The 142661-nt window shown below is 47.8% G+C and overlaps 3 protein-coding genes across 3 annotated transcripts; 2 read left to right on the top strand and 1 right to left on the bottom strand.

The window, feature by feature from the left end:
* Positions 1-19210: 19210 nt before the first annotated feature.
* On the bottom strand, positions 19211-26849 carry LOC117049193 (WAP four-disulfide core domain protein 18-like). The gene is made up of 4 exons (XM_033153911.1): positions 26750-26849; positions 20644-20781; positions 20222-20359; positions 19211-19426 (listed from the first exon to the last, which is right to left on the bottom strand). Exons 1-3 carry the CDS (start codon positions 26832-26834, stop codon positions 20223-20225), a joined length of 360 nt encoding a protein of 119 aa, XP_033009802.1. The 5' UTR covers positions 26835-26849; the 3' UTR covers positions 19211-19426; position 20222.
* Positions 26850-57446: 30597 nt separating this feature from the next.
* On the top strand, positions 57447-58620 carry LOC117049272 (BPTI/Kunitz domain-containing protein-like). Its single transcript, XM_033154011.1, has 3 exons — positions 57447-57580; positions 57723-57905; positions 58454-58620. Exons 1-3 carry the CDS (start codon positions 57466-57468, stop codon positions 58618-58620), a joined length of 465 nt encoding a protein of 154 aa, XP_033009902.1. The 5' UTR covers positions 57447-57465.
* Positions 58621-68103: 9483 nt separating this feature from the next.
* LOC117049271 (WAP four-disulfide core domain protein 3-like) lies at positions 68104-118140 on the top strand. Its single transcript, XM_033154010.1, has 7 exons — positions 68104-68188; positions 69815-69955; positions 70846-71004; positions 71301-71438; positions 71557-71739; positions 117551-117727; positions 118115-118140. The coding sequence occupies exons 1-7, from the start codon at positions 68104-68106 to the stop codon at positions 118138-118140; spliced, it is 909 nt and encodes a 302-aa protein (XP_033009901.1).
* Positions 118141-142661: the final 24521 nt, after the last annotated feature.

Here is a 142661-nt window from a genome sequence, read left to right as displayed (position 1 = left end):
TTCAAGGAAGCAGAGCTGAAAAGAAAATGCTGGGGGGGGGAGGGTGCAGAGACTTCAGAAGGCTCAGTTTGGCTCACTGGAGCAAGCTGCTGCCTTGGAGTTCTCAGTGTTTCTACAAGACCTGACCTGAGGCTGCCCCCAGCACTGCCTTGGAGAATCATTTGGGAATGGGCAGAGATCCAGTGGCCTGTCATCCCAGTCTTTAGTTCCCTCCCCCTAGGAGTCCTAGAAAGCTGAGCAGTCCAGATGGGGTGGCAGAAGAATTTGGTGGGAGCAGACATCATGCGACTAGTCAGCAGATCCCAGGCCTGCCTGTCATAGAATCATAGAGTTGGAAGAGACCCCAACGGCCATCCAGTCCCACCCCCTCCCAAGCAGGAAACACCATCAAAGCATTCCTGACAGATGGCTGTCTGGCCTCTGCTTAAAGACCTCCAAAGAAGGAGACTCCACCTCACTCCTTGGTAGCAAATTCCACTGTCCAACAGCTCTTATTGTCAGGAAGTTCTTCCTAATGTTTAGGTGGAATCTTCTTTCTTGTAGTTTGAATCCATATCTCCATGTCGGGTTCTCTGGAGCATCAGAAAACAACCTTTCACCCTCCTCTATATGATATCCTTTGATATATTTGAACATGGCTATCATATCACCCCTCAACCTTCTCTTCTCCAGGCTAAACATACCCAGCTCCCTAAGCCGTTCCTCATAAGGCATCGTTTCCAGGCCTTGGACCATTTTGGTTGCCTTCCTCTGGACACATTCCAGCTTGTCAGTATCCTTCTTGAACTGTGGTGCCCAGAACTGGACACAGTATTCAAGGTGAGATCTGACCAGAGCGGAATATAGTGGTACTATTACTTCCCTTGATCTGGATGCTATACTCCTATTGATGCAGCCCAGAATTGCATTGACTTTTTTAGCTGCTGCATCACACTGTTGACTCATGTCAAGTTTATGGTCTACCAAGACTCCTAGATCCTTTTCACATGTACTGCTCTCAAGCCAGGTGACACCCATCCTGTATTTGTGCCTTTTTTTTTGCCCAAGTATTAAAATTCATCTTGTTTGCTTTGGCCGAGTTCTCCAATCTGTTAAGGTCATTTTGAAGTGTAATCCTGTCCTCTGGGGTATTAGCCACCCCTCCCAATTTGCTGTCATTGCAAACTTGATCAGGATGCCCTCAAGCCCATTATCTAAGTCATTGATAAAGATGTTGAATAAGACTGGGCCCAAGACAGAACCCTGTGGCACCCCTCTAGTCACTTCTTTCCAGGATGAAGAGGAAGCCCAGTCCTATTTCTCAAGCCCAGTCCTATTTCTCAAGGCCGCACATACGTGTATCACATCAGGTGTTGGGCAGGTGGGTATGGCTTGCCCCAAATGGCATTGAGTACCGAATGTGGAAGACTGGTGAGGCAAGATTGGCAGGTGGGCTGAAGGTTCCTCAATCCTGCCCCATTGGGACAACAAAGTTGGGGACCAAACTGGAGATGGAAGCAGGGAACACACACAAACACACACACACACACACACACACACACACACACACACACACACTAGCATGCAAATGAGCCAATGCCTTTATTGTGCAAAAGAAAAAGAGGATGCCTGTTGGAGCAAACTTTGCTCAACCACCGGAAACCTGACCAGCTGGTGGAAGGTCAAGGTCTCAGATTGTGTTGCCATGATTGCCACATTTGGAGAGGTCAGCAGGTCTTCTCTCTCTTTCTAGCTCCCAGGCTAAGCTGTTGTTCATTGTTTCTGGGCATCTTGTCCAGCCAAGTTCTTCTGCAGCAGAGAAGCTGAAGGGAAGAAGACCAAGAGGGTCACAATGGACAGCTGCAGCTTCCACGCACAAGCTCAGTCCTAAAGTCCTTTGGGCCATTGCAAGACCTCTTCACTGCTGGGTTGCCACCCCTCCTGTATAATAAGGGATCCTACCCTATTTCAATGTAAAATGCTAAATCGTGTACTGATTCAATAGGACGAAGTTTGTCCTGTATTTCTGCTTCTCTTTATCGCTCTCTCTCTGCCAAGTTAGGGATCCTCTCCAAATATATGTGTTTTAAAGGGTGTGGGAAATATCATGCATTTAAATTTTGTTTGGCAAAGTATAGATAGATTTACAAATTCAAGTGTGTGTGCATGTTCTTGTGACCAATTCAGAAGAGCCATCCAGTTGGGCTGCAATAGATTGTAACTGATTGCTTGAAGTCATTTCTGCACAAAATGGCAGGCAGAGGAGGCAGAGGAGCAAGGCAGCTGCTGCAGTCTGTTGCCAGGCCTGCCTGGGCTGCCCACCCCTCACCTCTCACCATCCTGCACTTTGCAGGACAAACTGCTGCGTGGCAACCTTCCACTATTTTCTATGTTAGGTAGATATTGGGAGTCATCTGCAAAACCTCTAAATACATACATTAAACAGAAGCATTAGTTCATTCACACCAGGAATTGGGGAAAGAAGGAAAGGCTACCAGATATTTTGAGACATGAGACTCCAATATCTCCCACACCCCACAGACAGTCAGTCTCTCTCCCACTGCACCCACGGCATTGTGGTGGCCTCCTCCTCCTTGTGGGCTCCTTGCTCTCTGGGGTCAACTGACTCCTGCCTCCAGCCATAAGCCAGGGAAGCACTTCTGAGTTTAGAGGTTCTGCAATTCTTCACAAGTCACCATGGCTTTGGTTCATGAAGAAGAGGAGCTTCCTATCCCACCCCACCTTCCACAGAATAAATGGTCTCACCTCTGACAGGATCAAAACATTCACGTCGACAACTCCCGCAGCACTTCTGATCTCTTGGGCATGACCAGTCATCCTCACAGCTCACAAAGCAGGGTCTGACCCTACCTGGCCAAACCTCAGGACATTGCCCAGGCTTCTCATCTGCAACAGAGCAGAATTCCAAGATTGAGAGATGTCTTTGGCCTGAGAGGCTCTCTCTCTTCATGTGGGATGGAGCGCCTTTGCACCCAGTAGCCAGAGGATCCCAGCATTCCTAAGGTGGGCTCTATTCTGCTCAGAGGTCTGAGGTGTCACACAAAACTTGTATTACCACAACATGGTGGCATGTTCACATGCTGCGGCTTTGAGCTCCCGAGAAGGGTGTGTGCTGTTTGGAATAATATATGTATGGGTGTGTTTGCACATGTCAGAGTGGCACCCTCTAAGCCAGGGGTAGGCAAACTAAGGCCCGGGGGCCGGACCCAGACCAATCGCCTTCTCAATCCAGCCCACGGATGGTCCGGGAATCTGCGTGTTTTTACATGAGTAGAATGTGTCCTTTTATTTTAAATGCATCTCTGGGTTATTTGTGGGTCAGAAGAATTCGTTCATTCCCCCTCCCCCCCCCCAAAAATAGTCTCCCCCCCCCAAGGTCCAAGGGATGGTGGACCGGCCCATGGCTGGAAAAGGTTGCTGACCCCTGCTCTAAGCGATATGACGTCATCTCTAGGCAGCAGCAAATCCATCCAGATGGTGCCCTTGTTGTGTCAGGGGATTTCAGTCAGGCCTGTCTGAAGACAGCTTTTCCTAGATGTGAACAGTATGTGTTAATTTCCCCACTAGGGGGGAGAATATTTTGCATCGTGTGTATTCCCATCTGGGCAATTTCCCTCCCCCACTTAGGCTCATCTGACCATTCTTCACTTTTTAAATGTCCAAAGTATATCCCCCTTAGGAGAAGAATTCAGCCAGTTGTAACAACAGTTGGAATCTGGCCAGAGGACGCTTTCAGCCAGCTCCAGGATTGTTTTGAAAGTACTGATTGGAGCATGTTTGAACATCAGGATCTGCACAGCTACACAGACGCTGTACTTTCTTACATCAATCACCACAGGAGTTAGTGGGGAATTTTCTGGTATCAATTTTCCTTTATATTTTGCCCATATCTCAATAATATTTCTTCATAAGGGATTTTCAATATTCTGCCACTATGGAGTTTTCTTGGCAGGGATACGGGAGTGGCTTGCCAGTTCCTTCTCCAGGTGGATCACATTTAGTCTAAACTCTCCGCTATGACCTGTCCATCTTGGGTGGCCCTGCATGGCATAGCTCAAAGCTTCCCTGAGTTATTGAAGCCCCTTCGCCACGACAAGGCAGTGATCCGTGAAGGAGAAAAGACTGGCATGAGTTTGGCCAAACTGCGGGAGGCAGTGGAGGATAGGCGTGCCTGGCGTGCTCTGGTCCATGGGGTCATGAAGAGTTGGACACGACTGAATGACTGAACAACAACAAGCCACTATTGTCTATTTGGTGTGATAAAAAATATATTCACTAACTTCTCCCTCCTTCCTTATGTACCACTCTAACCATTCTAGCTCTCCTTGTTCTGTTTTCCCATTTATGATATTTTGGATATATGATATATTTGCTATATAATATAACTTTATGTTGGGGAGAAGTAGTCCGCCTGTTTTCTGGGGTTTATACCATTATCATTTATACATTCAAAGTTTCTTATCCCCATTACAAAATTTATTGATCATACTTTGCCAACCCTTTATCTCTGTCTCCGATATCTTTTTTTTTTTAAATTAAATTAAAATAAGCCTTTATTAAATTTGTGGTGTTTGTTTTTTTAAAAAAAGGATTTCATCCATAAAACAAAACAAAACATTAAATCATACATCACACAAATAATAACAGACATAAATTTACAATAGTCTCTTTCAAATTATACAACAAATTTAAAATATGACTTCATATTGCTTCTACAATGGTTTTCTTAGTATAATACTCATTTCATTACTCTAACTAATAATTTAATTACTCTCATTCTTGCAAACAACCAAAAAACAACAACAAAACAACATTTTATGTAGCAAAGTTAAAACCGGGGATATCACCAGGTATGGATGGCCTCTCAAATCGACACTATAAAGTATTTAGAGAAGAAATGGTAGAGATATATCAAAAATTAGTGAATAAAATCTTAGAAGGAGCTTTCCCGAAATCCTGGCAGGATGCATTCATCACATTAATTCCAAAAGGAGAAGGAGAGAACATACAAGTGGGAAATTTTAGACCAATCTCCCTTCTAAATGTAGATTATAAGATCTTTGCTGAAATATTAGCCAATAGACTAAAAAGAGTATTAAACAGAATAATTGGACAAGATCAACAAGGATTTCTCCTGAAGAGGAAAATGTCTAATAATATGAGGATATTTTTAAATCTGGTTGAATATTTAGATTGCTTTCCAAGCAAAAAGGTGGCATTTATATTCCTCGATGCCAAGAAAGCATTTGATAATCTGACATGGAAGTTTATGGGGAAAAAACATTAGAGAAAATTGGCATAGAGGAAAAAATTCTAAAAGGAGTAAATGCTATATACAACAAACAAACAGCAAACTTAATTATAAATGGGGAAGTAACAGAAAAATTTGAAATAACAAAAGGCACTCATCAGGGATGCCCATTGTCACCCCTATTATTCTTGCTATCCATCAAATGTTTACTTAAAGATGTAAAAGAAGATGAAAATATAAAAGGAAGAAAAATAGGAAGAAACAATTATAAAATTAAAGCCTTCGCTGATGATATTATAATCATGTTAGAAGATCCAATAGATTCAATAAATTATTTGAAACATAGATTACAGATTTACGGGGAAATAGCGGGATTTAAAATCAATGTGAAAAAAACCAAAATAATTACAAAAAAATGTAAGGAAAAAAGAATTAGAAGAATTACAAACATTGGCAAATTGGGAGATAGTAAACAAAGTGAAATGTTTAGGTATAGAAGTAATGGCTAATAATATAAATTTATTTGAAAATAACTATTCAAAAACCTGGAAATTTAAAAAGAGCTGGAGAGATGGGAAAACCTAAATTTATCCTTTTCGAGAAAAATAGCAGCAATTAAGATGTCAATATTACCGAAGTTTCTGTTCTTGTTCCAAATGTTGCCAATTGTGGGGGGGGGGGAAGAAGTATTTGCTTTATGGAGAAAAAGTTTAAGTAAATTTATTTGGGGAGGGAAAAAAGAAAGAATCCTATATAAAATCTTAACAGATACGAAAGAAAGGGGGGGATGGGGAGTCCTGGACCTCAGATTGTACTATGTAGCAGTATGTCTGTGCTGGATAAAGGACTGGTGTTTATTGGAAAGCAAAGAACTGTTGGAACTAGAAGGATTCTGGAATATTACAGGGTGGCATTCATATTTGTTACAGAAAAAAAAGGGAAGTAATAAAGAATTTACCGACCACATAATTAAAAAATCCTTATACAAAATTTGGATAGAATTTAAAGATTTGATTGAACCAAAGGTACCATGGTGGGCGTCACCATTAGAGATGATGGCAACGAATAATAAAATTAAGGAAGAAAAATGGATGACTTATCATAATTTGATAGTGAAAGAAAATGACCAATGGGTTTTGAAACAGTATCAACAAATTAAACACCAATGTGCAAGCTGGCTACATTACTATCAGATACAGAATACATTTTAAAAACACAAGGAAATAGGATTTGTAGAAAAAATCAAAATTACAAGAACTTTTATTAGAAAATTCGAATAAATCATTATCAAAAATATACAAATTTTTACTTGAATGGGAATTAAAGGATGAAGAAGTGAAATGTGTAATGACGAAATGGGCACAAGATCTAGGGATACCCATATATAGGGATCAATGGGATAAATTATGGAAAATTAACATGAAATTTACAGCATGCTCTGGAATTAAAGAGAACATGATGAAACTGGTATATAGATGGCACTTTACCCCAGAGAAGTTGGCAAAAATATACGGAACAAATTCGGATAAGTGCAGGAAATGCCAAAATGAAATAGGTATGTATTTCCACTGTTGGTGGAAATGCCCAAAGATTTATGAATTTTGGAATATTATATATGAAAATTTGAAAAAAAATTGAAAATCACATTTGGAAAAAAACCTGAAATATTTTTATTAAGTATGACCCCTGAGAATATTCCTGTATGCGTGTGCTGCATAGCTAAAACCTGGAAAGGAGAAAAAATACCAAGAGTCCAAGAATGGCAAATTAAGCTAATAGAATATATGAATTTAGCAAGGATGACAGCGGCAATAAGAGATATACAAAAACAGAAAACAAAAGCAGAATGGAAATATGTGGAAGAATATTTAAGAAAAGAAGGTTTGAAAACGGAACTAATGATTTGCTTAGATTAAGTTACGCACGTGGGGAATTTAAATTATATAAAATGTTGTTTTTTGTCTCCGATATCTTAATTGGTAACATTCTAAATAAAAAAAATTCTAGACAAAAATTTCATTTTAATAATCCCTATTCTTCCTCTAGCTTTTCCTTAATCTCCTTCTTTAATTTGATAAAATTCTCTTGTTCTAAATCAGGCATAGGCAAACTCTGGCCCTCCAGATGTTTGGGACTACAATTCCCATCATCCCTAGCTAACAGGACCATTTCTTAGTTTTACATCTATTTTTCTTTCCTTCAAAAAAATTCGTGTTTCCTCTTCCTCATAGTTAAATATCACCATCTCTGATTTGGACCAATTCTTAGTCCAGTCACCCATTCTGTTGCTTCCTTGACAAAGAACATGTCTGGCAGTTTTACCAGTGAGCAGGAAGTGATTTTTCTGCAGTCCCTGGGGCTCCATTAACCCTGTCCAGGCTCCCACTTCACCACACGTACCACCTGCCTTCCTTCACCCAATCTCTTACCTGCTGGACTCTGAGCAGAGGTGGGTGTCAGCGCAGTCCAGAGGGCGAGGAGCCCCACAAGAAGCACCAAGCCACCAGACCTCATGGTGGGGCAGGCTAAGTGGAGAGTCCACCGCCCAGCCTGGCTTCTCTCTCTTTATAGCTCCCAGAAGCATCAGGGGGATTGCAGAACCACAACATGCCCAGGAACGTGGTGAGCAGGACAGAGGGGAACTTCTTTCCTCCCACACCAGGTTTGGTAACAAACCGTCCCAACGGCTGAAGAGCTGTGGGCAGCCTTTCCACAGCAGTGCCTGAGTGAGGAGGGTGGTTTGAAACCACACCTGCCACCTCCCGAGGAAGAAGGGGATTTGGGGCTGATATTCTGCAAGCCAAGATGCCCTTCCATGCTAGTTGACCTTCAAGGTCCCTTCCTCCTCTACCATTCTGTGATTCTGTGGTGGAGCTCTAGTGGGAGAGGTTCTCCTGCCCTCCCAAAGCCCCCTGCAGGGCTCAGCCTGGGTCACTCAAAGCTGCCTGGAGCAGGGCAAAATTCAGGGGCAACCCAGAGATGCTTCTCCACCCCAAAGGAGTGGGCAGCAGGAGCTGAGTGGTGCCAGCCTAGGATCAGCTAACTGCTACAGTCATCACCACTATAATATTGTAAAAGCCCAGAGCAGGGTAAATAAGCATAAATAGCACAAAAACGCATCACAAAAACATGTGGAAAGAGAACATTACAACTTCACTGCTAAAAAATGACCAGTAATATCTATATTTGACCAATGACTAATCTGAAATGGTTTGGCAGATCATAAAGTTCTTTTGTAAACAATGAAAACAATGGCAGTAAGAGCTGTTGGACAGTGGAATTTGCTGCCAAGGAGTGTGGTGGAGTCTCCTTCTTTGGAGGTCTTTAAGCGGAAGAGCTATAGAAGGGGAGATGGAGAGATGTTGGATATGAGGAATCCTCAGGCAGAAGAACGGCAGGCAGGCCTGGGATCTGCTGACTGATGGCATAATGTCTGCTTCCACCAAATCCTTCCGCCACCCCGTCTGGCCTCCTCAGCTTTCCAGGACTCCCAGGGGGAGGCAACATAAGGCTGGGATGACAGGCCACTGGATCTCTCCCCCTTCCCAAATGATTCTCCAAAGCAGTGCTGGGGTGTGTGTGTGTTTGCCTCAGGTCTTCTTCTTCTTTGGCGACCACCCATGACCCAGTAAGATTGTCTTCCATAAACACAGTTTTAACATTGAGTCCGTAAATGGTGTTGTAGAAACACTGAGAGCTCCAAGGCAGCAGCTTGCTTCAGTGAGCCAAACTAAGCCTCCTGAAGTCTCTGCCCCCCAGCTGCTTCTCCCAAGCTCTGCCCCCTATAACGGACCAAGCCTCTCACCTGAAGGTGGAGCCTCCATGACATCCCACCTGCTCTCCCCCTGTGCTGTAGGACCAGTGAGGGACTGTGGGAAGCATTTGGTTCCTATGGGGAAGGGGAAGACACCCATCCTGGCTCTGGCTTTACCATGGGAAGTTGCTCCCTAGGATCCTGTCTGTCAGGATCTGGTTAAGTGATCCCCCAGTCTGCAGTGGAAAGCTCAGAGCCCTGTGCCTCTGACTCAGATTATGGATCCTATCTGGGCTCTGGTGACTCCTCTGCAGGGAGTTCTCTGGTGGGCCAACACTCAGCAGGATCTCTTTCCCGGTCCATCAGCTGATTGGGGAAGGGGAGCAATTCTGCTTAGCACTGGGCTTGGTGTGCAGAGCTCTCTTTTGCACATTAACCGAGTGCTAAGCAGGATCCCTCTCCCTTTGCAGCAGCTGATGGAAGGGAGTGCAATTCTTCATGATGCAGCTCTCCACTTTGCCAGTGTGTCAATGGCTCTGGAAAAGAAGCTGGTTGCTGGGTGATTTGGGAGCCATCCAAAGTGGGCTTTGCGCAAGCCCAGTCCTATTTCTCAAGGCCGCCCATACGTGTATCACATCAGGTGTTGGGCAGGTGCGTATGGCTTGCCCCAAATGGCATTGAGGACCAAATGTGGAAGGTTGGTGGGGCAAGATTGGAAGGTGGGCTGAAGGTTCCTCAACCCTGCCCCATTGGGACAACAAAGTTGGGGACCAAACTGGAGAAGGAAGCAGGGAAAACATACACACACACACACACACACACACACACACACACACACTGTCTAGCATGCAAATGGGGCAATGCCTTTATTGTGCAAAAGAGAAAAGAAAATGCTGGATGGAGCAAACTTTGCCCAACAACCAGAAACCTGACAAGTTGGTGGAAAGCCAAGGTCTCAAATCGTGGTGCCTTGATGGCCATATTTGGAGAGATCAGCAGGTCTTCAGATGATATGGGCTAAGCTCCACTCATTTTTTTCTGGGCATCCGGTCCAGCCAAGGTCTTCTGCTGCAGAGTAGCTGAAGGGAAGAAGACCAAAAGGGTCACAATGGACAGCTGCAGTTTCCACACAGATGCTTGATACTAAAGTCCTTTGGGCCATTGCAAGAGACCTTCACTGCTAGGGTTGCCACCCATCTATATATATAAAACCCAAGTGTCTCTGCGTCCAGTCCCTGTGTCTCTGGGTTTGCGCTACTGCGCATGTGCCCCACGGACACAGGGATTGGAGCAGAGAGATCGGGCCGGGAGCAGCGGCGGCAGTTGAAGCGGGGTGGTTGAATTAGAACGTCGGCGCTCCAGAGGCCAAGGGGAGGCCAAGGAGGGAGGCCACGCTGCCGCTGCCGCCGCCTCAACAATGACAATAGCTGAAGGGAATAAGACCAAAAGGGTCACAATGGACAGCTGCAGTTTCCACACACAAGCTCAGTCCTAAAGTCCTTTGGGCCATTGCAAGAGACCTTCACTGCTAGGGTTGCCTCCCATCCTGTATAATAAAGGATCGTACCTTATTTCAATGTAAAATGTTACATTATGTATTGATTCAATAGGACAAAGTTTTTCCTGTGTTTCGGCTTTTCTGTCTCTCTCTCTCTCTGCCAAGTTATGGGATTCTCTCCAGAAGTGCTACGGTGGATGCCCCCAAGTTTGCCGTAATCCTGCCTGAAAACTTTATTCGCATAGCCAACAGCCATTGCAACAAAAGATACTCAATGTACAATTAAAAACAATAAATCTAGGAAAGTTTGCTGTTGTCAGCTCATTTTAATCAGATAAGAGAAAGAACAACGTATTCGCAGATGGACGGCCTGGGATAGTGAGTAAGAGTGGAGTAACAAATTCGAACCTCAGATCTTTATAGAGGGAGCGTGACAGGAGGACATGATCCACTGCTTCCAAGTTGCCGTTTCCGCAAGGGTAGAGTATTTTTTCGATTGGGATCTTTTGAAATCTGCCCTCGAGTACTGCTTTCTATGCTTTGCTACCCACAACTTAAATGCATGACCTTTCACGTACCCCTTCAAACACATATATCTGGAGAGGATCCCTAGCCTGACTCAGAGCTCAGAATATTTGGTGGCCTTTCCTTTTTCCTGAATTTCTTCTGTTTAATGTATATATTTGGAGGTGTTGTAGATGGCCCTCAATAGCTATCTGCCAGGCCTGGTGCATCTGCCACCGGAATCCACAAACACCTAGTGGTTGACTCTGCTACTGGCAACCTTGGAGAAGACGAGTGCATGATTCTACCTGCCCACTCATCATGCGCAGTGGAGAGCACTTGAAATGGCCCAAAGGACTTTAGGACTGAGCTTGTGTGTGGAAGCTGCAGCTGTCCATTGTGACCTTCTTGGTCTTCTTCCCTTCAGCTTCTCTTCTGTAGAAGACCTTGGCTGGACCGGCTGCCCAGAAACAGTGAGTGGAGCTTAGCCTGTATCATTCATTTGAAGTCCTGATTGCCAAATATGGCAATCAAGGCACCACGATCTGACCCCTTGGCTTTCCACCAACTTGTCAGGTTCTGGTGGTTGAGCAAAGTTTGCTCCATCAGGCATCCTCTTTTCTCTTTTGCACAATAAAGACATTGACTCATATGCATGCTACACACTGTGTGTGTGTTCCCTGCTTCCTTCTCCAGGATTGTCCCCAACTTTGTTGTCCCAATGGGGCAGGGTTGAGGAACCTTCAACCCACCTGCCAATCTTTCTCCAAAAGCCTTCCACATTTGGCCCTTAAAGTCATCTGGGGGAAGCCATACCCACCTGTCCAACACCTGATGTGATACAGGTATGGGCGGCCTTGAGAAATAGGGTGGGGGTTGCGCAAAGCCCACTTTGGATGGCTCCCAAATCACCCAGCAACCAGCACAGGGGGTTGCAATGGGTGGGAGGCCATGGAGGCTTTTTTACTGGGTATTTTAAACCACAAAATCCCAAGAGAAGACAGAACAGTCTTTATGTATGCCACAACAGCAGCAAGAATTTTATTAGCTAAAAACTGGAAGACAGAAGAAATACCAAAGATAGAAGAATGACAAATGAAATTGATGGACTATATGGAGCTTGCTGAACTAACCGGGACCAGAGGGACGATGCGGTGGAGAAAGATTGGATTAAATTTAAAATATATTTAAAGAATTGTGGTAAGATAACGGTAGTATTTAAAACAAGCAGGATGAAACAGATAGGCAGTAGATATGGGAGTTAGATAAGATGTAGTTACAGAGGAAGTAATGTTAAGGCTATTAAAAAAGAGAAGTTGATTTGTGTATTAATATGAGAATGTAAAAAGTTAAAGAAATTACTAAAGATGATTCACAAGGGAAGCAGATGGAGAGGGCGTGAGGAAGTCAATCTACAATGTTATAAAGGAGAGTTAGTTAGATATAAATAAGTGTTTTTATTAATTTCATTTGTTTTGTATTTTGTTGTAATGTTTTTTGTTGTATGTGTTGTTTGTTTGTGTTCTGTTAAAAATCAATAAATTTTTGGAAAAAAACAAAAACAGAAAGTACTAACAGGACACTCTGGAATCCCTGAGCTCCACCAAGATGGAACAGAAAGCAGAAAGGGAAGGATTGGCTGGGGAAGACTGGAAGTGAGACATTTCCAAGTCAGCACCCCTTTAGTCGGCAGAAGAGGAACCGGCTGAGTCTAGCCGTGATCAAGATGCAAACCATTGCAGAGGTGAAAAGTTGCATTTGGGGAAGTGCAGCTAAAACCCGGAGGCTCAAAGCCAGCATTGAGTCTGGATAGCCTCATGCTTGGGGCATTCGGAAAGATCATCAGCATCTCCTTCAAGGTCCCAGCCTTTGGCTTCATGCTGTGTTCTTACCAGCTATGGCTCGTCCCTTAGAGACCTCTTTCCCATGCAGGCTACCTTTTCGTCTGGTGCTGGGCTGCAGCTGTGGCTCCTGCCCTGAACGCTGCCGTGTCTAAAGAGCTTCTAATAATGCTCATGGAATCGCAGAATTGTAGAGTTGGAAGGGACCCTGAGGGTCATCTAGTCCAACCCCCTGCAGTGCAGGAATAATGCATGCCCAGGGGTGAAACAGCACAAAATGCAGGCTGAGAATGTGGGGTCTGGTGTGGAACCCCATGTAAATGCACTTAGACAAGTCACTTCTCAGCCTTCCATGGCACAACACTCTTGCAGTCCCCTCGCCTGATCATCTGGAAGGAGGTAGAGCATGAAAAGAAGGAGGGCCCAGTAGGACCCCCACCCATGTGGAAAATGGGCCCATCCAGATAGCAGGGGAAGATTTAGGGCTGTGTGAGTGGTACGCACGTACTGGGTACTGAGCTGAGGGGGCGCTGTCTCGAAGCCTGGTAAGAGGGGTGCAGGACTTTTGGGAGGAGCCATGAGGCTCTGACGGGCTTCGAAAGTCTTCTTGCTTCCTTCCCAAAACCTAGTTCGTGTCTCCGCTCCTCCACATGCAGCTGCTGGGTGACCTTGGGCTAGTCACACTTCTCTGAAGTCTCTCAGCCCCACTCAGCTCACAAATCCAAACTCCTCCTCCTCCTCCTCCTCCTCCTCCTCTTCTTCTTCTTCTTCTTCTTCTTCTTCTTCTTCTTCTTCTTCTTCTTCTTCTTCTTCTTTTAGTTAGCTCTTTCTCCCCTTGGGAAAGTGGGTGGGAAGGCTCTAGAACCCTCCCAGAGCACTCTTGTCTCCTTCCCAAAGTGAGAGGGCTGGAGGAGCCTCTCACAGGGAGCCATAGTACCCAAGTCACCCGCTGCAGGTAGTCTTGCCCATGGAGGAAAGCAATGCATTTCTGAGGCAGAAATACCTCCAGAAAGGTCGCAAAAAGTGCCTTAGCTGTTTCATAATAGTTTGATGCAAAATCACGTTAGAGAGAGAAGGATGTCCTCTCTGCCCTCATCGGTTCTACGTGTTTCCTTTAACCTCCTGCTTCAGAAATTCCCTGCTAAGCCTGTTTTCTGAGATATAAGAGCGGCACTGTGCTGGCTACAGCTAAACTTCTGCTGCCTTGCAGTTATACTCATTCATGAGAAAGGCTTTGGAAGTAAACCCCAAGGAAAAACCCATACCCGCTGCCTTGCGGGGCCTCTTTGGGAGAAGAAAAGGCTGGGGAGTGAACCCTACACAAATCCAGAGTGGAGTCCCTAAGACAGTTGGGTGGCGTCTTGTATTCCTCCTTCTATCAACTTCTGCAGCCAAACTGGTGCCCAGTCCCTTGCTCTGCTTTCCTTTGGGTTACATCGGTGAGGCTGAGAGGAGGGTCTTGTTGTCTGGGAAGTCCAGGACCTCCATACACACTGCCCAGGCTTGTGCCCCAGGGAGGTCACTTTGGTGCTGCAAACCCAGCAAAAACGACACAGGAGGCAGCAGTTACAAGTTAGCAGTCTGCAGCCATGCCAGGTGCTGTGATTCTCTGGTAGTTTGGCTTCTGAGGCACACTCCGCTGTCTCTCAAGACAGACCGATGCCAGCCATGCTTGTCCTAAGCTTGTCCATTATGTGATCTAGTGGCCTTCTCCTCCTGGAGGGGCTCCTTGCTTTCTGGGCTCAGCTGCCACCTGCCTCCACCCCCTCCCCTGCAGGCAAGCACTTTCTCCTCCTTCGCCCAGTGCCACAGAGCCCTTTTCATTTCATGGAAAGATTGTCTACCCATCTATGCATGCCTCTCCATTCAGAGAACCATTTATTCCCACTTTTGGCTCCCTGCAACCCAATCAATTCATGATCCACGAGAGGACCTGTCCTCTTACTCCTTGATTGCTCAGCTGACTCAGGAGTCTTTGGTGAAGGACTTTGTGGAAAGTTTTATGAAAGTCCAAGTACATTTGTAAAAGTGGGTCGCCTTTATCTGTGTGCTTGTTGACATTCTCAAGGAACCCCAGTGAGACAGGACAGAATGGCACTTGAACCCAAAGGTTGGTCACGAATGATTCCTCACCACCCTGGTAAAAGTGACAAGTGGGGTGCCTCGTGGTTTCTTTCATGGGCCTATTGCTGTCCAATATCTTTATAAACAACTTGGATGAAGGAATTGAGGGGTGCTCCTCAAATTTGCAGATGATTGTAAATATGCAGGTGACTGTGTGAAGCTGCGCATCAGCCACATTCCATTTGGGACTTGACCAAATCTGGTACACAGCCCCCCTGCAGGTTGGCAAGTTCTGTCTCACAAACCCATTAGAGTTCTTTGAGAGGGTCAAGAAGCATAGAGGTGATCCAGTTGACCTAGCATACTTGGACTTTCAAAAAGCTTTCCACAAAGCCCCTCACCAAAGACTCTTGAGAAAACTGAGCAGTCAAGGAGGACAGGTCCTCTTCTGTATCAGGAATTGGTTAAGTGGAGGAAGCAAAGAGTAGGAAATTGTTCACAAATGATCCGAAGATGAGATGAACGGTGAGTTGGCCAAGTTGCATATGTCCTTTTGGAACTCCTCAAAATCACAGCTTGTTTTAATGATCCTGAACAGTTTAGTGTCTTCAGCAAACTTGGCCACCTCACTACTCAACCCTAACTCTAGATTGCGTTTGAACCAGCTAAAAAGCACAGACAGGTCCCCGTAATGATCCTTGGGGGACTCCACTTTCTTCACTGTGCCAGAAGGCAAATGGATGGAGCTCCCTCCCTCCCCTGCCTGATAGTGAGAAAGACAAAAGCCAGAGTGGTGAGAGAGACCCAAGAGCAGGCTGGCAGAAGCTGGGAGAAAGCAATGCTTGGATTCTGCTAAGGACATTGGCCTGTTCCAGTGTTGTGTAGTGGTTAAGAGCGGTAGACTCGTAATCTGGTGAACCGGGTTCGCTCCTCCGCTCCTCCACATGTAGCTGCTGGGTGACTTGGGCTAGTTATACTTCCTTGAAGTCTTTCAGCCCCACTCACCTCACAGAGTGTTTGTTGTGGGGGAGGAAGGGAAAGGAGAATGTGAGCTGCTTTGAGACTCCTTCGGGTAGTGACAAAGCAGGATATCAAATCCAAACTACTCCTCCTCCTCCTCCTCCTCCTCCTCCTCCTCCTCCTCCTCCTCTTCTTCTTCTTCTTCTTCTTCTTCTTCTTCTTCTTCTTCTTCTTCCAGCAGGCTCTTCTCAGGTTCTTCAGGATGTTCATTTTATGTTAAAAACATGAGAAGAGACCTGCTGGTTCAGGCCATTGGCCTGATAACCTGGGTGTCATTCCCTGGGTCCCAGGTGAATGTCATGACCTGAGACCCACGGGGGTCAACACAGCAGGCAGACATTTCTGACCATACGTTGCCTTCATACATTGCTTACACAACACTAATATTTCTGCTTTGAGTCAGTTTGTGAGGACAATAGCTTACAGTCCGCTATCAGCAGCTAGAAGGACACTGAAGAGAGCTTGGGCCCATTAGGAATGCAGAGAAGCTGCCAAGTTCCTTCAGGCTAGTTGGAAGATGAACTATGCCCTGGTAGAAAGGCACAGTACAGTATCCCTAGGCTGTGGGGCTGCTTACACAGAACATGTTTTGGATCCTTGAGAGGTATAACTCAGGAGTACCATACCTGAGTTTTATAATTCAGAGGTGCCAAGGCTCTCCATCGATCACATCATGTACACAGGTGACTTCAGCCTGCTAAGTGCTGAGTCTGCAGAAACACCTTCCCACAGCCCAACTGCAAGGTGCATCCAGGATGGCTTAGGCCACAGGATAAGGCCAGGTATGCTTTGCAGGCCCAAACGTGAGCTAAAGGGCCCGGGGAGGGGGCAGGTGTTGATTCCGGGAAAAGCCGATCAATTGCCAAATGATTGCTGAATGTAAAAGTGAAAATATCCTATTCTCTTGACTTTCTACAAAAGACCTTGACAGCCTAAGTAAATAACTGATAGCTCGCAGCGTCATTATCATTAGTTGGAGCAGGTTTGGACAACAGCCCAGATCCTAAAGGGAGCAGAGTTGAGATGGATAAAAGCAAGAAGAAAACTGTGTTCCGGCAGGCGACTTGGACATATTGATTCTTTTTAATATGATAGGAGATTTGCACCAGTGACTGGAGACTTTGAGAAGTTAATATCTGAATTTGGAAATAGAATAACAACAGGTGAAGAAGGCAAAAAACAAAAAATCACAATGTGTGAGATTACTGCTCCGGACATCCAGAACATGGGAAGCCCCCCCCCCCCGAAATCTTTTTAATTCGGAATGTGATTTGGAATGTAATGTATTGTGATTTCATTGGATTGGATTGTTATTAATTGGGGTGTTTTTATTAATTGTTTTTATTAATTGTATTGTTATTAATTGGGGTGTTAATAAAAAAAATTATGAGAGAGAGAGGGAGAGGGAGGGGAAGAGAGAGATTGACACACAGAGAGAAAGGTCAGTGGATAATTGTCCTGAAGCCAGGTGGAAGAACCTGACCCAAGCATGCCTTGATGACGTGATTTCCTAGCCAATGGTGATCATAGAATCCTAGAGTTGGAAGAGACCCCAAGGGCCATCCAGTCCAACCCGCTGCCAAGCAGGAAATACCATCAAAGCATTCCTGACAGATGGCTGTCAAGCCTCCGCATAAAGACCTCCAAAGAAGGAGATCATGTGATTGTGTCGTTTGTGCTGCTTGTTTTCCCTAGGAAGAGGAAGGTCATTGATGGGAAGAGAGAAAAGCCACCTGCCAGGCATCACCACTTCCCAGCTGACAAGACCCATTTTGGAAACAGCTCCCCAGGCAGAACAAGACAGGCAGGCCTGGGATCTGCTGACTGGTGGCATGATGTCTGCTCCCACCAAATCCTTCCACCACCCTGTCTGGCCTGCTCAGCATTCCAGGACTCCCAGGGGGAGGCAACAGAAGGCTGGAATGACGGGCCACTGGATCTCTCCCCATTCCCAAATGATTCTCCAAGGCAGTGCTGGGGGCTGCCTCAGGTCAGGTCTTGAAGAAACACAGAGAGCTCCAAGGCAGCAGCTTGCTCCAGTGAGCCAAACTGAGCCTTCTGAAGTCTCTGCAACCCCCCCCCCCCCCGGCAACTTCTTCTAAGCTCTGCTGCCTTGAAAGGGCCAATGCTCTCGCCTGAAGGAGGACCCTCCATTGTCTCCTACCCATTGCAACCCCTTGTACTGCAGGACCAGTGAGGAACAGTGGGAAGCACTTGGTTCCTAAGGTGCAGGGCAAGACACCCATCATGGCTCTGGCTCAGAATATGAATCCTCACTGGTGACTCCTCTGCAGGGAGTTCTCTGGGGTGGGGTGAGGTGAAACTCAGCAGGATCACTTCCCCTTGCCATCAGCTGATTGGGGAAGGGGAACAATTCTGCTTAGTACTGGGCTTGGTGTGCAAAGCTCTCTTGTGCACCTGAACTCATTGCTAAGCAGAATCACTCTCCCTTTGCATCAGCTGATGGGAAGGGAGTGCAATTCTGCTTGATGCTGCTGTCCACTTTACTGTGTGTCAATGACTCTGACAACAAGCAGGTTGCTGGGTGATTTGGGAGCTGTCCAAAGTGGGCTTTGCACAAGCCTAGTCCTTTTTCTCAAGGCCGCCCATACCTGTGTCACATCAGGTATTGGACTGGTGGGTATGGCTTACCCCATGTATGTGCCTCATTGTGCCTCCCTGTGCCTCATTGAACTCTGTAGCAGGAGCCTCTGGAGACCCTGACTAAGATTATGGATCCTTGCTGGGCTCTGGTGACTGCTCTGCAGGGAGTTCTCTGGGGAGGGGGGATGGAGAATAATTCTGCTTAGCACTGGGCTTGGTGTGCAGAGCTCTCTTGTGCACCTGAGCCCAGTGCTAAGCAGGATCCCTCTCCCTTTGCAGCAGCTGATGGAAGGGAGTGCAATTCTGCTTGGTGCAGCTCTCCACTTTGCCAGTGTGTCAACGGCTCTGGAAAATAAGCTGGTTGCTGGGTGATTTGGGAGCTGTCCAAAGTGGGCTTTGCTCAAGCCCAGTCCTATTTCTCAAGGCCGCCCATACGTGTATCACATCAGGTGTTGGGCAGGTGGGTATGGCTTGCCCCAAATGGCACTGAGGACGAAATGTGGAAGGCTGGAGGGGCAATATTGGAAGCTGGGCTGAAGGTTCCTTAACCCTGCCCCATTGGGACAACAACGTTGGGGACCAAACTGGAGATGGAAGCAGGGAACACAAACACACACACACACACACACACACACACACACACACACACACTGTCTAGCATGCAAATGCCTTTATTGTGCAAAAGAAAAAGAGGATGCCTGGATGCCTGATGGAGCAAACTTTGCTCAACCACCGGAAACCAGACAAGTTGGTGGAAAGCCAAGGTCTCAGATCATGGTGCCTTGATGCCCGTATTTGGAGAGGTCAGCAGGTCTTCAGATGATACAGGCTAAGCTCCACTCATTGTTTCTGGGCATCTGGTCCAGCCAAGGTCTTCTGCTGCAGAGTAGCTGAAGGGAAGAAGACCAAAAGGGTCACAATGGACAGTTGCAGTTTCCACACATAAGCTCAGTCCTAAAGTCCTGTGGGCCATGGCAAGACCCCTTCACTGCTAGGGTTGCCACCCATCCTGTATAATAAAGGATCCTACCCTATTTCAATGTAAAATGCTAAATTATGTACTGATTCAATAGGACGAAGTTTGTCCTGTATTTCTGCTTCTCTCTCTCTCTCTCTCTCTCTCTCTCTCTCTCTCTCTCTCTCTCTCTCTGCCAAGTTAGGGATCCTCTCCAAATGTATGTGATTGAAAGGCTGTGTGGAAGATCATGCATTTAAATTGTGTGTAGCAAAGTATAGACAGATTTACAAATTCAAGTGTGTGTGCATGTTCTTGTGACCAATTCAGAAGAGCCATCCAGTTGGGCTGCATTAGATTGTAACTGATTGCTTGAAGTCATTTCTGCACAAAATGTCAGGCAGAGGAGGCTGAGGAGCAAGGCAGCTGCTGCAGTCTGTTGCCAGGCCTGCCTGGGCTGCCCACCCCTCACCTCTCACAATACTGCACTTTGCAGGACAAACTGCTGCGTGGCAACATTCCACTATTTTCTATGTTAGGTAGATATTGGGAGTCATCTGCAAAACCTGTAAATACACACATTAAACAGAAGCATTAGTTCATTCACACCAGGAATTGGGGAAAGAAGGAAAGGCTACCAGATATTTTGAGACATGAGACTCCCATATCTTCCACAGTCAGCCTCTATCCAACTGCACCCCACCCGCCACCAAATAAAAAATCATCTCACCTTAGACAGGAATACGGCATTTTCGTGGGCATCCACCACAGCACTTCTGAACACCGGGGCAGGACCAGTCATTGGAACACTTTGCAATGCAGGGTCCAACCGTACCTGGACGAATCGGGGGGCATCTCCCAGGCTTCTCTGCAATAGAGCAAAGCTTTTGGTGACTCTTGGGCTCCCTTCCAGCCTGCCAGTTCTAGTCAGCTGGTGGTCTGGGCAGCAGACCAAGCTTGTCCATCATGCCTCCTCCTCCTTGTGGTGCTCCTTGCTCTCTGGATCAACTGAATCCTGCCTCCAGCCATAAGCCAGGGAAGCACTTCTGAGTTTAGAGGTTTTGCAATTCTTCATAAGTCACCATGGCTTTGGTCCATGAAGAAGAGGAGCTTCCTATCCCACCCCACCCTCCACAGAATAAATGGTCTCACCTCTGACAACAACAGTACATGCTCGTGGGCAATTCCCGCAGCACTTCTGAGCTCCAGGGCATGACCAGTCATTTTCACACCACACCACGCAGGGTCCGACCATACCTGGATGACCCCCAGGACATTGCCCAGGCTTCTCTGCAACAGAGCAGAATTCCAAGGTTGAGAGATATATTTGGCCAGAGAGGCTGTCTCTTCACATCCAGTAGCCAGAGGATCCCAGCATTCCTAAGGTGGGCTCTGTTCTGCTCAGAGGTCTGAGGTGTCACACAAAACTTGTATTACCACAAGATGGTGTTCACACGCTGCGGCTTTGAGCTCCCGAGAAGGGTGTGTACTTGGAATAATATGTGTATGGGTGTGTTTGCACATGTCAGAGTGGCACCCTCTAAGCCAGGGGTAGGCAAACTAAGGCCCGGGGGCTGGATCCGGCCCAATCGCCTTCTCAATCCAGCCCGCGGACGGTCCGGGAATCTGCGTGTTTTTACATGAGTAGAATGTGTCCTTTTATTTTAAATGCATCTCTGGGGTATTTGTGGGGCAGAGGAATTCGTTCCTCCCCGCCCCGCACCTCAATTTGTCCTCCCCCCCAAGGTCCAAGGGATGGTGGACCGGCCCATGGCTGGAAACGGTTGCTGACCCCTGCTCTAAGCTATATGCCGTCATCTCTAGGCAGCAGCAAATCCATCCAGAGGGTGCCCTTGTTGTGTCAGGGGATTTCAGTCAGGCCTGTCTGAAGACAGTTTTTCCTAAATTCTAACAGTATGTGTGAATTTCCCCACTAGGGGGGAGAATATTTTGCATCGTGTGTATTCCCATCTGAAGCAGGCATACAGGGCAATTTCCCTCCCCCACTTAGGCTCATCGGACCATTCTTCACTTTCTAAATGTCCAAAGTATATCCCCCTTAGGAGAAGAATTCAGCCAGTTGTAACAACAGTTGGAACCTGGCCAGAGGACGCTTTCAGCCAGCTCCAGGATTGTTTTGAAAGTACTGATTGGAGCGTGTTTGAACATCAAGATCTGCACATATACACAGACGCTGTACTTTCTTACATCTGTTGTAGGAATTTCCCCCGAATAAGTCACCTAAGCACAGCCCCATATACGCATGTTCCCCAGTTATTCCTTCAGAATGGCCTCTCCCCCTACACAAGGGGAGACAGGCTTGGAAATCGAACTTCCTTTCTATGAAACAAGCCCCGTATTTCCACTGATTAGCATTAGCGAACAGCGCCCCTGGTGGCGAATACACTGGTACTGCAGGTCTGCTATCTACACTGGTACTGCAGGTCTGCTATCTACCTGTGTATCTGAAGAAGTGTGCATGCACACGAAAGCTCATACCAGGAACAAACTCAGTTGGTCTCTAAGGTGCTACTAGAAAGAATTTTCGATTTTGATCTACCAAGGTGTTAATACAAAGCTTCCGAGTTCTATTGAGTGTGACTAATCCTTTCAGCAGTCACGAAATTAGAAGACGCCTGCTTCTTGGGAGAAAAGCAATGACAAACCTAGACAGCATCTTAAAAAGCAAAGACATCACCTTGCCGACAAAGGTCCGTATAGTTAAAGCTCTGGTTTTCCCAGTAGTAATGTACGGAAGTGAGAGCTGGACCATAAGGAAGGCTGATCGCCGTAGAATTGATGCTTTTGAATTATGGTGCTGGAGGAGACTCTTGAGAGTCCCATGGACTGCAAGAAGATCAAACCTATCCATTTTCAAAGAAATCAGCCCTGAGTGCTCACTGGAAGGACAGATCCTGAAGTTGAGGCTCCAGTACTTTGGCCACCTCATGAGAAGAGAAGACTCCCTAGAAAAGACCCTGATGTTGGGAAAGATGGAGGGCACAAGGAGAAGGGGATGACAGAGGATGAGATGGTTGGACAGTATTCTCGAAGCTACTAACATGAGTTTGGCCAAACTGCGAGAGGCAGTGAAGGATAGGCGTGCCTGGCGTGCTCTGGTCCATGGGGTCACGAAGAGTCGGACACGACTGAACGACTGAACAACAACAACAAATCCTTTCAAGAAATGTAACAATTCTGTTTATACAGTGTTTCTATGTGTTCCTATGTAACTTTCTTTACTTTCCACTTGTATATGGGGTCTTCATTGAAGTCTGACAGTGGTTTTGGCGTAAAGTCAGCCAGCCATAATCCTTGAAGCGTAGCAGCACGTCCGCATTGGACTCAGGCAAACGGACTTCCTGCCTCAATGGTGCCAGACGGTGAACATTTGCCTTATAAAGAACTACCACCATAGCATGCACAGCGGGAGAATGGCGGACCCATAACATCTGTGCCATCCATCACAAGTTAATTTGGCGGCTGCGATGGGAGTAAGCAGCCTCCCTTACCTCCCTGGGATGACGGGGAGGGCTGCCTCGCCCGCAGATGCCCCTCAACCCACTTTGATGCTTTGGGACCAAGTGGGGGGGGGGCTGGGCGCAAAGGGCTCATGGAGGATTGGAGCTCCTGGAAGCTGGCCCCGTTTGTGCACGACTCCCAGAACTGGAAATATAAATTTGGCTAAAGGTTTTGGGCATGCCTCGTACAAAGGAGTGGGAAGAATGTTGCTAACAGATCAGCCCTGAGCTGTTAAGAATGAAAATCGGAAGAAGATATGGACTTTGTACTGGTATGTGAAAGAGGGAGAGGAAGGGGGGGGAGCTCTGGACCCTATGTTTGTTTTGCCTCAATATTTTACTTAACACGGGCGAAACCTCTCCCAGAAAATCCACTCTCACAGGGAAATAGCAAGCAGACTTTAAAGACTGAGCGTGAATTAGGTAGAATTGGACGTCATATAAACAAACTGTATGGACTTGAAACAAGATTTGGAATGATTTAATAGTAATGGAGGACTTCCGGCTGGTAATGGCGCAGCAAAGATTGATTGCTGAGGAGAGCCCGAGAAGCCAGCCTTGGTGGACGATTGATATTGGAATTTATGGAGGTGTCTGGCTCTCCTGGAAAGGAGTGGATGGAATGTGCATGGGGGAGAGAGCTGTGCAAAGAAGTTCGGCTTGTAACAGAAGGAGAAGATGGCGGCGGCCGGAATGTGGCATTTGGAATGAGAGTGACCTTATCCATACAGAGACATTATTCATTATAATCGTGTCTGCTTGCTGGCATATATCAGAGGCTGTGAAAGTATTAGGACTGTGAATGCAACTGAAAGAGAGGCGAAGATCGCTCCGGAGTCAGAGACATGGGGAGTCCAAAAAAATCGTAAAAATTTGGCATAATTGGAATTGTTTTAATTGGGAATTGTATAATTAATTTGGATTTTAATTTGATTGGTAATTGGAGATATGTATTGGAAAATCAATAAATATGATTTAAAATAAAATAAAAAAGAACTACCACTCGGGAGTGGATTTGATTCAAAGGGACAGCTCCTTCCAGGGGCAGTTGAACCTTTTGTTCTCAAGAATGTGTGTCTGGGAGGGGTAAGGCAAAGAGCAAGACAGGTGTCAAAGTGCTCAGGTTTCTGCTCCAACCCTTCCTTTTCTGTGATGTATTTCTGATGTAACTCTGACATGACTCTAGCGTAACTTTAGGGGTGTATCCTGGTGGTAATAAAAGTTGGGGGTCGCTTCTTCCTCGGGGCTTCCATCTTTTCCTACCTGTGGGGAGTGGGAGCCCTGTCGCGACAGCATTTCTTTTAATAAAGACCAAGCCTACTGGCTGCTCTTTGCTCTGAACTTTGGTTGTGGTCTCTGATTTGTCCAAGTGAGCCCTCGGATTTCTCTGTTAACACATCAAAGTGTGCACCAATAATGTAACAACAGAGAGGTGCATTAGAGCCTATGGGAACTGCAAACCCAGGATGACGTCTGAAGTAAGAACTTTCGTGTGCATTCACACTTCTTCAGATACCTGCACACGAAAGCTCATACCAAGAACAAACTTAGTTGGTCTCTAAGGTGCTACTGGAAGGAATTTTTTATTTTTTATTTTGCTGAAGTAAGGTGCAACGAACCTCCCTTTCACACTCCCCTCCCCTGTTACTAAGTTTATTTATTTTTATTTTTTAATTGCTCAGGTGTTCCGGGTCAGACTAATTAGCCACCCCACCTGTCCCTCGGAGGTCTGTCAATGAAGTTAACTCCCTGGTAGTTACAAAACGGGAGTATCTTGGTGACCGGAGTGTCTTTGTCCAGCTGCCGCGGCCATTTATAATCCTTGCTCAGGGCTTCAGGGGTTAAACACCTTATTGCCTCCAGCCCCAGGGTCTCTCTCTCTCTAGATCCCTCACTGTAGCAGTCTGCTAAACCGTTTTAGCAACTCAGTGGCATACACAATGTTTCAGCCCGCCAGCCCCTCCTGAGTGAAACCCCTAAGACACAAACTAACACCCCGCAGGACAGTTTGGACTCTTCCCTGGGTTCACCTCTTCATGAGCAGTTTATAACCCGCTGGACCCAAGAATTGACGATGTCTGACTTATAGCAACACAAACTAGTCTTTATTTTTTAAGAGCATAACGGTTTCAGAGAATCAAAAGTTTAAACGTAGTTTCATAACAGCATAACAGGTTTTCTATTCAGTATAACATACTCAACCTTCGCCCTAGCCTAACCTACCCACCACTATCCTGGTCTCTAACCCTCTGTCCCTCAGTCACCACTCACTCCCTCTTTCTCCCCCTTGACCAACTGCCGCTCCCTCCTTTTAAAGGGCAAGACGTCCCGCCTCCTGCGAGCGAGCTGCCACTCAAACAGACGGAATCTTAACTCTTCACACACTGGGGGTTTCTGACCATACCCTCCCTAAGGGCAGATCTGTTACATAAGGTCACTCCTGAAAGCTCGGGATACTGCCTTCAAGGCAGGGAACATAAGTATATACAGAGGGGCAAGAACAAAGCTCAGGAAAGGCATTAAGGCAGCAAAACAGCAATATAAGTTTAAGGTGGAGAATTGCCTAGCCGATAACAACACAAAACAAGTGTGGCAGGGACTGCAGCATCTAACCAACAACAAGGGCAATATGAGGAACATGGTTAAGGCCGATGATTAGTTGGCAGAGGAGTTGAACATCTTCTTTGCCCGCTATGAGGTAAAAAGATCAAATATAGTAGTTCCTGCCTGCCAGCCTACAAACTCTCAGACCCTTATTCTATATTATTTTATATTATTTGTTCTTCGCTTCTCATATTCTCCACCCAATCCTTTATTTTCTTCTCTTTCACTTCCTTTTCAATTTCCTTTATTCAGTTTACTGAGAGGTCTTCCATCATCACCACTGAAGTTAGTGGGGAATTTGCTGGTATCAATTTTCCTTTATATTTCACCCATATCTCAATACTTCTCAATCACAAACGTCTCCCTCATTTCTTATGTACCACTCTCTAACCATTCTAGCTCTCCTTGTTCTCTTATACCATTTATGATATTTTTGATATATGGTATATTTGCTATATAATATAACTTTATGTTGGGGAGAAGTAGTCCACCCGTTTTCTGGGGTTTATACCATCATCCTTTATAAATTCAAAGTTTCTTATCCCCATTACAAAATTTATTGATCATACTTTGCCAACCCTTTATCTCTGTCTCCGATATCTTAATTGGTAACATTCTAAATAAAAAAATATTCTAGACAAAAATTTCATTTTAATAATCTCTATTCTTCCAAACCATGAAAGCTATATTTTCTAATCTTCCTCTAGCTTTTCCTTAATTTCCTTCTTTAATTTGTTAAAATTCTCTTGTTCTAAATCAGGCATAGGCAAACTTTGGCCCTCCAGATGTTTGGGACTACAATTCCAACCATCCCTAGCTAACAGGACCAGTGGTCAAGGATGATGGGAATTGTAGTCCCAAACCTCTGGAGGGCCAGAGTTTGCCTATGCCTGTCATCTAAATTTTCTAAATTTCTTGTTATATTTATTCCCAAGTACTTGATTACAGTTTTTTTAGTTTTACATCTATTTTTATTTCCTTCAAAAAAATTCGAGTTTCATCTTCCACATAGTTAAATATCATCATCTCTGATTTGGACCCATTCTGTTGCTTCCTTGACAAAGAACATTAACCCTGTCCAGGCTCCCACTTCACCACACGTACCACCTGCCTGCCTTCACCCAATCTCTTACCTGCTGGCCTCCGACCAGAGGTGGGTGTCAGCTCAGTCCAGAGGGCGAGGAGCCCCACAAGAAGCACCAAGCCACCAGACCTCATGGTGGGGCAGGCTAAGTGGAGAGTCTACCCCCCAGCCTGGCTTCTCTCTCTTTATAGCTCCCAGAAGCATCAGGGGGATTGCAGAACCACAACACGCCCAGGAAAGTGGTGAGCAGGACAGAGGGGAACTTCTTTCCTCCCACACCAGGTTTGGTAACAAACCGTCCCAACGGCTGAAGAGCTGTGGGCAGCCTTTCCACAGCAGTGCCTGAGTGAGGAGGGTGGTTTGAAACCACACCTGCCACCTCCCAAGGAAGAAGGGGACTTGGGGCTGATATTCTGCAGGCCAAGATGCCCTTCCATGCTGTTTCCCTTTGCACTGGCAGCAGAGAGGGAAGCAAGGGGATTCCTGCATTGCAGTGGTTGGACTAGATCAGTGTTTTTCAACCACTGTTCCGCGGCACACTAGTGTGCCACGAGATGTTGCCTGGTGTGCCGTGGGAAAATTTGAAAAATTCAAGAGAATTACTTTATATATAGTCTATATAGGCACAGAGTTAAATTTTTTAACATTTTCTAATGGTGGTGTGCCTTGTGATTTTTTTCATGAAACAAGTGTGCCTTTGCCCAAAAAAGGTTGAAAAACACTGGACTAGATGACCCTCGAGGTCCCTTCCTCCTCTACAATTCTGTGATTCTGTGGTGGAGCTCTAGTGGGAGAGGTTCTCCTGCCCTCCCAAAGCCCCCTGAAGGGCTCAGCCTGGGTCACTCAAAGCTGCCTGGAGCAGGACAAAATTCAGGGACAACCCAGAGATGCTTCTCCACCCCAAAGGAGAGGGCGGCAGGAGCTGAGTGGTGCCAGCCTTGGATCAACAAACTGCGACAGTCATCACCGCTATAATATTTTAAAAGCCCCAAGCAGGGTAAATAAACATAAATAGCACAAAAACGCATGGTGGGGCAAGATTGGCAGGTGGGTTGAAGGTTCATCAACCCTGCCCCATTGGGACAACAAAGTTGGGGACCAAACTGGAGAAGGAAGCAGGGAAAACACACACACACACACACACACACACACACACACTGTCTAGCATGCAAATGAGGCAATGCCTTTATCGTGCAAAAGAGAAAAGAAGATGCTGGATGGAGCAAACTTTTTCCAACACCCAGAAACCTGACAGGTTGGTGGAAAGCTGAGGTCTCAGATCAAGTGGGCACTGTGGTCTTTTTGGGAATCTCCAAAAACAAGACATTCCAGTGACACAACCACCCTCTTCTCCTTTGCTATTATCGTGAGATGGAGAAGTGAAGGCATGTGTCGATGGGTAGACAATGTCGGAGATCTTGCTAGAAGCCAATGTTGATGCCAGCACCTTGGAAGAAGAACTGCCTTGGGAGGAAGAGAAGAAAGTTCTTACCTGGCTTCTGGCTGGAGGCAGGAGTCAGTTGACCGCAGAGAGCGAGGAGCCCCACCAGGAGGAGAAGGCCACCACAACGCATGATGGACAAGCTTTGTCTGCTGCCCAGACCACCAGCTGACTTCTTGATCTCAGGAAACTGGTTATATAGGGAACACCTGAAGCAGGAGGTGAAGGAAGGAAGCACAGAGGTGGGGACTTTAAGTGGGGCAAAGTGGACATTCTTTCCTTTCCAGCAAAGAAACTAATGCCATTTTCTGACCTGCAAGCATTACTGGACTCTAGGAAGGGCAGCAGGGCAGATGTGGAAGTTGTCTCTTGTCATCTCCCTGGTAAAAAACAACAACAACCCATAATTGAGATTCTTTGGCCTTAGGACATTTCTGTTCTCCTTAAAGGTCTTAAAAGGTCTGGGAGAATAATAATAATAATAATTTTATTTATACCCCGCTCTTCCCAGCCAGAAAACCGGGCTCAGGGCGGCTAACATCAATTAAAATCACAGCAAGAAAACATAAAAACGATCAATTTAAAATAACAGATTAAAATACAAATTTAAAAATTCGATTAAAACTGCAGGTCTCAATCTCAAAAATATCCCACCAATAAAAGATGAAGCATAAATATTAAACAGAAACCAACCCAAAGGCCAGGTGGAACAGCTCCGTCTTGCAGGCCCTGCGGAAAGATGCCAAATCCCGCAGGGCCCTGGTCTCTTGTGATAGACTGTTCCACCAAGTCGGGGCCAATATTGAGAAGGCCCTGGCCCTAGTTGAGGCCAACCTAACGTCTTTGTTGCTCGGGACCTCCAAAAGGTTATTATTTGAGGACCTTAAGGTCCTACATGGGAGAACAGAAATGCCCCAAGACCAAAGGGTCTCAGTGATGGGTTGTTGTTGTTTTACCAATGAGATGAGAAGGGAAAATTTTCACTTCCGTCCTGCTGCCCTTCCTAGGATCCGGAAATCCCTGCAGCAACGTCACAAGAGGTGCTATGGCTTACGCCATGACCATTTGTTGTTAAACCTGGTGAGAAAGAAAAGAATGTCCACTCTGTCCCACCTGCTGCTCTTACCTCTGTCCCTCCTTCCTTCACCTCCGGCTCAAGGAATTCCCCATAGAACCTGTTTTCTGAGATACAAGTGAGCCTATTTTTAAAACGTGCTTAAGTAACAGTTACAGATAGGTAGCCGTGTCGGTCTGCCATAGTCAAAACAAAATAAAAAAATTCCTTCCAGTAGCACCTTAGAGACCACCTTAGAGATGGTATCTGAAGAAGTGTGCATGCACACGAAAGCTCATACCAAGAAATAACTTAGTTGGTCTCTAAGGTGCTACTGGAAGGATTTTATTTATTTATTATTTTGTTTTGAGTTCAAGAAAACTAGCACAGGAAAGCATAATACACAGCACAGAGCGGAAAATGAAAAAAGCAAAGCTAGTACTGGTAATTAAATGCAAAGACAGATCTAACCGCCACCTGTACCACAAAGGTCTTAAAAGGCCTGGGAGAACAGAAATGTCCTACGGCCAAATAATCTCAATTATGGGGGATTTTTACTAGGGAGATGACATGGGGCAATTCTCACTTCTACCCTGCTGCACTTCCTAGAATCCAGTAATGCCTGCGGATCACAAAATGGCTTTGGCTTCTTTACAATGGTTTGTTGCAAAAGCTTGTTGGAAAGAAATGAATGTCCACTCTGTCCCACTTAAAGTCTCCACCCACCTCTGTGCTTCCTTCCTTCACCTCCTGCTTCAGGAATTCCCTATATAACCTGTTTCCTGAGATCAAGAAGTCAGCTGGTGGTGTGGTGCTGCGTCCTGAATGCAACATGGAGAACTGGACCCTGAGATTAATAAGTGAAATATACTCAGAGTCGGGTGTGAATTTCATGCTCTTTATTCAGCTCATAGTAGCGATTAATGAATCTTTCCGCCCACAACGTCTGCTATATATACATTATTTACACAATGGGCCCCATGTGATTGGCTAACTCTGGGCTACTCCTGTAGGCCAATCAGGTTGCAGATTCACTTCCACCTGGAGCTGGATTGGGTGGCTCCTGTGGACCAATCAGACTGCTGCATTCTGGATCCTATTGTTCTAAGATTCAGCTCAGTACATACCACCAGTAATTAGCCAGACAGAGACTTGCCAGCAGACTCTGGGGGGGAGAAGTGCCATCCCACACTCAGCACCCAGGTCGTTTTATTAACAAAGGATTTCCACACAGCAGTTTGTAAGAACCAATCACATTCTCCTAACACGCCATTCATAGGAACCAATCAGATTCAAACCAATCAGATTGAAAGACATTTCAAAAACCCTACGTGGGACAAAGTCAGACCCCCACATGGGAACAAACAACTTGCAGGAAACCTCTTACCGTATTTTTTGCTCCATAAGACGCACTTTTTTCCTCCTAAAAAGTAAGGGGAAATACCTGTGCGTCTTATGGAGCGAATGGTGATCCCTGGAGCTGAATTGCCCAGGGGCCAAAAGCAGATTGTGCTTTTTATTTTACAAAGAGAAAAGGGAGTGTTGAAAGGCCCCCGCTCAGCAGCTGATCAGAAATAGATTGGGAGAGAGATAAGAGTCCCGGCTCCCTTTCAGCCCCGCCCTCCTTTGTTAAATGTGCTGCAGAGGGAGGTTGTTTGTTTCCCCAGGACATGTGACTGGCTGATTAGATTATCTGTCTGGAAACAGTAGAAATGGCTCCTTTTCCTTAAGATTTTTCAGAAATGTGAGTTAAACCCCATAAAAATGGGGCTTTTCCTCTTTGTTTTTCCCCCTTTGCAAAAGGAGCTTTGCTTTTCCCCCTTTGCAAAAAAAGCTGCAAAACCTTTAGCTGATCCTCAAAAAAAAATCCAAAAAACAAACAAACCAGGGCTTTTCCCTTTGCAAAAAAGCTGCAAAGCCTTTAGCTGATCCTAAAAAAAGGCCTTTTGCCTTTGCAAAAACAGCTGCAAAACTTTCAGCTGATCCTCAAAAAAGCCAGGGCTTTTCCCTTTGCAAAAAAGCTGCAAAACTTTTAGCTGATCCTCAAAAAAACAACAACAAACAAACAGGGCTTTTAGAGGAGGAAAACCAGAAAAATGTTTTTTCCCTGGGTTTCCTCCTCTAAAAATGAGGTGCGCCCTATGGTCCAGTGCGTCCTATGGAGCGAAAAATACGGTAACTACAAAGACTACTTTGAAGCATGCATACATATCAGAGACAGATAAGCAGAAGACAGGAAGGAAAGCACCTTAGCAGATCCTGGAGACAGTAAACGACAAGAAAGGAAGGATAGTGAAATATACTCGGAGTCAAGTGTGAATTTCATGCTCTTTATTCAGCTCATAGTAGTGAGGAATGCAGTTCCCCCTATTGCCATTTATTACCTCCATGCTAGCACTGTTTGCCTGGTTAAAATTCTACCTAAGAATAACAATCTACATCAAAGCTACCTCCTTATCTTCATGGTTTGAAAGGGATGCCTGGCAAGGAGGTCTGGCAAACAAGCAAATGGTCTGCATGGTTGTCAGGCATAGAGAAAATAGCATACATGTAAAAAAGCCTTAGGGGATTTGATCCAAAATTATGTCCATGATATCACACCCAGTCAATGATGCGTTCATCATGACACAATGACATGATTCATCTTTCATAATTCCATAACAATCCCAGTGACCACAAAGGTCTGGGCAGCAGACAAAGCTTGTCTATCATGCGTGGTGGTGGCCTTCTCCTCCTTGTGGGGCTCCTCGCTCTCTGGGGTCAACGGACACCTGCCTCCAGCCAGAATCCAGGTAAGCACTTTCTTCTCTTCCTCCCAAGGCAGTTTTTCCTCCAATGTGCTGGCATGACCACCAGCTTTTAAGAAGATTTCCAACACTGTCTACCCATCGACAAATGCCTTCTCTTCTCCATCTCACGATAATTGCGAGGGAGAAGAGGGGGGTTGTGTCCTTGGGATGTCTTGTTTTTGGAGATTCCCAGGCAGACCTCTGAAGACAACAGTGCTCACTTGAGGATTGCTGGGATCCTCTGGGTTCCAGACACAAGAGAACTCCATTGCAACTGCACAGAGAGGGTCTCTCTAGCCAAAAGGCATCTCTCAGCCACAGAACCCTAGAACTGTCAAATTGGAAGGGAGCCCAAGCGTCACTGAGGGCTTTGCTCTTTTGCAGAGAAGCCTGGGAGATGCCCCCCAGATGGCCCAGATCCGGGAGTCTGCATGGCAAACTGTACAGATGACTGGTCCTGCCCCGGTATTCACAAGTGCTGTGGCAATTGCCTACGAGATTGCCGCAATCCTGTCTCAGGTGAGATGATTTTGAATTTGGTGGAGCGTGGGGTGCAGTGGCACAAACCTTTTCTTTAATGCAGGAGCCAGAATGACTGGGGTTTGTGGAAGATTTTGGAGTCTCAGAGCTCAAAATATCCACTAGGCTGTAAATCTGTCTATGCTTTGCTACCCACAACTTAAATGCATGACCTTTCACGTACCCTTTCAAACACATATATCTGGAGAGGATCCCTAGCCTGACTCAGAGCTCAGAATATTTGGTGGCCTTTCCTTTTTCCTCAATTTCTTCTGTTTAATGTATATATTTGGAGGTGTTGTAGATGGCCCTCAATAACTATCTAATATATAAAATAGTGAAAAGTTGCCACACTGCAGTTTGGCCACAGGAAGGTGGAGTTGCAGGCTGGATGCAGGCATGATGAGAGTTGGTGAATGGGCAGCCCACAAGGCCTCGCCACAGACTGTAGCAGCTGCCCTGCTCCTCTGGCTTTCCTGCCTGCCAGGCCTGGTGCATCTGCCACCGGAATCCACACACACAAAGTGGTTGACTCTGCTACTGGCCACCTTGGAGAAGACGAGGGGATGATTCTCCCTGCCCACTCATCATGCGCCGTGGAGAGCACTTGCAATGGCCCAAAGGACTTTAGGACTGAGCTTGTGTGTGGAAGCTGCAGCTGTCCATTGTGACCTTCTTGGTCTTCTTCCCTTCAGCTTCTCTTCTGTAGAAGACCTTGGCTGGACCGGCTGCCCAGAAACAGTGAGTGGAGCTTAGCCTGTATCATTCCTTTGAAGACCTGATTGCCAAATATGGCAATCAAGGCACCACGATCTGAGACCTTGGCTTTCCACCAACTTGTCAGGTTCTGGTGGTTGAGCAAAGTTTGCTCCATCAGGCATCCTCTTTCCTCTTTTGCACAATAAAGACATTGACTCATTTGCATGCTACGCAGTGTGTGTGTGTGTGTGTGTGTGTGTGTGTGTGTGTTCGCTGCTTCCTTCTCCAGCATTGTCCCCAGCTTTGTTGTCCCAATGGGGCAGGGTTGAGGAAGATTCAATCCACCTGCCAATCTTTCTCCAAAAGCCTTCCACATTTGGCCCTTAAGGTCATCTGGGGGAAGCCATACCCACCTGTCCGACACCTGATGTGATACAGGTATGGGCGGCCTTGAGAAATAGGGTGGGGGTTGTGCAAAGCCCACTTTGGATGGCTCCCAAATCACCCAGCAACCAGCACAGGGGGTTGCAATGGGTGGGAGGCCATGGAGGGTCCACCTTCAGGCGAGAGGATAGGCCTTTTCAAGGAAGCAGAGCTGAAAAGAAAATGCTGGGGGGGGGAGGGTGCAGAGACTTCAGAAGGCTCAGTTTGGCTCACTGGAGCAAGCTGCTGCCTTGGAGCTCTCAGTGTTTCTACAAGACCTGACCTGAGGCTGCCCCCAGCACTGCCTTGGAGAATCATTTGGGGGTGGGGAGAGATCCAGTGGCCTGTCATCCCAGTCTTATATTTACTCCCCCTGGGAGTCCTGGAAAGCTGAGCAGGCCAGATGGGGTGGTGGAAGGATTTGGTGGGAGGAGACATCATGCCACCAGTCAGCAGATCCCAGGCCCGCCTGTCATAGAATCATAGAGTTGGAAGAGACCACAAGGGCCATCCAGTCCAACCCCCTGCCAAGCAGGAAACACCATCAAAGCATTCCTGACAGATGGCTGTCTGGCCTCTCCTTAAAGACCTCCAAAGAAGGAGACTCCACCACACTACTTGGCAGCAAATTCCACTGCCGAACAGCTCTCACTGTCAGGAAGTTATTCCTAATGTTTAGGTGGAATCTTCTTTCTTGTAGTTTGAATCCATTGCTCCATGTCTGCTTCTCTGGAGCAGCAGAAAACAACCTTTCACCCTCCTCTATATGACATCCTTTTTATATTTGGACATGACTATCATATCACCACTTAACCTTCTCTTCTCCAGGCTAAGCATACCCAGCTCCGTAAGCCGTTCCTCATAAGGCATCGTTTCCAGGCCTTTGACCATTTTGGTTGCCCTCCTCTGGACACGTTCCAGCTTGTCAGTATCCTTCTTGAACTGTGGTGCCCAGAACTGGACACAGTATTCCAGGTGAGGTCTGACCAGAGTGGAATACAGTGGTACCATTACTTCCCTTGATCTAGATGCTATACTCCTATTGATGCAGCCCAGAATTGCATTGGCTTTTTTTAGCTGCTGCATCACACTGGTGACTCATGTCAAGTTTATGGTCTAACAAGACTCCTAGATCCTTTTCACATGTACTGCTCTCAAGCCAGGTGTCACCCATCCTGTATTTGTGCCTTTCATTTTTTATTTTTTATTTTGCCCAAGTGTAGTACTTTACATTTATCCCTGTTAAAATTCATCTTGTTTGCTTGTTTGCAGATTGCTTCAATCTGTTAAGGTCATTTTGAAGTGTGATCCTGTCCTCTGGGGTATTAGCCACCCCTCCCAATTTGGTGTCATCTGCAAACTTGATCAGGATGCCCTCAAGCCCATCATCCAAGTCATTCATAAAGATGTTGAATAAGACTGGGCCCAATACAGAACCCTGTGGCACCCCACTAGTCACTTCTCTCCAGGATGAAGAGGAGCCATTGATGAGCACCCTTTGGGTTCGGTCAGTCAGCCAGTTACAAATCCACTGAATGGTAGCATTGTCTAGCCCGCATTTTACCAGCTTCTTTACAAGAATATCATGGGGCACCTTGTCAAAGGCCTTGCTGAAATCAAGATAGGCTACATCCACAGCATTCCCTTCATCTACCAGGCTTGTAATTCTGTCAAAAAATGAGATCAGATTGGTCTGACATGACTTATTTTTCAGAAACCCATGCTGACTTTTAGTGATCACAGCGTTCCTTTCTAGGTGCTCACAGACCGTTTGCTTAATGATCTGCTCTAGAACCTTTCCTGGTATTGTTGTCAGGCTGACTGGGCGGTAATTGTTTGGGTCCTCCTGATGAGGAGGACCCAAACAAGCCCTCCTGATGAGTTTTTTGAGATTGTTGTCTTGTTCTTCTTGGGGAGCCGTTCCCCAAAATGGGTCCTGCCGGCTGGGAAGTGGAGGTGCCTGGCAAGTGGCTTTTCTCAGAAGAACTCTCTTCCCATCAATGGACTTCCTCCTCCCTGGGAAAATGAGGCACATTCTTTTCACACAACCATAGACTTGCAGAGTTGCTAGGTTTTGTATAAGGTAAAGGGTAAAGGGACCCCTGACCATTAGGTCCAGTTGTGTCCAACTCTGGGGTTGCGGCGCTCATCTTGCGTTACTGCCCGAGGGAGCCGGTGTACAGCTTCCGGGTCATGTGGCCAGCATGACTAAACTGCTTCTGGCGAACCAGAGCAGCGCACAGAAACACCGTTTACCTTCCTGCTGGAGCGGTTCCTATTTATCCACTTGCACATTGATGTGATTTTGAACTGCTAGGTTGGCAGGAGCTGGGAGCGAGCAACGGGCGCTCACCCTGTTGCGGGGATTTGAACCACCGACCTTCTGATCAGCAAGCCCTAGGCTCTGTGGTTTAACCCACAGCGCCACCCGCGTCCCGTGTAAATAAATACATCATGATGACACCATCGTCTCTGCTGTCCCTGAATTCAAGGAAACCAAACCCTAGGTCAGTGCCTGGAACCCCTGGAGTCTCGCTTGGAGTAGCAGGCAACCTGATGAATTGCCATTTTCAGTGGCATTGGGTGCCATAATGATTTTCAGAAGCCACTTGGAGGGAGGCTTGATCAAACTTCCAATGAGGTTTGATCAAGCCAATGTGCACAGGATTGCAGCCTTAACCGCAGGATGCCGAAAGAACACCCTGACTTCATTTAGTAATTTCCTCTTGGAAGTGGCCTCAGCTCTCAGCCTCTTCCCTCTCCACTCGGAAGCAGCAATATGGCAAAAGGCAGGAGCTGGTTTCAGAGGAGAAGGGAAAAACTCTCAAGAAGGAGACTAAGTGGGGTGGGATGATTATTCTTTAATGGAATGAGAGGAGAGAAGAGGCTCTGGTATTTTTTTTAATGACATAGTGGTATGAAGATGTGCCTTGACCTCTAGAGCATTAGACACCATGCAGGATGGGACAATGATTCTGGGCCTCCGCTTGGGTTCTGCTGTAGACGAGAGAGAGAGAGAGAGAGAGAGAGAGAGAGAGAGAGAGAGAGAGAGAGAGAGATGGAGAGAGGGGGGGGGAGAGGGAGATTTAAAGCTGAAGAAGAGGTTCTGCCCTTGTAGGAAAAGTGAGTCATACCTGCAATTATTTAATCAATTCATTGAAGATCGCCCCCACCCCCTCAAAATCAACTTCCAGAGTCTTCCACAAGTGCAACTGGGGGATATGTTTGTGCTGGGTCTAATTTTGCAAATTTCCTGCCCCATTAAAACACAAGGAAGTGAACTGCTGGCACAGTTTGATTCTGCAGAAGGAATGCTGCTGTCAGTTCTCAGAGGCATCCACCAGATGGCTCTGTGCAATGCCTATTCCTCTGTGCAATGCCTATTCCTTAGCCTATTCCTTAGTTACGAAATGTGACAAATTTCAGCGCTATTCCTTAGTTACGAAATGTGGCAAATTTCAGCGCTTAGAGTCAGCCTGTAAGAATGTTTTGTGGGTGACCGAAGCCAATTGGAGGCTGAACAAAGTGAAGAGGAAGTGGCTTCAGTTCAGCTCTTTGTTCATCATTCTTCCCATGGATCTTCACAACAACCCTGTGTGGAAGGTCACGTATAGAGTTCGTAGCTGTGGAAATGTATCTCCACAGAGAGTAGGAATAAATGGACAGTTCCCCCAATGGAGGGGTGAAGAAAGTGGAGTCCCCCAAGGATCATTTTGGGGACCTGTGCTTTTTTTTAACCTGGTTCAGAAGCAATCTAGAATTCAACCCTAACTCTAGATTGCTTATGAACGGTGAAGTGGCCGCCCCAAATTTACCAACCATCTGCCTGATTTCTCATCACTACTACTGGTTGCAGTGAGATTCATCTGTTCTGGTTTGGTTGTTTACTCTCAGAAGATTTCCGTGCTTTGGGGGCTCTGCAAAACTTTGCCACATGTTCTTCCTTGTTGCAATTAAAGCAAATGACTTTTCTGGCTTGAGCCTTTCAGTTGGGACACATAGCTTGAGTTACTACAATGTCTTGAACTCCTTATTGGAGATTGCTCTCGTCTCTCCACACATTCTATTAAATGTCCAATAAGATCATCAAGTGTTAAATCTGTAAAGGGATCCCCCTGTGCAATAAACAGTTTGAACTCACATCCTAGTGACCCCAGAGTAATAGAAGCAGGACCTTCTATCAGTAGGAACTTGGGGGAACTGAGTCCCGGCACCTCTCAGGTGGGTGCCACTGCAATTCAAAGAAAAGGGGAGCATTCATGGTGAGTCCCAGCACCTCTTTTTCTATAAAAATAGCACTGAATAGAACCATAGCATTGTGGAGCTGGAGCAGACCCCAAGGGTCATTCAGTCCAGCACCCTGCAAGGCAGGAATCTCAACTAAAGCATCCATGACAGATAGTCATCCAATCAGGGGCGTAGCAAGGGGGCGGGGGGCGGCCCGCCCCGGGCACCGCCCTGCTAGGGGCGACACTTTGGGCGGTGGCCCTGCCCCCCTGGGTTTTTTTTAAAGGCTATTTTTGGTGCTGCCGGGGTGGAGCTGCCGGGGCCGCCAGCGAGGCGGGGTGTCACCCCCCTCGCTGGCCGCCCCTGTGGTGCTGCCCCAGCAGCGCCGAAAATAGCCCCTGCCCTCCAGCGGCTTTTTGCACCGCTGGCTGGCTTGCGGAGATGGCGCAAGGAGAGGGGCGGGCCACCAAGGAGGGATGACACCCCTCTTCGCTGACCCACCCCTCTCTCTGCCCCACTTGCGCTCCCCCAAGGGGGCCCGGGCGGCGGCTTCAGGAGTCTCTGCGGGCTGCAGATAGTCCCGAAGCCGCAGCCTGGCACCCCTTTGTGCTACAGCAGCGGCTTCGGGACTCTCTGCAGCCCGCAGAGGCTCCCGAAGCCCCCGCCTGGCATCCCCTGGGGGCGGGGCGTTGCAGCCTGTGCATGCGTCATGACGTCATGACGCACGCACACGCCGTGATGCCCTGCCCCCAGGGGTGCCTCTTGGATTCCCACTCCAGGCAGCCAAGGGGCTAGGAATGCCCCTGCATCCAATCTCTGTTTAAAGAGTCAAAGGAGTACATTCCAGTGCTGAACAGCTCTTACTGCCAAAGTTCTTCCTGGTGTTTAATCAGAATCCCCACTCTTATAACGAGAAGACATTTGTTCGGGCTCTATCCTCCAGAGCAGGAGAAAACAAACTTGCTCCATCTTCCTTTAGATATTTGAAGGTGGCTATCATATCTCCCCTCAGTTTCCTCTTCCCCAGGCTAAACATACCCGGCTCCTTAAACTAAGGCTTAGTTTCCAGACCCTTGATCATTCTTGGTCACCCTCTGTTTCGAACTTGTCAATAGCCATATTAAATTTTGGCACCCAGAACAGGACACAGTATTCCAGGTCCAAGTTGGATTACCCCTTTGTTGCTTCTGTGATTCTTTCACCTTCTGGGAAATGAAATTGTCAGCGAGGCAATGGAGGGATTTGTTCAGCCTTATATTCTTAGCAGTGTGTGGAATTATTTCTATACTATCAAAAGTTAGAATCCTGGAATGGGAGAAGTGGAAGAGACCCCCCAGGGTCATCTAGTCCAACCCCCCCATGCAAGGTGGGATTCTCCATTCCAGCATACACAGGGCTGGTGGCCATCCAACCTCTGCTTCTTCATAGCAAACTTTTCCAGCTTTTCATTTCCAACCATGAGGGGGTGTGCTGCAAATTTGTTCTGCAGCTTGGGAATTTGAAAGAGATTTTGGTTCAGTTCACAGCACTTGGCTTAGGAAATAAAATGTGCACACAATTACCAGGAAACACTTAAAAGGGATGTCCAAGTGCTTGCAGTGATATTCTAGAGAAATCTTGTTTTTATTCTATATTATTATTATTATTATTATTATTATTATTGTTGTTGTTGTTGTTGTTGTTATTATTTCACCTTACCTGGCAGTGTCACAATGAATAAGGGTGTCTGGCTGTTAAACAGAAGGTTGGTGGTTTGAGCCCACCAAGGAACAGCTATGGACAGGGGGAGGTTAGGCTAGATGACCCTTAGGGTTCCCTTCTAGGAGGTTATAGCTCTGGTTCCTGCTTTACAGCAGGTTAGACTAGATGACCCTTGGGAGCCCCTTGCAACTCTCCCCTTCTGTATTTTTATATATCTGATTCTTGCCCCACTGGGGGTTGGACTAGATGACCCTTGGGGTCCCATTCTATTGTACCACTCTATGCTTTTATATCTGAAGGATCCTCAGCGGGTGCCTTCCGACTCTCCTCCCCTTCTACGATTCAGGACATTTCTCCTCAAACATGAACTGGCTTGTGGGGCAGAGAGAACCACGTTTTCATCCTCGGACCGACCGCTTCTTCCTTCCGTCAAAAACAAGCCAAGAGCCCAAGGGCGCCAGGTCGTTCCGTCGAAAGATTCGTGGGTGGCTTCGGCTGAGCAGCCGCCCACCTGGAAGGCCTCCTCTGTGGAGCAGGTCGCGCCTGTCTCCAGATACGGAAACAGCCGCCTTGCGAGTCGCCAAACCGGTCCGTCGAGGATCTGTCCTCGTATTATTTGGCAGCCGAAAACTCTCACCGTTCCGGAGAACTCCGAGAGGCTCAGCCGCACTCACCGGGTGCGCGGACCCCTGAACCGGCCCCCGAGGATCGCCAGGGGCCGCCTGGCGCAGCTCCCTGCCCTCCAACCCGGAGCCTCGGCGGCGCCAAACGGAGCGAAGCCTGGCCTGGAGTGGCGGAGTCGCGGGCCCCAGGCCCGGTTCGCCCGCGATTTCGAGCACGAGCCCCAGCGGTTCGGAGGTGTTCGCCGCATCGGAGGAAGGAGAGGTCGGCCCGCGGGGCACCGGCACCCTTTGCCAGGAGGAAGCGCCGGGGGGAGAGGACGCCGCTGTCGCCTGGACGACACAGCAAGGAAACCGGGGGGTGGTGCCTGAAGACGCGGCGGTGGGCGGCGAGGAGGAGGACGGCGCCTCCAGAAAGTCCCCAGGGGTCCCCGGGGACGCGCTTGAGCCCGAGCGGCCGGCGTCTGTGTCTGAAGGGGAGTTCGACTGCATTCTCCCAGCGCCCGGTGGACCGGAGGATGCGAACGGCGCGGCGGGAACGGGCGAGAACGAGCCTCCTTCGGCGCTGCCCAGCGCGTTCCCCGACGGAGAGGAGGATGCCGAGTGCCCGATCTGCACAGAGTTTTACGACGGCGACGTCCACCGCCCGTCGCGCCTGAACTGCGGCCACGAGCTGTGCGCGCGCTGCCTGGGCGCTGTCCTGGAGGCGTCGGGCGCCGCCGAGATCGGCCGCGCGCGCTGCCCGCTGTGCCGCCAGAAGACGCCCGTGATGGAGTGGGAGATCCGGAAGCTGCAGGAAGAGATGCTTTTGCTCGAGTCGACGCCAGAAGCGGAGGTCGGGCGCGCGGAATTCGAACCCTTGCCCGAACGCCGGCCCGGCGCCTGGGGCCGCCTGGAGCACCGCTTCCAGGTGCGCTTCCGCGCCAGCCGCCCCGAGCACGGCGCCCTGCCCTGCCTGCGCTACCCGCTCGGGATGGTGCAGGGGCTGGAGCGGCTGGAGCGGCGCAGCCGCTGGCTCTACCGGTTGGTCCTGCTGTCGCTGCTGGCCGCCGAGACGCTCAGCCTGTTGGTCTTCTTCCTGCCGCTGCTGGTGGTCTTCCTGCTCTTCGCCATCCTGGAGAGGTAGCAGGGAGTTCCGTCGGATAGGAGAGGAGTGGCCCTCGAACTCTGATCTTCGCGGGAGGGGCGCGCGCGGGCCTTTCAAAGGGTTGCAGGATTCGGAGGCAAGAAGAGCTTTACACAAAGCAAGCAGGATTCGAACACGAGAGCGGGAGGCTCTTTGCGCATTGCAAACAGGATTCGAACTCAAGAGCAGCCTTCGGTTGAGCAGGAAGCGCTTTGCAGAGCCCGGAAAGGATTCGAATTCGAGAGTCGCGCCCCTCTCCCCTCCTGCTGTCGCTGGCCAAGGGGGTGCAAAAGTGCTGAGAGCTTGGGCAGTGGAGACGAGAGTGGCCTCATTCTGGGAGCCCAGAGTGGTGGGGAATGGGGAATGGGACCCGAGGGCCATCTAGCCCAACCCCCTGCGAGACAGGCATCTCCATCTGAGTCTCCAGGACAGATGGCCACCCAGCCTCTGCTTGGAAACCTCCAATGGGATATTCAAGAAACAGAACTATAATGGCCGAGGGTCGTCCTCATCCCTCTTCTCCTCCGTTAATTTATCTACCTCTCCTTTAAAGCCCTCCAAGTTGGTGGCCAAAACTACCTCCTGCAGCCGTGAGTTCCAGGGTTTAGCTATAGGCCAAGTAAAGGAGGATTTTATTTCGCCCTTTTGCGGAATGGAGCCAGCTGCTGTAGCCCTTTGGGGGTACCTCCTCCCCCACCCCTGCTAGCAGGGGGGGTGAGACTCTCCTTTCAGTGGAGATTCCTGCCTTGCAGCGGTTTGGGCTCAATGACCCTTGGAGTCCCATCCTATTGTACCATCCTATGTTTTCATATCTGTGATTCTTGCCTTGCTTGAGGTTGGACTAGAAGAACCTGTGGGCCCCTCCCCACTCTCTCCTTCTGCAATTCCAACATTTGATAGAATAAAGACAATTCAACAGGGTGGGTTGCCTTCCCTTCTGAATTGAATTATGATATCTTTCTAAGTGAGAAGAGAAGACTCCCTGGAAAAGACCCTGATGTTGGGAAAGATGGAGGGCACAAGGAGAAGGGGACGACGGGAGGCAGTGGAGGATAGGGGTGCCTGGCGTGCTCTGGTTCATGGGGTCACGAAGAGTCGGACACGACTGAACGACTGAACAACAACAAATCTTTCTAAGGAGATAACATCACATGGTCTTATTTTATGCTTCTCCTCTCCAAAAGACGGATGTTTTCAGATCCTTCCAGAGGATTCTCATTTGTTGCAGGTTTGGAAGCAGTGGTTGGGTGCCTGTCTGTCCTGGATGATCTAGCGGAGATTCCTGCCTCACAGGGGTTGAGCTAGATGACCCTTGGGGGTCTCATTCTATTGTGCCATTCTATGTTTTTCTATCTGTGATTCCTGCATTGCTTCATGTTGGAATAGATGACTCAGAGTTCTGTTTTAGGATTTTGTAGCTCTGGTTTCTGCCTTGCTTTGGATTAGACTAATAATAATAATAATAATATACCACCCTATACCCGGAGGTGGTTCACAGAACAAAATCAAACTATAAAACCACAAAATAAATAATCAAAATAAAAACAGCAACCCAATAACACCCCCCTCCAAAAAAGAGCCACATTTTAAAAGGGTATAGGATGTTGGATCAGGTCAATCAAAGGCCTGGTTAAAAAGGAACATTTTCGCCTGGCGCCTAAAGGTGTATAATGAAGGCGTCAGGTGAACTTCCCTGGGGAGAGCATTCCACAGACTGGGAGCCACAGCAGAGAAGGCCCCGTTCTGTCATGTATGGTGGACTTGTGAAAGGGTAAAAGAATATTGGGAAATAATTTGTAATGAATTGGGGGGAAAGGTTAAAAGCGCTTTTCAAAAAACAAACAAACACCAGAGCCCGTTTTGTTGGGGATAATTCAGACGGAAATTCCCAGGTCTCAAAAAAGTTTATATAAAGTATGTCACTACTGCGGCCTGTGTTTCGTTAGCCCCAGAATGTAAAACGAGCGAGGTCCCAACTAAAGAGGAATGGCAAGTTAAACTGACAGAATATCCGCAGCTTTTGGACCTAGCATATAGAATAAGAGAACAAGAAGAACATATGTTTAAAGAAGATTGGAAAATGTTTATTGAATATATGGGAGGAAATTGTGTACACTTGAAAACGTTGGCAGCATTAAGATAAATTCAACAGTGTAAATAAGTTTTGATGGATGTAATAATGGAAGACTGAATGGTTTAGTTTATGTAAAATATGCAGGGATTTATGATATGCAAAATGAACCATGGAAAGAGAGGAAGGGAAGTCATTGACATTTTCAGGTTGTGAATATTCTAAATTGTAAAACAGAAAATTTAATAAATATTATACACAAAAAGAAAACAAAAAGGCCGGTTCTTGTGTTGCCACCCTCTGGACCGCTGAAGGAGGAGGCACACGAAGAAGGGCCTCAGAAGGTGATCTCAGGGTCTGGGTAGGTTCATATGGAATCATAGAATCATAGAATCCTAGAGTTGGAAGAGACCCCAAGGGCCATCCAGTCCAACCCCCTGCCAAGCAGGAAACACCATCAACACATTCCTGACAGATGGCTGTCAGGCCTCCGCTTCAAGACCTCCAAAGAAGGAGACTCCACCACACTCCTTGGCAGCAAATTCCACTGTCCAACAGCTCTCACTGTCAGGAAGTTCTTCCTAATGTTTAGGTGGAAATAGGCAGTCCTTGAGGTATTGCGGTCCTAAGCTGTTTAAGGCTTTATATGGCAAAACTGGACTTTTAATTGGGCCTGAAAACTAATTGGCCGCCAGTGCAGTTGGACCAGGATCGGTGTAATAGGTTCAAACCATCTTGCCCTGGTGAGCAACCTGGCCGCTGAATTCTGCACTAGCTGAAGTTTCCAAACTGTCTTCAGAGACTAAAAGATTACGAGGAAATAAAAGAGTATGTCCAGAGTTGGTTACATTATAGACAATTAAATGAGATGTATAAGGAAGACACCAAAAATGGGTTTAGCTATACAATCTCTAGATTTCAAAAAGGGGTTGTAGAAGAAGATGTGAAGTTATTGAAGAAAGCTTACAGTACTCTGTTAGAATAGGAAACGAAAGACAAAGAGGTCAAATCGGTAATGATTAAATGGGCACAAGATATAGGACATAATATACAATTTGAGGATTGGGAAAAGCTATGGAAAGTAAATTTGCAATTTACAGATTGTTCTTTGTTGAAGGAAAATTATATGAAAATGATGTATAGATGGTATATTACACCAGTAAAAATGTATAAAACCGGGTCAAATACATGTTGGAAATGTAAAGAAAAAGAAGGGACTTTTTATCATATGTGGTGGGAATGCAGAGAAGTATATAAAAAAAAGGGAAATGATATGTAATGAATTGAAAAAAAAAATGTTTAAAATGGCATTTGTTAAAAAGCCAAAAGCATTTTTAGTAGGGGTTTTAGGTCAAGATTTGCCAAAGAAAATAAAGAATTTATTTATGTATGCTACAACTGCAGCAAGAGTTTTGCTAGCACAAGGCTGGAAGAAGGAGGAAATTCCATCGAAGGAACAATGGCAAGAAAAGCTGATGAACTAGGCAGAACTGGCAAAATTAACATATAAACTACACGAGAAGGACAACCGGAACTTTAAGGAAGAATGGGAATTTTTTTTTACAAACTATTTAAAAAGACAACAAAGAGACTTGGATTCATTGGCAGGCTTTGAATAAACATACACAATTTTTATTAGAAGAATATGAATGGACATGGAAATGATATGTACAATTTTATAACATGCAGAAACAATATGAATAAATAAATCAGAGAAGGGAGCTGAGGAAAGTCCGAGGAGGGAGGGAGAGGGAGGGCATGGGGAGGGAGGGGAGGGGGAAGGAAGGGGTAAAATGTAATTGGTTGTAGTACTGATAAATAGATTGTATAGATTTAAAATCTTTCTCAATGAAAAATATTTTTTTAAAAAACAAAAGACTGTCTCTGTCTAAACAAAATAAAATAAAATAAAAAATTCCTTCCAGTAGCACCTTAGAGACCAACAAAGTTTGTTCTTGGTATGAGCTTTCGTGTGCATGCACTCTTCTTCAGATACCAGACAGGGGCATAGCTGGGCCACCAGCCAAAGCTGATGGAAGGCACTCCAGGGCACTGAGACCACCTGAGCCTCGAGCGACAGCAAAAGATCCAGGAGGACCCCCGAGCTGTGAACCTGCTCCTTCAGGGGAAGCGTAACCCCATCAAGAGCAGGCGACCTCCCAGCCATCCATTCAAGGGAACCACCCACTAACAGGGCCTCCGTCTTAGTTGGACTGAGCTTCCGTTTGTTGGCTCCGTTACTGAGGCAAGACACTGGTCCAGAACTTCCACTGCCTCACCTGCAGATGTAAAGGAGAAATAGAGCTGAGTCTCATCAGCATATTGCTCACAGCAGACTCCAAACCTCCAGATAACGCCACTTAGAGGTTTCACATAGATGTTAAACAATGTGGGGGACAGGATTGAGCCCTGCGGGACCCCACATTGAATAGCCTTCCCTAAGCAACACCCTCTGGGTCCCTTGCCTGTCAGTCATTCTAGGATTTAATAGCTATGATTCCTGCCTTGCAGGGGGTTGGGCTAGATTACCCTGGCGGATCCCTTCCACCTTTCACAGCTGACACCTATAGGAATCAAACCCAACTCCTTGGCGTCACCCTTTCTCCTCCTGCCGTTTCCTCAGTTTGGTTTGCTCTGCGGGCACCTTGGGCCGTGTCCTTTCTCCAAAGGACTTGCTTTCCAAAGCGGACTTTGGTTTTTTATCTTTTTGTGCACACACAATGCCGATTAGAAATCAAGGCAGCCTTGACCTTGGTGAAACCTCCAGTGCCAGTCTATCTAGATTCCATCAACATCATCATCATCACTATTATTATTTATAAGACTTATTATTATTATTATTATTATTATTATTATTATTATTATTATTAGGAGCCTGGAAGGATGCCTTCTGCTGTACCCGAGGAACTAAGAGCAGAAAACGTTTGCATAGGCTTGCTTAAGCCAGCTATATTCCTGGTATATTCCCCTTGTTCCCTCTTAAAAGTAAAAGACACAATACAGCACTGATTATTAGATATAATAGAGTTTACTCACGGACATCCAAGAGTCACAGTACAGGCAAAAGAGAGGCAGACAAACTTAGATAAATGTATTTACATGTGGTGAAGCTGCTTCCATAAGGGAACAGCCTTCACCCCTGCTTCTCTCAGCTGCAGGCTGAGAGAGCATCCTGCTTCTTCAAAGGATGAGGCAAAATGGAGAGTCTTCTTTGGGATCTTCCTCCCAGGTAAGACCACACCTACTTCTGGTTCCTGTAACTCAGTCCAGGTAAACAGGAAGTTAAGCCTGGAGGACTGAGTTACCTTCATGTCCTCTCTAGGAGTGTTGTGTTTGGCTGCTCTGTGTTTACATCCCACACAGGTGGGGGTCCACCTTCAGGTGAGAGCGTTGGCCTGTTCAAGGGGGCAGACCTTGGGCAAAGTTGCCTGGGGGCAGAGACTTGAGAAGGCTCAGTTTGTCTGCTGGAGCAAATGTCTGCCTTGGAGCTGCCAGGGTTTCTACAAGTGAGTGCCCAGTAAATCACCAAGCTAGACTGGTGCTGGCGGCACTTGCCCTTCTTCTGACAGGAAGTATTTTGCGAGGGGATGGGGGTCAAGGAGGGTCAGTTGTGGTGCAATGAGACATGTCCCTATTTTCATCTGAGGAATCTTGGAGGGTATGAGATGGTGCATTGGCCTAATCCAGCAGACTCTTCTTAACCGCAGGAGAGAAGAGGGCTCTTGTGCCTGGGTCCTGTGCTCACAAGCTTCCCATTGGAGCATCTGGTTGGCCATTAGGAGAACAGTGGGCTGCGTTAGATGTGCCACTGGCCTGATCCAGCACACTCTTCTTATGTTCTTAGGGGTGTGAGGCTTGCCAGCCCCAGCCACAGTTGAGCTCTGCTCCCACCTCACCTGGAACCTCCTCTTCTCATGAAAGCAGCCCAGGTGGGTAATGACAACCACTTTGGGCACAGGTAGAACCAGGTGATAAGAGCTGCCACGTTCTCTGTCCCACTTACTGTCCTGACCTCTGTCCCTTCTTCCTTCACCCACTTCTTCAGGAATTCCCCATTGAACCTGTTTCCTGAGATATAAGTGAGTCGTGGGCTGGGCAGTAGACTAAGCTTGTCCACCATGTGGTGGGGTGGCCTTCTCCTCCTTGTGGGGTTCCGTGCTCTCTGGGGTCAACTGACTCCTGCCTCCAGCCAGAATCCAGGTAAGCACTTTCTCCTCCTTCTCCCACTTCAGCTCTGCTCCCAGCCTCACCTGGAACCTCCTCTTCTCATGAAAGCAGCCCAGGTGGCTAATGACAACCACTTTGGGAAGGGGGATACACCTGCCTTCTGCAGCCAAGAGCCCTTTCCCCTTTGGCATGGCTGATGCCCTCTTTCTGAATGGCCCAAGCACAAGGCCACCCAGACTCAAGGCTGCTGGCATTGGGTCTCCTGGGTTTCGGCTGCACTTCCCCTGGTGCTTGGAAGTGCCCGGAGGCAGCTCCTCATATCTGCGATCTTTTTCATTTTGATAACAGAAGGGGCACGCCTAGGACTCAGAGCAGAGTCATCGCCTGCTTAGTAATGGGGTACTGACTTGGAGATGTTCCTCTCCAGTCACTCAGATTCTCCAGCCTTTCCCAACCAATCCATTCCTTTCTTCTTTCTGTTCATTCTGGGTGGAGCTGAAAGATTCCCAAATGTGCTGTCAGTTCCTTCTGCATGGGATATAAAGCCTCCTGGGTGCAGGCCGGGGACTCAGACCTGCTTCGCCATGAAGTCCATCATCCTCTGCCTGGTCATGCTCCTTGCCTCCTGGGGTGAGCTGGCTCCTGTCATCGGTCCGATGCCTCTAGGTGAGTGTCTCCTTGGACTCCCTTGTTCCAATCTCCATCTTTCTAAGCCCCCATGGGAAACACTCTCTAAGAATTGGCTGCAATTCCCCTTAGCCTCTGCATCTTGGGGCTGATGGGAGGCAGATTCCAAAACCTCCTGTATGAAACCCTGTATGGGTAGCTGAGAGAGTCCTCATCGCCAGGAAAGCACCATCTCCTGTTCCATAGCTCCCCCTTCACTATAGATCCTGCTGTCATGGGCAAGAGGGATAAGACTTGAGGTGGGTGAAATGATCTTATAATAATAATAATAATAATAATAATAATAATAATAATAATAATAATAATAATTTTATTTATACCCCGCCCTTCCCAGCCAGAGAACCGGGCTCAGGGCGGCTAACATCAATTAAAATCACAACAAAAAACATAAAAACGATCAATTTAAAATAACAGATTAAAATACAAATTTAAAATTCAATTAAAACTGCAGGTCTCAATTTCAAAATAACCCACCAATAAAAGATGAAGCATAAATATTAAACAGAAACCAACCCAAAGGCCAGGTGGAACAGCTCGGAAGGATGCCAAATCCCGCAGGGCCCTGGTCTCCCGTGATAGGCTGTTCCACCAAGTCGGGGCCAATATTGAGAAGGCCCTGGCCCTAGTTGAGGCCAACCTAACGTCTTTGTTGCTCGGGACCTCCAAAAGATTATCACTTGAGGACCTTAAGGTCCTACATGGGACATACCAGGAGAGGCGGTCCCTTAAATATGGGCCAATGATCTTAGGTTTTCAGAATTTAAAAAAGTACTTTATCTTCGCAAGAGCAGGCCTTTTCTGCAGCTACTCCCTGTTTGTGGGATGCTGTCCCCAAGGAGGTTTGCCTGGCACCTTCATTGTATACCATTAGGCACCAGGCAAACACATTCCTCACTAACCAGGCCTTGAGCTGATTGTTCTCCAGTGCCCTTTTAAAATGTGTTGGGGGTGGTTTATTGGGTTGAGGTTTCTTGGGGGGTTGTTGTTGTGTTTTTATATTGTGACTTTGTCCTGTGAACTGCCCTGAGACTTGCGGTATAGGGTGGTGTGCTAATGATAATAATAATAATAATAATAATAATAATAATAATAATGTGCTATTTTTCTAGAAAAAGAGGTGTCGGAACTCACCATGAACACCTCCCTCATTCTCTCAGAATGGCAATGGCACCTACCTGAGAGGAACTCACTGAGTTGCGGCTGAAAGGAAACCCTGATAATAATAATTCACCCAAACCATTTCAGAATAGTGCTATTGGTCAGACATACCGGTAGATATTACGGGTCACTTTGTAGCTGCGGGGTTGTATTTTTATGCTGCTTTTACTTATTCTTACTTATGTGTTTATTCATTTTTTTCCCTCCTTTGTACACTGCTTGAGAGCCAGTGTGGTGTAGTGGTTAAGAGCGGTAGACTCGTAATCTGGGGAACCGGGTTCGCGTCTCCGCTCCTCCACATGCAGCTGCTGGGTGACCTTGGGCTAGTCACACTTCTTTGAAGTCTCTCAGCCCCACTCACCTCACAGAGGGTTTGTTGTGGGGGAGGAAGGGAAAGGAGAATGTGAGCCGCTCTGAGACTCCTTTGGGTAGTGATAAAGCGGGATATCAAATCCAAACCCTTCTTCTTCTTCTTGGGTTTTTCAAACTGTATTAAAGTTGTGGTCCTGTTTAGCCACGACTCCTGCATTGGACCAGAGGACCCTTTGTGTCCCTTCCAACTCTACCCTCCGATAATTCTGTGACCAGAAGCTAATAGTTTCAGGGTGGGTCTTTCCCTCTCTCCCCCTTTGGGATGGGGCTGAAGCTCAGTGGGCAGAATACCTCCCCTGAAGTTTACTGCCTGCCAGTGCCAGCAATATGGGGCAAGATGGAGAAATGATCTGACACTTCCTATATTTAGGAGTCCCGCTGCCTATAACGTGTTCACAGAAACCTTCTTGCTGCTTGACTCCTCCTCCTGCTCTGCTTTCATTTTATTGCTGTTTTTCAGCTGCCGCTCTCCTAACAGTGAAGCTGGCACGAGCCTTCGTAGAATCATAGAAACACAGAATAGTAGAGTTGGGAGAGACCAGGAGCGCCATTTATTCAACCCCCCCCCCTGCAATGCAGGAATATTTTGCCCAACGTGGGACTCAAACCCATGACCCTGAAGATAAGAGTCTCACGCTCTACCACCTGAGCTAGCATTGCCTCTGCCAGGTCAGATAACATCTTCCGTTTCTCCCTCTCCTGGGAGGAGGCGTCGCTCACTCCCTGCTCTTGCGTGAAGGAGTCTTGGCAGGCACGCGTAGGATCTGGCCCTGGGACTTTCCTCCATGCGTGACACATCATGGCTGAAGTTTGGATGTGCTTGCTAGAGGGAGGCGTCCCCACCCACCCCAGGCTGAATCAGCACCCAGCCTCCCTCTGCTCCTATGACACACCTGGTGGGATGCCGAGAGAGGGAGGGGAGACCTCACCTGGTGTGCCCTTGTCCCTGGTGCCATGCAGGGATCACTGTCTGCTTCCTGGGACAGGTGGACACCTGTGTATATTGACAGTTACCTGGTTTGGGTTGTCCCTTTTTACTGACGTTGCTGCATTTTGATCTGTTTCTTTGTATCTGAATTTGTACTGTTTGTTTGATAAAACATTTCACAGTGGTTTACAGCAATATAAAGACATTAGACCAGGCAATGAAATAATTAAAAGTTTAAAAACAAATTAGAAACAGACATCAGCAGACCATTGTGGGGGAATATATTCTCAATTGCCTGTACAGGCCTGGAAGAACAGAAAAGTTTTCAGCAGGTGTTTAGATGTTGGCACAGAAGGCTCCTGCTGAGTCTCCAGTGGCAGGGAGTTCCACAGGAGTGGGCCAATGACAATTTGGTTGTTGTCAAAGAAGCCTCAGCAAACCAAGAAATGACCAAAGATGCTCCTGCAGGTGATCTCAGTGATCGAGCTGCAATATCAGGGTTTAGGTGATCCCTGAGGGATCCTGGACCCAAGTTGTTCGGCGCTTTGCAAATCAATGCAAGGACCTGAAACCTGACTCAGTAGCAGATGACACCTTCATCTTGCTGCTTCTGAAGGAGGTTGAAGAAGCATCTCTTTCCCCTGGCCTTCGATGCTTCAGGTGTATGCTTTTCAGATGCATCTGAATTTTAAGGTTATAAAAGGTTTCAGACTCTTTTTAAGACTGTGTGTTAATTTTGCAACCTGCACTGGGACCTTAGGGTTAGGGGCAGGTAACATACAATAATTCTATCTCTTCTATGACAGCGAAGTCCGGCTCCTCTGGGATCTATAAATTACATTCTGGATGCAGGGCCGGAAATGTTGCCTCTGTGCAAACCAGGGAAGAGGGCCGGGTCAGGTGTGTGCAGGATTATTGGCTTGCAGAACGTAAGCCAAGAAGCCCCTTCTTTATTGTGGGGTGTGATTTCAAGCAGCTCTCCAAATTCAGGCACCTCGGTGGAAATGTTTGTTACAAAACCTTGTGGAGGAGGGAAGAGGTTCCTCTCTGTCCTGCTCAAGGCTTTCACCATCTTCCTGTGCCTGCTGGGATTCTGCAATATAAGGGAGCAGGCAGGAAGGCAGGAGACTCTCCACTTAGCCTGAGACACCATGAAGTCTGGTGCTCTTGTGATCCTTGTGGAGCTTCTCACCCTCTGGGCTGAGCTGACACCCGCCTCTGGTCAGAAGCTTCCAGGTAAGGGATCCTTTCTCCTCTCTCCTTACAGGCCCATGCGCCAACACATCTCTCTGAGAATCATTTGCTGTTGAGAGAAGTGCAGCCATGCAAATTCCTTCAGGAAAGTGGGGAAGCTCAGGAGAGGAGCACTTGAGTTTCATGCAGAAGATGCATGGTTCCATCCCCACATATCCAGGTCGGGCTGGGAGAGTCTTCTGCCTGAAACCCCGAAGAGCCTTTGCCAGTCAGTGTGGAAAATACTGACTGGCAAATATGCCTTCAGATGACCTGTTTATTGAGCATTCATCCTGATTACTTGCAGAGAACCTATGCAGAGGCTGGTCATTATTGAGTATTCATTGAATCATAGAGTTGTTGAGATGGGAAGGATCCCAGGGATCACCTAGTTCAATCCCGTGCAGAGGCAGGGATCCCAGCTGAAGCATCACTGTTTGCAAGGCAGTGAGCATCCATCTGCATTCATTGAAATCTGCTTTGGAGTGTTTGAACATCAGGGGGTTTGGGCTGGGCGTTCACAAGTATGCAGATGATACCCAGCTCTACAGTGGTACCTCGACTTACGAAATTAATCCATTCCGAAGGCGCACTCTTAAGTCGAAATCTTTGTAAGTCGTAGACTTCTGGTGTGAGCGCCATTGCGGGTGGTTGGGAGCCGTCTCAGCTCCGAGACGGCTCCGGTTCCCCCGGGGTTTGGAGCTCCGCAACCGCACTGCGGGCTCCGGTAACCCACGGGAGGAGCATCCCGTGGTCGGGGCTTTCCTGCGGGCCCCTTTGCGCCATCCTGTTCTCAAGCTTCCTTTGTAAAAGGGAGGCTCGAGTGAACGGGCTCCGGCGCGGGGCTGAGGAAGCTGTCCCCAACCGGGGGAACCAAAGCGGCAGCCGGCCACCTGCGGTGAACGCTACGTTCTTTCAAATTCCAGCTGAAAAAAGAAGAAACCGTAAGTAAAGACGGCTATTTGAACTTAATTTGGACTAATTGGCTTGCGGAGAGGAACTTAAAAAGAGGAAGTCCGTTTCTCTCCTTTGCGGCAAGATCAAAGTAACACCGGATTTGACTGTTGCTACATTGGATTGCTTTGAAGTTTTAAGTTGATTCTGACTCTTACTGCTTAAGAAATCCCTTTCTGGGACGAGACTGAGATATTGGAATTATTTCTTCTGATTAAGAGAGAATTATAGTGAAAGAAAGTTTACCCTCTGACGGAAGGGGGAAAATGGTGGCTGAAATTTGATCACTGAGGATGGGAAAGTACTGAGACTTTGTTTTCCTGCCCGCTGTCAGGGTTGAGCCAGATGAGGAGGAGTGGTGGCAAGCCCCCCCTGGTGAGGCTGCACCCATGGAAGAACCTGGGGAAATGGAGGAGTTCATACCTGGAGAAGACTGGTGGTGGCACTCCTCGGAAGAGGAAGAGTCAGATGGAGAGGGGGAAAGACCAGAACAGGAGGAGGAGGAAGTCGAGCCAGAATCAGGCCCTTGTGAGGAGAGAAACAGCCCTTCCCCTCCTCCCTTCTCAGCTGTAGAGTGTAGAGCTGAGAGACGCAGGGAACAATTAGAGGCAGCTGCAACTCGTAAGAGACATGGTTGCAGGCCAGCTACTTAACAAAGGCTGAATGCTCCCTTCACTAGCACCTGCAGCTGACATGCTGAGTGCGTGGTTGCTCTTGCTCGTTCTGTTCCTGACTCCTGGCTTGTTCCTGACCCTCGGCTTGTTCCTGACTCCTGGCTTGTTCCTGACTCCTGGCTTGTTCCTGACCCTCGGCTTGTTCCTGACTCCTGGCTTGTTCCTGACCCTTGGCTTGTTCCTGGCTCCTGGCTTTTCCCTGACTGACTTGGCTGGTTCCTGACTTGGACTGTTCTGACTTCGGCTTCTCCTGACCCCATACTGATACCTGACTTCAGCTGGCTTCTGACCCGGACTGTTCGACCTTGGCTTATCTGCCTGACTGCTGCGCTACAGCACGCCAACTTGTTGGCGCCCTAACACCCGCTCCTGTTTATTTGTGCTTGGTTCCCACGGTTCCTCCAGACTGAGCAATGGCACAAGGCCAGGAAAGAGTTTTGTGGCAATTGTAACTCTTGCAACAGAGTGTCATTGAAACTTTTATGGGGATACGAAGTGCCTTTAAGGGCTTTGCTGAGGAATTTAAAGTAACAATTAGAGAAACTGAAGATGTATTGAGAGATACAATTCGAATGAAACATTTCCCAGAGACATCACTTGAAGTAGAGAAGATACAGGTTCAGCAAGAAGGAAGGTCTCAAGGACGTGAGAGGTCTGAGGCTGATGACAATGACTTTATAACGGCTTTCTGGGGTGAGAGCCCAGAAATGCAGGACTATCAACTTTGGGATTTAAAATTAAAATTGGATTTCACGAATGAATTAGAGTCAATTGGAGAGAATGTACAAGGAGTCTGGAAGAGCTCAGCAAAGATACTTGGGGACAGTGTACCGGCTTTTAAGTACCAAGGAAAAGGTGACATTCTGCAACAAGGAAATTGTGACACTTGGGAAGAACAGATTGATGTGAGGAAAGAAAGACTGGGTTTGGAAATATGCTGGGGGGAAGACTGGTGGGAGATCAAGATGGGAAGAGGGAGGATTGTGAGGAGGGGGGTAGGGTGAAGTAATTGAGTTTTAGCAGGAAGGCTTACCAAGGTACTCCTACGCCAGAGGGAAATAAACGATTTGGAGAAGGGAAGAAATACTTAGGTTTTTATGTTAAGGTTTTGATTATAATATTATTAAGGTAGGAATTAGAAGTAATAATAGCAATGGTTTTATTATGTTAAGAGAAAATAGGTTATAAGGAGTTAAGATTTGAAATATGATTTTATGTGATAATAAGTTGAAAGTCATAAGTTGTATAAGATGTGTATTTGAAGATTAAGAAGTATGATGAATGATTGTTAAACTAGTTACAAAGTTACTAAAGTAGATCTGAAATAGAACGCAGAAGAGAGAACGGGGAAGTCCCCTAAATAAGATTCGAAACAAGAGATTAAATAATAGATTCCTGTGTTTCGGTGTTGTGAGGTATGTATAAGTTTCATTTTTTATTTTATTGTCATTAGTATTGTTTATTGTATTAGGTTTGTTTTATATGTTGATTGAATGTCTTTATTTGTTGTTTTTTATTTGTTGTTCTTTTATGTGGAAACACCAATAAATTTTTTGGGGAAAAAAAAAAGAAATCTTCGTAAGTCGAAGGCGCCATCTCGGAACAGAAAAAAAAATGGAAGTCGAAAAAAGCGCATTCAAATTTTCGTAAGTCGAGGTATCGTGCCACCGCTTTCCCTTCGCAAGTTGAAAATTTCGGAAGCGGCGGCCATTTTTTCACTTCCGGAGGTCATTCGGAAGTCGAAAAATACGGAAGTTGAGTTGCTCGAAAAGTCGAGGTACCACTGTACCTCTCTTTTAAAATGGAACCAGTGAGGGCAGTGAAGGTCTTGTGTGGGTGTCTGGAGGTGGTTGGAGGATGGATGGCAGCTAACAGATTGAGGTTGAATCCTGACAAGACAGAAGTACTGTTTCTGGGGGACAGGGGGTGGGCGGGAGTGGGGGACTCCCTGGTCCTGAATGGGGTAACTGTGCCCCTGAAGGAACAGGTGTGCAGCCTGGGAGTCATTTTGAGCTCACAGCTCTCCATGGAGGCGCAGGTCAATTCTGTGCCCACGAACTCCACCTGCCTCCTTACTGTCTTGCCAGAGTGGTACACGCCTTGTTTATCTCCTGCTTGGACTACTGAAATTCTCTGAAAGCTGTTCTTACATTCTTTCTTTAAGCAGCAGAAGCTTTCAATTTTCACAGCGGAGAGGAGTTGAAATGCCTTCTTTTCCAGTACCGACGAAGGGCTTAGTAATCCACTTCTCTCTTTCCCCATCACAGGGAAGCCTGGCACCTGTCCTACTCTGACCAAAAACAACGACACCCTGTGCAGCAAGTTCTGCTCCAGGGACGACAACTGCCCAGGGAACGAGCGCTGCTGCCAGAACGGCTGTGGGCATCAGTGCATGCTCCCACTTGAGGGTAAGCAGAGGGGAAGCAGCTCCTCTTTTTTGAGAGAGAAATGAAGCCAGCAACCTCCCATCTGCCTCACCTTCTGACCCAAATATGCCCTCGACCACATACATACACAAGGGGGTTTGGTGCCTTTCCGGGCTGGAAAACACAGGCAGGGATCCCCTTTGGGTGACCTGGTGGGCCACTGTGAGAACAGGATGCTGGACAAGGTGGCCCACTGGCCTGATCCAGCAGGCCCTTCTTAGCTTCTTACATTCTCCTTTCATCCCCAGACCAGCCCGGCTACTGCCCCAGCCTGAGCCCCCAGCCAGACCAGGCTACGAACTGCTCAACGACTTGCAACAATGACCAGGACTGTGGCTCAGGACTCCACTTGCCAATCCAGAAGTGCTGCAGTAATGGGTGTGGGCAGACTTGCCAGGTGGCCGAAGAAGGTATCTCTTGGGTGGGGAGAGATATGGGGACCTGATTGTGGGGGGGGGGGAGTGGAGCAGTTGAGTGCTTGTGGATGGGAGAACCAAGGTTAAATTCTGCCCAGGAAGAGATGCTGGGGCTCAAGGCCACTTGGCTGCCACTCACACAGTCTCCACTCCCTAATGCCAAGCTGTATGGTGGTGGCTGCCAGTGGGAGGAGCATAACGGGGGGAATGAACTCTGCACATGCTCAGATGTTGTTCCCTTTCAATGATTTCCTCACATGTTCCAGGAGTGAGTCCTGGCATTCCAAACACAATTAATTCCAGGGCTTTTCTTGGTGCCATGGGCCAACAAACGTGTTTCAGAAATATCCAGAGATATGCATATGAAGCTGTAAACACAGAAGTTCATTAGGAGAAAGAACATCTTCATACAGCAGCACATAGTTGAACTATGGAACTTGTTCCCACAGGAGGCGATGGCTGCCACCAACCCAGGACTCAGCTATAGAGCTGCAAATAAAACGCTTTCAGTGTGTTGTAAAGTGCATTATACAAATGTAACACTAGATGGTGAAGATGGTATCTGAAGAAGTGTGCATGCACACGAAAGCTCATACCAAGAACAAACTTAGTCTCACAGGTGCTACTGGAAGGAATTTTTTATTTTTTATTTTGTTTTAATTAGATCGTGATGATGAGCTAAGGCAAATTCCACATATTTTTCAAAACTGATTTTCAAAAAGCACTTTCACAACCTTTCTTATATGTGTCTAGATTCCACCCTAGATGGCTTTAAAGGGCAAATTCATGGAGGAGGAGAGGGTTCTCGGTGACTTCTAGCAGGATGGCTCTGTTTGCCTCCATGGTTGGAGGCAGTGATGCTTCTGAATGCCAGCTGCTGGAGGGCCTGGACTTAAGGGGGGTGAAATTGCACAGCCCATCATGGAGGGACTTAGCAGGGCCATCCACTGGCTTTCCTGGGCAAAGGTAAAGCTGGACACATGCCTCTGTCATGCAGGAAGGGCTACAGAGGGTCATCTAGTCCCACCCCCAATCTCCCCATCTTTTTTTTTTCCAGAGCACCCTGGCGTGTGCCCCAAAATGGAATTGGTGCGCACGTTTGCCCCCTGCAATGACACCTGCAGAGATGACCGAGAGTGCCCCCTCACCCAGAAGTGCTGCTTCACCGGGTGCAGCCGGGGCTGCATGGACTCAGGTACTGGCAAAACCCCTAACACCCCCCCACACACCTCTCTTCTCTGGGCAACCGGTGGAGGCAGCAGCCACAATGCCAACTTAAGTGCCCTGGAGACTGAGAACATCCCCTCATGGACCCCCATCCATTCTGCCTCCAACAGTTCGCAGTGACAGGTGCCAGTTGCCGCCCGAAGATGGACCATGCATAACACACATGACACGTTACTACTACAACCCGTCACAGAAGAAGTGCAACCAGTTCAAGTACGGTGGCTGCTGGGGCAACAGCAACACGTTTGAGACAAAGGAGGCCTGCGAGGAAGCCTGCGGAAAAATCAGCCCAGGTACTGAGAGTGGGACCCACCAGAAATTCACTTTATCGACTTTGTGGGTTGTGTTTATCGCTCACCTTCATTTCCATGGAGCTCAAGGTTGCGTGTGTCGTTCTCTCCCTTCCTCATTTAATCCCCACAACAACCCTGTGAGGTAGGCTAAGATCAGAGGAAGTGACTGGGCCAAGTCACCCAGTGAGCTTTGTCTTGTTTTGAATATGAGGTTTTTGGGGATTGGTGTGCTTTTGCAGACCTCAGAAGGAGAGCTTTGAGTGGGAGCATTTGGCAAAGGATTGAGAGGCAAGAGGGCTGCAGATATCTGAACCAGCTGCCACAAGCAGGTCCCTGAGCTGGACTGGCCAAATAGCCCAAGGCACAATTCCTCTCTGCCTGGAAAGAGAAGGCTCCGTGACTCCTTTGCCCTTTATGGAGGGGCTTTGCATTATTCCTATGGAGGAATGCATGCAGGGAACATGAAGTTGGAATTACAAACTGTTGCCACTTTCCTGCCCTAAGAAAAACCTCTCTGCTTCCTCTTTCTCTGCTTTCTGTGGCCTCAGAGGTTTGCAAGCTGCCAAAGGACTCTGGCCCATGTGAGGCTTATTCAGAATCTTACTACTACAACGCAGCCACCAGGAAGTGTGAGATATTTGTCTATGGCGGCTGCAGGGGGAATGGCAATCGATTTCGTACCATACTGGAGTGCATGATGGTCTGCGGAATTTAGGTAAGATTCATTCTCTCTCTCTCTCTCTCTCTCTCTCCTCTCCTCTCTCCTCTCTCTCTCTCTCTCTCTCTGTGTGTGTGTGTGTGTGTGTGTGTGGTGGGCAGGGGGCAGTCTGTGGAATTCCACAGGCTTCTATCACAGCTGGGCTGCTGGCACCATCCTGTCCCACGCATGGGTGAGCTTAAGGATGGTGGATCTGTCCCTTATCACCAATAGAGGGAGGGGGCCTGAGGAGCTTCAAGAGGAGCCAAGCTTGAAGCACATATGATGAGGGACATCTGGCTTGACAGCAGTACACGTGAAAAGGAAACAGGGGCCCTAGTAGACCACAAGCTTAACATGAGTCAAAAGAGTGATGCAGCAGCAGAGAAAGCTCATGCAATCCTAGGCTGCATCACCAGAACAAGTCTATTGTCCAGATCAAGGGAAGTCATAGTATTGCTCTAGCCTAGGCTCAACTGGTGTTGTGTGTCATGTTCTGGGCACCTCAGTTTCAGAAGGATGGTGACAATCTGGAAGGTGTGCAGAGCAGGGTGACCAAGATGATTGAGGGTCTGCAAACCAAGCCTTATGAGAAACGGTTGGGGGAGTTGGGAATGTTTAGCCTGGGAAAGAGGAGACTGAGAGGAAATATGATAGACATCTTCAAAAACTTAAAGGGTTGTCACATGGAGGATGAGGGTAGGACTCGAACCAATGGCTGCAACTTAGAGGAAAGGAAACTAAACATCAGGAAGAACCTTCTGAAAGTAAGAGTCATTCAACAGTGGAAGGGATTCCCGTGGCAGATGGTGAACTTTCCTTCCTTGGAGGTTTATAAGCAGAGGTTGGATGACCATCTGCCATGGATGCTTTAAATGAGATTCCTTCTTGCTGGGGTTTGGTCTAGATGACCCTTGGGGGTCCCTTTCAACTCTACAATGATTCTATGATTCTGTCATTGCTGCTGCCTGCCCTAAGGGCCAGGTGCTCAATGACTTGGCTGCCTCCCTTTGCCCCTGTGTGACTCTTTCTCTTTTCCACCCACAGGATAGTCCGCTAAGGGGGACTGAATAGGTCAGCACCATCACCTTGTCTGAGAAGACCCCAACCCCAGAACAGACACCAGTGTGTTGCCATGGCCCCCTCCTTCTATCTCTGGGGAGGCTGCTGGGATCATCTATCCCCAAATAAAACCTGAGCTTTCTTGCATGCGCTGAGTCTGGTTCTTGCATTGCATGACATCAGGTGTCAAGCGGAGCCCAGTGGGGGGGGGACATCTGTCAAAGCCCCTCAGCTGCTGGGCTAGTGAGATGTGGGCCTGGAAGGGGAGAGGATATTTGTCGAGATCAGTGGCTCCTAAATGTTTTGGGGCCACTGCCCCCTTGGTTCCATAAACTCATCCCCAGTGCCCCCTACCCTGGAAAAAGCAGCATTCAGAGTAGTGGTTTGAACCAACCTCATAAGGGAAATAATAGCACTGTGAAATTCACATCACAAAGCCGGAGCCAGGAGGGTCCTTCCACTGAACCCAGGAACCAGGTGCTTCCCACAGCCCCTCGCTGGCCAAATGCAGGTGGGAGAGCAAGGAGGGTGCACCTTCAGGCGAGGGGGTTGGCCTGTTCAAGGGGGCAGAACTCGGAAGAAGCTGCTGGGGGGCAGAAACTCAAGAATGCCCAGTTTGGCTGCTGGAGCCAAGTGACCTGAGGCAGCCCTCAGCACTGCCTAGGCCAGGGGTAGGCAACCTATGGGCCGTGGGCCAGATGCGGCCCAATCACCTTCTCAATCCGGCCCGCAGACGGTCCAGGAATCAGCATGTTTCCACATGAGTAGAACGTGTGCTATTATTTAAAATGCATCTCTGGGTTATTTGTGGGGCATAGGAATTCGTTCATTTCCCTCCCAAAAAATATAGTCCGGCGCACCACATGGTCTGAGGGACGGTGCACCAGCCCACAGCTGGAAAAGGTTGCTGACCCCTGGCCTAGGAGCTGCGCTTGGGATTGGTGAGACGGTCCAGTGGCCAGTCATCCCAGCCCTACACTGCCTGCCCTTGTGGTCCTCCCTTCCCTTCTGCACTTGGGAATCCTTTTATGCTGAGCAGGCCAGATGGGCTGGAGGAAGGATTTGGTGGGAGCAGACATCATGCCACCAGTCAGCAGATCCCAGGCCTGCCTGTCTTGTTCTGCCAGGGCAGCTGTTCCCCGGAATGGGTCTTGCCAGCTGGGAAGTGGAGGACAGTTTATTTGTTGGAACAAGCTCTTGAATCACGGGACAATGAGATGCAGAGGCTTTTGGAAAACTGTGAGGCAGCTGTTTCCCCCGACTCATGATGGGAAAGATCAATAGTTGGAAGAATGAAGGACACAACGTCATATATGGCTGGGACAATATCATGGTGGGGGGGGGGAATTACCCCACGCAGGAAAGAAAAAATGATTACAGAGTACCTCACTTGAAACTTTGTTGCTTAACATATTAACACTATTTGAAACCATAAGACTGTAGCTGTTGTATAAGGGATTGCTATCTTGAAGGGAATGTAACTGAAAACATTAAGATTTTGGAAAGCATAAAATAAAATAAAAAACAAAGAGGAACCCATCAAAAATGGCACGTGGGATAGATTGTATTTAACCCTGGTTAAACTTGCAAAAATGTATCATACGTCAGATAACAAATGTTGGAAGTGCAAAGAGAAAGAAGAACCTTTTATCATATGTGGTGGACGTGTCCACTGTCCCAAGATAAATGACTTCTGAACGAAATGAAAAAAGTTTTAAAAAACACTTTTATTAAGAAGCTAGAAGCCCTTCTATTGGGAATTATAGGGGAAGAAATTTCCAAAAAAAGATATTACATTCTTTCTGTATGCCACAACATCAGCAAGAATATTAATTGCCAAAAAATTGGAAAAATCAAGAGATGCCTACAGTAGAAGAATGGCAAATGAAGATGATGGATATTATGGAACTAGCCGATCTGACAGCGAGATTACAGGTACGTGAGCAAGGAGAGGACTCGGTGCAGGAAGACTGGAAGAAATTTAGATGTTATTTGAAAAAAAAAACATTGTTGTATTTAAATTCTAGATACCCTAGTGAAGTAGGCTTTCGGTAAGGAAATGAACTTTGTAAAATAGAAAGATAGAAAGAAATATTAGAAGGTGTTTACATATGAAATTGCCAACGAAGATTGACAATGAAATCCAGAAGAAGGAGATCAAGGGAAGTCAACTTTAAGATGTGAGAGGAATCATGATAAGAATGTATAATGTTATGTGTTAGTTTTTGTGTTTGTGTTTGTGTTTGTTTTATTGTGTGTATTTCTTTTTGAAAAATGAATAAAAAATATTTTTTTAAAAAAAATAGCACGTGATGAGGCCACTTTAACAAAATTGTATAATTCAATATATAATTGGTTTTAATAATTATATTAATTGGATAAAATTGGCATTGTTATAATGACGCTGGTATTGGAACAATACTGGAAAATCAATAAAAAATATTCGGACTGGTGGCAGCTGCAAGCATTCTTGAATGGCGCTGAATATTAAGAGCCATTCCAACCTGGGTTCAGGCCTGATGGATGACCTGTGCAGAGAGCAGGACAGGCGGGATCGTAAAAAAGTAGAGCTGGAAAGGACCCTGAGGGTCATCTATTCCAAGCCCCTGTAATGCAGAAAGGCAACCGTGCTCCTGCTTCTAGATCTCTCTTTGGCCACGTGGAACACTTCTTGGGGTCTTAGTAGATCACAAGCTTAACAGGAGTCAACAGTGTGATGCAGGAAGAGGAAAAGGCTAATGCTACTCTCAGCTGCATCAACAGAAGTGCCCTGTCCAAAGCGTTTTGGGAAATGCCTCTTTGTTGCACAAAATAAGAATGGGAAAGCGCCAGGGGGGCTCTTAACTGCAGAGCGAGCTTCCTGGCACACCTGAGCCCAGGTAGAACCAGGTGATAAGAGCTGCCACGTCCTCTGCTTGGGCCAGACTTGCAGCCTCCATCCTTGAGGTGCCATGAATCACCCTTGGGGACCATTCTTCCCTCGGGGAAGGCTGGAGGCTGAGCAAGGCGTGAAGGGAATAGTCTGGGAACCGCAAGCACTGAAGTGCAGCAGGTGTGATCCTGCCTGGGGATCTGGGTGGGAGGGGCTCTTGCAGGCTCACATTTGTATCATAAGGAAACCTTGGGGAGCAGGGGGAGCAGGGGAGGAACTGCTCCCCAGACAGCTCTCTAGGTGGAGAGTAATAGAAAGCAGGGTTCCCCGAGAATCGGTATTGAGACGTGTGCTTTTTAACTTTTTCGCAGATGAGATGAGCAGTGAGGTGGCCAAGTTTGCTGAGGATACTAGATAGTTCAGGTTACTTTAGCTGCTTTGTGGTCGTTTGTTGCAAAAGCTTCTTAGAAAGAAAAGAATGTCCACTCTGTCACACTCACTGTCCTGACCTCTGTCCCTTCTTCCTTCATCCCCTTCTTCAGGAATTCCCCAGAGAACCTGTTTTCTGAGCTATAAGTGAGCCGTGGGCTGGGCAGCAGACCAAGCCTGTCCACCATGTGGTGTGGTGGCCTTCTCCTCCTGGTGGGGCTCCTTGCTCTCTGGGGTCAACTGACACCTGCCTCCAGCCACCCTCTAGGTTAGCACTTTCTCCTCCTTCTCCCAGTGCCATGGAACCCTTTCCCTTTCACAGAAAGATTGTCTCCCCATTCGGAAAACCGCCTATTTATTTAGCTCCTACAACTTAACCAGTTCAAGATCCACAAGAGGACCACTCCTCTTGCTCCTTGACTCAGGAATCTTTGGTGAAGTAGAACCATAGGATCATAAAGTCGGAAGGGATCCCAACAGTCTACAGTTCTGTGATTCTTTTATTGTAGATGAGGGCACTGACTTGGCATGTGTTACGAAGACCTGGGTAGATGAGCTGGGAAGGGGATTGCTCTCACTCAGCTCTGTCCACCTGGGTACCCAGTAAAGCACCAAGCTAGGCTGGAGCACCGAAGAAGGAGAGAGTTAGGTGTATGGCTCCACAGATTTACCATCTTGCTCTCCAGGAAGCCTTTCCAAGTTGGGATGATCTTTGAGGGCCTGACCCACTGTTTGGCCAAAGGGATTGATTAGGGCTGGAGTCAGGGGCGTATCCAGGATCAAAACTAGGGGGGGGGTTCACAGGACCGGCACTAGGGCTTCTTGCGCCCTAGGCAAACCACCTTCTGGTCCCGTCCCCCCGCCAAAGCCTGCTTTAGCGGGAGTTGGGGGTGGTGGAGAGGCAAGCAGCAGTTTCTCCGCTGTAGCGGAGAAGCTGCTGCTCGCCCGCCCCACCGCCTGCCCCGCAAGCACCCGGCTGCCCGTGGGGGCAGGGGGAGCCCACTGGCGGGGCTGCGCGGCTCCCCCCGCTCATTGCGCTCGAAGACGGGGCTGGGTGGCTGGCTCGCAGCCCGCAAGCGCCCACCCGCCCACCCACCCATGGGGGCAGGTTGGGGAGGGGGCGCCCGGTATGCCGGCGGGCTCGCAGGGGCGCCTATGGGGGCCGGCGCCCTGGCGCGCCGCGCCACCAGCCCCAATGGATGAGACGGGCCTGGCTAGCCCGTCCCGCCCATTTAGGCCTAGTTTGCCTAAATGGATGCGCCGGCCCTGGTCGTCCAGGTCATTTCAGCATGGAAAGGCGAATGAAACCAACATTTTAGGAAAATTATATATAATTATAGCAGTGCTTTATTACAGTAGTTATTACAATTATTTGCTAGAATTTTTTTAAATTTTTTTATTCTAGTTACATGTCTTATACCAGGGGTGGCCAACTCCCAAGAGACTATGATCTACTTTCAGAATTAAAATGTGGCAGTGATTTTAAAATGGGGAGTGCCTGGAGGCAGCTCCCCATTTCTGCGATCTTTTGCATTTTGATAGAAGGGGCACACCTAGGACTCAGAGCAGAGTCATCGCCTGCCTAGTAATGGGGTGCTGGCTTGGAGATGTTCCTCTCCAGTCACTCAGATTCTCCAGCCTTTCCCAACCAATCCATTCCTTTCTTCTTTCTGTTCATTCTGGGTGGAGCTGAAAGATTCCCAAATGTGCTGTCAGTTCCTTCTGCATGGGATATAAAGCCTCCTGGGTGCAGGCCGGGGACTCAGACCTGCTTCGCCATGAAGTCCATCATCCTCTGCCTGGTCGTGCTCCTTGCATCCTGGGGTGAGCTGGCTCCTGTCATCGGTCCGATGCCTCTAGGTGAGTGTCTCCTTGGACTCCCTGGTTCCAATCCCAGTCTTGCTAAACCCCCATTGGGAAACAGCTTCTGGGCTGCAATTTCCATCAGCATCTGCAACCTAGGGCTGTGCTGCCTGAGGCTGATGGGAGGTGGAGTCTCGTGGGCACCAAGTTGAGAAACCCCTTATGGGTAGCTGAAAGAGTCCTGATATGAACTGAACTGGCATTGTTTTGTGTCCTCCTTTCCCGAAGTCATCATGAGGGATCCTTCGGCCAGGTTTCTCCCACTCCTTTCTAGCAGGTCAGATAACATCTTCCGTTTCTCCCTCTCCTGGGAGGAGGCACCGCTCACTCCCTGCTCTTGCGTGAAGGAGTCCTGGCAGGCGGGTGTCGGATCTGGCCCTGGGACTTTCCTCCATGCGTGACACATCATGGCTGAAGTTTGGATGTGCTTGCTAGAGGGAGGCGTCCCCACCCACCCCAGGCTGAATCAGCACCCAGCCTCCCTCTGCTCCTATGACACACCTGGTGGGATGCCGAGAGAGGGAGGGAAGACCTCACCTGGTGGGCTCTTGCCCCCGGTGCCAAGCGGGGCTCCCTACGTACGTTGGCAGCCTTTATTGTGGGGCTTCAGTTACCTGGCTAGGGTTGTCCCTTTTTATTGTTGTTGCTGCTGCATTTTGATCTGTTTCTTTGTATCTGAATTTGTACTGGTTGTTTGTTTGTTTGATAAAACATATCCCAGTGGTTTACAGCTATATAAAGACATAAGACCAGGCAATAAAATAATTAAAAGTTGAAAATTTGAGAAAGAAAGAAAGAAAGAAAGAGGGAGGGAGGGAGGGAGGGAGGGAGGGAGGGAAGGAAGGAAGGAAGGAAGGAAGGAAGGAAGGAAGGAAGGGAAAGAAAGAAAGAAAGAAAGAAAGAGAGAAAGAGAGAAAGAAAGAGAGAAAGAAAGAGAGAAAGAAAGAGAGAAAGAGAGAAAGAAAGAAAGAGAGAAAGAAAGAAAGAGAGAAAGAGAGAGAGAAAGCGAGAGAGAAAGAAAGAGAGAAAGAAAGAGAGAAAGAAAGAGAGAAAAAGAAAGAAAGAGAGAAAAAGAAAGAAAGAAAGAAAGAAAGAAAAGAAAAGAAAGAAAGAAAGAAAGAAAGAAAGAAAGAAAGAAAGAAAGAAAGAAAGAAAGAAAGAAAAAGACAGAAAACATCAGCAGACCATCATGGGGGAATATATTCTTTTTTTAGAAAAAAATAATTTTTATTCATTTTCAATCAAAAACCTTCCAATTAATGACAAATCAGTTCCAATCACACCAAATCATAATACAAACAATATCGTCAATTGAACATTCCAACCTAAAAAAAATTCTGAAGGGGGCTTCCCATGTTCTGGATTTCGAGAGATAATGTCCTTGATTGGTTTTCTGCTTTTCTTCCTTGTTGTTTTCTACTTTTACAATACCGATCTGACTGTCCTTATCTTCTCCATCAGCCACTGGTGTATGACTCACCATCTTATTTAACAAAGTCCATATATCTGTTAACCGGGCAAAAGGCAAAAATTTTATTCCATGTTGTTTTCCATTAGTTATTTTTAAGACACAGTCCTCTGGGTAGCCCCTCCTTTCACTCCACCATTGTTGGTTTTTTGCTCCAAATACTCTTCCAAAATTCCTTCAGTTGATAAAATTTATGATGTAGCATTCTTTCAGATCTGTCTTAACGATATATGTTTCAAATATATATCTCCCATGACAAACAATGTGGTGGGGTATACTTCATAGTCAGTAATTAGGTGAAAGTTGTTTTTAGTTCCTTTAAGATCTGCGCCAACTCTCCTGGGCCCTAGGAGAGACAGCAGCAGGAACCCAAAATTCACCATCACTTTCTCCTTGACCCAAATATGAAAATAATCCATACAAACAAATGCAACTTGGTGTGAAGTACCCTAGGGGAATATATTCTCAATTGCCTGTACAGGCCTGGAAGAATAGAACAGTTTTCAGCAGGTGTTTAGTTGTTGGCACAGAAGGCCCATGCTGAGTCTCCAGTGGCAGGGAGTTCCACAGGAGTGGGCCAATGACAACTTGGTTGTTGTCAAAGAAGCCTCAGAAGCCCAAGAAATGACCAAAGATGCTCCTGCAGGTGATCTCAGCGATTGAGCTGCAATATCAGGGTTCAGGTGATCCCTGAGGGATCCTGGACCCAAGTTGTTCAGGGCTTTGCTGGTTCAGTAGGTGGCACCTTCATGGCTCAGCTTCCAGAGTTGGTTGAAGAAGCAACACTTTTACCTGGCCTTTTGACGCTTGAGATGTATGTTTTAGGACCCACCTTGTTTTTATGATTGTAAGTTGTTTTAGACGGTTTATAAGACTGTGCTTTAATTTTTCAACCTGTAATTAATAAACAGGTGATTAATAAACAACAACAACAATTATAACTATTCTGTGATGGCAAAGTCTGGCTCCTCTGAGATCAAATAAACTACGCTACAGGTGTAAAGCAAAGACATCACCTTGCCGACAAAGGTCCGTATAGTTAAAGCTATGGTTTTCCCAATAGTAATGTACGGAAGTGAGAGCTGGACCATAAAGAAGGCTGATCGCCGAAGAATTGATGCTTTTGAATTCTGGTGCTGGAGGAGACTCTTGAGAGTCCCATGGACTGCAAGAATGATCAAACCGATCCATTCTGAAGGAAATCAGCCCTGTGTGCTCACTGGAAGGACAGATCCTGAAGCTGAGGCTCCAATACTTTGGCCACCTCATGAGAAGAGAAGACTCCCTGGAAAAGTCTCTGATGTTGGGAAAGATGGAGGGCACAAGGAGAAGGGGACAACAGAGGATGAGATGGTTGGACAGTGTTCTCGAAGCTACTAACATGAGTTTGGCCAAACTGCAGGAGGCAGTGGAGGATAGGCGTGCCTGGCGTGCTCTGGTCCATGGGGTCACGAAGAGTCGGACACGACTGAACGACTGAACAACAACAACAACACAAGTGCAAGGGTGGGTGGAAATGTTAGCTCTGTGCAGAGAACTGGAGAGGGCAAGTTTGGGGGTATGTAGGATCCTCGGCTTGTCATTTCTAGCCATCCTCCTCGCTCAGAAACCTTTGTGGACAGGTTGCCACAACCTTTCAGCCGTTGGGACTGTTTGTTACAAAACCTGTTGGGGGAGGGAAGAGTTTCCTCTCTGTCCTGCTCACCACTTTCACCATCTTCCTGAGCTTGCTGTGATTCTGCAATTCTGGGCAATATAAGGGAGCAGCCTGGTTGGGCAGTGGACTCTCCACTTAGCCTGAGATACCATGAAGTCTGGTGCTCTTGTGATCCTTGTGGGGCTCCTCACCCTCTGGGCTGAGCTGACACCCACCTCTGGTCAGAAGCTTCCAGGTAAGGGATCCTTTCTCCTCTCTCCTTACAGGCCCATGCGTCAAAACATTTCCCTTGGAATCATTGGTTGCTGAGAGAAGTGCAGCCATGCAAATGCTTCAGGAAGCTGGGGGAGCTCAGGGGAACAGCATTTGAGTTGCATGCATTCTGCCACTCTGCTGTGCCACTGGACTCCTCCACCCAGCCTCCCTCTTGCCCAGGCATTCCAGAGACCCTTGTAGGATTTGCTCCCCCTCCCGGCAATGAAGCTTTGTCAGGGCTTCTGTGAATAAATGTGTTGTGGGTGGGTGTATGTATGCCAACGCACATTAGGGGTGTGTGTGTGCCAGACTGGGTTTGGCTCTTTCTTGTGGAGTGTTCCTTCAGCCTCCTCTCCTCTCCCCTCTCCTTGGGAGTCCTCTGGGCATCTGGTGCCGCTGCCCCTGGTCTCTGAGCTGCCCCTCCTGCCCTAAAGAGAGGTGCCTCCCCACACTGCCCCACAGGGGCCAGGGAAGAGGATACACCCAGCCTTAGTGGCCCAACGGAGACTGAGTGAAGGGGAACGTGAGGCCAGCAGCGCCTTACCTTGGCAGGCAGCAGCAGCAGCAGTGGGCACTCAGCTCCCAGGCAGGCCTTGCCCACAGCAACCAGAAGAAAGGCCAGTGTGATGCCTGCCTGCCTGCCTGCCCGGCCTGCCACTTGTCTGCCCATTCCCAAAAGCAAGGGCAGGAGGACTCCCTGGCTGGGCTCCCTTGCCCACTTGCTTTCTCCAAGGCCGCCTCAGTTCCTGGCAACCAGCACCCCCTGGCCAGCCCCAGAGAGGCGCCATTCGCCTGGGGATCTTGTAGCAAGGGCTGCTGCAACAAACAGCTGTGCAAGCCTATGGGAGGTGGAGACGCAAGAGGGAGGGAAGGAAAGAGGGACAGAGGCCAGTGTTGCCCCCAACACCCCTGACCATCATACAAGGCACCCCAGGGTGCCACAACACACTGCCCTGTGCAAATGATACAGCTCTCCTGTTCAGATATTCAAAGGACAGGAAACCGGAATCTCCTTATTTTTGTCGTTGTAAGTTGTTTCAAACTGCTTTTAAGGTTTTGTTTTAAGGTTGTAATGTTCCCTGGGACCTTAGGGTGAAGAGCAGGTAACTAATGATACGGGGACAAGGGGTTCCCAATCCACATTAGAAGAGGCATAGGGCGGCCCCATATACATTGCCTCTGAAATGCCAGCCCTTTTCTGACACCCCCTCCCAGCTGCGGACAAGAGCAGAACCCCTTGGGGACTTGAGGGGTGCAGATTTGGTGCCACCTGCTGGTCTTCTGTGGGAGGGCGGGAGGAATGCTTGCCTTTGCAGCCCAGTCCCACTTTCAGGCAAGCTGCACGAGAGACTTAAGGACACACCGTGTACCGAGAAGCAAGCCCCACCCGTCTCCCAGGACACGATGAAGATAGGAACAGGATGCTGGCATAGAGGGGACAATAGCAGGATCCTGAAAGCTGTTCTTACATTCTTTCTTTCTCTAAGCGGCAGAAGCTTTCAATTTTCACAGTGGAGAGGAGTTGAAATGCCTTCTTTTCCAGCACCAATGAAGGGCTTATTAATCCATTTCTCTCTCTCCCTCTTTCTCTCTTTCCCCATCACAGTGAAGTCTGGCACCTGTCCTGCTCTGATCCAGAACAACGACACCGAGTGCGGCCAGTTCTGCTCCACGGACAACAGCTGCCCAGGGAGCGAGCGCTGCTGCCAGACCGGCTGTGGGCAACAGTGCATGCTCCCACTTGAGGGTAAGCAGAGGGGCAACATCTCCTCTTTTTTTGGAGAGAAATGAAGTCAGCATCCTCCCATCTGCCTCACCTTCTGACCCAAATGTGCTCTTGATCATCCACTCATGCAAACAGGGTTTTGGTTCATATCCTGCCTGGATCCATGTGGGCTATAATAACCCTGTAGTTCAGAGCCAGGCAAGAGGCATTGCAGTTCAGCATCCTACCTGCCTTGGTGTGGCTTGCCAGCACATGGCAACTGACCTCCACCTGGCGCACCGCCAGCAGGGTCCAACCAACAGGTGGGAGGCAGGCTGTGCACAGCCTCAGTCCGGAGACCCACCTGCTCCCAGGTGTGGATGCAAGTCAGATCAGGGGGACCCCCATTCATTCCAGGCAAAGAGGAACTGGATCCTTTCCATGCAAGTATTAATGTGGGTTGCTTTTTTAAATGAAGACAGATTTATTCATCTATTAAATGTCTATACAGCCCTTCATCCGAAGATCACAGGGTGGTTCAGAAAGGTTGACAAAGACCCAAAAACATGCATAAATTCAAAGCTGAACTATCTCAGTTGTGTAAGACTGAAGAAAACACTCGATTCCATGACCTACAAATTAAATAATTAGTTTGTCTTCTTGCTTAATTTGTGCAGCCAGATAGCTGTCGGTCCTAGAAAAGATTTCAGCTGAATAAAATACGCCTAATATCAGAAAATGATGGAAATGCACTCAGTGTTGGCTTGCGGCCCCATAAATGCTTCATGGCAAACACAGGAGGGGAGATGGTGTCCTTGTGCTCAGATCCTGCTTGCAGGTTTCCCTTTGGGTCATCTGCCTGGCCACGGTGAGAACAGGATGCTGGACCAGATGGGCCTTCTGAGGTTCTTAGGTTCTCCTTTCATCCCCAGTCTACCCTGGATACTGCCCCAGGCTGAGCCCCCAGCCAGGCCAGTTTGCGAACTGCTCAGCGATTTGCAACAATGACCAGGACTGTGCCTCAGGCTACTTACCACGCAAGAAGTGCTGCAGCAATCGGTGCGGGAAGACTTGCCAGGTGGCTGAAGAAGGTATCTCTTGGGTGGGGAGAGATATGGGGACCGGATGGGGAGGGTTCTGCCAAGCAAGAGGTGCTGGGGCTCACTCAAACAGTCCCCTCCCCCTCATGCCAAGCTGTGTTGTGGTGGTGGTGGCTGCCAGTGGTATGAGCATAGGAAGGGAAATGAACTCTGCTCATGCTCAGAAGTATCTTTCCCCTCTCTGATATCTTCACATGTTCCAGAGTGAGTCCTGGCATTCAAAACACAATTCCAGGACTGATCTCACTACTGACTGCTGTCCCCTCCTCCCCATCTCCTTTTTCCAGAGCACCCTGGCGTGTGTCCCAAAAGGGATCTAGTAAACACCTTTGTCCCTTGCAATGACACCTGCAGAGACGACCGAGAGTGTCCCCTCACCCAGAAGTGCTGCTTCACCGGGTGCAGCCTGGGCTGCCTGGACTCAGGTACTGGCAAAGGCCCTGCCCCTTTTGCCCCCTCCCCACCTCTCTTCTCTGGGCACTTAAGTGCCCTGGAGACTGAGAACATCCCCTCTTGGACCTCCGTCCGTTCTGCCTCCAACAGTTCGCAGTGACAGATGCCAGCTGCCACCCAAAACTGGACCATGTTTAGCAGCCTTCCAACGATACTACTACAACCCAGAGGAGAAGAAGTGCGTCCTGTTCACCTATGGTGGTTGCCAGGGTAACAGCAACAACTTCGAGACAAAAGAGGCATGCGAGGCAGCCTGCGGGAAAATCAGCCCAGGTACCAAGTTGGGGACCCACCAGAAATTCATATTCATGGCTTCCTTGATTGTGTTTATAGATCCCCTTGTCCTCCAAGGACCTCAACTTCCCCTTCCTCATTTAACCCCAACAACCACCCTGCCAGGTAGGCTAAGCTCAGAGGAAGCCCCTGGCCCAAGGTCACCCAGTGAGCTTCATGGCTGAGTGGGGATTTGAACCCGCATCTCTCTCAGGTCCTAGTTCAACACTCTGACCAGCAGGCAATGCAGGAGAGCCCCTCTGGAAAGTCAGGTAATTCCATCCAATCAGAAAAGTAGAAGAAGCTGGTCAGAAGGGATCCAGAGTTCTGGGAGGATTGGGTACACTGCTCTGTTCTTGACTTCATGTTTCATATTATTGAGGGATGGAGCGGTTGGGATTTCTTAGCTGTGCTCTCCTTCGTGGTCAGAGGATGGACGTGGCTGTTAGAAGCCACAGGAAGGGAGAAGGCTGCCCTTGTGCTTGCTGATTTCCCAAAAGCATCTGGCTGGTCCCTGTTAGAAGAGGATGCTGGACCAGATGGGCCATTGGCCTGATCCAGGAGCCTCACCTTATGCTCTTCTTAATATTATTACTTTGTGCCATAATTTTTGTATGGACATTTGTGATTGTAGCAATTTGAAATTTCAAGATAAGAGATGGTGTTTGAAATAGGACACTAAAGCTTTGGATTCAAAGGCCAGCGGTGGGGAGCCTTGTAAGAATGAAGGTGGCCTTAGAAATTCTGGCATCCCAGTTTCAAAGTCCTTCTCTGGGAAGAGGAAATGACAGTTTGGCAGCTGCGGTGTACTTGACACATTGCCATCAGGATTCAGTCCTTGCAAATCCCCAGAATAAGGAGGATTCATGTATTAGCTCCATGTTTGGTGATAAACAACCTTTAGGGTGACTCCTAGCCTGTGACCACATATCCATTTGATGATTTGCTTCATTTTGTTTTAAATATGAGGTTTAGGGGGACCGGTGTGTTTTTGTTGATCTTGGAAGGAGGGTTTGGGGTGGGAGCATTTGGCGAAGTGTTGAGAGGCAAGAGGGCGGCAAAGATTTGAACCAGCAGCCACAAGCAGGTCCCCAAATTCAGTCCTGAGCTGGACTGGCCCAAATAGCCCAGGCGCAATTCCTCTCTGCCTGGAAGGAGAAGGGTCTGTGATTCCTTCCCCCTAGCACGGGGAGGGGGGGGGGCTTTGATATTATTCCTATGGAGGAATGTATGCAGGGAACACAAAGTTGGAATTAAAAACTCTGGAAACATATCTGGATTTTACGCTTCCCTCCCTAAGAAATACCTTCCTGCTTTCTCTTTCACTCCCTTCTGTGGCCTCAGAGGTTTGCAAGCTGCCAAAGGACCCTGGCCCATGTGAGGGTTTTTCACAACTTTACTACTACAACTCAGCCACCAGGAAGTGTGAGATATTCGTCTATGGGCTCTGTGGGGGGAATGGCAATCGGTTTCCCACCAAACTGGAGTGCATGATGGTCTGTGGGCGAACAGGTAAGACTCTTGTCTCTCTGTGTGTCTGTGCCTCTCTGTCTCTCTGTCTATCTCTGTCTCTAAATATTTATAAGTGTGCATGTGGAGGGCAGGGGGCAGACTGTGGAGGTCCACAGGGTTCTCTCTCGGCCGCCCTGCTGGCATCATCCTGCCCTACCCATGGGGGAGTTGACCAATGGCTTCAAGTTACAAGAAAGGAGATTCTGACTTCTGGCAGTGAGAGCTTTTCGACAGCGAAATGGTCTTCCTTGGGAGGTGGTGGAATCTCCTTCCTTGGAGGTTTATAAGCAGAGTTTGGCTGGCTTTCCATCAGGAAAGTGATTCCTGCATTGCTGGGGGTTGGCCTAGATGACCCTTGGGGGTCCCTTTCAACTCTACAATGATTCTATGATTCTGTCAATGCTGCTGCCTGCCCTAAGGGCCAGGTGCGCAATGACTTGGCTGCCTCCCTTTGCCCTTGTGTGACTCTTTCTCTTTTCCACCCACAGGAAAGTCCGCTAAGGGGGACTGAATAGGTCAGCACCATCGCCTTATCTGAGTAGACCCCAACCCCAGAACAGACACCAGTGTGTTGCCATGCCCCCCTCCTTCTATCTCTGGGGATCATCTATCCCCAAATAAAACCTGAGCTTTCTTGCATGCGCTGAGTCTGGTTCTTGCATTGCATGACATCAGGTGTCAAGCGGAGCCCCGTGGGGCGGGCATCTCTTAAAGCCCCTCAGCTGCTGGGCTAGTGAGATGTGGGCCTGGAAGGGGGGAGGATATTTGTCGAGATCAGTGGCTCCCAAATGTTTTGGGGCCACTGCCCCCTTGGTTCCATAAACTCATCCCCCTACCCTGGAAAAAGCAGCATTCAGAGTAGTGGTTTGAACCAACCCCATAAGGGAAATAATAACACTGTGAAATTCACATCACAAAGCCGGAGCCAGGAGGGTCGTTCCACTGAACCCAGGAACCAGGTGCTTCCCACAGCCCCTCGCTGGCCAAATGCAGGTGGGAGAGCAAGGAGGGTGCACCTTCAGGCGAGGGGGCTGGCCTGTTCAAGGGGGCAGAACTCGGAAGAAGCTGCTGGGGGGCAGAAACTCAAGAAGGCGCTGGTTCTCATCCTGCATGACCGAAGGCATCAAGAGGAGCCTCGCTTCTGCTGCTGCCCCAGTGCAGGGAAAGCATTTCCTAAACCCCTTGACCTGCTGTGCTGGTGAGATTTGGGAAGAGGATAATCAGTGGTTCCCAAACTTTTTGGGGCCACTACCCCCTTGGTTCCATAAACTCACCCCCAGCAGTTTCCCCTTACAGTGCCATATGAAAAAGAGTATTCAGAGTAGTCGTTTGAAGCAACCCGCTAAGGGGGATAATAGCACTGAAATTCAAACAGTAACAAGTGTAGCAGGGAGTTCCCCAGGCTCGAGTTGGATCATCCAAGAAAAGCCTTTATTGAAACCAAACAGCGGCCAGGAGGCCTGATCCTTATTGTTGCAACAAAACCTCAAACCACAATGTAAAGGAAGCAGAGAGAAGCCCCGAAGAATGGGCGCTCCTGCTTTTAAAAGTTTCTCCAAGTTGCCCACAACACCTTGTTGGAAACATCACACATATGTCATAAACATGTCATGGAATAGGAGTGACATCTGTGCAGAAACCTGACACCCTGTCACTCAAAATACCCGGCATTCTTGTTCCTAAGTAAAACAAAAGGGAGTATTTACATTTCCCTGCTCCCCAGGTCGAGTCAAGTCCACCCCTTTTGTCTGGGCCGGGACCCCAATCCACTGGGGGGGGGGTGAACATTGTTTTCCGAATGGTTCTTAGTCTGGTACTCTGGAGGCAGGATGCTGAGACTTGTCACCTAGGCTTGTTTCAGGGATTGTGGCAGACCTAGGCCCATCTCTAGCCCCTCCTCTGACAGCTATCTTTCCCCTGAGTAAAACAACGTGGGAATTGTGAACATCCATCACAGGAGTGATTTTGTATGAATTTCTAAAGATATACACAAAATGCCCAGAGGGGGCAGCATTCTTCTCCAAGAATTCTCAAAGTTGGTAGACAAAGGCTCTGAGATTACATCCACAAGCTCCTTTAGCACCCTTAGATGCAGCTCATCAGGCCCTGGAGATTTGAATTCATTTAAAGTAGCTAAGTGTTCCCTCAACACCTCTTTTCCTATCCTGGCCTGCAGCCGCCTCCTTCCATCATTTATTCTGTTATCACCAGATTTGGCATCAGGGTTGCAGAATCACTGCAGGCTCAGGAAGATGGCGAAAGTGCTGAGCAGGACAGAGTGGCACCTCTCCCCACCCCCTGCTGCCCACAAGGTTTTGTAATGTAATGGAAAAATCCCAGGTGTGGAACTGCCCAGCCACCTGGCCCTTAGGGATAGGCCCACTGGTTTCTGCGGAGTTAAATAAAAGAAGTCCAGCCACTGGAGCAAGGACAAGACAGGGTTTATTGCGCAATACGTTACAGTCAAACTGCACACCCAGAACAGTGTTACAAGAACTTTTAAAACTCCTATCATATCCCAGAATACAGTTTGGAAACATCATCACTACATCATCACTACCTCACAAAAGGGAAGGGTTATACATGATTTACATATAGGAAAAACAGGAAAGACAAGATTAGCATATGGGGGAAACAGAGCAATATCAGGGAGATAGCCCTGAGAAGTGTGAATGGGTGTTAAGTATTGGCAAGGATACCTTGAGCACTTATCTGGGAGAGAACAATGGGATTCTGGTTGAGGGATATTAGCCTGAAGCACCCAGAGATTACCTGCTGAGGCATTTCCCTGTGTACGTGGTCTTTCGCCTACTGGATCATGGCAGAGAGATGGGTCCCCTTAAGGGCATCACTCCATACCCCAAATGAGTTTACTCAGGAGGAGACTTTGCTTAGGTGACCCCCCCCCCCATAATTTCCATAACAGTAACAAACCATCCCGACAGCTGCACAGATGTAGATAACATTTCCACAGAAGTTGGATTGCTTGAAATGACACCACCCTCCCCAAGGATGAAGGGGCGTCTTGGCTTAGATCCTGCAAGCCAGGATGCCCTTCCATGGGGTTCTCAGCAGAAAGAAAAGATGGTGGCGTTCCGGTTGGAGAGACCCTCCTTCCTCCACAAAGCCCCTTTCCGGGTCTTCCTCTCTGGGGTCTGTGAGACTCAGACCTGCCTGGAGCAAGGCATATTTTACTTGCCAGTGGAAGATGCTCCTCCATTCCAAAGGAGTGGGCCAAGGGAACTCAGTGTTGTCAGACAAGGATCCTGCACACCCCTGACGTGGCCCTCTCCAGTGCTTTGCACAGAAGCAACCTTTCCACCCGGGCATCTGCAGGGGGGCCAGCTGGAATGACTCCGCCCTGCACAATCCATCACATGGCACGGTGCACGCACACCATTTGAATGGCAATGCCCATCGACTGGGGGGGGGGGCGTCATTCAAATATTTGGCTCCTATGTCCATCTTTAACACGATTTATTTAGTCGCAGGGGAGTCAGACTTTCCTTTATCAGAAGAGATAGAATTATTGTTGTTGTTTATTAATTACATTCTCTTAACCCTAAGGTCCCAATGTGTTTGTGTGTGTGTGTGTGTGTTGTGTGTGTGTGAGAGAGATAGTAAGAGAGAATGAAATGAATCTGGAGAAAGTTCATGCAGCTCTTACCAGTAGAAAGTTTTTCCAATCCAGACCTATCTTTCGGAGCAGCAAAAAGCAATTTCCCTGCATATATTCTAAGCTTTATATTGTGAGCTTTCACATTATTTGTATGTCTCTTGGGGCACATTATTGGGATTGCTATAGCACAGGGGTAGGCAACCTAAGGCCCGTGGGTCGGATGCGGCCCAATCGCCTTCTCAATCCTGTGGGATGTAAAACGCAGGAGCAGTCAAACACAACATTGCTAGAGTGGACATAGAAGGGGAACTCTAGGCCAGCCAGTCAGAACTTGCTGGGATGGACTTCCTCTGTGTAACTAGAGATGGGTGTGGTCTCACCTGGGCAGGTTAACAGAAAATCACAGGGACCAGACGCCATCTTCCTCTTTTGGACCATGCCCTCAAAGAAGTAAGACTGCTAGGATGCTCTCTTGGTTTCCAGCCAAGATAACACAAAGGAGCTGTTTTCCCCTTATGGAACAGTCACCTGAGCGCCATTCTTCAGGGCTTCTCTCTGCTTCCTTTACATTGTGGTTTGAGGTTTTGTTGCAACAATAAAGATCAGGCTTCCTGGCCGCTGTTTGGTTTCAATAAAGGCTTTTCTTTGATGATCCAACTCGAGCCTGGGGAACTCCCTGCTACACTTGTTACTGTTTGAATTTCAGTGCTATTATCCCCCTTAGCGGGTTGCTTCAAACAACTACTCTGAATACTCTTTTTCATATGGCACTGTAAGGGGAAACTGCTGGGGGTGAGTTTATGGAACCAAGGGGGCAGTGGCCCCAAAAAGGTTTGGGAACCACTGATTATCCTCTTCCCAAATCTCACCAGCACAGCAGGTCAAGGGGTTTAGGAAATGCTTTCCCTGCACTGGGGCAGCAGCAGAAGCGAGGCTCCTCTTGATGCCTTCGGTCATGCGAGATGAGAACCAGCGCCTTCTTGAGTTTCTGCCCCCCAGCAGCTTCTTCCGAGTTCTGCCCCCTTGAACAGGCCGACCCCCTCGCCTGAAGGTGCACCCTCCTTGCTCTCCCACCTGCATTTGGCCAGCGAGGGGCTGTGGGAAGCACCTGGTTCCTGGGTTCAGTGGAACGACCCTCCTGGCTCCGGCTTTGTGATGTGAATTTCACAGTGTTATTATTTCCCTTATGGGGTTGGTTCAAACCACTACTCTGAATGCTGCTTTTTCCAGGGTAGGGGGCACTGGGGGTGAGTTTATGGAACCAAGGGGGCAGTGGCCCCAAAACATTTGGGAGCCACTGATCTCAACAAATATCCTCCCCCCTTCCAGGCCCACATCTCACTAGCCCAGCAGCTGAGGGGCTTTGAGAGATGTCCCCCCCCCACTGGGCTCCCCTTGACACCTGATGTCATGCAATGCAAGAACCAGACTCAGCGCATGCAAGAAAGCTCAGGTTTTATTTGGGGGAAGATGATCCCCAGAGATAGAAGGAGGGGGGCATGGCAACACACTGGTGTCTGTTCTGGGGTTGGGGTCTTCTCAGACAAGGCAATGATCCTGAATTATTCAGTCCCCCTTAGCGGACTATCCTGTGGGTGGAAAAGAGAAAGAGTCACACAGGGGCAAAGGGAGGCAGCCAAGTCATTGAGCACCTGGCCCTTAGGGCAGGCAGCAGCATTGACAGAATCATAGAATCATTGTAGATTTGAAAGGGATCCCCGAGGGTCATCTAGACCAACCCCCAGCAATGCAGGAATCACTTTCCTGATGGAAAGCCAGCCAAACTCTGCTTATAAACCTCCAAGGAAGGAGATTCCACCACCTCCCAAGGAAGACCATTTCGCTGTCGAAAAGCTCTCACTGCCAGAAGTCAGAATCTCCTTTCTTGTAACTTGAAGCCATTGGTAACCATGCCCATGGGTAGGGCAGGATGATGCCAGCAGGGCGGCCGAGAGAGAACCCTGTGGAACTCCACAGTCTGCCCCCTGCCCTCCACATGCACACTTATAAATATTTAGAGACAGAGATAGACAGAGAGACAGAGAGGCACAGACACACAGAGAGACAAGAGTCTTACCTGTTCGCCCACAGACCATCATGCACTCCAGTTTGGTGGGAAACCGATTGCCATTCCCCCCACAGAGCCCATAGACGAATATCTCGCACTTCCTGGTGGCTGAGTTGTAGTAGTAAAGTTGTGAAAAACCCTCACATGGGCCAGGGTCCTTTGGCAGCTTGCAAACCTCTGAGGCCACAGAAGGGAGTGAAAGAGAAAGCAGGAAGGTATTTCTTAGGGAGGGAAGCGTAAAATCCAGATATGTTTCCAGAGTTTTTAATTCCAACTTTGTGTTCCCTGCATACATTCCTCCACAGGAATAATGCAAAGCCCCCCCCCCCCCCGGCTAGGGGGAAGGAATCACAGACCCTTCTCCTTCCAGGCAGAGAGGAATTGCGCCTGGGCTATTTGGGCCAGTCCAGCTCAGGACTGAATTTGGGGACCTGCTTGCGGCTGCTGGTTCAAATCTTTGCCGCCCTCTTGCCTCTCAACACTTCGCCAAATGCTCCCACCCCAAACCCTCCTTCCAAGATCTGCAAAAACACACCGGTCCCCCTAAACGTCATATTTAAAACAAAATGAAGCAAATCATCAAATGGATATATGGTCACAGGCTAGGAGTCACCCTAAAGGTTGTTTATCACCAAACATGCAGCTAATACATGAATCCTCCTTATTCTGGGGATTTGCAAGGACTGAATCCTGATGGCAATGTGTCAAGTACACCGCAGCTGCCAAACTGTCATTTCCTCTTCCCAGAGAAGGAGTTTGAAACTTGGGTGCCAGAATTTCTAAGGCCACCTTCATTCTTACAAGGCTCCCCACCGCTGGCCTTTGAATCCAAACTTTGCGTGTCTTATTCTACATATCATCTCTTATCCCATGATTTCAAATTGCTATATTCACAACCGTCCATAAAAAGAATATGGCACAAAATAATAATATTAAGAAGAACATAAGGTGAGGCTCCTGGATCAGGCCAATGGCCAATCTGTTCCAGCATCCTCTTCTCACAGAGGCCAACCAGATGCTTTTGGGAAATCAGCAAGCAGAATCCGAGCACAAGGGCAGCCCTCTCCCTTCCTGTGGGGAGGGGGAGCCCGGTATGCCGGCGGGGGCGCCCCTGGGGGGCCCGGCGCCCTGGTGCGCCGCGCCACCAGCCCCTATGGATGAGATGGCCCTGGCAGCTCAGAGACCAGGGGCAGCGGCACCAGCTGCCCAGATGACTCCCAAGGAGAGGGGAGAGGAGAGGAGAGGAGGCTGAAGGAACACTCCACAAGAAAGGGCCAAAGCTAGGCTTTCTGTCACCCGGGTCAAAGACCCAGTCTGGCACACACACACCCCTAATGTGCGTTGGCATACATACATACACCCACCCACCCACAACACATTTATTCACAGAAGCCCTGACAAAGCTTCATTGCCGGGAGGGGGAGCAAATCCTACAAGGGTTTCTGGAACCCCTGGGCAAGAGGGAGGCTGGGTGGAGGAGTCCAGTGTCACAGCAGAGTGGCAGAATGCATGCAACTCAAATGCTGTTCCCCTGAGCTCCCCCAGCTTCCTGAAGCATTTGCATGCCTGCACTTCTCTCTCAACAACAAATGATTCCAAGGGAAATGTTTTGACGCATGGGCCTGTAAGGAGAGAGGAGAAAGGATCCCTTACCTGGAAGCTTCTGACCAGAGGTGGGTGTCAGCTCAGCCCAGAGGGTGAGGAGCCCCACAAGGATCACAAGAGCACCAGACTTCATGGTGTCTCAGGCTAAGTGGAGAGTCCACTGCCCAACCAGGCTGCTCCCTTATATTGCCCAGGATTGCAGAATCACAGCAAGCTCAGGAAGATGGTGAAAGGGGTGAGCAGGACAGAGAGGAAACTCTTCCCTCCCCCAACAGGTTTTGTAACAAACAGTCCCAACGGCTGAAAGGTTGTGGCAACATGTCCACAAAGGTTTCTGAGCGAGGAGGATGGCTAGAAATGACAAGCCGAGGATCCTACATACCCCCAAACTTGCCCTCTCCAGTTCTCTGCACAGAGCTAACATTTCCACCCACCCTTGCACCTGTAGCGTAGTTTATTTGATCTCAGAGGAGCCAGACTTTGCCATCACAGAAGAGGGATAATTGTTTTTTTTTTTTATTAATGACCTGTTTATTAATTACAGGTTGAAAAAATTAAAGCACAGTCTTATAAACAGTCTAAAACAACTTACAATCATAAAAACAAGGTGGGTCCTAAAACATACATCTCAAGCGTCAAAAGGCCAGTTAAAAGCATTGCCTCTTCAACCAACTCTGGAAGCTGAGCCATGAAGGTGCCACCTACTGAACCAGGTTCAATCTCCTTGTAATATTGGCAAAGCCCTGAACAACCTGGGTCCAGGATCCCTCAGGGATCACCTGAACCCTGATATTGCAGCTCGATCGCTGAGATCACCTGCAGGAGCATCTTTGGTCATTTCTTGGGCTTCTGAGGCTTCTTTGACAACAACCAAGTTGTCATTGGCCCACTCCTGTGGAACTCCCTGCCACTGGAGACTCAGCATGGGCCTTCTGTGCCAACAACTAAACACCTGCTGAAAACTGTTCTATTCTTCCAGGCCTGTACAGGCAATTGAGAATATATTCCCCTAGGGTACTTCACACCAAGTTGCATTTGTTTGTATGGATTATTTTCATATTTGGGTCAAGGAGAAAGTGATGGTGAATTTTGGGTTCCTGCTGCTGTCTCTCCTAGGGCCCAGGAGTGTTGGCGCAGATCTTAAAGGAACCAAAAACAACTTTCACCTAATTACTGACTATGAAGTATACCCCACCGCATTGTTTGTCATGGGAGATATATATTTGAAACATATATCGTTAAGACAGATCTGAAAGAATGCTACATCATAAATTTTATCAACTGGAGGAATTTTGGAAGAGTATTTGGAGCAAAAAACCAACCATGGTGGAGTGAAAGGAGGGGCTACCCAGAGGACTGTGTCTTAAAAATAACTAATGCAAAACAACATGGAATAAAATTTTTGCCTCTTGCAGGTTAACAGATATATGGACTTTGTTAAATAAGATGGTGAGACATACACCAGTGGCTGATGGAGAAGATAAGGACAGTCAGATCGGTATTGTAAAAGTAGAAAACAACAAGGAAGAAAAGCAGAAAACCAATCAAGGACATTATCTCTCGAAATCCAGAACATGGGAAGCCCCCTTCAGAATTTTTTTTAGGTTGGAATGTTCAATTGACGATATTGTTTGTATTATGATTTGGTGTGATTGGAACTGATTTGTCATTAATTGGAAGGTTTTTGATTGAAAATGGATAAAAATTATTTTTTTAAAAAAGAATATATTCCCCCACGATGGTCTGCTGATGTTTCCTTCCTTCCTTCCTTCCTTCCTTCCTTCCTTCCTTCCTTCCTTCCTTCCTTCCTTCCTTCCCTCCCTCTTTCTTTCTTTCTCTCTTTCTCAAATTTTCAACTTTTAATTATTTTATTACCTGGTCTTATGTCTTTATATAGCTGTAAACCACTGGGATATGTTTTATCAAACAAACAAACAACCAGTACAAATTCAGATACAAAGAATCAGATCAAAATGCAGCGGCAACAAAAATAAAAAGGGACAACCCTAGCCAGGTAACTGAAGCCCCACAATAAAGGCTGCCAACGTACGTAGGGAGCCCCTCTTGGCACCGGGGGCAAGAGCACACCAGGTGAGGTCTCCCCTCCCTCTCTCGGCATCCCACCAGGTGTGTCATAGGAGCAGAGGGAGGCTGGGTGCTGATTCAGCCTGGGGTGGGTGGGGACGCCTCCCTCTAGCAAGCACATCCAAACTTCAGCCATGATGTGTCACGCATGGAGGAAAGTCCCAGGGCCAGATCCGACACCCGCCTGCCAGGACTCCTTCACGCAAGAGCAGGGAGTGAGCGGTGCCTCCTCCCAGGAGAGGGAGAAACGGAAGATGTTATCTGACCTGCTAGAAAGGAGTGGGAGAAACCTGGCCGAAGGATCCCTCATGATGACTTCGGGAAAGGAGGACACAAAACAATGCCAGCTCAGTTCATATCAGGACTCCTTCAGCTACCCATAAGGGGTTTCTCAACTTGGTGCCCACGAGACTCCACCTCCCATCAGCCTCAGGCAGCACAGCCCTAGGTTGCAGATGCTGATGGAAATTGCAGCCCAGAGGCTGTTTCCCAATGGGGGTTTAGCAAGACTGGGATTGGAACCAGGGAGTCCAAGGAGACACTCACCTAGAGGCATCGGACCGATGACAGGAGCCAGCTCACCCCAGGATGCAAGGAGCACGACCAGGCAGAGGAAGAGGGAAGTGAGTGCCAGACTGCAGGGCAATCCCCTGGTGAGAGCCCATTCCTCTCGAACCCAGAGGGGAATTCAAATAATGAGTGTCTGCCATCATTCTTTGTTTATCTCCATCTGTCTCCCCCTGCAGTGTCGAGGGAGACCTCCATTCCTGGCCCAAGTGGAAACAGGAAGCCTCAGCCAAGTCTGAAGCGAGAGGAAGAGGAAGCAGACAGTAGGTCCTCTCTGTGGAGAAGATGGAGAAATGCTATTGGGTGACATATAGAAAGCGGAACTGCTCGACATTTGCTTTACATTTGTTTTTACCTAAAAGGAAGGTGATGTTCAACCTGGTGATAACAGAATAAATGATGTAAGGAGGGAGCTGCAGAACAAGACATGAAAAGAGGTAGCAAAGGAACACCTAGCTACTTTAAATGAATTCAAATCTCCAGGGCCTGATGAGCTGCATCCAAGGGTACTAAAGGAGATTGAGGATGTAATCGCAGAGCCTTTGTCAATTATCTTTGAAATTTCTTGGAGAACAGGTGAGGTTTCTGCAGACTGGAGGCAGGCAGATGTTGTCGCCATCTTCAAACAGGTGGGAAAGGAATACCTAGGTAACTGCCAACTGGTGAGCTTGACATCAATGCCTGGAAAGGTCCTAAAACAGATAATTCAAAAGTTTTTCTGTGAGCACTTATAAAAGGATGCTTTGATTGCTAAGTCACAGCATGGGTTTCACAAAAATAAATCATGCCAGATGAAACTCATTTCTTTTTTTGATGGAGGTACAAGCTTGGAGGGTCTGGGGAATTCTTTGGACAAAGTCCACAGAATTTCAGTAAGGCTTTTGACAAAGTCCCCCATGATTTTCTCACAAGGAAGCTGGAAAAATGTGGGTTGAATGAGGTAAGGTAAAGGTAAAGGGACCCCTGACCATCAGGTCCAGTCGTGTCCGACTCTGGGGTTGCGGCGCTCATCTCGCTCTATAGGCCGAGGGAGCTGGCGTTTGTCCGTAGACAGCTTCCGGGTCATGTGGCCAGCATGACAAAGCTGCTTCTGGCGAACCAGGGCAGCGCACGGAAACGCCGTTTACCTTCCCGCTGGAGCGGTCCCTATTTATCTACTTGCACTTTGACATGCTTTCGAACTCCTAGGTGGGCAGGAGCTGGGACCGAGCAACGGGAGCTCACCCCGTGGCAGGGATTCAAACTGCTGACCTTATGATCAGCAAGCCCTAGACTCTGTGGTTTAACCCACAGCGCCACCTGGGTCCCTGAATGAGGTAACTGTTAGCAAAAAACCTGTTACAGGTAGGTAGCCGTGTTGGTCTGCCATAGTCAAAACAAAATAAAAAATAAAAAAAATCCTTCCAGTAGCACCTTAGAGACCAACTAAGTTTGTTCTTGGTATGAGCTTTTGTGTGCATGCACACTTCTTCAGATACACTCAAAAAACCTAACGCTATTCTAGGCTGCATCAAGAGACTTCTAGTGTCCAGATCAAGGGAAGTCATAGTCCCACTCTGTTCTGTCTTGGTCAGACCACACCTGGAATACTGTGTCCAATTCTGGGCACCACAATTTAAATAGGATGTTGACAAGCTGGAAAATGCGCAGAGGAGGGCGATGAAAATGTTTAAGGGTCTGGAAAACAAGCCTTATGAGGAATGGTTGAAGGAGCAGGATATGTTTAGCCTGGAAAAGAGGAGACTGAGAGAAGATAAGATAGCCATCTTCACATATCTCAAGGGCTGTCACATGGAAAAAGGAACAAACTTGTTTTCGCCTGCTCTGGAGGGTAGGCAAGGGGACAGTTGCCCCCCCCCCCTTTAAAGAAAAATCATTGCAAATAACTAACTGAGGTTCTGCCCATACCTAACATAAATCCTGGCTATGCCCATGGGCTCCACCATCCCTTTCTCTCTGCTGATAGTACAGCTGGGAACCCCATGGAAGGGCATCCTACTTTGCCGAATCTAAGCCAAGAAGCCCCCTCATCCTTGGGGAGGGTGGTGTCATTTCAAGCAGTCCATCTTCTGTGGAAATGCTATCTACATCTTTGCAGCTGTTGGGATGGTTTGTTACAAAACCTTGTGGGCAGCAGCAGGGTGTGGGGAGAGGTGCCACTCTGTCCTGCTCAGCACTTTCACCATCTTCCTGAGCCGGCTGTGATTCTGCAATCCTGGGCAATATAAGGCAGCAGATTGGCTGGGCAGTTGACACCCCACTTAGCCTGAGACACCATGAAGTCTGGTGCTCTTGTGATCCTTGTGGGGCTCCTCACCCTCTGGGCTGAGCCGACATCTGCCTCTGATCAGAAACATCCAGGTAAGAAATCCCTTCTCCTCTCCCCTGCCAGGCCTATGTGTCAAAACATTTCTCTGGAATCCATATGTTGTTGAGAGAAGTGCAGGCAACCAAATGCTGCAGGAGGTTGGGGAAGCTCAGAAGAAGAGCACATGAATTTCATGCAGAAGATGCCCAGTTCAGTCCCTCCTGGCATCTCCAGGTCAGGCTGGGAGAGACTTCTGCCGGAAACCCCAAAGAGCCTCTGCCAGTCAGTTTGCAGAATATGGGGTGGAGATGACTTCTGATGACCTGTTTATTGAGCTTTCATCCTGATTACTTGCAGGAAGCCTACGCAGAGGTTAGAGGATATCTGGTCTGTATTGAGCATGCATTGTGATTTCAGAGAATCACAGAATTGTAGAGCTGGAAGGGATTCCAAGGGTCATCTAGTCTAACCCCCTGCAATGGAGAGATCCCAGGTGAAGCATCACTGTTTGCAAGGCAGTTACAAGACAAGGAACACCTGTCCTGCATTCATCTTGATCTGCTTGTGGGGTGTTTGCACATATTCCCATTTTCAGTCCCCCACCCCCCACTTTTCAATGCATTTCCCTATTACTTTTCAAACTGCAGAAAAGTCTGATTCTCTTTTAAAAGAGAGTCAGTGTGCCAAGGTCACAGAGCCAATTCATCCAGTTTAAGTGTGCAAACCTAAAGTTCGGGTATGTGGTTGAATCCTTCCTTCAATCTGAAGTGCCTTGGGGCAGACCTTCTTAACTGGAACATTGAGTCGATCTCTGTCCTATTGTGTGGGATGTGAAACACAAGAGCAGTCAAGTACAACATCCCTAGAGTGGACATTGAGGGGGATGTCTGGACCAGCCAGTCGGAACTTCCTGTTTCTCCTAGTCTGGGGCAGACTTCCTCTGCATGTGACTAGAGGTGGGCATGACTTCACCTGCCCAGGTAACAAAAGAGCAGGACTGGTTAGATATAACAATTTTCCCCGTCCTGGGTCTGCCACCCCCAAAGGACGTTTCATTTTCCCGGAGTCGCCAGGCCATTTTGCCCTGTTCTTCAATCATCCCTTTCAGCTCTTTGCCAAGGCTCTCTTCCAATGCAGCCATTTCCTGAAAAGTCTCCTCTGTGGGGCATATCTTTTCTGACATGTCCCGATTCAAAATCACCAATTTTTGATTGAGCAGTTCCAGTCTCAAGAGAGTAATCCTTTGACCATCACTTAGTTCATAGTTCGTAACCAACTCAAAAACGAAACCCAGCATGGCAGAAGCGGGCATAGGTGTCAAATTACAGTTTCAACTTCCAAACTTCTCCATCTTAGTGCCAGTAACTTTCCACTCAGTCACAATTTTTCGCAGCCATTTTCCCTGTAACCAGGGCGCAAGAACCACAAATTTTAAGAAGAGATATTTTCCACAAACTTGCTCCCCAAAGGGAGATCGAAAAAGTCTCACTTGTCAAATTTAAAATACTTTGTATCCATCATTGTAGCAGCAGTCTCTTAGACCAGTTATTTTCTATCCACCGAGGGGAGGGAGGCAGGCTTCCTTTCCAAATAAACCTCCCGGATCGTTAAAAACGAAGTACAAGTCCAATCATATACTCACAACCACTGGGTTTCTTTAACTCCAATCCTGACAGGGAGAACATTGACGCTCGTCGCGAGCGGCGGCCGCTGCTCCACGTCCCGGTTGGGGCATATCCCCTATAGCCCGGCTCTGTTGTCCCTTCACCCCACTCCCCCTTTACAGGGGGAACGAGGGAAGGGTTCAGAGCCATAGTGGGCCCGCCGGGGAGCCCAGGGTGCGGGACGCCATCTCTCTCTCTCTGACCACATTCTTCGAAGAAGCAACATCTGCTTAGCCTAAGATCTTCTCTTGGCTTCCAGCCAAGAGAGGACAAAGAAGCTGTCTCCTTCTGGGATAGTTTCCAGTTACTTTTGTAACTGAAGTCTGCCTTCTGGGATCCATCTGTGAACAGAATAATTGAGTGAGTAAACTCTTTTTATACTTTTATAGAAGACTGTGTCGTGTCTATCTTTTTATGAGGGTCTAAAGGGGAAATTACCAAGGATACTTGTTTTAGAGGCTTTAGCGAGCCTAAGCAAATGCATCCGCTGTGCAAGTTTTAAAAAAGGGAATGTTACTCTGCTAAATTGTAGAGCCTGTTGGAAATTAAACAATATATCCTCTCCTGCATCCCTGAACATTCCCACATATTGCAATAGCTATTATAAATACCCAGTACCTAAATCTCGATCCTGGACTTGAAAATAGTTTCCTTGGTTCTGTGATTTATTTAAATGGCAATCCCTCACCTGGGTAAGGAAGAGAGGTGGTGAAGAAGTGAATTCTTACTACAAGTGGCAGAAACTTTCAGTTTTCCGGGTAGAGATGAGTTGAAATGCTTTCTCTTTTCAGCACCAATGAAGGGTTTAGTAATCCATTTCTCTCTTTCTCTCCATAGCAGCCAAGCCTGGCATTTGTATACCTCCAACCCACAATGGCGGTACCGGGTGTGGCCATTTCTGCTCCACAGATGCCAGATGCCCAGGGAGTGAGCACTGCTGCCATACTGGCTGTGGGCAAGAGTGCCATCGGCCTTTCATGGGTAAGCTGTGGGGCAGCAACTCCTTTCCTGGGGCTGGTGAGATTATGGCAGAGAATGAAGCCAGGAACCTCCCATCTGCCTCACCTTCTGACCCAAATGTGCTCTCGACCACCCATCCATGCACACAAGGGGGTTTGGTGCATATCCTGCCTGGATCCATGTGGGCTATAACCCTGTAGTTCAGAGCCAGGCAAGAGGCATTGCAGTTCAGCATCCCACCCGCCATGGTGTGGCTTGCCAGCACATGGCAACTGACCTCCACCTGGCACACTGCCAGCAGGGTCCAACCAACAGGTGGGAGGCAGGCTGTGCACAGCCTCAGTCCAGAGACCCACCTGCTCCCAGGTGTGGATGCAAATCAGATCAGGGGGACCCCATTCATTCCAGGCAAAGAGGAACTGGATCCTTTCCCTGCAAGTATTAATGTGGGGGGTTTTAAAAATGAAAACAGGTTTATTGATTTATTAAATGTCTATACTGCCTTTCATCTGAAGATCATAAAGTGATTCAGAAAGATTGACAAAGAACCAAAACCAGGCATGAATTCAAAGTTGATCTAGCTCAGTTGTGAAAGACTGAAGAAAACACTCTGTTCCATGAATTCCAAATTAAATTATCTGTTTGTCTTCTTATTTAATTTCTCCTACCAGACAACTTTTGGTGCTAGACAAGTTTTAAGCTAAATAAAATATGCTTAATATCAGTATCTAGTTGGCCACTGTGAGAACAGGGTGCTGGATTAGATGGGCTAAGATGACCAGATTTTTAAAATGAATCTGGGGACACTTTAAATAAATAAAAAATTACCACACGTTCGGGATGTTGATGCTGCAGTGGTGGCGGTGGCCGAGGAGCGGCCGCCGCCTTGACCTCAACCGCCATGTTTCCCCTTCCTCCGAGGCTTCCTTCTCCTTTCTCCATGATCCTGGGCAGCCCCTGAGTTGTTGGTTCTTTGGTGGTGGTTGTTGGGAAGCGGTGCGCAGTGGGTCAGGCATGGAAGACGGAGAAGGAGGGCCGAGAGTGCAGGCTTGGGCAGCACAATGCCTCCCTTCCCCTTGGAGCAGCCCAAAACCCATTCCTACTTGCGTGGAAGCAGGAGTGGGCAGGGATCCCTCAGCTGGGAAAGGAGGCTTCCCATTGCCTGAGAGATCCCTGCCCCGCTCCTGCTTGCACGCAAGTAGGAGTTGGGAGGCTGCTCCGATAGGCAGCATGAAGCCTCCTTCACAGCTTAGTTTCTGGGATCAGGGAAGGTGGAGGCAGCCCGGAAGCTGCATCTTAGAGCCCCTGCACCACCATCATATGGGGACTTCTGAGCAGCTCCTGAAGCCAGCCAGAGATACTGCTCTGGGCTGCTGAGACTGCCCCTGCTGCATTTCCTGGGGAGATTAGATGAAATCTGGGGACATTCCAGGGATGGAATTTGTCCAGGGACTTATTCGCAAATCCGGGGACTGTCCCCAGGAAACAGGGACGTCTGGTAACCCTACACTAGCCTGATCCAGCAGACTTTTCTTAGTTTCTTGTGTTCTTCTGTTTCATCCCCAGACTACCCCGGCTACTGCCCCAGGGTAAGCCCCCAGCCAGGCAAGGCTAGAAACTGCAAAACAACTTGCAACAACGACGGGGACTGTAACTTTGCAGGCACTTTGCAGTTCAAGAAGTGCTGCAGCAATGGATGTGGGTGGACCTGCCAGGTGGCTGAAGGAGGAGGTATATCTAGGGTGAGGGGAGGTATGGGGACCTGATGGGGGGCAGATGTGTGTGGGGGAGGAGGAGAAGAACCAATGTTAAATTCTGCCAAGGAAGAGGTACTGGGGCTCAAGCCCATGTAATGACAAGGTGTGTGGTGGTGGCTGCCAGGGGCAGGAGCATAGGAGGGGAAACAAACTCTGCACATTTTCTCGCATGATGAGTATAGGAGTGACTCCTGGTATTCAAAGCACAATTCCAGGGCTGATCTCACTTCTGATTGCTGCCTCTGCATGTTTCTGGATCCTCTTGCCACGAGGCGCATTCCACAGGGGAGCATTAGGAGAAAGAACTTCTTCACACAGCACATAAACTATGGAACTCCCTCCCACTGGAGGTGAGGATGGCTTTAAAAGAGGATTGGCAAATTAATGGAGGAGGAGAGGGCTACCTGTGGCTCCTTGCCAGGACGGCTCTGCACTGTCAGAGGCTTCCCATTGAGGCATCTGCTTGGCCACTGTGAGAAGAGGGTGCTGGACTAGATGGTCCATTGGCTTGATCCAGCAGGTTCTGATGTCCTTATGGAGTGGGTGGGTGAGCAGGGGAAGCCAGAGGGCCTGGACTTAAGGGGGTGAAGTAGCAGAGCCCTTTATGGGGGGATTTAGCAGGGCCATCCATTGGCTTTCCTGGCCAGAGGTAAAGCTGGACACATGCCTCTGCAGGCAGGGCAGAAGAAAAACACCACATAGATTCCGAGAATTGACAAGTTGGAATGGGTCAAAGGCTCATCTAGTCCAGCCCCCCAAGCTCCCCTTCCCTATCTCTTTCTTTCAGAGCACTCTGGTGTGTGTCCCCAAAGGGAAGTGGTGCACACTTCTGCCCCCTGCAAGGACACCTGCCAAGATGACCGAGACTGTCCCCTCCCCCAAAAGTGCTGCTTCACTGGGTGCAGCCTGGGCTGCATAGACTCAGGTACCGGCAAAACCCCTGACCCCTTTGTCTGCTTCCCACATCTCCTCTCTGGGCAACAAATGGGGACCATGCAAACGTGAGTGCCCTGGAGACTGAGAACATCTCCTAATGGACCTCCATCTGTTCTGCCTCCGACAGTTCGCAACAAAAGATGCTCCTTGCCGCCTGTTCAGATACCCTGCCAAAGACACACACAAAATTACTACAACGAATCTCAGAAGAAGTGCCTCCAGTTCACCATGGGTAATTGTGGGGGCAATGAGAACAACTTCAAGACAAAGGAGGGATGCGAGAAAACCTGCCTGAACATCATCCCAGGTACCGAGTGTGGGACCCACCAGGCAGTCATTCTCCTGGCTTCATTGAGTCTGTTTATATCCTACCTTTTACTCCATGGAGCTACGAGTAAGGGGCATATGTGATTCTCCTTCTTCCTCATTTAATCCCCACAACAACCCTGGGAGGTAGGCTAAGCTCAGAGGAAGCCCCTGGCCCAAGGTCACCCAGTGAGCTTCATGGCCGAGGGAGGATTTGAACCCAGGTCCTGGTTCAACACTCTGACCACTAGGCAATGCAGAAGAGCCCCTCTGGAAAGTCCATCCCCACCACGTCCAATAGGGTAACAGGAAGAAGCCAGCCAGAATGGGTTCCAAATGGGTACAGTGCTGTGGTCTTGACGATATATTATATATGATTGAGGAGATGGAGGGACTCCAGCAGGAGGAAAGGCTGCAGCCTTGAGGACCTTTCCCACTTTGCTCTTCCTTCATGCTCAGAGGCTAGATATACTTCTGAATACCAATGCTGGGAGAGGGCTCTTTGCTCGGATCCTGCTTGCTAATTTCCCACAAGCATCTGGTTGGCCTCTGTGAGAAGAGGATGCTGGAGTCTATGAGCCATTGGCCTGATCCAACAGGCGCACCTTCTGAATATTATTTCAAGGAGCTCAGAGACTTCTTTAGAAAACAACACTGGGGAAAATATCCAGTGTTAGCAATACACATTTAGCTATTTTGCATTTGAAACCTTCATTAGTACATATTAAACCTTTGAATCTTGAGACTTCCCCCCTTCCCCTCCATGGGTCATATTGTCAACATTTTCAACTGCATATTATTTCATAATCTATATTTTAAAGAAGCTATTTTCCATGTTTCGTTAATTCAGATAATTTTCCCATTTCTGTGTCAGTTAAACCAATATACTTAACAAGAAAGACTTTTCTATTTCCTCTTTCTCCTCCTTCTGTGGTATCAGAGGTTTGCACAGTGCCAATGGACAGTGGCCCATGTAAGGGTCAGGTCAATCAGCTGGGCGGCGGGGGGGGGGAGGTTTTCAGTTTGGCACCAAACTGGAGTGCCTGTTTGTCTGTGGAAACTTAGGGAACTTAGGTAAGACTCTCTCTCTCTCTCTCTCTCTCTCTCTCTCTCTCTGCCTGTGGTGGGAAGACTGTTCTATCTCAGCTACATGTTTGGCATCATCCTGTCCTACACAGGGGTGAGCTGAAGGATGGTGGATCTACCCCTTCTCACCCATGGAGGGAGGCAGGACCGGTGCTAGGGCTTCTTGTGCCCTAGGCGAACCACCTTCTGGCGCCCACCACCCGCCAAAGCCTGCTTTATCGGGAGCCAGGGGGTGGTGTAGGGGGCAAGCAGCACCTCTCCGCTACAGCGGAGAAGCTGCTGCTAGCCCGTCCCGCCCAAGCCTGGCCAGCGCCCCCTCCATTTTGGCACTCTAGGCAATTGCCTAGTTCGCCTAAATGGACGCACGGCCCTGGAGGGAGGGATCCTGAGAAGCTTCAAGAGGAGCCAAGCTTGAACCATATGGGATGGGGACATCAGATGAAAAGGAACTGTGAAAAGGATCCAGGACTCCTAGTATAGGGTTACCAGATGTCCCCGGTTCCCGGGGAGAGTCCCTGGATTTGCAAATCTGTCCCCGGACAAATTCCATCCCTGCAATGTCCCCAGATTTGCAAATCTGTCCCTGGGAAATGTCACAGCGGCAGTCTCAGCAGCCCAGAGCCAGCCTGGTAGCCCAGTTGGCTTTGGTTGGCTTCAGGAACTGCTCACTGCTCGCTGCCACCGCCACTGCCGAAGGGGAACTGGGGGCGTCCGGCGGTACAGATCTCCTGCCACCTTCCCCCTTTGTTTTGACAGATCAGGGGAGGCTCAGGAGTCATGGGCGGGCGAGCGTTGCCCAGGAGGGGTGCAAGGTGCTCAGTTTCTCTGCCAGGCAAGGTGCAAGCCCTTCTTTCACACCCTGTGAAACATAAATGCGCAGAGTTTTTAAAAAACTGGGCAACGGCTGGCCGGCCACAACTCCCAAGCCTCCCCCGATCAGTGAAAACAAAGGGGGAAGGGGGAAGGAGATCAGGGGAGGCTCGGGAGTCATGGGTGGGTGGCGCGCCATTGCTGTTTTTTAAAAACTCTGCGCATTTAGGTTTCACAAGGTGCGAAAGAAGGGCTTTGCACCTTTATGCAATATGCACGTGTGCTTGGGCCCAGGGTCTTTTGCCTCACCATCCCCACTACTGACTCACTGTTGCTACTCAGCTTCAAAAAAACAAAACAAAAAAGTGTCCCCGGATTCATTGAAAAAAATCTTAAGTGGTTCTGTAAGTGCATCCTGAAATTTCTTGTAATAAATTGCGGTAAGTCCATCTGGCCCCAATGTCTTGCCCATCTTCTTTATTGCCATCTGCAATTCTGATATTGATATTGATATTGGTGCATTCAAAATTTGCTGATATATTGCGCCTTAACTCTTTCTCTTTTCTTCGCACAGGAACGGAAACTAAGGGGAAGTGAGCCACTCAGCATAAATGCATTGTCTGAGAAGACCCCAACCCCAGAAGCAGATGCCAATGTGTTGCCATGCCCCCTCCTTCTATCAGTGGGGAGGCTGCTGGAATTATCTATCCCCAAATAAAACCTGGGCTTTCTTGCATCTGCTGAGTCTGGTTCTCGTCTTGCATGACATGAGGCATCAAGAGGTGCCCCACATCCACTGCTGCCCCAGTGGGGGGGGGGAAGCATCTCTCAAAGTCCCTGAGCTGCTGGGCAGGTGAGATGTGGGACAGGAAGGGAAGAGGATATTTGTCAAGATCAGTGGTTCCCCAACTTTTTTCTGGCCACTGTCTGCTTGGTTCCATAAACGCATTCTCAGTGCCCCCTACCCTATAAAAATCAGCATTCAGAGTAGTGGTTTGAACTAACCCAATAAAGATGATAATAGCACTGCAAAATTCAAAACAGTAGCCATTAATTGCAGCTTTGTTCAAAAACCAGTTAAAACTATCTACTTTAATTAATTCAACCAAATGGATGAACCTGATCCAATGAGGCCAGTTTTTCAAAGTTTGATAGTCATTTGCACCTCCAGTGCCCCCCACCACCACCGCCACTCCTTTGTCTCTTAGTGCCCCCAGCTACTGTAATTCACCACATAATAGTCACTGGCTTTTTTGCCAAATTTGTGATGCAGAGAAGTGGGTGTGACCATTATGTGAAGCCCCCGTCTGTACCATGTTCCACACCAGAGCTTTGGGAGCTGCGGGAACAGCTCTGCCCCTCGTCCCATTGAGGCCCCTCCCTGGAGCATGGGCCCTTCAGAGGCCTTCCATGTCCTCCAGAGGCACCCAAAGGTTCTGCTGGGGGCGGAGATGGAGGAAGGGGTGGCGGACGGGCGACAGAGGTGGTCACTCACCCACTGCTTCCCCTTCTTGGCTGGCATGTCCCAGGGAGTGACCTTGAGGCCATTGTTATCCTTGTGCTGCCCTTCCCACATGGTGGAGCAGCCCCATGGCCGGCCCTTCACCGGAGAACAGCTCCTGGCGGTTTGCCAAGAGTCAGCCAAGCCCAGGGAAGTGGCCGAGGCGGCCTGAGAGAATTACTGTATTCCATATGGCCAAACTGCGGGAGGCAGTGAAGGATAGGCGTGCCTGGCGTGCTCTGGTCCATGGGGTCACGAAGAATCTGACACAACTGAACGACTGAACAACAACAACAATATGACGGTTACGCAGTGAAGGTATCTGGACCAATTGTTGGACTTATTAAAAAAAAAAAAAAAACAGGGTGCAGCGATTAAGTGGTGAATTCTGATAATTCCCCCACAGGGTGTGCTACTACCCAATTTGGCTGTAGAATGACCCACCTATCTTGCTCTAAAAGGAGTCTTGAAGCAATAAAAAACTTAAAATTCATCAATGGAAAATACAGAAACACTTGGATCTGCCTTTGTATCAGATGGGCTTTTGTAAGGCCACCAACTCCTGGATGGGGTCCTGGGCTTCATAGCTCTTCTCGTGTTTTTTTTATTAATATCCAAGTAGGAGGAGGCTGCCCCCCCCCCGTGGCTCTGTTCTCTCTCCATTGCCAGAGGCACCAGGTCCCTTAATGCCTGGGAATCCCACATAGGGAGAGTCACTGCTGCCTCTGGTTTTCACTTTAGAAAAATACTTTATTATTACTATTATTTTAAAACTTATGCAAAATTGTGCAAAATGCAGTGTTATTAAACAGGATCTAATGACATAGTCCGCATACGATTAGAGGTCACTGTTATACAAATACAGACATGATATCTACCCGGAAACTGAGGTCCAGCATCGGGGGCCTTCTGGAGGTTCCCTCACTGCGAGAAGCCAAGTTACAGGGAACCAGGCAGAGGGCCTTTTCGGTAGTGGCACCCGCCCTGTGGAACGCCCTCCCATTAGATGTCAAAGAAATAAACTGAAATATCTGGCTTTTAGAAGACATCTGAAGGCAGCCCTGTTTAGGGAAGCTTTTAATGTTTGATGCATTACTGTATTTTAATATTTTGTTGGAAGCCGCCCAGACTGGTTGGGGAAGCCCAGCCAGATGGGCGGGGTATAAATAAATTATTGTTATTGTTATTGTTATTGTTATTGTTATTATCATCATCATCATCATCATCAAAACAAAATAGATAAACCACAGGTATGTGAGTGCATAGAAAGTAGCAACAAAAACTATGTTTGCCATACAAATAATGGTTAGGGAACACAAGGTAACAAAACAAGGAGCCTTTTATAACAAAGGAGATTATGCACCCAAAGTCATGGTAGCTCCCCGCTAGGCAATCCCATTGCCCCCAGGGGGAAGCAACATGAGAATTCCTGGACATCCCATGAAGCTGAATGCCGGAAGATCCAGGACAGGTGAAAAGAAGTCCTTCTTCATGAAGCACATTGGACTCATCCAGACTTAAGCTTGTCCTGTTGCTTTTCCCCAGGGAAAACTTGCTCTTTAGCTGTGAATCAGAGCAAACATCAACCAGGTTGTCCTGGTGCTTCTAGAACAGAGAGAGAATGTGCTTGAGCCATCGAACTAGGACTGGTCGTTTGAGAATCAGAGAGGTCTTTGTATGTGTGCTTTTTCTGTGCAATCTGCTCTTTCAAGAACTACTAGTCCCAGAATTCTTTGTGCAGATGCAGGTGGAAAAAAAACACATAGAACTGATGGGGAGGCAGGCCCAGCAAACGGTATTGTTTTCAGCAATGCTTATAGGATTTACAGCACAGAATATAAGAGGTTTAATGGAGCCAGCTAGTTTTCTGCTGCTGCCGAGGATACAGCCTGAAATAATGGATTCAAATGACAAGGAGGGAGATTCGGGCAAAACGTTAGCAAGAATTTGTGGGAATGTTTAGGAGTGTGGATGAGTATATATTATTTATATATCTCAATCCCAGCTTGTGTGAGCAAGCTCCAAACTTAGCAGAGTTTACATTCCCTTTTAAAACACAGCAAAAAAAACGTTTGCATAGGCTTGCTTAAGCCAGCTATATTCCTGGTATATTTCCCCTTGTTCCCTCTTAAAAGCAAAAAGACACAATACTGATTATAAGATATAAAAGGAGTTTACTTACAGACATCCAAGAGTCACAGTACATGCTTCAAGGAGGCAGACAAACTTAGATAAATGTATTTACATGTGGTGAAGCTGATTCCATGAGGAAAGAAGCTTCACTTCTGCTTCTCTCAGCTGCAGGCTGAGAGAGAGCATGCTGCTTCTTCAAAGGATGAGGCAAAATGGAGAGTCTTCTTTGGGATCTTCCTCCCAGGTAAGACCACACCTACTTCTGGTTCCTGTAACTCAGTCCAGGTAAACAGGAAGTTAAGCCTGGAGGACTGAGTTACCTTCATGTCCTCTCTAGGAGTGTTGTGTTTGGCTGCTCTGTGTTTACATCCCACAAACCCCTTCTCAGACGAACACAACATACAAAAATATACAACTTTATTCAACCACCCAGAGTCCCAGCTTGACACGTAGATTCTGGAAACTCTCTCTTGGGAGGGGCTTCGTCAGGATGTCCGCAGCCATCTCATTGGTGCAGCAGTACGACAGTTCCACAAGTCCATCCTGGACTGCCTGACGTATATAATGGTACCTCACACCTATGTTTTGTCCTGGCAAGGAACTTTTCACTCTGAGTCAGTTTTATGCAACTCTGATTGTCCTCCAGCAAACTGACAGCTTGCTTTCTCACCAAACCAAAGTCCTTGATGAGTTCATCCAGCCAGGCAATCTCTCGGCACGCTTCCGATGCAGAAATATATTCAGCTTCTGTGGAAGATAATGCTACACAGTTCTGTTTATAACTGCCCCACACAACAGGTCCATCCCCAAACATAAAAACATGACCACTTGTTGATTTATAGTCAGCATTATCCCCAGCCCAATCTGCATCAGTGTACCCCACCAACTTAGGGTCACTGACAGCTGGCAACCTTAATTTACAGTTCACTGTACCCTTCAGATAACGCACCACCCTCTTCACGCCAGCCCAATCATGCTCAGTGGGAGAACTCACTTTCCTGCTAAGAATCCCCACTGCATTGGCTATGTCAGGTCTACATGTGGTAACTAAATACAAAAGTTTACCAATTACCGACCTATATTCACTGTTATCTGGCAACAGCTTCGAATCCTGCTGATTCTTCAGGAAGTCTGTGGCCATGGGCGTTGCAACTGTGTTTGCATCTTGCAACTGCATGCATTCAATCAGTTCATTTATTTTCTGTCGCTGGCTGAGAAGAAATGATCCGTCTTCTTCTCTTTCCACTTGGATTCCTAGGTAGTACTTGACGTCTCCTAGTTCTTTGACTCCTACCTCTTTGCTGAGGTGTTTCACAATTTGCACATAGTCTCTGTTATTAGATGTTGCGATAATCAAGTCATCAACGAAAGCCAATATATAAGAAAATTGTCCATTACTTGACTTACTGTACAAGCACTTGTCAGCGTTTCCTTGCTTGTATCCAAGTTGCACCAGCATACTGTGCAATTTCTGATTCCAAGCTCTAGCAGCCTGCCTTAATCCATAAAGTCCTTTTTCTAATTTGCAGACTAGATGAGCCTCATTCGGTTTTATAAAACCCTTAGGCTGTTTCATATAAATCTGTTCTGTAATCTCGCCATGCAAAAACGCAGTCGAAATATCGATGTGACGCACGTCCATTTGCTTAGAGGCTGCTATGCTCAAAAGCATTCTTACGCTACTGTATCTTACAGTTGGTGCAAACGTTTCATCATAATCTTCACCATATTTCTGCGAAAATCCTTGTGCTACTAGCCTTGCTTTGTAGCGTTGCACTTCCCCTTCTGACCCCTTCTTAACCTTGAAAACCCACTTGCAGCCAATGGCTTTCTTACCCGGAGGTAGTTCTGTGAGGGTCCAAGTCTTGTTTTGATGCAGTGCATCCATCTCCTCCTGCGCGGCCTTCTTCCAGAGACTAGCTTCTGCAGTTGGCATCCGCTGAATCTCTTCCCATGTGGAAGGTTCCTGTGGTGACGCCGACCCTGCAAGGTAGGACAACCTTACCGGTGGAACACCTCTGTTGGTTCTGGATGAGCGTCTGACCTCTGGTTCTGGTTCCTGAACCGCATCAGCTTCTTCATCATCCTCCAACGCTGGCATGTCCCCTTCTGGATCCTCTTCGTCTCTGGAGCCGCCAGGATTCTGGTCCTCTGCGTCTTCTGGTGCATCACCTGTAGGGGGCGCTATGACACTAGAAGGCAGATTAGTACTTTGTGGGGTTACAGAAGGAAAGTGTATGAGTTCTTGAGTCCATTCTGACTCCTTGGAACAGTCAATGACAGTCTTCCTTGTGTCAACCTTTGCATGCTCATCAAAATAGATTGCATGTTGTGCGCTGACCTTACCAGTTCGTAAGTCCATCACTCTGTATCCTTTTCCTCCAGAGGCGTACCCAACCAGGATACCTGCCTGTGCTCTGGAGTCTAGCTTGTGTCTGTGTTCCTTGGGCACGTGATAGTAACACAGACTACCAAACACACGTATGTGTGACAAATTAGGCGTTCTTCCATGCCAAAGTTCAAATGGTGTGCGCTCTGCCCCCTTGGTGGGCAATCTATTCTGGAGATAAACGGCTGTATGGGCTGCATTTCCCCATAGCCTTTGGGGCAAGGATGCTTCCTTTAGCATGCATCTTGTCATTTCCATAATGGATCTGAATTCACAATGTCCAAAACTTTAGTACTTCTTTGCTCTGCACAACGTGGAAAAGAAGGTTTTACAGCCTTTTCAGTTATACAACTTATGCATTTTGTTGGAGCCTGGTTGTTGCTCCCTTTTACCTGCAAACCTCTTACAAGATCCTTCTTTTGTAGATCCAGAATGACGTTTCTGTCTCTGTGTCCCAATCTTCGGTGCCACAGCGTTAAATCTGCTTCATCCTTCTGGCTGGAATGGGCGACTTTTGCAGACTGCTTTTCTGAAACATTAAGCTCATAAACCCCATTTGTTAGTCTGGCTTCAGCATACACTTCACCATCTTTGGTTACACTACATTGTCCATTCTCAAATGTGATCTTGAAGCCTTTCTTGTCCAAAGCGGACACACTGAGTAAATTGCAGTTCAATTCTGGCACATACTGAACATCAGACACTCTGGTTCTAAAAGACTCATTATCTACATTGAATTCCAAATGCACAGAACCTGCACCTTCCGACTTCAAAATGCGGCCATCAGCTATTTCGATCTCAGATTCTTGATCATTTAATTCATTAAAATATCCTTTTACAAAACAGTAATGGGAGCTCGCTCCAGAATCTAAAATCCACGTATTATGCACATTTTCATAATTCTGGACAGCTAAACTCCTCTCTTGTAACAGCATGGAGCACTTAAATCTTTCCTTCCTTTCTGCCTTTTGCTGAAAGGTCTGGGAATTCTTTGCTTTAGAAGCATAATTACAGTCACTTCTCCTAGAGTTGCGTTCTTGAGAGTCCAAGCTTTCTCTGCATTCCTCTCTTAAGTGGCTGATTAATTCATTAAAAGTCAGATCTTTTGTGTGATCCATTAGGCTTCTAAATGAAGAAAATGCTGGTCCTAGCGATGCTAGCAAGAAAGTCACCTTAGTCACTTCATTAAGAGCTTCAGGAGTGAGAGCAATTCTTTGCACAATCTCTGAAAAACTCTTAACATGCTCTGTGAACTGCTCTCTGGAGTTCATCTTTAACTTGAGCAATTTATCTAGCAAATGCCTGTAGGAGTTCTGTGTAGATGCTCCATAAATCCGCTCAATGTCTTTTAAAATCTGGGATGCATCATCCTCAATGTTTATTAAGGATAGATGCTCATCGCGAAGTGCACTTAAAATTATGTGCTTGGCTTCGCTATTCTTCCTTTCCCAGGCTTCAATTTTGGCTAAATCTTCTTCTTTATCTCCTGTAGGCTTTTCATCTTTTATAGCCTGCAGAACGTTCCTTGCACTCAGATATACCATTAAGCGTTGCTTCCAGTGCACAAAATTATGGTCGTTCAGCAGCATATAGTTTGGCCTTGCTTCACTAACAAAAGCTACACTAGCCATCTTAAAATTCAAAAAGTTCAAAAAAAATCAAAAATCCAAAAATTTGTCAAAAATTCCAAAAACAAAAACTCAAAAATGCTCAAAAATACAAAAACCTCAAATAAATCTTCACTGCCTCTGAGTACTGTAAACTCTGAGGGAGGGGAGGGGGGTTAATCCCTTTTCAGCACAAAGAACAAAGACAAAGAAAACATGTGCTCACCAGGAAGTACTTAAAAAAAAAAATCTAACTCAACTCAAAAATACAATCCAATGCAATCCTTCAAAAATACACAAAAATATGCAATACTGGGGCCAATAACCCTTTGTGGGAATGTTTAGGAGTGTGGATGAGTATATATTATTTATATATCTCAATCCCAGCTTGTGTGAGCAAGCTCCAAACTTAGCAGAGTTTACATTCCCTTTTAAAACACAGCAAAAAAACGTTTGCATAGGCTTGCTTAAGCCAGCTATATTCCTGGTATATTTCCCCTTGTTCCCTCTTAAAAGCAAAAAGACACAATACTGATTATAAGATATAAAAGGAGTTTACTTACAGACATCCAAGAGTCACAGTACATGCTTCAAGGAGGCAGACAAACTTAGATAAATGTATTTACATGTGGTGAAGCTGATTCCATGAGGAAAGAAGCTTCACTTCTGCTTCTCTCAGCTGCAGGCTGAGAGAGAGCATGCTGCTTCTTCAAAGGATGAGGCAAAATGGAGAGTCTTCTTTGGGATCTTCCTCCCAGGTAAGACCACACCTACTTCTGGTTCCTGTAACTCAGTCCAGGTAAACAGGAAGTTAAGCCTGGAGGACTGAGTTACCTTCATGTCCTCTCTAGGAGTGTTGTGTTTGGCTGCTCTGTGTTTACATCCCACAGAATTTTCTACTGTTAAGAGCTGTTTGACAGTGGGACGGACTCCCTTTGTGATGTATGTATCTTTAAGTGGGGAATGAGTGGAGAATCTCATTGTGCACACCTGTATCCCATTAGCTGGGATACAGGTATTTAAGCTGTACTCTATTCCCCTCCTAGGACTCTCTCTTTACTCCCTCTCATCCTCCTTGTGGCGCAATGTCGCTGCTTTGTGTATTTGTTTAATAAACTATTGCTGCTGCCCAGTGAAGACTACTCCTCCTCATTGCCGAGGTCCAGAGTTTCCCAGAGAGACACTACATGGTGTCAGAAGATGGACTCTTTTCGACCCCCGTGTCCTCTTGTGCTCCAAGGAAACCTGGCAGAGAAGTGGAGGCGATGGGAGCAAGCTTTTCGTGTATATTTGACGGCGTCTGGAGCTGACCGTTTTTCGGCAAAGAGGCAGGTTGCTGTCTTGTTGAATTGTGTGGGAGAAGAGGCAGTACAGATTTATGAGACATTTGGTTTTCCTGATGACGAAACACAGACTGTGGATGAGGTCCTGGAAGAATTTCAAAAGTATTGCACTCCTCGAAAAAACGTGATATTTGAAAGGTATTCTTTTTGGAATTATCCTTGGAAGGTGGGGGACACTGTTGAACGTTTTGTAACTGAACTGAAATTAAGAGCTGGTAGATGTGAGTTTGGTTCGGCATTTAATGAGCTGGTCAGAGATAAGCTTGTTTTTAGTGCGCCGGAGAGGTTGCAGCAGAAGTTGTTAAAGGAGTCTGACCTTACTCTCGAAAAGGCTGTAGAGATTTGCCAAATAGAACAAATAACAGCAAACCAGCTCAGTGAGATGTCTACTATGGCAAAACAGTTTGATGAAACGGCAGAGATAAGAGAGAACTTTGAAGTCCCAGTACAGACTCTTGGGAATGTAAACTCCCGTTTGGGGCAGAGACAAGACTATGGTGGTTATAAAGGATGTTTTCAGTGTGGGAGTACACATAAACCTCAGAAGTGTCCGGCGTTAGGAAAAGTTTGTCATAAGTGTGGCAAGAAAAACCATTTTGCCAGGATGTGTAAGACGTCTGCAACTGGAGTCACTAAAGACCAAAGAAGGCGCCAAGTTCATGATATGGATTTACACAGCCTGTTTATAGGAGTACTATCTCAGGAAATGGACACTGTAGCTGTACAGCCTCCAGGATGGTTTGCGGACATTTTTTTGAGAGGGTTAAAAGTGCAATTTAAGCTTGACACGGGAGCTGAGGCAAATGTTCTCCCAGTTGAAATATACGACAAGATCCCAGGGCAGAAGAGTCTGGCCAAGACAAAGACAACATTGATGGCCTATGGAGGGACACGAATAGTGCCGTTGGGCACAATTGCCCTTGAGACCAGCACCACCAGAAGGAGCTTGGAACTGTTATTTTATGTGACTGATATATCAACCACTCCACTATTGGGAAGGGTGGCTTGTGAGGCTTTGAATTTGGTATGCAGAGTTGATAATGTACAACAACCTGAATTGGTGTCAAAAGAGCAGTTAGTGACAATGTATTCTGATGTCTTTGAGGGACTGGGAGAATTTGAAGGTTCTTACCATATAGAGCTGAACCCCAGTGTTCCTCCTGTAATTCATGCTTGCAGAAAAGTGCCTTATGGAGTTTTAGATAGATTGAAAGAGACTCTATGCCAGATGGAAGCAGCTGAAGTAATCTCCAAAGTAGAGTGCCCTACTGAGTGGGTGAGCAGTTTGGTGATTACTGGAAAAAAAAATGGAAAACTGCGTGTATGCCTTGATCCTCGTGATTTAAACAAGGCAATTAGTAGACAGCACTATACCATTCCCACAATTGATGATGTATTAAGCTCTTTAGCTGGTAAAAGATTCTTCACAATAGTGGATGAAAAGGATGGTTATTGGCAAGTGAAGTTAGATGAGAAGTCAGCGTTGCTGTGCACATTTAATACTCCGTGGGGAAGGTACCGCTTCAATCGTATGCCATTTGGTTTGAAATCATCTAGTGAGGTTTTCCAACAAAAAAATGAAGAGACATTTGGGCATATAGAAGGAGTGCACATGATAGCAGATGATATGATTATTGCAGCAGAAACTTCTCAGGAACATGACCAAATACTGCGTAAGGTGTTTGAAACAGCAAGGGCTAAAAATATCAAGTTTAATAAAGAGAAAATCCAATTTAAAGTGGATTCAGTAAAATATATGGGGCATATAATAACTGCTCAAGGTGTCAAAGTAGATGAGGAGAAGGTTAAAGCAATTCGAGAAATGCCTTCCCCGCAGGACAGGCAAGGTGTGCTTAGATTTTTGGGGTCGGTGCAGTACTTATCAAAATATATTCCAAGAGAGGCAGAATTGACGGCACCTTTGAGGAATTTATTAAAAAAGAATGTGTTGTTTCAATGGATGCCCGAACATCAGAAGTCCTTTGAAATAGTAAAACAGCAACTGTGTCGGGCACCTGTGCTTCAATATTTTGATGCATCTAAGCCACTGGTGGTTCAAGCAGATGCTTCAAAGAATGGTTTGGGTGCATGCCTCCTTCAAGAAGGGAGGCCAATATGTTATGCATCCCGGGCACTCACCATGGCAGAGCAGAACTATGCTCAAATAGAGAAAGAACTGTTGGCTGTACTGTATGCAATAAGAAAATTCCACCAGTATGTGTTTGGCAAGCTAGTATTAGTACAGACTGATCATAAACCTCTAGAGGCAATCTGTAAGAAAGCTTTAGGCAGTGCACCTGCTCGCCTGCAGAGGATGCTGTTACAATTGCAGAGATATCAGATGGAGGTGAAGTATGTGCCAGGGAAAGAAATGTACTTGGCAGACACATTATCTCGGGCCACGGTAGATCCTCCAGAGAGTGATGTGGAACCCATAGATGATGAGAAAGTAATATATGAAATAGGTGAAATAGTAATGCACCCTACAGGGGTAAGAGCTATACAGGAAGCAACAAAACAAGACATACAGTTACAGGAGGTGGCATCTTTAATATCACGTGGATGGCCACTGCATTTGAGAGATGTACCATCAGCAGCAAAAGCATTTTGGGCTGTAAAGGACTTGCTGCGCTGTCAGGATGGTGTGCTATATGTTGATGAAAGGGTGGTTATTCCCGTATCTCAAAGACGGACAGTCTTGGAGCAGCTTCATGAGTCACATCAGGGCATGCAAAGAACAAAAATGAGAGCAAAGACAATAATGTACTGGCCAGGTATGGGCAAGGAGATAGAAACATTCATAGAAAATTGTTCAATATGCGCGAGATGTGCACCAAAAAATCAAAAAGAACCTCTCATACCACATGAAATTCCAGAACTGCCCTGGGAAAAGTTGGGAGTAGATATTTTTGAGTACAGGATGCAACCGTTTCTGCTGGTAATAGATTATTTCTCAAAATACCCGGAACTGGTGGGTCTCCCAGATAAAACAGCAGGAGCAGTAATTAGTAGACTGAAAGCAGTGTTTGCGAGGCATGGTATTCCAAGGATAGTTATCACTGATAACATGCCATTTGCAAGTCAGGAGTTCCAGCAATTTGCCCAAGGCTGGGGGTTTGAACAGCGCTTCAGTAGTCCAGGATACCCACAGTCAAATGGAATGGTGGAAAGGGCAATACAGTCCATAAAACTACTCCTAAAAAAGGCAGAGCAAACACACAAAGAACCCCAATTAGCATTATTGGAGTATCGTAACACACCGGTGACTGGATTGGAATACTCTCCTGCTCAGTTGTTGATGGGTAGAGTTCTGAGGACTAAGTTGCCAGTGACTGAGGAAGTGTTACGGCCTAAAATACCTGTGGGGGCGAGGGAGAGCCTCAAAAGGAACCAAGAACGGCAAAAGTATTTTTATGATAGCACTGCGAGGCCACTTAGGCCATTGGAAGAGGGAGATCCAGTATGGTTTGAGTCAACAGAAGGGTGGTCCCCAGCGGTAGTCACAAGAAAGTGTGATCAGCCACGTACATACCGGGTAGTCACTTCATCAGGACGGGTGTATAGGCGTAACAGGCGAAGAATAAGGCCTAGGAGTGTACAAACTGAGGAGAGAAGAGGTAGACTGATTGAGAATAGTAAAGAAAGGCAAAGAGATAATAATGGAGAAGGAATTGGGAGAATACCTGATGCGCAAATAGATGCAAGGCAACCCAGGTATGTGACCTCATATGGCAGGTGTGTGTATATGCCTCAAAGATATATGTCATGACCTTGGTTTTAATATGTCTGTTTATCATTGTAATTTTAATATGTCTGTTTATCATTGTAATTTTGATTTGTTTTAATTTCTGTGTAAAAGGGAGATGTGATGTATGTATCTTTAAGTGGGGAATGAGTGGAGAATCTCATTGTGCACACCTGTATCCCATTAGCTGGGATACAGGTATTTAAGCTGTACTCTATTCCCCTCCTAGGACTCTCTCTTTACTCCCTCTCATCCTCCTTGTGGCGCAATGTCGCTGCTTTGTGTATTTGTTTAATAAACTATTGCTGCTGCCCAGTGAAGACTACTCCTCCTCATTGCCGAGGTCCAGAGTTTCCCAGAGAGACACTACAGGGTGGTGGAGGGTGGTGGACTCTCTTTCATGGGAGGTTTGAAGCAGAGGTTGGGTAGCCATATGTCAATGAGTCCTTAGCTGTGATCCTGGCATTGCAGGGGGTTGTACTAGATAGCCTGTGGGTTCCCTTCCAGTGCCACAATTCTATGATCCTGAGAATAATCCCTACTTCACAAGTAGGCTATCCTGCAGAATTTACTGAAATATTTCCTTGTGAAATATTGCATCTCAAACAACAACCACCCCAAAACAACTTTTGGAAAAGATTATGAACTTTCTCCTGATCCATTTCATTCTCTCTCTCTCTCTCTCTCTCTCTCACACACACACACACACACACACATGCATGCACACAAACACTGGCCCCTTGGAACAGAAGCATACAGTTTATTGCATCAATATTCCATTTTTCTTTTGTTGCACACTAGGGCCCATCTGGTTTGGTCTAAGGTGGCACCAAACCCTGCATGTTCATAGCCAATCAGGGATGAAGCATGATAATGCCAATTCACAGTCCTATGAATGCCTCCATTGTCACCCTCAGCAAGTGCTTGACAAATGGCTGCAGAGTATTACGGCAGAGAAATGTTCCACCTGTGCTCCTGCATCCTCATCTTTAGTGCCCTTGGAGATTGCATGCAATGTTTCTTCTGCACCGCATCACAGTTCAAACGTGCCATAATGGACACGCACACTTCTGACTGCCAGCCCTGCATCATGGAGACAAAGTGTTCCATGTACATGATAAGATCCCTATCAGTTGCACGCAACACCCTAGTGCCTTTGTGATTTTATCCATAAAACAATGCAAGTTCTAGAACAATGGGGGACACCTCCGTCCCTGGATATCTTCACTTGGAGCAGAAATGCTGCAGGCCTGTGGATTCTGGGTGGATTGTTTTAATGGCCATTTTCTGCTCTCTCTTTTTTAATCCACCTCATGCGGACTTCTGCTCTGGAACCTCTGCACTAAGCCACTTTTAGAGTCATTCATCACAGGCTCCCTAAAACAGATCCCACACCTGCTATTTGGAATGGACACAAAATTTAACCTGCTGAAATATTATCTTCATTTCCTTATTTATGCCATAAAAATGCATACACTTTAAGACATGCGTAGATACTGAGCAGACAAATTAGAATCATAGAATTGTAGCGTTGGGAGGGACCCCAAGGGTGACCACCCAACCTCCGCTTGAAAAATCTCCAAGGGAAGAGGACTTCTATATAACAGACACCAGATAAAGAAAGTGTGGATCTCTCTAGTGACAGAGGTCACAGAACTTTGCCCTCTGAGGGGGTCTTTCCTGGCTTGCTCCATCTAAAATGAGCTTGAGACACCCTCATCATGGAAAGGGCAGGGCCCTTTGAGACCAACAACATGAGACTCTCCCAGTATGTCATCAAGGACGAGAGGCCCAAGCAATTCTTGAGAAATATTGAGCACATTGGTTGACTCTCCTTCATTGGAGGTTTTTAAGCAGAGATTGGATGACCATCTGTCATGGAAGCTTTGGTTGAGATTCCTGCATTGCAGGGGGTTGGACTAGATGACCCTCGGGGTCCCTTCCAACCCTAAGGTTCTATGACTCTAGGATCTCTCGGCCAATCTCACTTTAGAGATGCCCCAAAACTGGATTTCCACTATGCAGCCACCCCAAGGCTTCGTGGACAGAGAAGTCATTCCACAGAGCCTTTGGCCAGTTCCCGGCTCTGCCCCTTCTTGCATCCTGCCTGGGAACTGAGGAGACCATAAATCTGCAAAATGCCCTCCTCCATCCCCATCAGACCAAACCTTTCCCTGGGCGGCAGCAGCAGCTGCCAAATCCCTGTCCTGTCCTTCTCCCTCTCTGGAACATTTCAGCCTCTCTCCCGATCCCCTCCCTGAAGCTCCATTGTTCAGGGCTGGGCTGGGCTTCCTTGCATGAAACCACCTGCCACCCTGGTGAGGTCAGAGTATAATAAGGTGCTTCTGCCTGAGCCGTGGAGAGAACTCACTCCTGGATCCACCATGCACCATCCTCCCAGTCTCTTCCTCCTGGCGGGGACCCTTCTGCTCTTGCACCAGCTCCCTCTTGCACCTGCCAAGCACGTTGTGGGTGAGTGGCGCCTCCCCTTTCCCCTCAGCACTCTCTCCTCTTTAAACCAAGCGTCCCCCAATGCTCAGGGGTGACCCTGTTAACCTGCCTTGTCTCTCCTCATCATTAGGCTGGCCTTTCCTCCCAACACGTTTTTGATTTTACCAACCAGCGATATTAATAAATCAATTTTGATTCTTTGTTGCACGGCCCCTAAGAGGCACGGGGCTCATAGGTCAATGCCTGCTCTGCCTATTTAGCAATCTGGCACAGCTTTTCTTTGATTATGGCTACCAGCCCTCCTTCCCCTTTTGCAGCAGGGAAAAAAAGAAAGGCTAATGCTATGCTAGTCTTCATCAACAGAGATCTGGTGTCCAGATGAAGGGAAGTAAAAGTACCACCCTTTTCTGCCTTGGTCGGACCCCCACCTACAGCACTGTGTCCAGTTCTGGGTGCCACAATTTAAGAAGGAAGTGGACAAGCTGGAACATGTGCAACTGGGATCATCAAGGGTCTGCAAACCAAGCCTTATGAGGAACAGTTGAGGGAGCTCAGTATGATTAGCCTGCAGAAGAGGAGACTGACAGGTGATCCCAGGGCAACCTTCAAATATCTGAAGGGAAGCCAGATGGAAGATGGAGCAGACTTCAGAGGGTAGGATCCAAACCAACGGTGACAAGAAAGGAGATTCCTAAACATTAAGAAGAACTTTCTGACAGTAAGAGTTGTTTGACAGTGGGACGGACAACCTCAGAAGGTGGCCGGCTTCAACTTTTGCCTGGTCAAAAATGAGCCACACAACTAACTCTGGGTGTTCATTGGCCTTAGGAGCACAGGAAGCTGCTCTGCCTGTCAGTCCATGGAATCACAGAATTGTAGAGTTGGGGGGGACCCCAAGGGTCCTCTAGTCCAACCCCTGCAATGCAGGAATCTCAGCTAAAACATCCATGGCAGGTGGCTATCCAACCTCTGTTTAAAAACCTCCTCCCAAGGGAGACCATACCACTGTCAAGCAGCTCTTACTGTCAGAAAGTTCTTCCTGATGTTTTGTTGGAATCTCCTTTCTACACTACCCTGAGTGGCCAGTGCCTTTCTAGGGTGTCAGGCAGCTAATTGTCCAATATTTCATTGAGACATCTTGTTGCATTGTGAAATATCCAGAAGTCTCTTGCAACAGCAAACCAACTGCATTTCAGTCCGTTGAGGTGGCCAAGTGAAAAGGGAGGCAGGGCCTTCTCCTGCACCTCCAACCCTGACGGAGAAAAGGGGGCTTCAGCGGGCGACACCAGGCTGCGCAACTCTTTAAGGCGCAACTTAAAGTACCCACGCTCCTGCACTCCTGACTTCCCTCCATGAACCTCATGCAGGTGTCTCCCTGCAGCTTCATCTGGGTGCTGGATCCTCACTGGGGCCAAATGCCACCCAAGCCTGCTTTGAGTGGCAGATAGGGTGGTGCTACCTGCTGAGCTTTTGTGGCAAGACAGGAGAAATGCTCTCCGCCCAATCTTAGAATCATAAAATTGTACAGTTGGGAAGAAATCCCAAGGGGCTTCTAGTCCATTTCCCTGCAGTGCAGGAACCACAGCTAAATAATTCCTGACCAGTGATCATCCAACCCCTTTTTAAAAACCTCCCCAAAAAAGCCTTCTTAGAAAGTCCAGTCCACTGTTCAACAGTTCTTACTGTCAGAAGGTTATTCCTAATGTTTAGCCAGACTCTCCTGTCTTGTCGTCTGAATCCAGCTGTGCTTGTGGGGCTGCCTTCAGAGGACTTTGCAAGCCTATTGCTAGCGTTGCTCCTCCAAAATCAGAAGTTCTGGGCTCTAAATTCTGTACATCGTTTTCGATTTTGTTGCATCTCTTCTTGTCCCGCAGATATCTGCAGACTTCCTCCTCAGAGAGGCAACTGTCTGGCCCTGTTCATTCGCTGGTACTACAACCCAAGGGTCGGGAGTTGCCTGGTTTTTGTGTATGGGGGCTGCCAAGGGAATGCCAACAACTTCCACAGTCGCAGAGCCTGTGAACACCGGTGTAGACGCCCAGGTAAGACCCCGAGACAAATGCTGAGGTGGAGGCGGAGGGAGGAGCCAAAGATTTTCAGCCAAAATCATTGGAATAAGAGGAGCTGTGTTGGACCAAGAAGAGAGGTCCTCTTGCAGATCAGGAATGGGTAAAGAAACAGGAAGCAGAGAGCAGGAATAACTGGAGAGATGTAGAAAGTGGGGTCCCCGAGGACTGGCATTGGGACCTGAACTTGTTAACATGTTCATAAATGGCCTAGAGTTAGGGGGGAGCAGGGAGTTTGCTGGTGGTACTTTCAGGGTTAAGAAGTGATTGTGAAGAGCTCCAGAAGGACCTCTCCAAACTGAGTGAATGGGAGGTAAAATGGCAAATACATTTCAGTGTAAACAAAAGTCAATTGATTCACATTTAGGACCGCTCAAAAATTGCAGTTGCACATAGATGTTCATGGGGTCTGGAAAGGTGGTGACTGACCAGGAGTAAGACCTAAAGGACATAGCAAATAACTCAGTTGAGGTCTTGACTCATTGGGCAGCAGCTACAAAATGGCACATTCAATCCTAGAGATCACTAGGAAATGATTTGGAAATAAAATGTTAATTGTCATGATGCTGTTGATGGTGCCTCCCGTCCAACAACAGGGGTGTTTACTTGCAAGTAAAGAAAGTAAGCTTTTATCACAACAGTCCAATGATACAAACTCAGCAGCTAGAAAAGAGCAGAAAGAGCAGAGGAAATGCAACAATAAACCCAACAGCTTTCTCCTCCTCCCCACCAAGCTTTAAGCGGAGGTGGAGAAGGCTCAGTTACTCACGAGAAATCCCAGTCCCCATGAGCCTTCCTGACCTGGAGGCAAGCTCTTTCCCAAGGCGGGGAGAGTCTCCTTCCTATTCTCGATGTGTCCACCTCTCCCTGAGAGGAAGCCCTTCTTACATTTTGAAAATTAAAGACCCAGGAATGCCAGGAAGGTCACTCAGTGCTGGCAGCAGAAGTCCCTGGCCCAGAGAGAGAGACAATGGCCACACACTGCATGGGGTGGAAGGAAAACGATGGCAGGGAAAGTAACTGAAGCCAACAAGTGCTCTGAGACGTTTTGGGTTACTTATTGTAAATCAGTCCACGTAGTTTGCTTGTTAGGAAGGGGGTGTAATTTCCCAGGGGGTCATACCAGCGAAGGAGTCAGCCTGCCCCATGTTCTCTTCCAGCAACAGTCAAGCCTGGCACATGTCCTGCTCGGGTTGAAAGTGAGGTGATGTGTGGCCAGTTCTGCTCCACAGATGCCAGCTGCCCAGGGAACGAGCGCTGCTGCCAGACCATCTGTGGGCGACAGTGCCGGCTCCCTTCCGAAGGTAAGGGCAAAGGGAGGTTGCTATTCTGCTTTGGGAGACCCTCAGACAGGAGATGCCAGGAGAGAAGAAGGACAGCACCCAAGTCATTTCTGCCCCAAAGGCGCCCTTAGCAACCCATCTCCATGGACCCTCTCATCTTGTGCCAGGGATGGGGAAAGTGTGGCCTTTGGGATGTCGCTGGACTCTAGCTCCCGGCATCCTCTGCAGCCAGCATGGCCAATGGTCAGGGATGGGGGAAGTGGAGTCTAAAGACACATGGAGGGTTAGAGTTGTCCCCCACATCCCTGCCTTATGCAGTACTTTGTACTCCTGAAGTCACACTCCTTCATTGTCTCCTGAGACAGACAGATGCCGGCCAACAAATAACCAGTTCCTGGAAGTGCCCAAAGGGGCTTAAACTAATGTCTGAAATTTCACATGTATGCTCTGAACTGGCAGTGGTAGACCAGGGATTCCATTCTAGGGATCATTAGGAAAGGAACTGAAAAGGAACCAGTATCTTAATGCCGTTATACTTACTTACTTACTTAAAGGTAAAGGGAAAGGGACCCCTGGCCATTAGGTCAAGTCGCAGATGGGGTTGCAGAGCTCGTCTCACTTTTTTGGCCGAGGGAGCCTGCGTTTCTCCGCAGACAGCTTCCGGGTCATGTGGCCAGCATGACAAAGCTGCTTCTGGCAAACCAGAGCAGTGCACGGAAACACCGTTTACCTTCCCGCTGGAGTGGTACCCATTTATCTACTTGCACGTGCTTTCGTGCTAGGTTGGCAGACGTTTGTCCGCAGTGCTAGGTTGGCAGGAACTTACTTACTTACTTACTTACTTCAAGGTAAAGGTAAAGGACCCCGGACAGTTTAGTCCAGTCGCCGGCAACTCTGGGGTTGCAGCACTCATCTTGCTCTATAGGCTGAGGGAGCCTGCGTTTCTCCGCAGACAGCTTCCGGGTCATGTGGCTAGCATGACTAAGCCGCTTCTGGTGAAGCAGAGCAATGCACAAAAACGCCGTTTACCTTCCCGCCGGAGCTTACTTACTTACTTACTTATTTCTGAACTCCTCATAGGTTTGTTTATTTCACAGGAATTTTTAATTGGGTTTTTTGTGTGTGTGTGTGACCACATTTGGAGTGCTGTGTACAGTTCTGGTTGCCTCGCCTCAAAAAGGATATTGCAGAATTGAAAAAAAGTTCAGAAAAGGGAAACCAAAATGATCAAGGGAGCGAAGTATTGCTCAGTATTGCCTACACTGACTAGCAGAGGCTTTCCCAGGATTTCCGGCAGGGAGTCTCTCCCAGCCCTACTGGAGATGCCAGGGATTGAACCTGGGACCACCTGTTTGCAAGCGGGTGGAGGAACTCCCCTGTGAAGAAAGGTTGCCGTGCTTGAGATTTCTTAGTTTAGAGAAAAGGCGAGTGAGAGACATGATGATATAAGTTTATATAATTATGCACGGCATGGAGAAGCTGGATAAAGAAAAGCCTTTTTTCTCCCACTCTCGTAACACTGGAACTCATGGATGTCCAGTCAAACTCAGTGTTGGAAGATTAGGGACAGGAAAAAAGAAACACGCGACACGTGGTTAAACTATGGAACTCCCTCCCACAGGAAGCAGTGGTGGCCATTGCATTGCATGCCTTTAAATAAGGATTAGGCAAATTTAAGGAGGAGAGGGCTATTGATGGCTACTAGCCCCGATGGCTATTCTCCGCCTCCACGGCTGGAGGCAGAAATATTTCTGAATCCCAATTGCCTGAAACCACAAAAGGGGAGACGGCTCCTGTGCAGGCTGGCATCTTGTTGGCCACTGTGAAAGCAGAATGCTCCTCTGATCCAGCAGCTTCTTCTTGTACGTTCTTAGTGTCATCATGGCACATCAGTCACATACGATCTGCCCAAAGGTTCTCAGTGGCCTTTGCAGAATCTCCTTCTGCCTTCCCACCTGTTGCTCCCTCTTCATCCCCAGCCATCCACGGATACTGCCCAAGGACGCAACGTCGCCTGGACCGCCCCTGCTTGACCAGCTGCACAACCGACTTGGACTGTGGCTTCGGTATCCACATCCCAAGGAGGAAGTGCTGCAGATACGGGTGCCACCAGCTGTGTGTAAAGGCTGAGGAAGGTACGGTTTTTCCAGCAAGGCCCGAGAACAGCTGGGCGATGCGTGGGAATGAAAGAAAAAAGTGGTTGGGTGCCACTCCCTGACTCTCCACTCTCATGGGTGCCAGTGGGGATTGGGGGTGAGGGGGTTTCATTCAGTTTGCATTTAAAGGCAAAACAGCCTAATTCACACTTGCTGAACTAAGACACCAACCGAAATGCAGTTCTCTGTTGCAGTTCGCAATAGTCTAGATTTTGTGATGCAACTCTGCATCAGAAAATTCCTTACCGAAAGGAGAAGGGTGCAAAACAGTGGTGAAAAGAATGTATTAAACTGCACTATATCAGGGGAAATTTCTTGCAAACATTGGCAGCATTGCATACTCCAGTTTTCATGAACTGTTGTGCAAACTGACAGGGAAATGGAGAGAATGTTCAGGGTAAAGGAGAGTTAAGTTTGGAAAGGAGAAACCTACACTGACAGATTGCTTCATCCTTCAGTATCAAGATGTGTTGTGGTTAAGGGCAGGGAAGAAACGAGATTCAGCTCACACTTAAAATCAAGCCTCTTTCCTTCATGCTTTCAAAAATAATATGCAAACTGAAACACAGCCATGCTTCAAAATTCACACAGCTCCAAATATTGCAATCCAGTTATCCAACCAAGGAATGTGAACAAAAATGCATTTGACAGGGTAAAGTGTGCAATAAGAAAGCATATGTTTGTGAAAATAACATACAGAAATGTGTTGTATTAAGGAAAATATTCTTTGCAAAAGTGTGCATATTAAGCATTTCAGGCCTGAAATGTGTGTGTGTGTGTGTGAGAGAGAGAGAGAGAGAGAGAGGGGACTACATTTCCACCATCCTGATTTCAGAACCCTTATTCTTGCAAAAATGCTAGGTCTTGTGTTTGCAGCTCTGAAAGTCCATTGAGATCATCAGGAGGAAGAGAGCCTGTCCTGGCAGCTGGTGGGAGGAGGGAGCAGAGCCTGTTACGGAGAGACTCAGACTCTCCATCGGGCTTCCTCAACAAAAGTATGGCTGGTTGTAGAACCTCCTTGGCCAGCGGCAGTGTGCTTCTGCATACCAGCTGCTTGAAAGAGAGGGCTGTTGCCCTCAGGTCCTGCTTGTGGGCTTCTCCAATGGGGCATCTGATTAGGCACTATGAGAACAGGAAGCTGGACTAGATGGGCTCTTGGCCGGATCCTACCACAGAGCTGCTCCTACGTTCTTGACTAGGCTCATGTCTCACTGGCACAGGGCACCAGCAAAGCCTCATAGAACCATGCAACTGTAGAGTTGGAGAGGCATCTAGTCCACCTCCCTGTGATTCAGGAAGCACAGCTAAGCTAGTTGTCCTCTCCATCTCCTTTTTCCAGAGCACCCTGGCGTGTGTCCCAAAAGGGAACTGGTGTACACCTTTGCCCCCTGCAACGACACCTGTAAAGATGACCGAGACTGCCCCCTCAAACAGAAGTGCTGCTTTACTGGGTGCAGCCTGGGCTGCCTGGACTCAGGTACCGGCAAAACCCCTGGCCGCACCCCTTTCCCCATACCCCACTACTTCCCCTCTTGGGGAACCGGGCAGTAGCACAGAGCTGGTCAGTCCACACCCCAAACCTTCCCTTCTTCTTCCTACAGTCCGTAGCGACCAGTGCCAGTTGCCTCCTGATGGTGGACCGTGCTACGCCTACATGCCACGATACTACTACAGCCCGTCACGGAAGAGGTGCTTTCGGTTCATTTATGGCGGCTGCAGGGGCAACAGCAACAGGTTCAAGACCAAGCAGGCATGCGAGAAGGCCTGCGGGGAAATCAGCCCAGGTACAGCACGTGCCTTTCATGCACTGCCAAAACCTCCTTGAAAGGGAGCCAGGGAAGGGGGGTCACAGCCCACATGTCAGAGGGACACAATTGTGCTCAAAGAGGCTTCTTAAAGGACAGATCCACACAATGCATTTAAAGCATCTCTTCAATGCACATTTAAAGCATGTGACTCCCTCCACAGAATCCTGGGAACTGTAGTTTCTTAAGGGGGCTGGAAAAGATAGCTCTGTGGAGGAAAGTTCCCAGGATGCTCTGGGGGAAGTCGTGTGCTTTCCATGTGCATTGAGTATGCTTTTAGGGAAATTGTTTATTTGTTTAGCCAAAGCCATTGCAAAACAAAATACATAAAACAGAATTAAATACATTAAACAGAACCGTGTAAACATTGCACAGTTAAAATACAATAAAACATTATTCTGATACCCAATCGATGGCTCAACCGGGAGATTTAAATCTCTGAACATGGTTGCTCTTCAGTCTTCATAGATTGAGCAAACCAGGAAGTTGTAGGGTAAATCTTCAGGCACATGACCATAGAATCGTAGAGTTGGAAGTGACCACAAGGGCCATCCAGTCCAGCCCCCTGCCAAGCAGGAAACACCATCAAAGCATTCCTGACAGATGGCTGTCAAGCCTCTGCTTAAAGACCTCCAAAGAAGGAGACTCCACCACACTCCTAGGCAGCAAATTCCACTGTCCAACAGCTCTTACTGTCAGGAAGTTCTTCCTAATGTTTAGGTGGAATCTTCTTTCTTGTAGTTTGAATCCATTGCCCCGTGTCTGCTTCTCTGGAGCAGCAGAATACAACCTTTCTCCCTCCTCTATATGACATCCTTTGATATATTTGAACATGGCTATCATATCACCCCTTAACCTTCTCTTCTCCAGGCTAAACATACCCAGCTCCCTAAGCCGTTCCTCAAACTCTCCATTCAGAAGTAATCTGCCGATATTATCCTTCAACTATGGCAGTGTGCATAGACTGGAAGTGTGGGGCTGTAAAGTCTTTTCTCCATTTGACAATTTAGCCTAAGGCTACCAGACATCCCCGTTTACCGGGAACAGTCCCCAGATTTACAAATCAGTCTCCTGACAAAATCCACTGAATTCAACAGAAGTTGAAAAGTGTCCCCAGATTCACTGAAAAAAATCTGGTAACCTTAATTTAGCCTGCATGACTTTCTGCCGCCCTTCTGTTCAGGTCCAGTTCCTGTTCTTGCATGTGTACTTACTGTTTATTGATGCTATTATTTATTAATTGTTTATACCGCCCTGTTCCCCCAAGTCTCAAGGCGGTTCGTAACATAAAAACACAATATAAAAACACAAAATAGATAATAAAAATAAATGCAAGAACAACCCGACTCCCCAACACATTGTAAAAGGTCACTGGATGTCAATCAACCAAAGGCCTGGTTAAAGAGGAATGTTTTTGCCGGGTGCCTAAAGGTGTATAATGAAGACGCCAGGCAAACCTCCCTGGGGAGAGCATCCCATAGAGGGGGAGCCACTGCAGAGTAGGCCCCGTTCTCGTGTTGCCACCCTACGGACCTCTTGAGGAGGAGGCACACGAAGGAGGGCCCCAGAAGGTGATCTCAGGGCCTGGGTAGGTTCATATGGGGAGAGGCAGCCTTTTGTCTCCCATTGATGTATGATTTCTTTCTATATGCTCTTGCTCTCCTGTTTTTATGGGTGGAAAGGGGTGTTTTTTATGACAACTTTATATTCTGCGTTCATTTGCTATACAATTGTGTGTGTCTGTAATACACACACACACACACACACATACACACAGTGGTACCTCTAATTATGAACTTAATTCGTTCCGGAGGTCTGTTCTTAACCTGAAATTGTTCTTAACTAGAGGCGTGCTTTCGCTAATGGGGCCTCTTGCTGCCGCTGCACATGATTTCTGTTCTCATCCTGGGGCAAAGTTCTCAACTTGAGGTAACTCTTCCAGCTTAGCGGAATTTGTAACCCGAGGTATCACTGTGTGTGTGTGTGTGTGTGTGTGTGTGTGTGTGTGTGTGTCTCCACCACTCCCTTTTTCTACTTCCACCACACCAGAGGTTTGCAAGCTGCCCAGCGAGACTGGTCCATGCCGGGCTTACTCAGAATTCTTCTACTACAACTCAACTCTTTCCTCCTGCGAGAAGTTTGTTTATGGCGGTTGCAGAGGGAACGACAATCGGTTTTACACAAAACTGGAGTGCAAAATGGTCTGCGGAACTTCAGGTAAATCAGGTAAGTCAGGCGAAAAACAAAGAGGATCTATCCCACCAGATGTCAAAGAGAAAAACAACTACCAGACCTTTAGAAGACACCTGAAGGCAGCCCTGTTTAGGGAGGCTTTTGATGTTTAATAGATTATTGCATTTTAGTGTTCTGTTGCAAGCTGCCCAGAGTGGCTGGGGAAACGCAGCCAGATGGGCGGGGTATAAATAAATTATTATTATTATTATTATTATTATTATTATTATTATTATTATCCTGAAGGAATGGGCCTGGCTTGGGAAACGTACAAGAGGTGGGGTCTCCATCCACTGCCCTGCTGGCCATGGACTCTTGTGTGCCAGTTCAAGGTGGGAGTCTGCTTCCTGCCCTTTAATTGTGTCTCTTTCTTTTCCACAGCAAACTCCACCACAACATCTGGTTGAGTCACCCATTGACATAGTCCCTTGTCTGCAAGATTCTCCAGCCTGACCCCCGCCCCCAAAGTCTGAGGAAGAGGCACCAACCTGGCATCCTGCCCTGGGGCCCTCGCCTCCCTCCCCCCTTCCACCTTCAGGGAGGCTGGTGGGGTCAACTCTGCTCTCCAAAAATAAAGACATGAGTTCAGCTGCATCCTCTGTATCCGGTTCTTGAGTTAACATAAAAGTCTGGCCACTGGATCAGACCAAAAGCTTACACAAGAACATAACGTATGAGCCTATGGTGAATTGGCCGGATCAGGCCAGTGTGGCCCCTCTAGTCCAGCATCCTGTTCTCACAGGGGCCAACCAGATGCCCCAACGGGAAACCAGCAAGCAGGATTCAAGCACGAGAGCAATTCTCTCCCCTCCTGTGGTTTCCGGCAACTGGGATTCAGAAGCATCCCTGCCTCTGATTATGGATAAGAGCCAGTGTGGTGTAGTGGTTAAGAGCGGTAGACTCGTAATCTGGGGAACCGGGTTCGTGTCTCCGCTCCTCCACATGCAGCTGCTGGGTGACCTTGGGCTAGTCACACTCCTCTGGAGTCTCTCAGCCCCACTCACCTCACAGAGTGTTTGTTGTGGGGGAGGAAGGGAAAGGAGAATGTTAGCCGCTTTGAGACTCCTTCGGGTAGTGAAAAGTGGGATATCAAATCCAAACTCTTCTAAAACAAAATAAAAAAATAAAATAAAAATTCCTTCCAGTAGCACCTTAGAGACCAACTAAGTTTGTTCTTGGTATGAGCTTGGTATCTGAAGAAGTGTGCATGCACAAAGAAGTGTATCTGAAGAAGTGTGCATGCACACAAAAGCTCATACCAAGAACAAACTTCGTTGGTCTCTAAGGTGCTACTACTAGAAGGATTTATTTTTTAATTTTTTATTTTGTTTTAACTATGGCAGACCAACACGGCTACCTACCTGTATCTGATTATGGAGGCAGGGCAGAGCTATTGGGGCCAGTAGCCATCAATAGCCCTCTCCTCCTCCTCCAGGAATTTATCCAATTCTATTGCCATCGATGTCGGGCGCCATCACTACTTCCTGGGGGAACAAGTTGCGGCTTTGTGCATGGATGCCCCCTTCGTTTGCTCCGCATTTCGCACCTCTTATATCCCTGCTAAACTGAAAGAGGTTGTTTTTTTTTCAAAATTACAAAATTTGAGGGTGTGTCATTTTCGGCAGTCGTCCATTTTATATTTTAGCAGGTTTTCCTGCTAAAAAGACCCAAAGCATCTCTTTCGCCCCCACCCGGTGCTGTCTTGATGCTTGGAACTAAAACTCCCATCAGTCCCCAGTCAGTGCTGCTGGAGGGGAGGAGCTGGCGGAAGTCGTAGTCCAAAGAACCGGGGGGGGGGGAACTAGGCAGGGCCAGCCGGAGATATTTTGGCATCTGAGGTGAACCACAAAACAGCACCCAGCCAGATAGGTGGGGTATTATTATTATTATTATTATTATTATTATTATTATTATTATTATTATTATTTTATTTTGGTATGAAGCTTTACGACATGTAGAATCATATGAGGAGTAGTGGGGGGGAGGCGGGAAGCAGTGTTCTTTCAAGGCAGAATTTAGTTAGCTTGGTTAATCTGATTTATACATCGTTCCACACAACCAAAGGGGTTTTCCAAAGTGATCTACGAAAACAATAAAATACAAAATATGATATGCAGTTAGGGTTGCCAGGTCTGCTTCCAAAAAATAGTGGACAAGCGGGGGGTTTTAATTAAATTAAATTATATATTTTCTTACAAACATTTTAACACGTATTAAAATACCATTTCATCATAAAGCTTTTGAATAAAAAAAAAGTCCACTATTTTGTGAAAAAAATAGTGAACATAATGTGAAAAAAGTGGACTGTCCACTCAAATAGTGGACACCTGGCAACCCTATATGCAGTGTTGATTTTTAAAAACAGCAACAACAAATAACCGAAACAGGATTAGAATTACCTATTGTTTTATTTATTAAATTTGCATACCGCTGTTCAGTCAAAGATCACAGGGCAGTTCACAACATAAAAAATACAAAATGAAAAGACAAAATACACAACAAAACAACAGCAAACCAGTAACCCCCCTCCTCGCACAAACACATTTAAAAGGATATAGAATGTTAATCAGCCCAAGGCCAGGCTGAAGAAGAACATTTTTGCCTGACGCCTAAAGATATACTGTATAATGAAGATGCCAATGAAGGGGTACAATGAGCCTCCCTGGGGAGAGCATTCCACAAGTGGGAAGCCACCACCGAGAAGGCCCGTTCTCGTGTTGCCACCCTCCGGCATCTTGCAGAGGAGACACACAAAGAAGGGCCTCCAATGACAGTCGGAGGGTTCATATGAGTAGAGGCAGTCCTTGAGGTATTGTGGTCCTGAGATATTTAGGCTTTATAGGTCAAAAGCAACGCTTTGAATTGGTCCCGGAAACTAATCGGCAGCAGCTGCAGTCAGGCCAGGATCAGTGTAATATAGATGTACCTCGGAAGTCGAACGGAATCCGTTCTGGAAGTCCATTTGACTTCCAAAAAGATCAGAAACCAAGGCGCGGCTTCCGGTTGGTTCCCAATTATGCAGGTGCACCGGAAACAATAGTGGAAGCTGCACCAGACGTTTGGCTTCCCAAAAAAGTTTGCAAACCGGAACACTCACTTCCGGTTTTCGATTGTTCGGGAGCTGGAACGTTCGACTCCCAAGGCGTTGGGGAGCCAAGGTATAACTGTATGCTCAAACCATCTTGATGCAGTGAGCAACCTTGCCGACGAATTTTGCACCAGCTGAAGTTTCTGAACCATATTCAGAGGCAGCTGGGTAAGACCGACTCCACCCTCCTCAGCCACCCACGTTTCAGTGATGCAGACCGGCTCAACCTCCTCATGGATCATGGATGAGGGAGGCCTTGCTCTGAGCCAACCTAGCACTCAGCATTCAGCAGCCGCAGACCTGAGGGTTGGTTGATAGGTCAACTGCAATTCCCCAGGTGGAGGTGAGCATGTTCCAGAGGTCAAGCTTTTTCTCAGCCTAGATCCCAGGATGTATGAACTGCTGGGGCAGCAGCTCTGCAGGTCAGATGCTCAGCAGCCGGGCTGCAAAAGAAATCTGCCCTTTGTAAATGTGTATTTGAATATTTTCTTTAATTCATTATAGATTCCTTCCCAGTAATTTTTAACTTTCTCACATGTCCACCACATATGATAGAATTCTCCATCTTTCCTCTCACATTTCCAACATTTTTTGTCATATTTTCTATACATTTTCGCTAATCTTACTGGTGTTAGGTACCATCAGTACATCATTTTCATGATGTTCTCTTTCAAAGTTATACAGGCTGTAAATTTCATATGTTCTTTCCAAAGTTTTCCCCACATTTCAAATTGTATATTGTGACCCACGTCTAAGCTTTCCTAATTGGTTTAGTTGGGGAAGAGATTGAAAAGAAGGATCAAAAATTCTTCCTATATGCCACCACAGCAGCACGAATACTACTGGCGCAAAATTGGAAAACAAAGGAAGTACCAACGGTAGATAATTGGAGAAGGAAATTAGTAGAATATGCAGAACTGGCAAAATTAACTGGAAGATTAAGAGAGCAAAAAGATCAAAGGTTTCAATTGGAATGGGGTAAATTCTTAGATTATATGAAAGATTGTAAAATCTGAAAGCACTGACAGGTTTGATAGTATTCTTGCAGCAGAACAAAAATATAGATAGATTTGACAACAATAAGAAAAGAAAACATGTGAAGAAGAAAAAAGAAGAAGGTAAAGCGGGGGAGTGATGTTAATTTAGAAAACCAGAGAGAGAAAGGAAGGAAGGAAGTCCGAAAACTCGGCGGAGTTTGTGTAATATTGTAAATCATTTATGATGACTTTGTTGGTATTTTGTTTTTTGATGAAAAATAAAAAGATGTTTGCAAAAAAAAGAAAAAGAAATCTGCCCTTGGGCTTTTGCCTCTCTGGTTGCCCAGGTTCATGGTGTGGAGACTCAGAGGAGGAGGAATTTGGATTTGATATCCCGCTTTATCTCTACCCAAAGGAGCCTCAAAGCGGCTAACATTCTCCTTTCCCTTCCTCCCCCACAACAAACCCTCTGTGAGGTGAGTGGGGCTGAGAGACTTCAAAGAAGTGTGACTAGCCCAAGGTCACCCAGCAGCTGCATGTGGAGGAGCGGAGACGCGAACCCAGTTCACCAGATTATGAGGCTACCACTCTTAACCACTACACCACACTGGCTCTCATCAGTCACTAGTTATCACTGCATGGCAACAATTGCCCTCCCTCCCTCTTTGGGGGGGTTGCTGGGATCGTCTTCACTCTCCATGATAAACACCAGCACCTCTTGAGTCCAGATCTTGGAGCTGCCTGCCTCTGCAGCCTGTCCAAAGCCCGCCTTTTCCTGCTGCCCCTCCCCACATGAGAAAAACAATCACCCCACCCCCTCATCCCGTGTAGCAGGGCAGTGTAAAGGGGTCCTTGGGCCTGGTATGAATTGTGAGGGAAGAGGCAAGTGGTTTTTATTTCCAAGGTGGCACCTAATGCAAGCCTGCAGCGCAGCAGGGCGACTTCCAGTCTGGAGTGATGCCAGCATCACAGTGCCCTCTTCCCTGACCCTTGGCCATGCTGGCAAGGGCTGGTGGGTGATGGAGCCCAACAACAGCTGGAAGGCACCATGTTTGTTTGTTTATTAAAAAATAATAATTATAGATCACTGCATCATTAGAAATATATATCACAGCAGTTTACAAGAATAAAACATAAAAGCTGTTCAATGAAAACCATGCAAGAGTTAAAAACAGCCATCCATTAACCACTGCAGGTGGGTGTATTGTTAATTGCCTGCCCAGACCTTGTGGAATAGAGATATATTCAGCAGAAGTTTGAAAGTTGGCACAGAATCTCCAGTGGCAGAGTGTTCCGCAGGACTAAGCTGATGACACTCCTGTTGCCCACCATTCCTTGCAACCATTGCTGGGGCCATTGGGAGGTGGGACTCCAAAAGATCCTGAGAGCCTCAGGCTGCAGAAGGCGGCTCTACTGTTTCTGCACTGGCAGGAGAGGAGAAGCAGAGCCACGACCAATAGCTAAACTAATGGGAACAGAAGAGAGTCCCTTTGAGCAGGGCTGTCTTAAGCATATCTGGCGCCGTGGTGCAAAGCTCCCTCCGGCAGTGGCGCCCCCCCCCTGGTTTCCCAGAGTTTTTCAGGGAGGGTGGCACTGCCAGCAGGGTTGAAGGAGGTGGACAACGGCTGGAGGGCAGCTCCTCTGGCAGGGAAGAGGTGGAGGTTGGACGCGGCGTCTCCCGGCTCAGCTGGCCGCTTCATGCTGTGGTGGCCATGGCAGACGGAGGCTCTGGGTGCGGCACTGCTTTGGTGTGGCATGGTGGAGGGGGCCGAGGGTGGCGAGCTGATGCCGAGAGGCGCCGCGTCCAGCCTCCGTTGCTTCCCTGGAGCCCTCAAGAACTTGGCGCCCTGGTGCCCCGCGCCACTAGCCTCTATGGGTAAGATGCCCCTGACTTTGAGGAACTTATTAAGAAAGGAGAGGATCCCCAGAAGCCTTTTTATTGGGTACAGTGGGTAGAGAGATACTGAGAAAAGGTATAAAAAATTCTTATATGCCACAACTGCAGCCAGAATTTTGTTATCCCAAAGAAGAAGAAGAAGAGGAGGAGGAGTTTGGATTTGATATCCCGCTTTATCACTACCCGAAGGAGTCTCAAAGCGGCTCACATTCTCCTTTCCCTTCCTCCCCCACAACAAACACTCTGTGAGGTGAGTGGGGTTGAGAGACTTCAGAGAAGTGTGACTAGCCCAAGGTCGCCCAGCAGCTGCATGTGGAGGAGGGGGGACGCGAACCCGGTTCCCCAGATTACGAGTCTACCACTCTTAACCACTACACCACACTGGTAACTCCTGTTGTTTCCACAAAGATGGAAACAACAGGCGTTACCAACAAAAGAAGAGTGGCAGGTGAAGTTGATGGACTTTGCAGAACTGGCGAAACTGACGGGAAGAATCTGGAACCAGCGAGACCAAGCGTTCCAAAAGGACTTATATTATATTTGAAAGACAGCTGTGAGCAATTAACATCATTAGCAGGGTTATCTGAAGATCTGTAAGATGAAATTGCTACCTATCCAGGTTGAGTAATGTAATATTTTTTAGGTGATGATATAACAAGGATAGGAAACGAACCAAAATGTAAAGATGTGGAGATTAATTTTGTGAACCGTCAGACGGGAGGGAGGGAGGCCATGAGGCTCAGTCGAGCCAAAGAGATGAAGTAAGAGGGCACGATGTTACGTAAAGTGACTATATGTAAAACCAATACAAATCATAGAAAGAAAGAAAGAAAGAAAGAAAGAAAGAAAGAAAGAAAGAAAGAAAGAAAGAAAGAAAGAAAGAAAGAATCTCTGCAGAGTTCCTCCTGCAGGCAGATTTCAAACCTGGACACGCACAGGCCCAGCACCCAGGTCTGTGTGACAGAGACTGAGTGTTCCCTGGTCACAATAAGATCCCTATCGGTCGCACAAAGCATCTCAGAACATCCTAATGCCTCCGTGATGCTATCAAAGGTATTGTGCAAGATCAAAGCCACTTGCGGTTCAGAACAATTCAGTGGGGGGAGGAGATCTTGCAGGCCCTGGGCAGAAACACGGTGGGAAATGTAGCATGCCAGGAAGACCTGCAAGTGAGAAAGAGCTCCTGTTCTCTAGCTCTGCGCTGGAAGGGAAACAGCAGCTGTCAACCACAGGCGAGTGGGAAACCCAGAATTACATAATCCATCCTGGCTTCTGATTTGATCCCAGAATGCCGCAGGAACGAGCCGACGCTTGTGCTGCCAGTGGTGCTGAGCTCTCACGGGGGTCAGTGCTGCCAAAAGACATCCAGCTGATTTGCGTGGCACCAAAAGATATGTGTGTCCCAGTTTTAATTAGGGAAATGCTGGCGGGTATGGTGTAGTGGTTAAGAGCGGTAGACTCGTTATCTGGGGAACCAGGTTCCCGTCTCTGCTCCTCCACATGCAGCTGCTGGGTGACCTTGGGCTAGTCACACTTCTCTGAAGTCTCTCAGCCCCACTCACCTCACAGAGTGTTTGTTGTGGGGGAGGAAGATGAAAGGAGAATGTGAGCCGCTTTGAGACTCCTTCGGGTAGTGAAAAGCGGGATATCAAATCCAAACTCTTCTTCTTCTTCTTCTTCTTCTTCTTCTTCTTCTTCTTCTTCTTCTTCTTCCGCATTTCTGCTTGTCCCCATGGGAAGAAACTCTTTAACACAGAATCGGAGCAAACTTCAGTACCTTGGAAGTCGAATAGAATCCATTCCGGAAGTCAACTTCCAAAACATTCGGATACCAAAGCGCAGCTTCTGATTGGCTACAGGAAGCTCATTCAGCCCCGTCAGACATTCAGCTTCTGAAAATAGTTGGCAAACAGGAACAGTCACTTCCAGGTTTGTGGCGCTCGGGAGCCAAAAATTTCAAGAACTAAGCTGTTTGAAAACCAAGGTGCGACTGTAAAGAGCAGGGAAAACAGTTTGGCAAATGGAAAACAGCTCAGCCCTGCACTTTCTTGGCATGGAACAAGCAGAAATGTAGAAATGTAGACCCAGTTAAATTATGGGACTCCTCCTGCAGGAGGCAGAGGTGGCTGCAGGCTTGGATGACTTTGAAAGAAGGTTGGACCAAGGATTAGAGGAGGGGAGGCTCTTCTCTGCTTCCGCTGGGAGAGTTAGCCATGCTTCTGAATCCCAGTTGCTGGAAACCACAAGAAGGGGAGAGTGTGACTCTTATGTTTGGGTCCTGCTTGGAGTTTTCTCACAAGCATCTGTGAGAGCAGGATGCTAGGCTAGAAAGGCCATTGGGCCTGATCCAGCAGGCTCTCCTTGTGTCCTCATGTCCTCAAACTCTCAGGCAATGTAGCTATAGGTGGTTGTGAGAGTCAGGGACACAGGCAGAAACAACATCAGGACCTGATCCAGCCAAGACCGCCTCCTCCCCATCACAAGGCTGGAGGCAAGGACAGGAGAGCAGGGGAGGCAGGAAGGCACTAGTTGGATGGTGTCCAACCACTGCAATAAATAAATAAAGGGTGGTAGCTGATGACCTTGAGGTAGAAGTGGTGAAAGGGCCTCTCGTTGGTCAGAGACAGTGCAGTGTAGTGGTTAGAGTCAGACCTAGGAGACCAGTGTTCAGCTCTCCCACTCATCCAGGAAGCTCACTGGGTGTGAACTTGGCCAGTCACTGCCTCTCAGCCTACCCTACCTCTCAGGTTGTGGTGGGGGTGGAATGAGGAGGGGAAGAACCACCCATGCCCTGCCTTGGTCTCCTTAGAGAAAAGGGTCTGGGTGTAAACAAACAAACAAACAATCCCATATACTGAAAGCACATTTTCCCCACCCACCCCCAAGAATCCTGGGAACTGTAGTGCTGGGAATTGTAGGTCTGCAAGGGGGTAGCTCCTGTTCCAAGGTTCCTTGCTTTAAACATATGCTGTGTGTGTGTTTGCAGCCAATTGTCCGTCTTCTGCTAAGCCTGAGGCTTCTTTGGGTCTCACTTCAGTGGGGAATGATTCTCAGAGCAGGGAACAGAAGTGGAGTCCCCAGCTCAGTTCCCGGCCTGCCTTCTTGGGGTGCTGCCCTGCTGCGTCTGCAACTCAGGCACCAGAAGAGTCCTGCTGGACCCATTCGGCCCCTCGGGATCTCGCTTCCCATTCCCCAGCCATATGCTTCTAGGGAGTCACATGCTTTTCTCCTTTTGTTCGCCAGAATTACGTCTGCTCCTTATTAATCTATTGTTTCCTTAGAACAAAGTGTGGACATTATTTCCAAGAACTGGGTCAGGACTGTCTCCATGGAAAGGTGGAGGCTCAGAAATGAACGGAATGATCCTTTGTGTGGGAAGAGAAAGCCGACGACAAGAGTTCCTTCTATTTTTTCCAAGGTGGCTTTGCATTTCCAAGAGGGAGTTTTAGTCTTACGTCGTTGATACTTATCGCTTAGTTCATCGTTGTTCGTTAATCCACTTTAGCCCAAAGAGCTATATGAAGCCAAAATATACAGAGAGCTCGAAAATCAGGCGACAGTGACGGCCACCAACCTGGATGACTTGAAAAGAGGATTAGACCAATTCATGGAGGAGAATAAGGCTTTTGATGGCTCTGCTCTGCTTCCAAGGTCAGAAGCAGCAATGCTTCTGAATACCAGTTGCAGGAGACAACCGGAGGACAGAAGACTCTTGGCTCAAATCCTGCCCACTGGTTTCCCATTGGGGGCTCTGCCGTTCATGTGTAATGGGTGCAAATGTGATCTAGCAATGGCCCAAATCAAACCAATCTCACTTCCAGCTCAGACTTTCCCCACCCAGATGTGTCCCCCACCAAACCATGTTGCGGAGTCTTCCTCGCCTTCTCTGTGGGGTCTGGATCCTCCAAACAGGGCAGGTCTGTCCTTCTGGCCTGCCCTTTGTATCTCATGGGAAGATAGTGGCCAGCCCTGCCTTCTCGTCCCTTCGACAATAATTCAGACAGAATATACCAGGACAGAGAAATGAAAGGACTCTTTCATGGAGTGCTTCCTTAACTAGGGAACTCACCCTCACAGGAGGAAGAGATACCACCAACCTAGACTGCTTTAAAAGAGGGTTGGACAAATTTGTGGAGGATGAGAGGGCTATTGATGGCTCCTAGCCAGGATGGCTCTGCTCTGCCTGCACAGTTGGAGGCAGCAATGCTTCTGAAAACCAGCTACTGGAGACTGCAGGAGAGTTGCTCTGGCACTTGAGTCCTGCTTGTGGGCTTCCCAACAGAGGCACCTGGTTGTCCATGGATCCAGCAGATGCTCTTGTTGTGTTCCTATGTTCTAACAAGCCCCATGGGGTTCAAGACCCCTAGTTTGGAAGAGGACATGAGATCTTTGGGATTAGTCCTTGGTAGAGCTGCCTTACTGATAGAAAAGAAAAGAAAAAGAAAGCAGAGAGCATTTCCCAACTCTGACAGCTACATATCTGGCCTGGAAGCTTTTTTGCCTAGTTCCAGGACTGTGGAAACAAGCTGGGGTTGCTCCATAGTGAATGGAAAATGAACTCTGCGCATACTCAGAGAGACTGTTCTTAATTTTAGTCTCTACCTAGTTCTAAGCCTGGTTGGAAGGTTGGGATCTTCCCTCTGTGGCTCAGCATTCAGGAACTTTTGGAATCCAGCTTTCAGAGGAAGGTGAAACTCTCAGCCCTACACAGCACAATAAAAATAGAGGGTTTTAAAACATTATTTTGCAAGTGTAGTCACAGGGACAGAGAGATCCTTTTGGAGAACCTATCTAGGGTTTCGGTCACCTCCAGTTTGACACTGAACAGGAAGGGTTCAGCGAGAAAACATATCAGAGAAGAAAGAAGATTCCAACTAAACACTAGGAAGAGCTTTGTGAGCTATTCAATGGTGGAACAGACAATCTCAGAAGGTGGTTGGGAGATTTTCATTTGAGGTTGGGGGGTCATCCTCCAGGGATTCTTTAGCTGCGATTGCTAGATATCCCTTGGGGACCTTTCCAACTCTACAATTCTATGAAGTTTTTGCTTCTTCACCTTACTGGAGTGTGGCACCATGCACATCCAATGGCTCCTTTTCCCATGCTCTTGGCGGGAGAAGCAACTCAGGTGTGCTGCTGCTACATCTGCAAGGCTGTGAAGGAGGGAGTGGATCCAAGTACAGGTATGTGAATCTGCAGCAACACAGCCTGCTCCTTCTTCCAGCAGGGGTGGGGCTGGCTCCGGCTGCTGTGCCTCTCTTTCCTCCTCCCCTCCCATCTTTCTGATGTGAGGTATAAAATAAACAGACGCTGGAGGCAGCCAAAGTGCCATGGAGATGATGATGAAGAAGGAGACCCAGTGCACCTTCCTCCTCGTGGGTCTCTTTGCCTTCTGGGCCAGGGTGCCACCTGCCTCAGCTCAGGGAGGTGAGTGGAAATGGAGCAAAGCCCTGAAGCTGTGCTTGAAAACTAGGTGTGACGTTGCCCTGGCTGGGATCTTTGTGCTTAATCTGCAGGGTTCCAAATTGCAAACAGCAGTTGTTGTTGTTGTTGCTGCTGCTGCTGCTATTCTTGGGAAAGTGGGGGTGGGGACCTCCCCGCCTCCCCGCCACCCCATAATCCAGCTGAAACCCCTCCCTCCCTCTAGTGCTGCTGCATCAAACTGTTGACTCATGTTAAGTTTGACTCATGTCCACTAAGACCCCTAGATTCTTTTCGCAGGTACTGCTGTTGCCTGAATGACTTTGGCTTGGTATGGGCTGCTGTTGCTTTAACCGTGTTGAGGTCAAATCCTTGGAAATCTCTCCTTTCTCCACAGGTTCATCATCATCTGAGGAACAACCAGCACACCCTGGTATGTCTCCGACTTTCCCTTCTGGGTCTGTGGACAGGCTCCTCCCGCCATCCCTGCCTCCCATGCAGCGCCAGCCGTCTTTCTACTGAAGCTGCTCCCCCCACCCGTAATCCAGCTGAAACCCCTCCCTCCCTCTAGTGCTGCTTTTGCATTGGAAACTAAAACTCCCAAGGGTGCCACTATTGGGGCCTCTTTACAAGATGGCACCTGGCGTGCCAGCGGTACACAGGAGAAGGATCTAGGGGCCTCAGTAGATTAAGAGATGCCATATTCTGCCTTGGCCAGACCACACCTGGAGGAGTCCTGTGTCCCTGGCAGATGGCCATCCAACCTCTGCTTGAAAAACTCCAAGGAAGGGCAGTCCACTACCTTCTGAGGGTGTCTGCTCCACTGGGAACAAACAAGCTTGCTCCACCTTCCATGTGACAGCCCTCGATATATTTGAAGGTGGCTATCATATCTCCTCTTACGGCTTATGCTCTTTACAGGCACCTGTCTACTTTTCAAAGCTCTGTGTCTGAGCATTTGGGGTTTTGAAAGCCCTAGAACTTTCTGCCCCCAAATCTGTTCTTTAGTGCTCAATGGGAGCAAACATCCATTTTCTGCAGATGGTTGTCGCTTCAACTGAGCTTAAAAAGTGGTTTTTCGGGGGGGAAGCTGCGGAGCAAAAGGAAAAAGGGTGCTCAGACATGCAGCTTTAAATCATAAACTGCCTGGAAAGAGTGGGGGGGGAGTAAGTGTGGATAAGCCCTCAGTCTCCACTTATCCAGGCTAAACATACCCAGCTCCCTCAAGCGCTCCCCATAAGGCTTGGTTTCTAGACCCTTGATCATCTTGGTCACCCTCCTCTGCACACCTTCCAGCTTGTCAACATCCTTCGTAATTTGTGGTGCCCAGAATTGGACACAGGACTCCAGGTGTGGTCTGACCCAGGCAGAATAGAGCAGGACTATGACTTCCCTTGATCTGGACACTGGTCTTCTGTTTACTGCAGTCTAATAATAATAATAATAATAATAATAATAATAATAATAATAATTTTTATTTATATCCTGCCCTCCCCGGCCAGAACTGGGCTCAGGGCAGCTAACATCAAAATATATAATACCTTAAGACATAAAACTCAGCAATCGACTGAAATACAGCGTAAAATCAGAGGAAAATCAAAATAAGATGAGATGGCTACCCACAAATTATAACTATAACTATAGCATAGAATAGTGTCAGCATTTCTTTGCTGCTGCATCAAACTGTTGACTCATGTTAAGTTTGACTCATGTCCGCTAAGACCCCTAGATTCTTTTCGCAGGTATTGCTGTTGCCTGAAGGACTTTGGCTTGGTATGGGCTGCTGTTGCTTTAACTGTGTTGAGGTCAAATCCTTGGAGATCTCTCCTTTCTCCACAGGTTCATCGTCTTCTGAGGAACCCCCGACACCCCCTGGTATGTCCCCCCACTTCCCTTTCTGGGTCTGTGGGCAGGCTCTTGCGCTGCCGGTCAGTTGCCCCCCACCCATCCCTGCCCCGCGGCTGCCTTTCCCCTGACACTGTTCCTTTCTCTCCCAGCCTTGCAATGCCCCAAGCTGAAGCGCCGCCGGCGGAAGCCGGAGTGTGGCACTTACTGCATATCAGATGACAGCTGCCCAGGACAGCAGATGTGTTGCCGCTATGGCTGCCTGCGGAGGTGTGCGCTGCCCGTCGGAGGTGAGTGGAGGGAGAAGTCCTCTTCCCTTGTCCCTTCTCAGCTTGTAAATTGCTTCCGTATTTACATAGTTCCACGGAGAACTCATTAAGGGGAAAGTTTCCCTGTGTTTCAGAGTTTTTGTCCCTGCAAGTTAATAGCGTGGTGCCTGGACACCTTCAGGAATTGGCCCTTGGGAATTCCAGTATTCACCACCATCTTGTATTGTTACGGGTAACCCAGTGAGACTCCAGGCACTTACACAGACAGGTTCTGTTTCCTTGGAACAAAGGTCGGCGGAGACGGTGGTGTCTTGAGGATATATGCTTTGCAAAAAGATCGAACTTATCCACCCGTAAAGAAATCGGCCCCGAGTGCTCACTGGAAGGGCAGATCCGGAAGTTGAGGCTCCAGTACTTTGGCCTCCTCATGAGAAGAGAAGACTTCCTGGAAAAGACCCTGATGTTGGGGAAGATGGAGGGCACAAGGAGAAGGGGACGACAGAGGACAAGATGGTTGGACAGTGTTCTTGAAGCGACTAGCATGAGTTTGGCCAAACTGTGGGAGGCAGTGGAAGACAGGAGGGCCTGGCATGCTCTGGTCCATGGGGTCACGAAGAGTTGGACACAACTGAACACAATTGCACCAGGAGTGCCATCTTGGCCCTGCAACCATGGGTGCCCGGGGCCATGGGTGCCATGCACTGTGCATGGCCCTGGCACCAAAATTGGTGGGTGCCTGACCTCTTCATGGGGAACTTTGTGGGTGCTCAGGCACCCAGGGCCCCAGGGAGTCAGCACCTATGATTTGCACAGGTGTGCAACCGGAGCGTCGGATGGAGGGGGCACAGCATGAACACACTTCCAGGAGGTCTTCCTTCTCCATTCGTCACAGCTTTGGATCCAGCACAAAGCAAGCAGCTCTCTCTGTCTCCAGATTCCAGGAGCGGGGAAAGAGAGGGCCGCATTCCCTGGGCAGCTTTCCAGGGGCCACGTGCCAGGGGTGGGTGGGGCCAGAGGCAAAGGTGGGCAGTGTATGCAATGTTTACCTTTTGAACAGTTCCCTTTGCTACATGCCCTTGCAAGGGACGTTAGCAGAGGTCAAGGACAGGTGCCTGTCCTGCCACAAAACGATGTAAGTGCAGCAGGTGCGGGGAAGGGGGTTTCCTGGAGAGTGTCCAAAGGGCCAGACAGAGAGGTCTGGAGGGCCAGATTCCTGATGGTGAGTGTGCTATTTGCTCCTTCTTTTCCACTTCTCATTTGAAAATAGTCCTCTGTAGGCGGCGGCAGGTGGTGGGAAGAAAAATGGGGAGTGCTGCATTTCTTCAGAAAGAGGACAGACTATTATTATTATTATTATTATTATTATTATTATTATTATTATTATTATTTATATACTGTCCTATAGCCAGAGGTCTCGGGGCAGTTCACAGAACTAAAGACCGCTGAATGAGAGGATATTTGGCTCCTTGCCTTAGCTATATTATTTGTCATGAAAATATACATCAAAGCGGTTTACATTACAGCAATATAAAGCCATACAGTGAAGACCATGAAAAATTAAAAACAATCCTCAGTTATCCATTGTGGAAGAATGCGTTTGTCATGGTCTAATCTGCTCCCTCTCCTTGCCCCTCAGTGAATCCCGGCTACTGCCCCGGCTCCAACCCCTACTCCCCTCCAAGTTGCGCCATCAGGTGTGTCAGCGACGAAAGGTGTGACAATGGGAAGAAATGCTGCCGCTGGGGCTGTTTCTCCGACTGCGTTGATGCAAAGCCAGGTGAAGTGGGGGGGGGGGAGGAAGAGAGCCGGAGGAAGGGGCAGGTGGGCTGGGAGAAGGGGTGGAAGCTTCCTCTGGAGGAACGGCACGGCCGTCTCGAAAGAAACCTTTGGTGCGGCTGCATTTGGAATAATGTGTACAGTTCTGGTCGCCTTACCTCAAAAAGGATAGAGTTGGGAAGAGTTCAGAAATGGGCACTGCAATGATCACAGGGACAGAGCGACTCGCCGATGAAGAAAGCTTGCAGCGTTTGGGGCTATTTAGCTTGGAGAAAATGTAAGAGGCGACACAGAACTGAAGTTTTATAGAATTGGCATGGAGCGAGTAAATAGAGAGACGTTTGCTCCATCTCCCATGGCACTCAAACTCGTGGGCATCCAGGGAAGAGGAACGTCGTCGGAAGATTCAGAACGGAGAAAAGAAAGACCTTCTCCATGCAGTGCAGAGTTAAACTGAGGAACTCCCTCCCACAGGAGGCAGTGATGGCCACCAAGTGGATTAGGCAGATACACGGAGGAGGAGAGAGCAGCTATCGGTGGCTGCTAGATAGAATGGCTCTGCCCTGCCCTCCACAGCTGGAGGCAGGAAAGTGCAGGAAGGAAGAGAGTTGCTCTTCCACTCAGATTCTGCTTAATCCAACAGAACGGCTTGGGCATTATTATTATTATTATTATTATTATTATTATTATTATTATTTTCTTGTCTACTTTACTGGGCGTTTTGGTTTGATGTGATTTTAATGACCAGCCCTTCTCTTCCCAGAAAATCCTGGGGTGTGCCCAAAGATAAAAGCCCTGAGACCTTTTGAATCTTGCCCTAACAAATGCGAGAACGACCAGGAATGTGACCACCAAGAGAAATGCTGCTTCGCAGGATGTGGCCTCGAGTGTGTCAGCCTTGAGAAAGGTACAAGGAAATGGACCAGCAGAGCTCCTGAGCTGGAGGTGGTGATCGGCTCTGGGCTTTTTTCTCTGCCTTTTAAAACCCATCTGCCTACCTGGCAGTTGCCAGACATTCCCCGTGTTTCCTTTGCACCAAAGCGCAAGTCACAGCTACTCTGCAGAGCAGGATCCCAACCGATCCATACTCTGGAGTATAGCAGATTCCACTGGGTCCTGAACACACTTGTGAACCACCCTGAGACCTGCAGATATCGGGCAGCATACAAATTTAATTACGGTATTTTTCGTTCCATAAGAAGCACTTTTTTCCTTCTAAAAAGTACGGGGAAATATCTGGGCGTCTTATGGAGCGAATGGTGGTCCCTGGAGCTGAATTGCCCAGGGGCCAAAAGAGTATCATGCTTTTTATTTTACAAAGAGAAAAGGGGTGTTGAAAGGACCCCGCTCAGCAGCAGATCAGCAAGAGATCGGGAGAGAGATAAGAGTCCCGGCTCCCTTTCAGCCCCGCCCTCCATTGTTGAATGTGCTGCAGAGGGAGGTTGTTTGTTTCCCCAGCAACATGTGACTGGCTGATTAGATTATCTGTCTGGAAACTGTAGAAAAGGCTCCCTTTCCTTTAGCAGCTGCAGAAATGTGAGTTGAACCCCATAAAAACAGAGCTTTTCCTCTTTGCTTTTCCCCCTTTGCAAAAGGAACTTTGCTTTTCCCCCTTTGCAAAAAAAAAAAAAGCTGCAAAACTTTTAGCTGATCCTCAAAAAAACAGGGCTTTTAGAGGAGGAAAACCAGGAAAAAAATTTTTTCTTGTTTCCTCCTCTAAAAACGAGGTGCGCCCTATGGTCCAGTGTGCCCTATGGAGCAAAAAATATGGTAACAACAACAACGATACAATAATAATTAGCATTGTCTTCAAGGTCCACTTTTGGCCGGAATGGGCCACACTCCCCAGTTCCCAGTGGGAAACTCCAGAGTGCAGCTATTCCTTGCAGAGCTTGATCCACTGATGGGAACTGACTTCAAGCCTGTCTTTCCTGTGGGATTGACTCTGCTTGGAAGCTACTGAGCAGAATCCAACCTGGTGGGGAACATTGCATGTGATGCCCCATTTAAGAGCTTGGCTTGGGACCAGTTTTCCTTCAAGATTGCCTTACCCCCAAATATGCCCACCTGACCACTTCAGTCGGTGGAGCCGGCCCTGCTCCCTGATCTGCATTTGCAAGAACTCGTGGCAGCAGCTACACTTTGGAACTCCCTGCCTGTTGGTCTCGGGCACCTGCCTTTTCCGGCACCTGCTAAAAATGTTTCTTAGACAAATCTGCCCAGATGTTTAGAAAGTTGGTGCGAGTTTTAATCTGTTGTTAGCCTATTGTTCTTTAACTTTTCGAATGTCTCAAGTAGTTGTTGTGTGTATCTGAAGAAGTGTGCATGCACACGAAAGCTCATACCAAGAACAAACTTAGTTGGTCTCTAAGGTGCTACTGGAAAGAATTTTTTATTTTATTTTGTTTCAAGTAGTTGTTGATTTTTCAATGGTTATATCGTTTTCTCTTTTTTTGTAAACCATACTGAGGTGTGCTTGTTCTTACAATCAAGCAGTGTATAAATTTTAAGGAATAAGTAAATCAATAAATGGGGCCCAATCCAAGCCCCTCCGAGGACTGTTTCGGAGCACATTTTAAGGCACCCTTACCTGCCCTACACCTGTGGAGCAGGTGGGCTTGGCTTGCTGGGGGAAGGGAACGGCCTCATGAACCAAATTAGGATCCCTGCCAGTTCTGATGAAGCCACGGGGCTGCCAGGTTCACTCCTCTCTGAGGTCAAGGCGGTGGTCTCCCGTTATTTCAACTTGCCCTGCTTCCTCTCCTGAGCTAGCCCTTCTGTTTTGCGGCAGGTCTCTGCGAACTCTCCAGGGATGCTGGCTCCTGCGACTTGCTCTTGGACTCTTTCTACTACGACACCCACTCCAAGAGGTGCATGCCGTTCAAGTACAGCGGCTGCAAAGGGAACTCCAATCGCTTCAACACCTGGGAGGATTGCATGGACGTCTGTGGGGAAGTTGGTAGGTGAGATGTCGAGCTCTGTAGGACGGTTGGTTTGCAGATCAAGAACGGATGGATGGATGAATTGTTAAGTATAATTATTTAATTGTACACTGAAATGGAAAATGACTCTGTAATGTGTTTGTATGTATACTGTGTAGCATGGCATGGAAAATTCCATTGACGCTAAGTAGAGAGCCTAACAGCTAATGATTAAGTCGTGAGGCTAGTATTTAACTTAAATCACATGAAAATGATGCAGTCACAAGCCTATGCATATGTTAATCTGTCGGTCTCAGTTTTAAGTGTGCTAGTCTTTGTTCTGAAGCCACTGAAGAGGAAGAATGTTCCAATTCTTTCTCTGTAGGAAAACAGCCTCAGGCTAATGATGGAGGTTGTTTGCAAGAGGCAGAGCTTTGATTTCAGCTCTGGATGGGAGATATCCATAATCTAAGATATTTTACATGTGTTGGGATCAGCATAAGATATTATGCATCTGTCTGAGTGTAACTTCATTGTTCTAAGTTTGTTTTGGAGTTAAGTTCTGAAGTAAAGCTTTTGAACCATGTTTTTGGACTGGGCTATTTCTTATTTCCAGAAGGGTTTGCTTGCATTCGTCCCATTTGCTTCCACATGCGCAATATTGACAGCCTCAGCATGAATCAGTAATGAATGAATTATTCGGCAACGAATGAATCAGGGAAGAATGAATCAGGATAAGCGAATGATCTATCTGCACAAAATTCCCACCGAGGTCTGGTTTACTGGGCATTCATTCTGATCGGAAAGGATCAGACCCACTGGCTGTTGACAACCATCACCTGGTTGCAAATTTTATGGAAAGTGGTCAAGAGGGTTGCAGGCAGAGCAACAATTGCAAGTACACTTAGATGAAACTGGTCATTTTGGCTCAGCTCTGTCTGGGTTCCGGCCTGTTTATGGGGCTGAACTGTCCCTGCTCAGCCTTCTTGGGAGAAGGATGGGGGAAGGAAGGGGGTGGCCATCTAGGTGTTCCTTCACCTCTCAGCAGCTTTTAATTCCACTGACCGTGGCATCTTTCTGAGCCGAATTAATGGGGTGGATATTGCAGGTACTAGTTTACACTGGTTGCAATCCTATACCCAGGGTGAGTTTCAGAGAGTACCTAGGTTTCCAAGTCCAGCCTTTTCTCCGCAAGGCCACATCACTTTGCTGCTTGCACAAAGGGAATGCGGGTTAGCGCCTTTGCACTGAGCGATGTCAGAGATTTCCCATGAAAATGGAAACAAAATTAAAAATGACCAGTTTCCTCCTTAGTCCTGTATCGTGGAGAGGTGATATGAAAGCCATCTTCACATACCTGAAGCGCTGTGACGTGGAAGATGGAGCAAGCTTGTTTTCTGTTGCTCCAGATTGGAGGACCTGAACCAGCAGCAGAGCAAGCCAATCGGGCGCCTGGGGCGGCACGCATGACCTGCGCCCGGGGGGGGGGGCCAACCGGGGCAGGACGCTCTGTGGGGCCTCCAAGGAGCCCGCCTGCCTCCTCCCGCTCAGCCGCCCTACAGCTGAGGGGGAGGTGGCCGGCAGACCGTTGGGGGCAGCAGGAAACCTGCGTGTGCCCAAGCCACCACGTCACTCCCAGGAGAGAGGTGTGGCTCGGGTGCGCTGCAGGCCCCATGGTGAGTGCCGGCCAGCATTTTGTCACCCCCCTCAGTGGGGACACCCGGGGCGGACAGCACCCCCTGCACACACCCCTTCCTCCGCCCCTGACCTGAACCATGGATTCAAGTTACAAGGAAGGAGATTCCAACCAAACATCGGGAAGGAATCCCTCAGAAGGTGGTGGACTCTTGAACATTGGAAGTTTTTGAGCAGAGGTTGGGTGGCCATCTGCCATGGATACTTCATTATTTTACTTATTAAATCATCATAAGATCTCAGGGCAGTTCACTTCAAAGCACAGCGGAGAAAGGAAGGGGAGCAAGTAGAGCAGTTCCTAAGCCATATTAGGCCAATCAAAATCCAACATATTTAATTGTTTGCAAGCTTTCAGGATCTCCAGAACTCTTCATCAATGCTAGAGGCCAAGCAGAGAAAGGGTTTTCGAAGCTATTTTTAAATTAATTGCGATGAGAGCGGTGCATCCTTGGGTGGGAGAGATCTGGACCCCTTATTAGCAACTTTCAGATAGCCAAAACAACTGCAGATGCTGGACTTCAGAAAACCATTCTCCAGCCAGTGGTTTTAATTGAGATTCTTGCATTTCAGGGGCTTGGACTAGATGACCCACGAGGTTCCCTTCCAGCTCTATGATTCTATGATCTCAGGAGCCACCTGCCCCCCCCACTTTCTCTCCCCCCCCCCCGAACGGATCTCACAAGGCCACTTCTCACAAGCTGATACTCTTTCGCTCACTGAAATTCCGGGTGGTGACATTGCAGTTCATTCGTGAAGTCTCCTCCCCAGACCCCCACCCGCCCGCAGTTTCCCCACCCCACCCCACTCTCTTAAACTGCCCTCCTCTGATGCCTCTTTGATTTCTGGTGGCAGATACCTGCAGCCTCCCCATGGACCCAGGTCCGTGCAAAAGCTACCAGCCCATGTTCTACTACTCACCGAGCAGCAGGACTTGTCAGGTGTTCATTTATGGCGGCTGCGAAGGAAACGGCAACCGGTTCTCCACTTGGGAGGAGTGTCTTTGGACCTGCAAGAACCCAGGTGAGGGGCAGAAGGAAGGAAAGGTAGGGGGGTCTTCCATGGAAACAAGAGGGAGATGCAGGCACCGCTTCCTGTGGGAGGGAGCTAAACTAGAACTATGCATTGAGTAAAGAAGGATTTTCATTCGGCTTCACTGCATGTCCACAAGTCCGTACAAAGTGGGCTGCAATTGTACTTGGACATGGAAACCACAGGCTGCACACTCCCTTGTCACACAGGTTGAGGGCGAAGAAAGCCAAAAATTAATGCCCACCCCCAGGGGCGTAGCAAGGTAAATTGGTACCCGGGGGGAGGGGGATTTTTTTGTCACGCACCCCCAGGCATGGGAAGGTCAGGTGGTACTCGGTGCGGAAAATATCTTGTCAACCCCCCCCCATTGATCTCCCCCCCCCCGCAAAAATGGTTTTACGTTATTTCATATTTTCTTACAAAGGAATAATAACAAATAATAATAATAATAAACTTTTATTTATATCCCACCCTCCCCGGCCAAAGTCGGGCTCAGGGTGGCTAACATCAGATACATAACATTGGTATAAAATCAAACAATAATTAAATTACCTCCTAAAAACATCTCAAAATCAAATTAAAGTCTAATAAGATGGCTTTCCGCAGGGTTAGGGTTGGGAACAACAGTAAGTGTTCTCTGAACTGAAATTTCAGCCTTCATGACATAGGAAAACAGCCAAGTAAACAGCTATTTTGGTGGAGGAGGGTCAAGATATTAACCGATATGCATGAAATTTCATATATAGCTTTATAATCCCTAGTATAGTAAGATAAGACCTTCGGAGCAGGCATTTAAAAAAAAAAATTCAAAAAAAAATCAGAAGTTCTTTCCCCCCCAAAAAAATTGTTCCTTGATAATTTGTCACCCCCTCCATTATGGAACCCGGGGCGGCCTCCCCCCCTTGCTATGCCCCTGCCCACCCCCCTTCAGCCTTCCTAGGGTGTTGGGCTTTGGGAAGGAGATGCAGGCTCTGGCAGAGTCCTAGAGCCCTCCCTCTTCCTTCCCAAAGCCGCCAAAGTGCTAACTAGGCTTTGGGAAGAAGGAGGGCAGATGCCAGGACCCTGCCAGAGCCTCGTGCCTCCTTCCCAATGCCTAGCACCTCACTTATCTGCCTTTGGGACAATGGTGCAAAGGCTGGTGGGCTGTCAAATCTTGCCAAAGGTCTTGAGCCACACATTGGACCTTGTTCTATCATGTCACTTCTTTTCTCTGAACTAAAAAGTCCCAAATGCTGCAACTTTCCTTCCCAGAGGAGTTGCTACATCCCCTTGTCATTTTGATCACCTGAATCCACCGCTTGAATAATATTCCATGGCTTTCTATGGCTCCATCAAGTGCCAGTTTTTGGATACACCCGGCTCTCTGTGTCAACAGAACCCCAGAGGAGGATCCGGCTTGCAGTCAGAACCTTAAGCTTTGTAACATTTCGGCTGGAGATGGCGGGGATAAAACCCAGGATCTTCTGCGCACGTGTCCTGCCTCCTCAGTATGGTCCCTCCTATCTCCTCCCCTCTTCTCTCCTGTTCCCCAGATATCTGCAAGCTCCCAGAGGACAGTGGCAGCTGCAATAACCACAAGCTCAGCTACTACTACAACTACGCTAACAAAACCTGCGAGCGCTTCACCTACCACGGCTGCGATGGCAACGAGAACCGGTTCCGGACACTGGAGCAATGCCGGAGCACCTGCCTGTACCCTGGTGAGACCCCGAGGGAGAAGCAGCCACTGGAAAGGATGGGCTGCCAATGGGGAGCTTTGCTGCCGTGGAGTTAAGGAGAGGGACTCATTGAACTCTAGAGCTGGGAGGGGCTCCCATGCTGCGATCTGAAGGACTGTCTCCTTGCCAAAGGACCCTGCCCAGCCTCTGAGATCTTCGGGGGAGACCATTCTCAGCACCCTCACAGGCATAATTGGTGGGGATGTGGGAGAGAGCCTTCTCAGTGGTGTTTGCTCCCAGGCAACTTTGGAACTCCCTGCCTTGAGAAGCTAAGCTGCCCCCCCCTTGCTGTCCTTGTTCCCACAGGCTTTTGGGAACTGACTGTCTCTAAGGAAAGGGCTGGTGCTGTGGTGTTTTTATTGCAAGTATCTGCTATGTTTTAATAGATCGTGGCTAGATAATTCTAATTCATGTTGTTTTGCTTTTTAATGACTCCTGTCTATGTTTTTTTAGCAATTTCTATGTCATCTGTAGGCTGCCTTGAGTCCCCATCTGGGGAAAGGTGGGGTGCAAATAAATATAATGGGGGTGATGATCCTAGAATTGAATCATAGAATTTGCAGATTGTGAAGGGATCCCAAGGGTCATCTAGTAGCCCAATCGGGGAATTATTGCTAAAGGATCACTGACAGATTCCCCCCCCCCCGCAACCTCTGCTGAAAGATCTACAATGAATGTCCCTTCCAACTCTACAATTCTATGATGCAATTTAAGTGGGTGGCCATGAAAGAAACTTGCAGGTTCCTGTTGATCCATTTACCATCAACTAGACCCAACTGGCAAATAGATAAATAGGTACTGCTCTGGCGGGAAGGTAAACGGCGTTTCCGTGCCCTGCTCTGGTTCACCAGAAGCAGCTTAGTCATGCTGGCCACATGACCCAGAAGCTGTCTGCGGATAAACGCCGGCTCCCTCGGCCTACAGAGCGAGATGAGCACCACAATCCCAGAGTCGTCTGCGACTGGACAATAGCTGTCAAGTTTCAGATTTGAAAATAAGGGATCAGCAGCCTCACCTATCCCGGGGACAGTCACATGGCAGTGGTGGGCGGAGCCAGAAGCAAAAGTGGGCGGCACTGGTGTGAACGCGCACAGTAGGCTTACTGTATTTTGGAAACGCTGCCCGTGGGCTACGACGCCTGTAAGCGCGGGAAATGGCTCCCGCTTGCTTTGAGGCTGCAAGGAGGCAAGGTCTTCCCAATCCCTGGCCAGCAGGGGGAGGGAGAGGAGCTGCTTCCATGGAAAAAACGGGAAATTAAAGGGATATAAAAAATAAGGGATAGCAGCGGGAAGCTGCTTGAAATAAGGGAGATTCCCGGGGAAAACGGGATACTTGACAGCACTGGACTGGACCTAACGGTCAGGGGTCCCTTTACCTTTTTAGACCCAACTGGAGCAGCTCTTTTAAGAGGGCTGGGCATGACACACTTTCACAGTCCCCACAATGCCCTTGTTCTGACGGGTCTTTGTTTCTTCTGTGGCGACAGAGATCTGCAAGCTCCGGGCAGACCCCGGTCCTTGTGATGCCTACTTCCCCATGTTCTACTACAACCACCGCAACCAGTCCTGCCTCCCCTTCGCTTACGGAGGCTGCGGGGGAAACCTCAACAGGTTCGAGACAAAGGAGGGATGCGAACAGCAGTGCCGGAACCCGGGTAAGGCACGACTCCTGCCAATGGCGCTGCCATTGTACTTGGCAAAGAAAAACTGCCCACCAGTGTGGAAGACAAGGCCTTTAAAATGCAGAAAAGAAAGGGGGGAAAGCACTCCATATTTAAGCAAACAAATCAGGAGGAGACGGCTATTGACATGATGGCTCTTCTCTGCCCCCATGATTAGAGGAACCCAGTTCCAGGAAACCACAGGAGGGGAGAGTCGACTTGTGCTCGGATCCTGCTTGCTGGTTTCCCATAATGGGCATCTGGTTGGCCCCTGTGAGAACAGGAGGCTGGATGGATGAGACGGGCCATTGGCCTCATCCAGCAGGCTTTTCTTACATTCTTGGTATTCATTGCATACAACAACGCGTACAATCAGCAGCACAGTAATATCACCGAAGGAGCTCTTTCCATTATACTCCAAATGCCTACTTCTTCAAGCAGTGCACAGTTAGACGGTGGAACTCCCTGCCACAGGAGGCAGGGATGGCCACCAACATAGGTGGCGTTAAAAGAGGGTGAGACAAATTTGTGGAAGAGGAGAGGGCTATGGGTAGATATTAGCCACAATGGCTCTGCTCAGCCTGCACAGCTGGAGGCAGACATGAGCCTGAAAGCCAGTTTCTGGAGACCAC

This window comes from Lacerta agilis, chromosome 6 (genome assembly GCF_009819535.1).
Source record: "Lacerta agilis isolate rLacAgi1 chromosome 6, rLacAgi1.pri, whole genome shotgun sequence".
Classification (NCBI taxonomy): Eukaryota; Metazoa; Chordata; class Lepidosauria; order Squamata; family Lacertidae; genus Lacerta; species Lacerta agilis.
This window is presented reverse-complemented; position numbering and strand designations above follow the sequence as displayed.

Excerpts from the sequence above, each read along its gene's own strand:
- LOC117049272 (XM_033154011.1), top strand. The coding sequence starts at position 57,466 with ATGGAATTGGTGCGCACGTTTGCCCCCTGCAATGACACCTGCAGAGAT. Across the intron at positions 57,581-57,722 it reads CCGGGGCTGCATGGACTCAG|TTCGCAGTGACAGGTGCCAG; the intron begins GTACTGGCAAAA and ends TGCCTCCAACAG. Across the intron at positions 57,906-58,453 it reads CTGCGGAAAAATCAGCCCAG|AGGTTTGCAAGCTGCCAAAG; the intron begins GTACTGAGAGTG and ends CTGTGGCCTCAG.
- LOC117049271 (XM_033154010.1), top strand. The coding sequence starts at position 68,104 with ATGAAGTCTGGTGCTCTTGTGATCCTTGTGGGGCTCCTCACCCTCTGG. Across the intron at positions 71,439-71,556 it reads CCTGGGCTGCCTGGACTCAG|TTCGCAGTGACAGATGCCAG; the intron begins GTACTGGCAAAG and ends TGCCTCCAACAG. Across the intron at positions 117,728-118,114 it reads CGGAACTTCAGGTAAATCAG|CAAACTCCACCACAACATCT; the intron begins GTAAGTCAGGCG and ends TCTTTTCCACAG.
- LOC117049193 (XM_033153911.1), bottom strand. The coding sequence starts at position 26,834 with ATGAGGTCTGGTGGCTTGGTGCTTCTTGTGGGGCTCCTCGCCCTCTGG. Across the intron at positions 20,782-26,749 it reads CTCTGGTCGGAGGCCAGCAG|AGAAGCCTGGGCAATGTCCT; the intron begins GTAAGAGATTGG and ends GCTCTGTTGCAG. Across the intron at positions 20,360-20,643 it reads ATGTACTGTTGTTGTCAGAG|AGAAGCCTGGGAGATGCCCC; the intron begins GTGAGACCATTT and ends GCTCTATTGCAG.